The following is a 137,501-nucleotide window of genomic DNA, read 5'->3' on the forward strand; positions in this document are numbered from 1 at the left end:
TGTACATCTGGTAAGGAATCGGCACTGAAAAAAAAAAGGCAAAAATAGCAAGTTTCGCATCACCTTTCGGGACCGAGGATTGATGCTCCATCACCGCGTGGACCAAAGTACCTAGAGTGCCAAGGCCAAGTACCTCTGACGGGCGGGCCCCCGAGGTGTCACCTTTTATTTTGGGGGGGGGGGGGCTCTACTTAGTAGGGGGGCCGCTGGGCTGCCCAGGAACGCAACGCGGACAAGTGAACAATGTCGTCATGGCCAGTCCCGGTGACTTTGGCATTTGGGTGACAAGGCTGGCCGGCGCGGCGGCGGCGGCGGCGGCTCATCTCCTGTCGACAATATCGCTGAACAAGGTCCAAGTTTGGCTGTGGGGCTTTTCACAGTGTCTATTTGACATTCCCAACCCGGTGATGCTATTCAGCGCAGCAGGTTAAAACCGCCTTTGTTCGATAGAGACACACGCGACACTAACTAGGGTTGAGACCAAGGGTTGTCAAGCTCTGCATGCCACCGTTGATCTTGTTTCTTTGGCGCGCGCGCACAGAGCCAGAAACCAGCAACTACCAGTATTAGTATTACTACTGAGTACTCAGTAGTACTGTCTTGGTACTACCTCTTGCTGAGAACCTCCCAACCTGACCCGTACCTATGAGACCATGTACAGGGCTTCTGCCCAGGGCTCAAGATACTGATAGACTGATGGTGCTCGACCGGGTTTGTTAGTGCATGCCACGGCAGGGGCTTCATGCGTAGAGGGAAATTGCTCACAGTCCCCTGCAGGGCGCCACTGATCCTGCTCCATCTCCCGTCTTGTCCCAGAGCAGCGCAACGCCAGCGAGATGACTATTATTATCCTCATGTTTAGCCTTGTTAGTTTGGCCCTTGCAAGCCACTTAATAAATGCTCGGGCTGTTAATTCCATACCTACTATCCGTACTCCGCACTCAGTACTCAGTACTCAGTACTTACTGATAGGCTACTACCCGTTGTGGCTGAAGGGGGACTAATTGTGCTCCAGACAACAGAGGCACGTCTGAGGCATTGCTTCATCGCAAACGGGGCCATCGAATGCGCCTTGTTAGTGCTCCATGGTCTGGCGTCGTTGAATGGTTTAACCTTGAATCTGATGCAGGTCTTGTGTGAATACCAAGTAGGCAAGGCAATATGTCCGTCTTTGACGCGCATTCGCTCGGACTCTGCAGTCGAATGCGAGCCTGAGGGGCGGGCGGTGGCTGGTTCCTACGAATAATGCGAGACGCGGTGTGGCGCATATTTGCTAGCAGGCAGGCTACTTGGGTGTTCCGGACTTGTTGTCGGACGAGGCAACGGTTCCACGTCGGTTGTGCCATCGTGGTGGTGCGGGAGAGGTTGCTGGGTGGGAGGCCCGTAGCGCTGATGGATAACCTAGTTACTGGTAAGCCACGGCGGCTCGCCACAGTTTGTCGCAAGTAGATTCAACCTTGTTTTTTTTTTTTTGTTTCCTCGTTGTTTACTCCGTACGGAGCACTCTGTCTTTCTTTCTTCCTTTTGCTTCTTTTCCGGCCGATGTAAATGTCAGAAAAGGGCAAGTAAATGGGTGGCTGGTCGTACGCATGTCTCAGAACCCCAGGAAGCCAAGGACGGTCGAGTCTTGGCGTTTCTGTAGGAGGGCAAGGGGGCTAAAAGTAGATTTCCGTGATTTTGTACTTCCTCGGTACAGATGACATGGTCTGAAAATACACAAGGACATGGGCAATTAGTCGTGCTCAGTACGGAGCAGAAGAGCGTGGATGGGCGAGAGGTTCCAATATTGACTCCCGTTGAGGCCGTGTTTGGAAGTTTTCAGTGCCAATACCTTATGTAAGTGCGAGACCGCCAGCCGGCAGGCCTCAACTCATAAACCTCTAGCCGGGAACAAAAGACAAGAAAAAGGAAAAAAAGGAAAAAAAAAAAATAAGACACCCAAGAGGGCAGAGCAGGAGAATGCACGATGAGACGCTAAAACTCTTGGCGTTATTTCCCGACGCCCCAGCAGCAACCAACCAGAGGCTAGTATCGCGTTGAGCATCGTTAATGGCAAAAAGGTGCCGCCAGCCTTTACGCGGAAATGTCCACCACCATCGGCGCGGGCTCAAATTTCATGTTCAATCAATCGGCAAGGAAAATATCAACATGTCAAATTCAGACTTTTCCCTTCAACGGGTTCTGGTGTTACTGTAACTGCAGAGTACCTACCGACGTGGTCCGTTGGTCAGTCAGCCCGCCTCGGTATGTACCGTACGTGGCTCGTCAGTTTTTGCCTGCCAGTCAGGTCAGCTAGCTGCTTGCGCGCGTGACCACGGCTGCTCAACCTTTGCACCTTTGCGGGGTCGTTGCGCCAAGATTTTCTTGTCTCGTCTCTTTCTTGATTCTTGACATGTCCAACTGTTATACTTGAGCAAGTACTGGCAAGTATCACCTGTCGTCTGCGTTTGGTCCCGACATGTCAGTCTAGCTCACCGCTCGCTCAACATTCCTAGTACGACAGACCTGCGCAACCCCCTTCACACTACGGAGCAGTTACCTCGTACCTCTTGGGCAAGGGAAGAAAAATATCCATCCTTGGCTCACCGACTTGAGGTCAACCCCTCTCCCTCGCCTACTAGCCCGCCGCAACAGCCCTATGTACTCTACTAAGTAAATACCTGTTGCCTATCCTGTCCCTCTAGCTCGATAGCCGAACCTCTTACGATCCATCATCAGCTGCAGCGTCTCGGCATCTGCCCACAGGATCCCCTAGCTGCTGCACATGTCGGCTCACCAGCGTCGCCGCATACTCGGTGCAGCTAATCTATACTTCTGGCTACTGATGTAAGGACAATTTTGACCGCACCACGCCATGTATGCATTGCCGCTCTATCACTATGCACCGTTGTGGTGCACCCGCAAGTGCCTTGGTCACACTGGGCTGTAACTATACAGCAAGCCTCTCGACAGCCTCGCTGTCGCACTACACGCTGCATGTCTGGCCAAAGCCCTCAATTTTGAGACGTGTTCGCATGAGTGGTGTGAACTCGCAACTACCTTGGAAGCGGGGGGCTAAAGGCACAAGTTGTTTGCCAACGACGTGTACACGTCTTCTTCCCTGTGGTGCTCAGCAAGTAAGAATACCAAGTGACCTAGCTGCTACTGTTGTGGTGCGGCCTGCGAACCATCATGACGTGGCGGCCGACGCCCAGCTGCAGCTTGCCCATTTCGCCTACCAAGTACTAGTTAGCTGGCCAGCCACGGCTGTTGAGGCTCAACCCCATGACCTCACCTGGCGCCGCCCATGACATCCGCGTCTGCCGGCGACGACGCCCATTCCATGATGCCATGATGCCATGTACCAGCTTGCATGTACATTATGCCACGGATGAGGGGTTCGCACCCAAGATTTTTTTTTCTTTTTTTTTTTCTTTGGTTGAAGACGAATGAAGAAGAATTTAGCTATTACTTATAGTGGCAGGGGAATTCCAAAGCCGTAACACCACCATTCCCCAGACCAACGGCAAATGAAAGCGTGTAAGGCGGCGCCGTTGCACCACTACGTAATTGACTGCTTGCTCCACAAGAAGGCGAGCGACCAAAAGACTAAGGGTCCTCGAGTTGAGACAAGAAAAAATTTGGTGGAAAGCAACGCACTACTTGCTGCTCACCTGAGCTTGGGGGGAATAAAAGAAAGGAAACAACAAGATCAATATATCGCCGCGGGCGTCATTGAGCTCAAATCTCAATAGCTCTCACCTCTGCGCCTTGCTGTCGGGGTTGCCAAGGATGGCCAGTGTCCGCGTCCCGCCCGCCCCGGGGGTTTAACAGAGGCCGACCGCGCCGGTGGTGGGAACGTAAGACTCGGGCTGCTATGATTTGAAGGGGGGGGGGGTCTAACCGGCCTGGGTTGGGCTGGACAAAATTTACAGTTGTGAGCTAGAAGGAAAAAAAAAAGTTTTTTTTGTAAGCGTTTGTTTTGGTGCTGGCAAGTTGAAGAGGTACCGCGGCCCACTACTGGATGTACCTCTTGACCCGCCAGTTCCGGTGTCACCCAGCCCAAAGTAATCAGCCGGCAAGTACCAAGATACCGCCCCCGTAGCACCCGGTCAGAGGTACGTAGGTATCTGCGCCCACAACCCTCCAGTGTGCCTGACAACCCACTGCTAATCAGCCTGCCGGGCTGGTGATTAGGTAGGTACTTACCTGGTGTACATGTTTCTGTGCAAATAAACACCCAATGTTACAGTGGCTGCAGCTGCTGTTCCCCCCCCCCCCTCGCCCGCCGTCCCCCTGCCCCTGCAGACATCTCCGGTACTACCTCCCTCCCTGACCTCTACAGGGGATGAGGGGCCCGCGACTTCTCTCTCCGCTCCCTGCTAGCCCCAGTTGCCCAGATCGCTAGGGGGCCTGGCTGGGCCCCAACTGGCCTGCAACCTCAGACCAGACAGCCCAGGCCGTGGCACAAGAGCGCCTGCTGCCACAGGCAAGTGGTCGTGCTTCCAGCTGATGCTTGGCTGCTCGCCGGCTACCTACCCCTTGCTGAGACCGCCCGGCGCGCGCGCGCCCGGAACCTGCGGACGAGTGCGCACAACTGTTATTACATGTCCTTCAGGTACCTGCTATACTTATTGGCCAAGTCATTCTAGGCGTCCCAGTATGTAAAGCTACTCGGTAGCTCAAGTAGTGAGGCAACCAACCCCCCGGAATGCGCTACAAAGTCTCTTTTTCCCAGTGACTACTAGGACCCAAGTGTCCTCCGTCATCATTCAGTGGCCCTAAACTTAGCTCTCTTTCTCTGTCTTTTTTCTGTGTCTCTCTCGTCCTCTCCCTTGTCTAGGGTGCCTACTTGCTCATCTACAGAAACCAGAAAAAAAATACAGAGTACCTGCCTCAGCACCCAGGGTACACAGGTACCTGCCTTGCATTGCCTTATTACCGACCTACTTGCCCCCAACGCCCCCAAATCTCCTCCTCTTCCCACACCCACCTCCATTCCTCTGCCACACACACGCACACCCACCCATTCTTCCTCTCTTCCTCCTTCTTGCAACCCGCTTCTCTTCACGCATCTTCTTCGAGGCTTCGTTGCTTTCGCCTTTCTACGGCTCTCTTTCCTGGCATTTCTTACTCTCGCCTTTCGTCAATACCGATTCGAGTTCAACCTTGACCAGCTGTCCATACCGATCTGCATTGGGCACGTGCCAGCGATTGCCAGTGATTGCCAGACTACTACCTCCCGTTCGCATCGAGTCTCCCCCAGCCCCGACGTTGCCGACTCGATCCCGTCCCTCGCCCGCGGTTCCCAACAACGCAAGAAGCTCCCGGTATACATAAAAGCCTCTTGTTCGTTTTTTTGGATAGCATGCGATAGTCCCGGCTTCGTCCTCTTCTTCCTCTCGACGCTGGTCTTGTCCCGCCTCTCTCTGCCTTGCTCCCTCCATCCTCAAGGCTCCCTTCTCTCCAGTGTCAGTCTCTCAGCAACGCTTCGCCGCACGTCACCTCGGCCGTACAGCAACGTCAAGCGACCTCCGATTTGTGCCGCCGTGCTTCTTCGTTGATCCCGTCCGCGACTTTATCACCTCCTGCTGCTCGAACACCTCGCTTACGGCGCGCGCGCAGTCATGTCCGATCGCGCCGGTGCCCTCCCGGCCAAACCCAAGTTACCAAATCTACTCACCGAGAATCTCAACTTGGCCTTCCTAAACCGCCTTCCCCAGCGTTACCAGAGTCGCCGTCGCCCTCGGACAAAGTCAAACGCCAGGGACCAGGGTGCTGAGGATCTCACAAGTCTCTACACCTCCTTCAGTGTTTGGGATGGCCTTCGCGACCTGCAAAAACATGACTTCAAAAAGTCGGACCTGCAATACGTCCTCCTCCTCTTCCTCACTCTTTTCTCTCTCTACATTGCGCCCTCGGCTCCTGCGCTCAAATTCTTCGCTCTCGTCGGCTCCGCCTGGCTCCTTCTCATGCCCGCCACACGCCAGATTCTGCTGCCATCATCCATGATCTGGATTTGGCTACTCTACTTTTTCTGCAGTCGGTATGCTAGTTCCCTCAACCGACGGCACGCTTCGCTGCCTCGCGCCGCATACAAAGAATGTTGCTAACCTCGTGTACAGTTTCATCGACTACAAGTACCGCCCTCACATCTGGGTGCGCGTCCTCCCGGCCCTGGAAAATGTCTTGTACGGCGCCAACCTTTCCAACATCTTGTCAGCACACAAGCACCCCGTTCTCGACATCCTCGCTTGGTTGCCGTATGGTATCATCCACTTTGGCGCCCCGGCTATCTGCTCGCTCATCCTCTTCATCTTTGCGGCACCTGGCACCGTCAACGTTTTTGCCCGTAGCTTCGGTTGGATGAGCATTCTCGGCGTCACGATTCAACTAATGTTTCCTTGCACGCCGCCCTGGTATGAGAATGAGAATGGCCTTTCACCCGCCGCCTATGGTATGCATGGCTCGCCCGCCGGCCTCGCCCGCGTCGACGCCATCTTTGGCATCGACCTGTACACGACCAACTTCACCAATGCTCCTTTACCCTTCGGCGCATTTCCTTCGTTACACGCTGCCAACGCAGTTCTCGAAGCCCTCTTCATGAGCCACGCCTTCCCGCAGTTTCGCAACTTCTTCATTGTCTACGCTGGCTGGGTGTGGTGGGCTACCATGTATCTGAGCCACCACTACGCCGTTGATCTCGTCGGAGGCGGCCTCATTGCTGCCGCCTTCTTCTACACGGCTCGTGCTAGGTGGTTGCCCCAGAGACAGGCCGACAAGTTGACACGCTGGGAGTATGAATACGTCGAGATTGGTAACCGGCACACCATTACCGACGAAGAATATGGTCAATATTTCGGTCTCAACATTATTGACAACCGTCGATCGAGCCAGAGCGACGATTGGACTCTCGGAAGCAGCTCGAGCTGTAGTTCTAGTAGTGGAACTCTGAGTCCTGTCACCTCTGAGGAGACGATACCTGGGTTGTTGGACCTGGATACCGACCATGACGGTCAGTGGGATCGAAATGGCCAGCGAAGAGACGTCGAGCTCAGCGAGGTCGTTGTCAGATGAGACACCCATCCACGTCCGACAACAAACGATGCGCGGCTAGCGTCATTTTCTCGCACTCGTCTGTCGCTTATTTACGAAATTCCTTCACATGACCAACACCCACTCAACAAATTTTCGCCACTTTATTTCATTTTCGACAGAACTTTATTACATCTTTGGTATTCATCGGCACAGCGACTTGGGCGCAAAATATTCGTGTTTATTACAAAGCTGTCGCGCTCTGACTCGACATGCCTTGTTTGGAGTAATACGCTACTTCTTGGGACAGGCGAGGCCAATTCTAATTTTAATACGCTTTGGGAGTGATGATGATCGAATCGGCCTCGGCGTGTCTCCAACTCGGCGATTTGCCTCTTTTATCACTTTTTTTCTTCTTTTTCTTCTTCTTCTTCCACTTTTTTTCTTACGTACGGCCACATTTTTTGGGGACAACAGCCGATAGAACTACGTAATGTATACATACATTATTTTAATTCGTGCATGGGGAAGGGTTCGGAAGATGGGGGGCTGATTACATTGGGGCGCTTTTTGGAATCGAATCGGGGAAAAACCAACCATGCACTGAACATTCGCTATATATATACAACAAGGGGAGGGACTTTGTCTCTGCCCATGACGGACATGACGAGAAGGGTCCAGGACACGCCGGTGTGTCTCGGGGTTTGCGAAAACCTGGGTCCGACTAATGATGGTGGGAATTCAGGTCCTCATTTGCCTATGGAAAGGTGATTGATGGACAAGTTGATAGTTGAAACAACATAACCAAAGATACCGCTCGCTAGACATTAGAAGGTAGAAGCAACATGAGAAAAAAAAAACATTGAAAAATTCTACACCACCGCCGAAACCCCACATGATGAGAGCACCTTTCAGGACGGTCCTGTTGAATAGATAGGAAAGAGATGAATGATGATGATGTAAATCTCGGAGCTTGCTTTTACATGCGTAGTTATTTTGTATATAAGAGACATGGAGAATTTGCTTGCTGATATCAAACTCGTTGGAACTATTCGAGAAGAATAGACCGAAATAGAGAAGAAACAAGAGAAGAAACGGTGGGGGAGGAGAAGAAGAAGGAGAAGGAGAAGGGGACGGGAATGATCAATATGAGCTGATAACAACAACATTATGTGCGTGCCAAAAGTCCGTCACAATAAAGACTTGCTCAGTCGCGTACCGGTGACCCGCCCCAGAGGCCCTTGCTCGTCTGGATCACCTTGTTGGCAATGTTGCCCGGCTGCAACGCCGAGGGGATGCTGCTCCCCTGTGTCGTCCCTCCCATTGGCACATCGACGTCGCCACCGACCTTTGCCGCAGCCGGGGGCGTTGCCGCGCCGCCCTCGGGTTGCGTCGAGTAGCCGCTGTCTTTCGTCTCGCGCGGGGGTGGCGCAGGGGCAGGTGGTCCCATGGCGATGCCGCTATCCTCCTTCTTTACCACCGGCGTCTGGGTGGTGGCGGCGGCGGCGGCAAGATTTGCAGATGTGGGTGCCTCGCGGGACGGCTCCTTGGAGCGTGCTCCATCCATCATGAGGTTTTGAGCCTCGCGCAGCTTGTTGATGGCCCGGACGGTATCGATAGCGGCGTGCAGGGTGCGACGGGCATTGAAATTCTTCTTGATTGTGGGCAGCAGGTTCTCACCTGCACCGTCTGTGGGTGCGTCGCTGGCGACGAAGGGGTGTTGCAGGGCCTCGTGGGCCGTGATGCGCTTGGCTGGGTCAATGGTCAGGCAGCGGCGGACAAAGTCTTTGGCGTGCGACGAGACACCACGCCAGTACTCAACGGGCGCGAAAGCGTAGTCAGCCTTGAGGATGGCCTGCATCTCTTCAAAGTCGGTGTCGCGGTCAAAGGGAGTGTATCCGCACAGCAGGAAGTAGGTAATTACGCCGAGCGCCCAAAGGTCGACGGGTTTGCCGTGGCCCGTCTTCTTGAAGATCTCCGGTGCCATGTAGCCAGGCGTGCCGCACGTCGTCGTCAGCACGTGGAACTGGCTCTCGTCCATGATGCGCGACAAACCAAAGTCGGCGATCAACAGGTCCGCGTTGTCCTCGGGCGTCCGGAACAGCAGGTTCTCGGGTTTGAGATCGCGATGTACAATGCCGTGATCGTGCAGATAGGCAACGGCCGACAGAGTCGCGCGAATGAGGTCGGCGGCGTCGGACTCGAAATACGACCCCTTGCGACAGATGCGATCAAAGAGCTCTCCGCCGAGCGCGAGATCTGTCACCAGGTACAAGTTATTCATCGTCTCGAAGTAGTCGACCAGAGTCAAGATGTTCTGGTGGCCCATCGACACCTTTTTCAGCACGGCAATTTCGTTGCGCACCTGTCGGGCGTTCCTTCGTTAGCAAATCTGTATCCATGAAGATGAATTTATGGCCCCAGCATAGTCATCCTACCATATGTTCTCGCCCAGCCATGAGGCGCTTGTTGATGACTTTGGCGGCATAGTACCGGCCCGTGTCGATGTGCACGCATTCCTTGACTGTCGAGTACGAACCTGCGCCGAGCGTCTTCCCAACCTTGTAGCGGCAAGGTTGGATTGTGGGCTGTGGTGAGGCTGTTTCCTGTTGGCTTGCCATGTCTAATTGTGTTCCTTTTTGCAATCGTCGACGCCTAACCAAGTGGCGGCTCGGTTACTTGAGGCCCAGGGCTGGTATGGGTGGGTGCGGCAGCTCCCTCTGCACTTTGTAGTCCACGGCGGGGAAAGCAGTTACCAGGCTTTGCTGGCTGTCCGAACCGACGTGGTGAGCGAGCTGGTTTGAAGAAAGATCTCAGGCAGTCAGAATGGTAGGGGAGTTGAAATCGATGCTTTGCATGAATTCTACAGTGGGGGAAGCAGGTGGGGGAGAGGCGGCCGGGCGTGCAGGCGGGTTGGTCAGCGACAGGCTGCGGGGAGTGGGAAGGCGGCGGGCGACTCGACTCGCCGTGTCCGCGGTATTGCTACGGAGCGTCCTGCAGCCGCCAAAGTGATACGCGTAGAGGGTGACCATGGCGAAATGAAGTGAGGCGTGTATCATCACTCGACGATGCAAGAAGTAAAGTTCTGACTTTGCCGCCAACTGCAGATGGGAGGCGCCCCTCATGTGCGTAATTGCTCCGTATTTTTACAAGATTGTATTGGTACAGTTTTTAAGAAGCTAGCATAACTGTTTCGCCGCTATTCAAATCTTGGCTGTCATGCATTGCTGTTATATGGACAAGGCCTTGGTTAGGCTGGGTATCATGGCTGAGAGGTGACCTCGACGGCTTACATGTCACCTCCGCGTCGAGATCTCTTTTTGGAGCTGTTGAGTTTTTTGTCCCTGAGCCTCGAGTCATGAAACCTTTTGGTCCTGATTCCATCAGTACATGTGTGGTTCGAAGTGGTACGAACAAGCACCTACACTTCCTTGTATTTGGCATGCTTGTCGCTACCTGTTTCCGCTGGTACTTTCTCATTGTATAGCTGCGCAATGACAGAGGCCAATTTTTTGCGATTTTCTTCGGCGTTTGCCGTCCTGGATCTATGGCTCTGGGCTTGAAAGGTGAGGGAATCACTGCCAGATGTGTAGTACGGCGACATGCGAATGGACGGGTGAAGGATTGGCGGAATGGCGGCTAAAATGTCCTTCACAGGGAACACTGACGTAGCTTTTGTCTCGGTTCTTGGGTAATTAGCACTATACTGGCCAGTGGGTGCGCAAGGCTTTTACACACTTATTGACATGTTGGCCGCCTGGACCGCTGGATCGAGCATAAGTTGTGGTGCCAGCTGGTAGCTGAGATGACTCAAAGGACGCATGCCATCTCCGGGCTACGGCGAGAGCATCTCTATCGAGGTCTGCGTCAAAGGCACTGTAGCGTTTGTATCGCACAGTTCCCATCCGAGCTGACAGTGTGGGTGATGCTATCGCGTTGGACGCCGAAGAGAGCGCGGCGTTGGCGGCGCGAGGCATGATTGCAAACGACGAGCGCATTGTGTCAGGTAACGCGCAGTGGAGGGGAGACGTGCCGATCGCTGCAGGTTGCCGTTGGGGAAAGCGAGAGATTAAGGACTATGCCAGCTGACAGGGCCTCGATACTGCATGGGGATTAATAGTTGAGAGCACTGCTCCATACTTGGTTGTTTAAATAGCACGGGTCGTTAATCACGGAGACATGGTGAGGCAACGCGAGGGAAAAGGGCTGGCGGGATGGTGTGTGATGGAGATGGTGGTGGAGGTCTTTGATGGGTGGATGGCATTTGCATGGTAACAATTGCAAGGCAGGCAGTGAAGGATTCCTGGCTTGCTGGCCAGGCAGGTCAGCCGCTGCCGCCTTGCCTGGGGGCACCTAAGTACTTACTCCTAAGTACTCCGTAATTTGTAAGTACCTAGGTAAGTACCTGCCTAGTCGCGCCTCGGGTAGTGAGGTACCAGAACCTCAGTAGTTACCAGGAAGGTAAGTACCGTAGGTACAGGTATCTAAGTAGGTAGGTACCTACGCGGGAGGGGGGTGTCTCCCATTTATAATGTCTCCTTACTGTCTAGTAACACTGTCAAGTTGCTCAGATATGTCAGAATAAATTCATATTGACTGCTACACGTGCTAGATGCTCTGACAGTCTCACTAGACAGTAAAAAGACATTTTTTACGTGACAGCGTATTATTGCTATGTTAAAAAACACCCCTCGCGCGCGTAGGTAGGTACCTACCTAACTTATCTTCCATTACCAAGTGGCTTGCCTTGCCTTTCCCCAAGGCGGCCCAGATGCACAGATGCGACCAGCAAGACCAGCACTGGAAAGTCAAAAAATACGATGAGTAGTCTTCATTTGAAATTTCGATAATAAGTGCTCTTTACAGACAATCAGCCACGTAGAGTCTACTCACCTACCTGCTTACATACCCAACCAGCACTACTTGGGCAAGGACGGAGTACTTAAGTACAGGGCCACTCCAAGTGCCAAGGTACCTACGTCTCAAACAAACCATCACGCAACCCGCCATATTTAGGAACTTTGTTGATCGGAATTACGTTACCTGCAGCGGGCACTGTGGCTGCAGCTACTATACTTGCCTGCCATTTATCTACTCAGTAGGTAGGCACTCAATGAGAATTTGATCCGTACATACCTGCCTAGGTGCTTAAGTAGGCAAGCATGTCAGTAGGGAGGCAAGGAGGTTCCTTGGTATTCAACCATTTACCCATATTAATTACCCCTCCAGACCGCCCCTAGCGGCCGGCTGCAGCGCCCAGAATCGCCTAGCGCCCATGACATTCGGGACCTAAATTTTTTACACCTGCGCAGCTTCAGGCTCTCAGCCACCATCTTTCATCTTCACAACAAGTCTTCTTCATCCCGTCCTCCCCTCTCACCCAACCAAACCCTTACCTCCTCCATCTTGACTCCTAGACAAACCCCTAACACCTCGACTTCGCATTTTACCGCCAGCTCCTTCTCACTCGCCACCACCTCCCTCCGCGCCAGCACCACAGCCACCTCTCAGGATCTCAGTGCCCTGTAACAAACGAGACCGCTCAGAGTGCCCGCGCAACTACATGCCACCATTTGCACCAACACGACTTTAACCGCTCAAAGTTTTCTTTTTATCTCACCCGATCCTCACACCCCCTTCCGACATATCAACAGTTGACCGCCATCTCCCATTCGACGACCGCTCTCGGCCATCTCACTGCATGGAGTAGCTCAAACATTTCCTTAACACGCTTTCGCACCGTGCTCCACCACTCTCTTTGCAACTGGCCACGCAGCGGAGCCACACATGACAAACCAACAGGAACCTGAAATCCACGCAACAGCGGCCAGTCTTTCGCCCATCTCCCCTTCTCCCGTACATACCGCCGCCTCCCTTGCCGTTCCCGCGCTGCAAGACACCGTCGACACAATCGAGGCCATGGTTGCCGCAGTCGCAGAAGCGCCAACCACGGCTGTCGAAGCCGTCGCCAATCCCACCAACGAAGCCGCTCAGCACGACTTTGTAGACGACGACAGCTTCGACGGTGCTTACGCCGAGGACTCTGAGCCTCATCTACCTGGCCTGGCCGAGACGAGCGACCAGGACCCCAACGACGACTATGCCAAAATGTTTGACTCCCCCGTCGGCTCAGACCAAGAAGAGGAGGGCCATGATGCCTCCGTAGACGTATCAGCTGCGCCAGATTCGACTGTCAGCCAAGCCCAGCCCATCCAAGCGCAGAATGACGCCGCCAGTTCCTCTGTTCCCGCTTCTGGCAACCACCTTTCGCCAAGCACGCCCGATGCTCCAGCCTCCCAACCTGCTGCCCAGACACACGCAGGCCATGATGCCAATATCCCAGCTCTTGAAGCAACCAAAGCTACCGAAGCTCCTCCAGCAGACACCCATCCCGGTGCGCATACACCCTTGCGAGACGAGCCCAGTCCTGACGCGACCTCCCATTTCGATGAAGCGCGTGCTGCTGCCAAACTAGCCGCCACCCAAACCGACAGCCAGACAGCTGCAACCAGCCGCGCTGCCAGCCCACCAACCCTAGCCTCCACATCATCGCTCCCGCCTCGCCCGCCTATCCCACAACCAGCCGCCCATTCGTATAGCCAGACCTCTGTACACGGGTCAGCACACGCCTCTCAAATTGCGGCCGGTGCTCCCGGGACGTCCAATGAAGCTGGCGCCTCCCTCCCGCCTCCACTCCAAGCCGTTCATGGCAACCCTGCGCCGAGTGCCGCGTATGCCGCAGCCGCCCCAGCCGGTGATGAGTATCAGCGCCTTTGGGACCAATTCATGGCTGATGAGAGACAGTACATGTCTGAAGCCAAGTGGGATCGCTTTCCTGAAGGCTCACGCCTTTTCATCGGTACGCCCAACGTTATGAGAATCAACGTGTAGCCCGGCCACTAATATGTGCCAGGAAATCTATCCAGTGACAAAGTCTCCAAGCGAGATGTGTTTGAAATATTCCACAGGCACGGCAGACTAGCTCAAATCTCACTTAAATCCGCGTACGGCTTTGTCCAATATCACACCATTGAGGAGGGCAGCCGGGCGATTCAAAACCTCGAGGGCATCGAAATCAAGGGTCGGCGTATTCGTAAGTGCTATGTCATTGCCTCTGCATCACGTTTGCTAATAGTGAAACAGACCTCGAGGTGTCAAAGCTCCAAGACAAATCCAAAAAGGAGCGCAACAAGAGCCCAGACAGAGGCGGCCGTGGCCGAGACAACCCCCGCAAAGGCGACAAGTACCATGACCGGGATGACCGCCGCGGTGGTCGTCATCACTCACCTCGTCGCCAAGGACACCACGGGCGGGACGACTCATACAGTGGCCGTGACAAGTTCCACGACTCTGGGCGCGGACGTGATCGCTCCAGATCTCCTGGCTATGGCAGGCACGACAAGGCCAGGTATCGGCAGCGAAGCAACAGTCCCTACGGCGGACGCTCAAGACACCAGGACAAGGAAATTGACCTACCTAGAAGATATGGCGCCGAAGTCCCTGATATCCAGATTATTCTCCAACAAGAAGTCAACCGCGATTTCGTTGGATGGGTTGAGCACACATTTAAGGACAAGGGTCTAAGGCCGGAAGTCATGTTCTTGCATCCCCGGTTTCCCAAAGACCAGGTCATTCAGCGTCAAGCAGCTGAGGGTGTCCACGCCGTGGTGGAACTCGACATGCGTGCTCAGAATATGGGCAAGATTCCTGTGCAGGTCTTCGATCGCTCTGGTGGCTCCAACAATGTGCGCTTCGATCAGTACGTAGACCTGGATCCCGCAACGGCCGGCGAGGTCGTTCTCCGTGCCAAGGCCGCTGCTGCCGCCGCTGCCGCCGCCGCTTCCTACACCCAACAGCCGTACAATGGCTATCAGCCGCCGTACCAACCACCTCCCGCTCAGCAGCATCCCCCGCGCGGTGGTCCCTATGGCGGCGCTGCGCCTCCTGTTGCCTATGCCCAGCACGTGTCCGCCCCTGCTACTTCCATCCCTAGCATGGCCGACGTCGCCAAGCTCGTAGGCCAAGTCGACAATGCCACACTGCAACGAGTCCTCTCCGCCATGGCCACACCCATGTCTAATGCCATGCCGACTGCGGCTGCACCCCCGGCGGGCAATGGACAAGTTGATATACATGCACTCCTTGGTGCTCTCGGTGGCAGTACCGCCGCGCAGGCCCCCCCTACTGTACCGTCTGCTGCTCACTACGGTGGCGCGTATGGTGGTGGCCAGGCTGCACCTCCACACCAGCCGGGTCCTCCAGCGTCCGGCGCAGCCAACGGTGATTCTGCCGCCGTGCAGAATATCATGGCCCAGCTGTCTCGATACCGGCAGTAGACAAAACATCCGTCAATGGCATTCACTGTCACGTTGTAGCATGTCTGCCTTTTTTAATATTGTATGCGACTAACATGTGTGGCGTTATCCATCCTCCTATTCTCCTGCAAACATGGTCTTGCCTGAAGAGCAAGCTATCTATCTGTGAGGTTTCTTTCTTTCTTTCTTTCTTTCTCTCTTTTTGCTTGCGAGTGATGAGACCGGCGCTGGATATGATTTAGCATAGAATCGAAACAAGAGCGCGGCAGCCTTTTGTCAAAAAGAAACTTATATTACCACTAGGGTCAGCCGAACAGAAACTCTCTGCCCCTTTAGGTGTCAGAGATGACAGATTCCGTCACGATTTAAATCTTTTTTTTTCCACCAATAATGTGCAGATCAATCCCATCCAGAATCAACATTGTAAAGAGCCGCGAGCTTTAGTAGATCAAACGTTGAAACACTGCTTCTCTCCCCCCCCCCCCCCCCCCAAAAAAAACGAACAAAAAACATACAACAGCCGGGGTTCGCTGGTCATCACCGACCCAACTACTAATCTGCCGGTCAATAGCTTAACTACAGCGGAGCAAACGAGACGCGGTGTATCCTACTGCCTATGGTCGTATGTACCAGGAACCGAGCACATTTCCATTATATGCACGTGTTGCATTCAACATGAACGTGCCAAGCAAGGTATGCGCCTCACGCGGACGACATCCCGAGCCTACTGCGCGCGGCAGTGAAAGAATCCCATCACGAGGTTGACAGGGACATGGGACAACGTAAATGGTGTATCTACTTGAGCACGATCAGATACATGAATGTTTTCTATTATATATGTACGAAGCATGCGAGTATTTCACAATTCGCTGTATTACAAGGCTAGGTGATGCTAACGAGGCAACATTTCAAACGAGCAGCACTCTCCATCTCGATATACATGCAGCTTACTCGTTCTGTGGGGTATTACACTGTTTCCAGTCCACTTGGGTTCTACCATCCGAAGCTCTCATTGTGGTACCACACTCTGCGGCCCTTCATCACCCACGGCCGCACGCAACGTCTCACTTCGTCCGCCATCTCCTTTGGCCCGCAGACGACGACGGCGACCACACCCTGCGCACTGAGCTTGAACGCCTCATCGATAATCTTCTCAAATTTGGGGCGGCGCCGGTTTTGCTCTGCTTTGCGCAGGCGACTGCGGCCGCCAAACGCGCGGCGCGAGGGCGGCAACGACTGCATCTCCACTGCCGAACCGCCTTCGCCATTTCCGTCCTCCTCGGCGGCAGCGGCATCGCCGGTCAAGAAGAGCTGGATACGCTCGTCGTTGAGCACGGTTTTGCCGTCCACGGAGCTAGCAGGCACGGCCCAGGTCGCGTCGCCAGCGGTACGGATGGCCCAGACCATCTGCAGCCGTGCGAGCGGGAGCTCGGCCTGTGCGGCCTGGTAGATGGGCAGGACAAATGTCGCACCGACGCCGCCGGCGACAAAGAGCACACGGCTGGCGCCGCTGTGGAGGAGGGAGCGGTACTTGTGCGTCATGGCGCCGTAGGGTCCCTCGATGCAGAGACGCACTTTGGCTTCCTCGGGCGACGTCGCTGTGGGCGTGGCCGCGGCATATGCTGCGAGAGCGCGGCTCATGGCGCCATGTCGTGTGCGCGCAACGAAACAGATGGCATCATCATCTTCGGTGAGGGAGGCGACTGAGTACGGGTTGTAGGAGTAGTCAAAAAGGGCGGATTGTGAGGCGGGGACTGAGTCTTTGCGGCCCTCGGTGGGCAGACTGACGTAAATGTGCGATCCTGGCGTGCCGCGAAAGGCATCCAGATGTCCAGGTGGGAGCGGCGCTGTCACTTTTACAAGGGTCGTGCCGGGTATGGCTTCGATCGTGGCCAACACGACGGTGGAACGGTGCTTGCGCACAGCAAAGTCAAACAGGAAGATGCCGCAGCATTCCAAAGCATACCATCGCGCAGATTTGGCGTGAAAAATGAGCAGCGTGGGCGCGAAGAAGGCGCCAACCAAATGTGTGATGAAGAAGAGACGGTAGGCGACCTCACGAACTCTCCTCATGGACGTAATGGCGATGACGTGGAAAAGCAGCGAGGCCAAGACGCCACAGAAGACGACGGGAGCAAAAAAACGGGCTACCCATTTGCTGGCCATGATGTAGTACACATTGTATAGAATCAGATGTACGAGCACGAGGCCGTAGCTGATGCGGCCGAGAATGCGGTGGTAGTGGTTGATGTCTTCATGAGAGGACGCCAAGGCCCAGGCAAATGGATTCATGGCCTTGAGAGACAGAAGATATTGGATCGGCAGCTGTGACACGGCAACGATGCCAAAGCGCTTCGTGACGTGGAAGTAGTCTATCATCCGAGTTAGTCGGTTGGATGCATTTTGGAGTCAGGCTCAAGATTGGAATTCCAACCTTTTCCAGTCTCCAGAGTACAGAGTATTAGCAACCATACTGTCCAGGACAGACCGAGAAGCCATTCCTCTTTGCGGCCCCAGCTCATGCCCGCGAAGCGAAGCTCGTCGCCCATCCACCACCTGAGCCGGGCCCACGCTGTGCGCAACTTGGTGGTGGCCGCGGTTTCCCTGGCCTTGATGGCCGGCGAGTTGGGAATCTCGGCATAGGTCCCCTGGCCACCGACGCCGCGCAGCGTGCCCGTGGCGCAGCGGTACGCCAGCCGAGCGAGGTGGACGAGGCCAACGATGATGACGGGCGCGAGCGCAGAACAGTGGGCAACGAGGCCGTACCGATCCAGCACGTCGCGACGGGCATGCTTCTGCTCTGGTGTCAGGCTGACAAACTCATATGGCCACCCCATGGTCGCTCTGGATGAGGAGGCGGTCGTTGTCCCATTCGGCAGAAAGGAGAGTTCATTCGGTCCTGCGCCGGGTTTGTCGCGTAACGTGAGGTAGCTAGGTAGTGGTGGTGGTTAATACGCGGCCGCTAAATGGCTCGCATCATGGCGGAGCTTCAGTGGGCCGCAGGGTCGTATTTGAAGTCAAGCCACCTTTCGTGGACAAGGATGGTCGATTATTGATGCATTTTGAGTCCTGGGTTCAATCTATAGGTAGATGAGGCAGCTGTGTTTCGGAGCTTTCGCACTTATGAGCGAGCCTCATTCGATGGCAGAGATGGAAAGATACGCAACTATAACCGGCAACGTATAGGGTAGTCAGTAAGCAACCGCCCAGCACACAAACCCTGGTGCTTGTTCCTGTCGCACAACCGTGGTATGATTCACCGCGAAGTCGCTGAGTGAGGCTTTGGACTGGTTTGTATTCAATCACTTGGGGATATCAGGGTTGGTATTGCTTCGTCTCGGAGACGTGGTTCTTGGAGCTGGCTTTGCCGGCGGTGGATGCTGTCCATGTTCTTGGTACCACTAGATACTCATACGCCGTCGGAGCTGCAGCTCCTGGTGCCGAGATCTGCCCATGCCAGAATTGCCAATGTCACGATGATAATACCCATCAGTTTGCTCAATGCGCCCAAGAGAACAAGGGCATGTTGAAGCGTAGCCGGTCAGGTGACCGGTCTCGGAGTGGGCAACGGGAGTAGCGGCGATGGGCCGGGCGAGAGAGGGCTCGAGTCATCACAAGCAACAAAGATACTTGGTGAAGGTAGTTACTTTTAGGGTCCAAGGTACGGAGCGGGAATCCGTAAGTACAGACACTGTCGGTGACTGTCAAAATAGGTACGGGTGTCACGCTGGCCGCACCTTGAGGGTGCTTTGGCCGTTAAGTAGGTACTTACCTTCAGCACACCGAATATCGGGCGGGATGGGTGACTGTTCTGTCGAACCGTGTCTATCAGGTAGACAGTCAAGGAAGGAGATGAATCCCCCCCAACTGAGAGTGGTATTCCAATGTAGTAACTAATATCTAAGAAATTCACGGAAACAAGGCATATCGATCCCTCCGAATCTTTTTACGAAATTACGATTCTGGTGTGCAAAGAATAAAGCCCCCAATCAGGCGGTACTAACTGCATCCGACGTCGCTCACCAGCCCTGCTGAGGCCGGTACGCGGCTGGTACGGCTGGCTGGGCGTGTTACTCTGTACGGCTTCCCCCAACCGCCCTATCTTATCAGCTCTACCGTCTCCCCCCCCTCCCTTCGCCCCCCCCAGCTCCCGTAACAAGCAACTGCCCCGCCTGGCCCCCGACTCTGGCTGTCTCTGAATTTTTTTTTCTCTAGCCCAACAAGAGACGAAAGCAATCAGTTGCTAATAAAACCCTCACTGCGTGCCCCCAGAATTTTTTTCTCCTTCTCTTCTTCATTGACGATATCCTTCTTCAACCCCCCCCTCTTTCAACCCATCATCTTTCCCTTTCCAATCTCCTGGAAACAACACATCCTACCGCTACCATGGCTGCTCTCACCCCCGACTACGCTCTCCCCGCCACCCACAAGGACGTGAGTACCGCGTTGCATGCCCCCAATGATTATCGACAGCTAACTGACACTGTTTCCGCAGATGCTTGAGAAGTCTCTTCTCGAGTCTGATCCCGAGGTCGCCGCCATTATGGTATGTTTGCCACCAATTGCAGTTCTCTCTCTCATCCTTCTGTGACCCCGCTAATACCCCTCCCCCTCTTCAGAAAGACGAGGTCCAGCGCCAGCGCGAGTCCATTGTCCTTATCGCTTCCGAGAACATTACTTCTCGCGCCGTATTCGACGCTCTTGGCTCTCCCATGAGCAACAAGTACTCCGAAGGCCTCCCCGGCGCCCGCTACTACGGCGGCAACCAGCACATCGACAGAATTGAGCTTCTCTGCCAGAAGCGTGCCCTCGAGGCCTTCCACCTCGACAGCGACAAGTGGGGTGTCAACGTCCAGTGCCTCAGCGGCTCTCCCGCCAACCTCCAGGTCTACCAGGCCATCATGGCTCCTGGTGGCCGTCTCATGGGTCTTGACCTGCCTCACGGTGGCCACTTGTCCCACGGTTACCAGACTCCCCAGCGCAAGTACGTTGAGACCCCCAATGATATCCGTGCCGTCGATGGCACCTAACAAACCGCCTTGTAGGATCTCTGCCGTCTCCACCTACTTCGAGACCATGCCCTACCGTGTTGACGAGGAGACCGGCATCATTGACTACGATACGCTTCAGAAGAACGCCATTCTCTACCGCCCCAAGGTTCTCGTCGCTGGTACCTCGGCCTACTGCCGTCTAATCGACTACGAGCGCATGCGCCAGATTGCCGACTCTGTCGGTGCTTACCTCATGGTCGACATGGCTCACATTTCCGGTCTCATTGCCGCCGAGGTCATCCCCACTCCTTTCAAGTACGCCGACATTGTCACCACTACCACCCACAAGTCCCTCCGTGGTCCCCGTGGTGCCATGATCTTCTTCCGCAAGGGCGTCCGTTCCGTCAACCCCAAGACTGGCAAGGAGACCCTCTACGAGCTCGAGGATGCCATCAACTTCTCCGTCTTTCCCGGCCACCAGGGCGGTCCCCACAACCACACCATCACGGCCTTGTCCGTCGCCCTCAAGCAGGCTCAGACTCCTGACTTCAAGGCTTACCAGGAGAAGGTCGTAGCCAACGCCAAGACCCTCGAAAATACCTTCAAGGCCCTTGGCCACAAGCTCGTCGCTGACGGCACCGATAGCCACATGATCCTCGTCGACCTCCGCGAGCACAAGCTCGATGGCGCCCGTCTGGAGACGGTCCTCGAGCTCATCAACATTGCCTGCAACAAGAACGCCATTCCTGGCGACAAGAGCGCCCTCACACCGTACGGTATCCGCATCGGCACTCCCGCCATGACCTCGCGTGGTTTCGGTGAGAAGGAGTTTGAGCGCGTCGCCAAGTACATTGATGAGGCCATCAAGATCTGCAAGGAGACCCAGGCGGCCCTCCCCAAGGAGGCCAACAAACTCAAGGACTTCAAGGCCAAGGTCACAAGCGGCGAGGTCACGCGAATCAACGAGCTTCGCAAGGAGATTGCTGAGTGGTCCTGCACCTTCCCGCTCCCCGTTGAGGGCTGGCGTCTGGAGGCGGGCATCTAAATTTAGCTGCCAAACGAAAACGAAACTATCCGGCTCCAGTGTGACGATGTAGTATTCTCAATGAAGCGGTCGGTTGACAGCTGAGACTATTATTCTTATATCTGCCCTGTTTTCCAGATGCTACGCCGGATAAAGTACGAAAACAAAACAAAACGAAAGCGTTCTGATAGAGCGCACGATGATTATGGGGATATGGCATTTAACATGGAAAAATATGAAAGTTCGGAAATGGCGAATGTTCAACAACATGCATTTCGATACTGGATTTGGCGTACTTGATCTTTCTGTTATTATTAAACTATATTTACTTGTTCTTCTGGCCTTTCGGGTGGAGGCTGCGGCGTACAAAGCCGCGAATTTACACTCTGCGATGGTGCTCAACGTCACCCGCGACCTCTCAATAAAATATACCCAATTTCAACATGAGCTGAAAAATCCCATCTTCATCAAGTCAATAACCGATGTGTGCCATTTCGTTGACTCCTAATCTGTATACTGCCAGCACCAGAGAAGTCCAAACAGAGAATCCAACTACTGTCCAATTATATCGCGTAATGAGTCAGAAAGAAAAAACACAAAAAAGTCTGTGAATGTTATAAAACGAGAGAAGCTGAAAAACGAATCATCCAAACCCCTCGCCCGAAGAAAAACCCAGTGTCCGTTTCCCGCCCAAAAAAAAAAAATCGAATTTCTCTTTCTTTTTTCCCCCTTGCGTACTTCGCGTCAAACGCCAACCCTGCTGCCTCCCTGGATGCAAAAAAAAGGAAGAAAAGAAAGGCACCTTTCCCTTCATCATGGGGGGTCCGAGATTGTATCGCGGTAGAGTGAAAGATGAAGAAAAACATTCGAAGCAGTAAAAGGTGCAGAGCTCCCCCCAACCCCCAACCCCCAACCCCCCCGTACCCGGTCCTCCAAGATAAGTTGACATAAAGACGGAACCAAAACCATGTCAGAGCGTGAGAAACAGGTGAAATATCTAAAATGTAACAATGGGTATGTGTTGTGGATAAACCAGGACGCGGTTGCGTGAAAAAAATGAGACAGACAACACCTAATAAACAAAGAACAAGGACATGAAGTAAAAAAAAGGGAAACAAGGCTACGCAAGTAAAACAAGAAGCCCCCCCCCAACCATAAAATGTACATGATTTCCTGACATGTGCCCCTGCGTAGCCTACTGCGCAATGCTCTCTGGGCTCATCATCCCTATCGTGTCGTCCTTGTCCGTCGCGCTTTGCATGCTGTCGGCGCGTTCCATGGCGGGCGCCAGCGCCATGACGGCCGGGTTGGGCGGCGGCGGAACCACGCTGGTGCCGTTGGACATGCTCAGCTTCTTCTTCATCAGCCCGGCGGCGCCGGCAGCGCCGCCGGCGCCACCACCAGCCTTTTCAGCGTTGAGCCTGGCCTCGGCTGCCTGGGCCTCGAGCTTCTTCTTCTTCTTGGCAAGGGCGATTTGCTCGCGCGGCGGACGCTTCTGCGCCGACATGATCTTGCCGCTTGCGCCGAGACGCGGGCGCGGCTTGCGCTGTTTCGTGGGCAGGTCCTCGTCTTCCACGAGCGGCTGATCGCCGTTTGCGTGCAGCTTGGCTAGGAAGAAGTTCTTGACCAGGCCAATGTGGTGCTGGATGGTGTCGGTCGTGACGGGCTCTGACGGCGGCAGCGTCTCGAACATGTCCAAGCTGGTGGAGCCTGCGTTTTGTGTCTGCATCTGGTACTGACTATGCACACGGCTCTGCAGTAGGTGAAAAGGCACGGCGAATGAGTCCAAACCCATCTCCTTGTCCAGCCCGAGAGCCTTGAAGCCGAAAAAGTCCTCACCGAGCTCGTCAGCAAAGTCACCGGAGGTGAATTGGTCGCTACCATCCTTGAACGCGCCGACACCATCGTTGCCCGCATCGGCGGATAAAGCTGGCCGAAGCAAGTCTGACAAATGCATCTTCATTCTCTCATGCAGTGTGCTGAGTCTGGACGTGAGCCTGTCGACGTCATCCTTTGCGTATAATTCTAGTGACGCAATGTCGTGGCCGTTCTCGTCGAGGGTGTGTAGGATGACCTCTTCTGCCGTGAACCGGGGTTGTACTATCGTTCCCTCATTCGTCTCCACCGACTTCTTCTCCGCCTCACGGTAGATGTTGACGGTCCGGATGAGCTTTTGGAAGTAGTCAGAAGCGATGCCCGTGAGAGCATCTACCGCTGAAGGTTGAAACTCTTCGAATCCGCAGTTGTATAGAATTTTGCCGACCGACCGCTTCAGCGCGTTTTGACAGGCATCTGCAGCCATGACTGGCCCGTCGTCGGAGATGAAGTGCGGCTCAATATCCTGCTCCACGAATGGCTCATTATTCGACTTGGGGAACTGATTCGAATACACTTGCGCCTGAACCTGCATCTGCTTGATGACAGAAATCTTAGTTGCAAGCTTCCGAGTCTCTTGTATTTGCCGAATGTTGTCGTCCATCTTCTTCGTAAACCGGCTGTGAGGAGCCGTGAACAAGCCCGGCGGCACGAGACGTAAGAAGTCCTCGTGTTGATTAATGACCTGTCCTTCCCCATCTTCGATCCACTGCAGCTTAACAGGAATATCGGGAATATTTGATAGCGAGTCGTAGTAGTCAGGCATGATCTTGTCCGTTTCCTCATCAATTCCTTCAGCAAGTGTTTCCGAAGCCTTAGAGCCAACTTCCTTCGCCGCGACAGCTGATGCCTCTGAAAAATCTTGACCATATCCGAGCGCTTCTGCCTCCTTCTGGTGCTTTAGAAATCGACGCATACTGGCCTTATTTCGGAGCAGAGCTGGGGCATCAGCATTCAGCTTGTTGTCTTTGAATATTTGGAAGCGCTCCTTGGCAGCCAAGGCTCGATCCTTCTTGGTAGTCTGCTTCCAGATCTTGTATTCTTCGTCCTCATAAACTTGTTCGTTCGCCTCCCCAAAGGTTTGGTTAAGCGTCATCCCATTTAAGCTGGGTCCGTCAATCTCCATGGCATCGGCATTACTGCCTAAACCGGATTGTCCATTAGCGCCATTTGGCGTGAGATTCCCAATCGGTGGTGTTGAGAAGCCGTTGCTGCCATCAACTTCGGAGCCCTCACGACCATGTTTCCCAAGAAGGCCATTTAGCTGTATAACGGGCTTCTGGTCAACAACTGGGGTATCCTCTTTCTGCTCATCGGACGGTGCGGTCCTTGATTTGTTACCCGTGCCCTTAGTGCCGGCTTTACGGCCTCGGGATGACATGATAGGTTCGTCGTCCGAGTCGTCGCCTCCGTCATCCTCCCCACCATTTTGCTTCCTTCTCTCTTCGGCTTCAACCTCGGCGCGTGACCGGATGGCAAGATTCGGGATCAATGGTATTAGTTTTTCCGCCTCTTTGCGCATACCATTGGCCATACGGCGCAGCGGATGATTCATGTCGTGATTATATTTTAAGCAATTGTCCCATATTAGATTGAGATCGGCGACGAAGTCATTTTTGGACTTGTATGTCAACGATTTGAGCTTCTTCGTCATGGAACCTAGATCCATCGGGTTCTTGATCACTATTTGATGTTAGAGAATAGCTTGTAGCTGGCCGGCAAAACGTTGACGCTTACTCGTATAATAATCGGGCGCATCTCGCTTGTTGACGCGAGTCAGGAATGGCGTCGAGTACTCGGTATGTGCTTTCAACTCTGTCAAGACCTTCTCCAGGGCTTCGTACAAGTCTTCCTGGTTGACATTTTCTTCGCTCGCCCACTTGCTGCGGTTCTTGCGCACCTCGTTCATAAGAACTCGCAATTCCGCATCAGTGGCCTGAACCTGATCTCGTTTCATGTCGATTCGGGCAATAAGATGCTTTAACGTCAGGCTGGAGGCGCCTAGATTGGCACTGCTCAGTGTTCCTTGGTTGGCATTCTGGTTCCCACCAGCCCCTCCCTGGCTATTGTGGTCCATCTCAGCTTGGAGCTGCTTCTCCGAGTCTTCTAATTGCTGTTGTTCAAGCATGGCAGTGCGATCGTTCTCCAATGTATACATGATTGTATGGAAACTTTGGCGGGCGGCCGCCTCGGTCGCTTTTCGCGCCTCTTCAAGGTTTTTGATTTCGCTCTCCTCGGTAGCATCCTTTCCTAGGGAAGCCTCCTGAGGCTTGGATTTATCGAGAGTTTTGGCGGGTGAATTCATCGAGTGAACCGGTGAGCTCCCGGATTTCGAGGGTGATAAGAGGGGGTTAGCAATCATGGTAGCCTGCGTTTTGGGAACAGCAGCAGGCGCGCTATCATCGTCTTCGTCGTCGTCATCGTCGTAATCATCCTCATCAATTGCCCGCCTGGCCTTCTTCATGGGCGGCTCTTTTATGGGTTCGTGATCGGTGGTGGCCGGGAGGGTGACGGCAGACGCGACTGGCAGGCGACGCAACGACTCGATCGCGGCACGATTATAAGCGCCATTTTCAGAGAAAAGTAGGGCGACTCGACTCTCAGTTTTTCGATACAGATCGGCGAAATGAGCGCGACGGGCTTCTTCCTCGGCATCTAGCGTGAGCTCGGGCACCGGCGCGATGGAGTTATCAACAGGGGTCGATGTACGCGCCGACGCATCATCAAGATGCTGGAGCGACCTGTTGGAGTTGGAGTGATGCAAGGCCGGTGATGGCCAAGCTGGCTGTCCATTGGGAAATGACATTTTCGGCCCCGGGCGATGGAAGCGACGGCGAGGCCCCTGGCGCCATGCGCGATGAAGTGCGCTCGCGTAGCGTTCGACCCAAGGCGACCCAAGGGCTCAAGATGGCATCGGTCGAAAGCGGCACGTTTTCTGAGATGGGAAGATGATTTTCGGGACAAAATTCGATGCGCGGGGTGGGTGTTGATGGATTGCGACTGGCGTCTTGTATCGGCGATTCTACGCTCGAGGTTGAGGTTTGGGGACTACGTGCTGTAGCGCCCCGGAGCGGGACTTTGCTTGCGGGCAGCGTCTGGCCGCGGAGCGCATCGGCGTACCTGGTACCTTTCGGGCCCGGAAGGGGTGGCACCGCGAACATGCTCGACGGCTTGAAAAATATCTCTATGTTACATGTTCGCCTTTATTTAACTATAATGATGCTATGCTAGAAACTACAAGCAGTTCCAAGAGCGCAGCACGCAGAACGCACGCAGCCGCATCTGTCTGCTGCGTTTACACTACCTTGTCTCTTGCGGGCTCAAGGAACTGGGAGGAGGAGGCGTTCCATTGAATCACGTGACACTTGCAAAAAATACCCACTTGCGCCTATCGATCAACGAAATGCCTCCTCACAAACACAATGACGCGGGGGAGCAAAAAAAAAATAATTAAAATGAATGTACAGCACCCGGTGTTCGCTGGTCGTCACCGACCCAACTACTAATCTGGCGCTCAAGTGGTTGTCATTCGGAGATCGGACGGGATCCAGATTTTTCACTCGGCTATGGCCGTACATGATTGCTGGAGCAGTAAATTCTACTTATCAACTGCTTCTTAGATGTGTCTGCTATTTTGAGCCTTCCATTCCCTGTGGGTAATCGAAAGTAAGTAGATCGATCTGTGACGCGAAATGAGAGTACATGACTGCTTTATTTTCCTACGAGCTGCGAACCATTTATGTCTTCTTTCAATGACATTTACTATTGCTATGGCTCTCCTGGCCTCGGTCGATCTCTTAGCTGGTAACCCGTTCATTGGCACTAATATACATCACTGTGTCCGTACTCCTTCACTTACGCCCCATGGCTTGCTCAACCAATTCTAGAGCAGCAAGTACCTTTTCTTCTTGAAGTCGTCTTCCAACAATTTGGAGACCGACAGGGGCCCCTGCAAATAGTTCAGGCTCATACAAGTCATAAATGAACTGATCTTGCTCGTTTATGGGCTTGTAATTGAGATCCTTGGTATCCTTGGACGCGTCCACCGAAGTGACGGGGAAGACGACGCCCGGATAGTCAAGCATATTCCAGTGTGCAGTGTAGCCCCAGTACTTGGATTTCTCATGAGGAGTAGCCGCCCCGAAACTAGCAGGGCAAAGAATCACGTCAACTTCATCACCATCATCGTCGGCAGTCGCATTCCATGTCTTTGCGTATGATGTTCGATACGCATCGCGGGTGTAGCATAACTAAAATGCTGTCAGCTCTGAGCTGCTTCGTAGCGCCAGATATTTATTGGACGCCGGGTTGTAACATGAGTTATTCAGCTTACCTTCCAAAGCTCGGCTTGAGTCATATTCTTCACACTGGGTTGCTCCTGAATGATCCATTTCGTGAGCGGGAGCACAGTGTCCCCAGCACCTTCGAGACAGTCCAGCGTCTCGAGACCGCCGTCGGGCCAATATAGCGCAGAAATTATATCCCAGCTTTTCTTGTGGTCTAGCTTCTCGCAGTCCCAGTCTACAACGCGCATACCTGCCTTTTGGCAGGCAGCGGCAACTTCCTTCAGCGCGCGGGTGATTGGAGGGTGAGGCTTGACAACGCCATCCCACCACTGAACGGCAATCTTGAGGGGTTTGGTGAAATTGTAGGGTGTCCATGGCATCGGAACAATGGAAGGGTCTTTGCGCCATGGCTGTTTAGAGAGAATCACTCTCATGAGAAGCTCCATTGCCTTGCGGTCCACCGTCATTGGACCTGGTGTGCTGAAAATCGTCTCTCGCCCTGCCATGTGGCCGGTTTGGCCTGCCACAGTAATGCGTTTCGTTGAGGGTCTTGACGAGGCCCGTGTTAGCTCTGAGTGACGACCGAGTGACGACTCGCGCGGAGAGAGAGTCCTAGCTTACTTGAAACCATAAATGCCAACAAATGCGGAAGGGCAGCGAATACTGCCACCGATGTCACCACCAATTCCCTGCACTCGGTTAGAAACCTGCGTCGTCTTGTGAAGCCAAAAGAAATCCACATACCAGCAAACTCCCGCGCATAGCTATCAGAGCAGACTCCCCCCCACTGCTCCCGCCTGCGGTCAGGTCACGGTTGTACGGGTTGTCAGTTCTTCCCCACAGGTTGCTGACGGTCTCCAAGTGCATTATCGTTTGTGGCTGAGTTGTTCGAGCGTAGAAAACACAGCCTTCCTCCCAGAGATCGTCGTACATGGTGTTGGAACCATGCTTGCGGTCAACCCAGGCAATTACAGAGGCAGTAGTGATCACATTCTCCCCAACCATGCCATGATGCTCCTTGGTAGAGATGGGCAGGCCAAAGAAGGCGCCTTGCGGCTCAGGTAGTGAATCAAGGTGCTTGGCCCTGGCTATGGCTTGATCCCACATCAACTCCACCAGACAATTCGTCTGCCTTATTGTTAGCTGGCACTAGCCTGGGAAGGGAATCCAAGGTCACTTGCCGCTGCATGAGCAACTGCTGCACGACGGAGGAAGGCCCTTGTCACTTCCTCGACAGATACCTCTCGCGCTTTCAGGATGGCCAGAAGCTCAACAACATCGTATTTTTCAGTGAGCTCGATTTCTCGGGCAGTCAAGATACTGCCTGGCAGCTCCAGACTGTTGCGGGGTAGCTGGGCGGGCAAGCCCGCGAGTTTCGGCTCGAGTTTGGCCAGGCCAGTCTCGCGCCTTGCTCTGGCCCTCTCAATCTTTTGCTGAGCGGTCTCCATCTGATCGATATCTCGGGTAGCGGTTTACTGATAGGCAACAGGTCAGGCGCGTGTGGTGGAGGGGGGAGACAAAAAGCAGCCAGTGATGACGGCCAAGCCACATATAAATAATCACCTTTACCTTTGAACTAAAAATCCGATGTCGGCTAATTCAATACTAATTCAAAACCCCGCAAAGTTGGGGATTGCAAGCCGATAATGCCCAGCCCTGCGTTACGATAAAAGCACCTTCTCGGCGTGAGGCGGAGTAGTCTTCCCGAGAGGGTCCTTGACTACTCCAGCTACTCCATCCCATCGAGACACAGTCCAGAATATAAGGCATGTATGCTGTCTGCTACCCTGCTACCAATATTGGACTTTGCGCAAAACGCAACCAGCGACTGAAGTAATGCCTGAGAACTTGGAATTCCCCAAGTTTCCATTAATTAACCGTTTTCTGGGGAAATACGCTGTCCAAAACCAGATGCATGATTGGGCCAACCAAGCGGAGACATGCTTCTCCCCCGCAAACTCCACGCTTCATCATGTCCATTTCTCGCCCAGTCCTGAGAACTGGACGGAGCGCGCGAAATTCAGTCGATGCACGGTGAAATGGTGATATGTGCACAATCGACTGGCAGCAGCAAGGCTTGCGACCTCGGGCAGCGACACGACCGACTCTCTCCTCCGTTCACAGTCCAAAGACTGCGTTGTAACCAGCCCTCGCCGCAAATAGGACTTAATACTCAACGACTCCACGTTGAAAATATTCCCACAAAATAACAGCAAAATATGTACAAGGACGAAGATAAGAGGCTGTCATGATGGCTCCGGACTTTGTCTCCAATCACCAGACCTTCAATCTTGCTTCAATGCATCCGCCTTACCGTTCTGAACGGCAAGAATAGCATTAGCCCCAACAAGAGACTCGAGTCTGTGAGTAACAACAAGCTTTGTGCAGGATGCGGAAACCTCATTGATAAGACTTCCTATCAGAGCCTCGATGTCTTCGCCCATGCTTGACGTGCCCCCGTCTATTGAGACAACGGTCGAACTCATTATTTGCTGATGCAACATTGCGCGAGCAAGCTGGAACAGCTGTCTTTGGCCTTCTGAGAACCTCATTTCTTTCATCTGCGCCTCCAGGCCGCCACGGGAGTTGATGCGGTCCCACAGTCCAACTCTTTGAAGCACACCCTGCTCCATTTCCTTGGTAGGGATGTAATTATGTAGGTAGCCAGGATCAAAAGGATTGAGGTTGAATCTCACTGTACCTATCAACTCAAGGTCCGCTTGCGTGATTGTAGTAATACGGGTACGTTGAAGTCTACCCTTCCGTGCTGTGGCGAGCTGACGGACAGTCCCGATCTGTCGTATGCATCATGCTCGACGGGCGTATTGCGTTCGAACGCACGGATACGTGCGACCGCGCCAAATGATATTTCCACGCTCGTATAGTATCGTACAAAGAGCGAGCTTGTTTGACTAAAGGAAATGAGAGTAAGAAATGACAGACCCATGGACCGGGGCGACGCTGATTGAGGTTGGTATGATGCAATGGAGACCATGACTGGTCCAGCGCCAGCAGAGAAAAGATCGAGGACCGAAAGAAGCCATTAATGAGCAACCGCTAGACAATAGAATTGATTTAGAGTCTTTTTCGAGGATCTCATAAAATTCTTGGATGAAAAACTCTTGCCAAATGAAAGAACGAATCTGGTCGATACCAGTCGCCGTCTCCGTCAGTTGGCGCACAAGCAGTTTTGCCTCATCTAATTGCAAAACTCGAAGCTCTCGAGACGACTTTAGATAGGAGTGTTGGATTATTAGCAAGAAAACGAGCAGAACCGGCATGATGGGTGCTGCGTAGCTGGCGCCCGCCGCAATGACCGCAGCGTCAATAAGGACAGACATTGCGCCTAGAGGGACAGACAACATGTAATCAGTACCTTGATAATAACAGAAGCCTGAGAGTACAGGAGAGGAAAAATAGTGCAAGATACCCCAAGCCGAAGGCATAATGGCCAGTGGCAGACGATGGCAAATGATTGATGTGTCAGTGCTGAACTGATTGAGCAAGCTGCCGGCGTCTTCTGTAGCAAGGGACTCCAATGTTGCTCTGCTATTGGTATCGGCAAGCCGCCAATGAAGGGCTTCCATCGCAGAGAAATTGATTAAAGAGAAATAACCGCTTCGTAGGGTTTGTTGTTAGCACATCGTCCGACTTGGTATGAATTGCCATCTGCAGGGCATAAGTCACTAGCTCGCAACAAAATTCATCACGGGGTTGATCAGGCCGAAAGCTGCAGATCCAATGAAGTATAAGCGATTTTCAGGATCTCTTTCGAGCCATATTCGAACAAAAATGACTGGGTTCGATGTTGGCTCAACTGAAATCGCAAATGACACGATTTGGTAGCTCTCACAGGGCATCCTTTCCAGGATGGCTGCGGCTGACGATATAGAAACTCCATCATAGGACACGAAACATCCCTGCTGGCTTGACAAAGTATTTCCACAAAGAAGCACCACCGGATTTTACCTCGGACATATTGTGCATTGGGTCGTCTTCCGTCATCGCTTTGACGGTGTGCGGCTCATTTTTTTCCATGTCGGTTTCTTCTGATGCCTGAATAGCAACATTTGGTTCCACACTGGGTGTCACTCGGGACAGGAACTAGAGCTGCTCGTATCCCTTGACTGAGGTAGGTGCAAGCTCCGCTGTCCAACCAAAGTGTCTTGTTCATCGCCAGAGTCCAAGGGCAGAAATCACCAAAACCGACGCAACGGCACGCTAAGTAGTTAGTGGATTTGGCGCGAAGAACAATTCGGAGGGCCGATCTACATGAGATGGAAGAACCTTCCACCACGACGGCATGCATACAAATTCACTAGGAGTTCGCCTACGTCGTGCAACACTACTCTTAACGATCCGGGGTTGAGCTTTGCGCAACCTATCATCGGCCTATCGCCCAGTTCTGCTCCTTGCGGCGAAAGGCATGCCTCCAACATATGGTCGCAGGCGCTTTCCGTAGTGCTCCCTCTTTTCCTCACTAACTAGCGTATCATAAATTCAACAATACGCTCCCCATTGGCGTATACGTCCTAAAATACGCTCGATTCACTAGTTAACTACCTAATCAAGTCATCGTTCTTACTCCGTATGACACACTCGGGCAGCTCAGAGTCGTTGGCCGGCTACACTGATCTCACCACATTCATGACCTGTACTGCAGTCTCACAGCCCCCCCCCGGCGCCTGATGAAGCGTGTACTGTTAGGCTAGAGAAACAAGGCTGTCGGTATCCGTCAAATCGCGCAAGTCTGGTATAAAGCACCGCCGCACCAACTCCCGGCTCACAACCACGGACCGGCAAGCACACCTTGTACCCTCACATCGATAAGTCGCGACCATGTCCTATACCATCTACGACGCCTCTGTTGTTGCTGCCAAGCACCTTCTCACCGCTCTTCGGGGTATTCTCGCCAAGGCTGAAGCGCACCCCGATGCCGCCTCTTTTCCCGACCGCCGCCTCGCCCCGGACATGCTGCCGCTCTCTTTCCAGATTTGGTCCGTGTGCGCGCTTGCCGAGGCGCAGGCTCTCACGCTACAGCAAAAAGAAGCAGTGAGGAAGGAATACGAAGAGACTCCGCTGCCTACATATGCCGCCATGTACGCAAGGATCGAGGAGGTGCTGGCCTTGCTGGGGACGGTAGATTGCGACGCGGCAGTCGAGGCGGGCGCCAAAACGACGAGCATTGATTTTAAACGGACAGTGGGGAGGAAGGAACTGACAGGCGCGGCGTTTTGCGCTGGTGCAGGAATCCCGAATATGTACTTTCACACGGCGATTGCGTATGCGATTCTTAGGAACGCTGGCCTGGAGCTGGGCAAGGTTGACTACCTTGGGCCATTTTTCATGGGCAACATCGGCATGTAGCTTTGGCTACTTGGAGTTTAAGCCAAAATGAGGAGCATGCTCATTATCTGTTCCCGCATCATATGGCGATGCCAAAGAAAAATTGGCTCGGCCCTTACATTTGCGTTAACCCAATGAATTGCATAGCCATTCCCGTATTCTTGCTGGCCATTGAACAGATTCTGGATTTGTGTTCTAAATCCAATAGAGTTTGTTTACTGGTCCCAAAAGATCCCGCGTTCGGCAGACAATGCCTCGCTGTTGACCCTACTTCATCCGTCGGAAACAGTTGCGTTATCGTGTGAGCGATGTCCCCTAGTAAGTCTTGACTGGGTGGGAAAGAACGCTCACACAGAAGTCGTGAATCTTTTTTTTCTCTTTGGATTTCGGTACACAAAAACCTTGTTTCCATCTTATAAGGCTTGTATTAGAAAGAATTGCTTACCTCTGTTACATTTTGCTCGAGGAATGACGTTCGGAAGCTCCTCGTGCTCTTTCAGTATCCGCAGAATAGGGCTTCCTAACATTCAGAAGTATGTGACTTCCAAGATGATAACAGTTTACCAATATCGGTCATTCATGTTATTCCGCTGTATGTCGGGCGCGACAGATCTGTACTGCGAATGGTTGCCACTGTGCCTCGATGGACCAGCGCACAGATGGAGGTTTGTTCCTCTCAGCTTTTTAGTATGATGCCAATCAATGTAAAGTTATTAAGATATCCTCGGCCTGCCTTGGCGAAAGCTTGAACCCCATTCGTCAGGAGATTCCAGCTCGGCACATAGCCTGGGAATCTATGACTTGTCAAATACACTCATACCACAAGCTGCCACTGCTTCAGTCATGTTGCCGGCTACCTGGCCAGTTGCCCGACTTGTTCAACTGCATTCATGTCAGAGGCTGCCAAGAGCTTGACTGTTACCCTACAGCGGAACAAGAACAGGTTACGGATACTCATAGAACCGTATTTAGTTGTAAATTACTGTGAATAATCGCATTATCTAATCGGTCGTCTTCTTTAATCCATCGTCTTCTTGTTCAACGTATGTAATTAACGCTTAGAAAGAAATCTCTATCTGGATTCTCGATTTACAGCACGATGGATAACTAGGGTTGAAACTGACCACACCGAGTACCAACTCGATGGACAGAGCGCAACTGGAGTGTCAAATGGCCTCTGATTGAGAATATCATAGGGAGCGCTTGTGGAAAGAAACGATATGCAATTAATTTTAACGAAAGCAAATTTGCCCCAGGTCCTAGGCTGTCGATTGAAGAAGTGTTAACTAATTAGCCTAGTCACCTGTGTGCCACGTTGTCGATGTGGCGCTTGCCGAAGCCAGCTCCACTGGGTCGTCGCAAGCTGGAGCTTACCTGGTCATCACCATGAATTCGTTCCTTGACAGTCGACCGGTCATCTAACGTCGCGACCCATTTTGCAAGCAATTCAGTAACCGAGAACACGTTTTGAGATACAAAGGCAAAGGTGGGCGGTATTGCCGAGGGGCAGACACGATGCGCATCCGTTTTACCTTTGCAGGTACGCTCTTCTGGCCATTCCGCGTACGAGACGCAAAGCCATCTTCAATAATGCTAACCGCTCCTTGCAGGTGTATTCCTGCTACTGCTTCTCCTAGCAGCGTATGCAGGCCTTTCGAAACTGCAGGTCAGCCATCTGGTCAACGACAAGCTGCTGCACTTCCTCACCTTCTTCCTTCTCACCGTGGTCTTCTATTGGATCGTCGACACGAACCGCCGCCGAACGATAAACATGACATTAATAATTTGCACCCTGATACTTGGTGTAGGCTCAGAATTTCTGCAGAGCTTTCTACCCAACGACCGCGATTTTGACATGTATGATATCCTTGCCAACATCATCGGCAGCCTGCTTGGGCTAGGACTATGCTCGTGGTACCACAGAAGGATGCTCGAGCGCCGGCGCCAAAAGAAGACGTACAACGCAGTCCCGGGAGAGGACACCGAGGACCTCGAGCTCGGTGAGGGCCACGAGACGGGTGTTGTTGACAATGCCCCTCGGTCACTGGAGGAGGAGGTTGACAACTGGGACGAAAATGCGCCGGACGACTGGGAGGAAGACGACCACGTGGAAGGCGCGGACATTACGGCACCCGACGCCATCGTCGAGGGCAAATAGGTGAGCCCCCAGAGTTTGTTCTCGTCTGTGTGGTATGGCGACATGGGAACATTCGAGGGACGCAATCCGCTCCAACGCAGCCGTCTCTGCCTACCTGGCAAATGGCGCACTGTTTAGCGAGCTATTATCTTGCTCTGTTATATGTATGAGAAATGAAAAAGCGTCTGAATTATCGAGCCATTCGCGGCAAGAACCACAGTGCTCTCTGCTCAGCTTCAGAACTTGGATCCATGGAGCATGAAGCTCCATAAGACTTTGAAGAAGGTTTGGACATGCAGTTTTATACGGATAGCTTTTGAACCGACTGGAAATGGTCGAGCGGCTCTGTATCATGTTAATATATCAAGCGTTGATGAATGACGGGAGCCAAGACGCAGCCTATATACCTACCACATCCATGATTGCAATAAGCGAGCCCCCTACCGCGTCGCCGTATAAGCCATTTGAAATCTCACAAGACAAAACAGCTCATCGCTTCTTTTTAATCTTCCACGACCTTGCTCAGCGGTCATACTCTTGTAGCCTGCGTCGCAGAAGCTCGGTGAAGCCACCCCACCAGCTAGCCCCTCAGTGATGCGGGCAGCCCACTTTGCAGCAAATGCAGCGCTAATCGCTTCTCGAAGCTCCCAACTTTTGTCTTGTGCAAGCAGACAGCAGCCATGGCAAGCAAAGGAACGCAGCCTGCCTCCGGGTAAGCAACTCCGACTCTGGATTAGCGGCTGTAGACTCAATACTGACTATTCGTTGTAGCGGCAAGGACGAGACATCCACGAACCCGCGAGGAATTCCCACTGCGCCGTTCGTTGACAAGGTTGAGGACTATGTCTCGTCGCGTGACGAGGTCGAAGGCACACTACGAAGCTTTCAGGAGCTGATATCGTAAGAGAACACGGCACTTTATGTGTAAACACCGCAGAGGACCGCTATTCGTCAAGGACAAGACAAGCTCGGCCGACAGAGACGGTACACTAACTTTGCGATCAGCAAGTATCAGTTTATGGAAATGAACCTCCAAAGGCGCATGGCCGGCCTCAAGGACAAGATACCCGATATTCAGAAAACGCTAGATACTGTCCAGTTTATGAAGCTCCGCAAGGTATGCCAGGAACGCGGCTCTTCGCAAGGCCATTTGCTGATTGCTCAAAGGACGAGAGCGAGCCGATCGAGACAACATTCGAGCTCAACGACACGCTATACTCGCGCGCGAATATCCCGCCCACAGACGAAGTTTATATTTGGCTTGGAGTAAGAAAATCGAAAAAAATGTTTTTAGCCGCCGACGGCTCATGCTAACGCCTTTGAAGGCCAATGTCATGCTTTCATACCCCATCGAAGAAGCCGAGGACCTGCTCGAGTCGAAGCTGAAGACGGCAAAGACCAGTCTCTCGAACTGTGAAGAAGATTTGGACTTTATTCGTGAACAAGTTACGGTAAGCAGCGGTCAACTTGTAACATTCTTTCGAGGCTGAAGTAAATGATCTAACTTTGCTGGCGCGTGCAGACAATGGAGGTCGCTACAGCCCGTGTATACAATTGGGAGGTCGTACAAAAGCGAAAAGAAAAGCAAGAAGAGGAAGAATCAAAAGCTGCAACGAAGCCAGAAGAAAAGTCATAGAGGGAAAAAAAAATGTCAAGATTGAGTATTTCCATTACTGTGGTCGCTTGTTTCCACTCAGGGTCCTTGCAATGCACACCCTGGCGGCTGAAGCCCAATTGGCGTTTTGACGACTAAATTTTGTACTTGTGTAATGAATGATTTGTCGGGACAAATCTAGAGCAGGGCTTTTGTTCCTTGTTTTTTTTTTCCTTGGGTATTTTTCTGCCTCGACCAAGACGGACTCGCATCTTGAGAGTGACCAACCCAGCCCCACTATATTTTCGACCTCCATTTCTGCTCCGTTGACAGCTCTTACTTCAAGAACAGCACAGTTGGCGCACATCACTTTGAGACTCGCGACATCGTAGATCGCACGCAAAGAGCTCTGCATGGCGAAATGAAGAGGAATGTTCTGCAGGGCGGCATGGAAGGTCAGCGGAAGGCTGCCGCATGCGCCGAGCCTGATGCAATGCAGAAGGGTAGGGATTCTGCCAACTCTGGACCAGCTGCACCCTGCTAATGTTTGCGCAACAGAGTCGCGCTCGCGCATTACATTTCGAATATCTGATAAGCTGCCATATATCAACTTTTGTGCGCTCATATGACGAGGCGAGATACAGAACCGACCAGTCGATTGGACGAGCTTGGCGGTCACCCGCCTCATATACCCAGACTGCCACGGTCTCAAGCGACCAGAACAATACAGGAATTCGACATGTCTCTACCGTAACAGATGCGAATACACAATATCCAATGCTTTGCAGAAACAGCCCACCGAGACTGCGACATGTTGATGGGAAGGACTATAGCCACATGCATTTCCTGACCAAGATCCTGGAACGGGAGGGAAATTACGCGCCATGGGAACTCGCAGCGGCGCGGTCACGGGCTCTCTCAGTACCGATTGTTCTGGCACAGTTGGTTTTGGAGAGACGGGTAGCGGTAAGAACTGCAGAAGGTGAACAGCTATCAAAGCTGCTCCCATCTCGACGGGACATGCAATGGAGGATTGAGCAGCTCACTGAGAAGCGCCACTTGGAAACAGACACTCTGAGGGCATGCGCACATATTTTGTCAGGAGAAAATGACGATGAATGTTGTCAGCGGCTGTTGAAGTATGACAGCCAGGTTCCGATCCACGTCCTGCTCTATATTCTGCGACCAAACTCGGCAATGCGTGATATTCCTGCGCTACGAGGTCTCATTGAACTCTATAGTCTCAACGGCATATTGTCTATCAAAAGGCTCCATTCGAGTTCCTATTTGCGGTCGTCGAGTCACCTTAAAGTTTTATTGTTGCTTCAGAAGCACCTAGCTCGCACAGAGCCGAGGCTATTGGTCAACCTTGCTGAAGCGGCTGCCTCGCACATGAAGCGCTTCATGGAAGCAGGTGATTCACGAAAGCGATATGTTCATTGCTGCCAGCTTTTCAACAAGCTGCTTCAGATATTTCAGCCCGAACCGAACCTGATGGGGAAACAATTGTCTGTTGCGAATGCCTACTTCTGGGAATGTCAACGCATTCTTCTAACAATGTCGGAAACGTTTGAACGATCACTGCAAGTCAATGGGGATGGGTTTCGTGCAATTCGGAATACGCTTGCAGGCATGCCAAAGAACGAGGCCGAGAAGCACAGCGCTCTGCTGCATGCTCCCTCTTGGCCACCGTATTTGACTCCTGGAGATGGCATGGACGAGATAACGGATCCGGAGACCAACTGGAGCCGAACTGTCGAGGCAGGCATGCTCATGCAAGAAGCCGGATTCGCAAAATGCGCGGCCGATGACAGTCTGGATATTCTAAAAGGTACGACACCGCACGGAATGCCGACGATACAACAGCGCACGCTTGCGGGAAACCTTCGGAACATCAGTACATGGGAGGCGTCCATCCGGGCAACACGAGATGCCTACGAGGCATGGGGAAGATTTAACGATCCGCCGAGCAAGGGTGCTGCTCCTGGCGTGAATGAGTATGCGGCCATGTTTGAGAAACTTACACTCAGGGAGGTTGCACCGACCAGCAAGCACCTTCCGGGTGATAAGGCTCAAAATTTTCCCGCTTACCGAGCCGCCAACCTCGCCGACATTGAATGGGCAAAGTCGCGACCACCGAGTGTAGAGGAGCTATACAGCCAGATGCGCCAGGCCGACATCATACCCAGCGGGCATTGTCTCTTTATTCTAGTGTCTAACGCGCCCGATTTGAATACTGCCCATCGCTATCTGGAGACTGCCGCGGAGCTCGATGCTGATATTTCCAGCCTCATTGCTCCGAAAATTGAGAGGTCTGCGCTACGTCGAGTCGGCATGGGACTTTTCTGTGCATACATTAGCATGCTTGCGAGACGAGATGACTTGTCTGGCTGGGAGAGTCTGCAGCGAGCCATTGCTCTCACAGAGGCGCGCCTTGGCGACAAGCGGTCCCGGTGGGCTTCACTGATTTGGGGAGCAATCCTGAAGGGCGCCTCGAGACACCACTCGGCACTGCAAATGTCGCAGGCGGACCAAGTTGAGCTGATCATGGCCATTGCAAACCGCATCCAACGGGGCAGCAGGTTCAACGTGGCCAACTTTGCAGAACTAAACAAAAGTCTACGGAAACTGATACGGTACGATTTACGCGGTCTGTTGAGCGACCTCCAGCAGAGCGGGGGGTCGGAGTCGATGTCTCTGTCGAGACAACCTCTACGAGCGCTGTACGATGCCGTCATTGATAAGGAGGGAAGCGTAGCGCTAGCCAAAGGATGCGACCAGGCAGCACCGCCAACGCCGATGGCCGGAACGCTACAGTCACTCTTGGAGTACATCAAAGCTGAGTTTGCCAAATTGCAGGCTCGAGAAAGGTCGTACCAATCTGGAGCGCGCGACAACTACATATCACCATTGGATCGTATGCTCTCTCGAAACGATGTGGTGCGAAGCGAGCATGCGTTGGAGTACATGATGACGCTTGGGTACGCAGGTGAATACCGGGAGATGAAGAGGCTGCTGTTGTTCCTGATAGAAGAATGGGGCCAAGCGGACTTGGTGGAGGATCTGACTGCACTCGACGAGCTTCCCCCGTCTGCCGACTTTTATGAAGTACTGTGCGTGTTCCGGCTGCTCGGAGAAGACATGCTGGGCGGCCCTGCCGTGGCGGAGGAGGTACAGGACGCCATTGCTGAGTGTGGGCTGCCATGGACGTGGCCGGATGCAGCTGGGGTGGACGCGTATCTGCAGATGCACCAACACGATTCGATCCGACATGTACGAGGCGCTTTGGCCCAAATACGGGCGCAAAAACGGGTAGCAGAAGCACAAGCACGGGCGACTATGGATGAGTTGGGTCGTGCGCGTGCTGCTGGCGAAAAAAGCTAGGCGCCGGACTTTGGGATGAGCCAGGATGGACGGGTTTTGGCCCAAGAGGCAACGTACGGTGGCAGGTGGATTGCGCGGCCATTATAGGGCAAGTACATATTTTACGGAAGAGAAGGAAGGAGAATATTGCTGTTTCAGGCGAAGTCATGATGAAGATTAAAAGTACATGGCTGGTGGCTGCCAGACCAAGGGTGTGTGGAGTTGCGTGACGGTGACATGGCTTGAGCAAGTCTGCGAGTGCGGCGGTGGACGGGCGAGTATATTTTGTTTGGGCTGGACTGTGATACCCGATTACGGCGGAAAAGAATGTATACTAGGAGGTGTGGATGGATCTGTACAGTAGATTTTGTATATTATCATGATTGTCGGCGTATCAAGGGCGTATGCGCGGACGGTGAATCAAACTTGAGCAGTAGTTTTGGCGTTTTGTGATGAGGGTCAAGTAGACTGTTCTCGACCGTCGGGACGAATTTCACTAGAGTATTTAGTCCACGGGCAGCCAGTTATCTCACGCAGTCGCGGTTATACATGGCACGAACAAGGAACAAGCCAATGGAAGCCAAGAGTAAGTACTGGTAGAGTGGACGTGTAGTATCCATTCACACGAGGGGAACGTAGACAGAAGAAGACTAGAGAAGGAAAATAATAATAATAATAACCAACCCTAGCTAGTAAAATACGTTTCATTTTCTTGTATTGTTTGAATTGCTGTATTTTTCTTCATCTCGCAGCCAAGTGCTACGCGCCTCACTATGGTATCCTGCGACGCAAGCCACTTGGGTGGAGTGGCAGCGATTGGTCAAGACGGCGCCAAATCTGCGACGCCAAAGTAGCCGCCCGGAGTTTTTGTTCATCCTTTTTTGATATGAGAGGCTCTTTTTTATTTTCCATTTATTATCGTCATCATTATTATTATCTCATTGATGATTATGATTTATTGACTTGTTTCTTTTTTTTTTTTTTTCAACTTCTTTTTCCTTTCATCAAGTTTCGCAAGCTCGTCCATTTATCCCATGGCCCGGGGTCTCGATCCAGCCAGCGTCAATGACGGGCCGTTGGACAAGGCGCTTGCAGCAAAAAGGGTACTATTTGCTACGTATAGTTTGGCCGCTGATTTGATGTTTTTCTACAGGCAATTCCCCCCCCTACCCTTGTGTAGTATTTTTAGCTGCATCTATTTCCGAATTCATCTTGGCCTGATATATACAACCTTTTTTTTTTTCTTTTTTTTCTTCCCACACGGCCGGACAAGACCCGGCCCCTCCTCCCCTGCCCCCATATCTAGCTGGGGGGGGGAGCATCGAGAAACAGCCCGGTCTGGATCGTTGTCACCCTATCGTTCTGTATAATCATGAATCTCCCCCTGCAACAGGCCAAATGCGTGCATTTTTTCATTTTAATTTCTCGCCATGAAGCGTCAGTTATAGATACCCTTTCTTGCAGCCTCTCTCTCTCTCCTGTCCCACCATTTCTTTCTGTCTCTCTGTCTCTCCTGCTTTCTCTCTTTCTCCCACGCGCGCGCTCCCTCTCCCCTTGGCTTACACGCACTTTTCATTGCTTTCACTTGCCACATTCCTTCTTTTCTCCCTCCCTTTGTCCCGAATATTTCTCTCTTTTGTCTTTTGCTAACAATTTTCCAAAATCGATACCTGTATTCGCTTGGTGTTTTGTCTGCTTTCGCTCTTTGCGAGCCATAGTTCCCAGTCTATTGTCTCTTGTCTTTCTTCTTTTTCCTTTCTTGGCATTTGTTCTCTTCAACTGCGACAATCATTGCTCTTGTCTTTCAACTTTACCTCTTCAACTTCTATTCACTTTGACAGAACAAACATCGCCTTCTTCTCTTTTCTCTTTCTTTTTTGTTCTTGTTTCATTCTTTTAATCTTGTCTAATACCCAATCGCCCTTGGCCCCCCCCGACCACCTTTCCTCTGTCCGCCGTGCTTCCCTGACTTGCTCCTCGCTGTTCACCAACCCCCTAAAAAAACGATCGAGAATGAGATTTCCTAGAGCGATATCCGTCTTGTACGTCGCTGGCGCGTTTGAACTTGCCGTGGCTGGTCCACTTGGCCGGTTCAACAAATGGTGTGTTTGCTTGTAGCCGTACAGCGTCGCGCAGAAACACGACTGACACGACCGTGATAGGCTGCCCCGATCAGGTGCCATTTCCATGGCCGAAGAGACGTCTGGGTATGTAAAAAAAAATACAACACTGACGGTGAAACAACAATGAGAAGCAGAGAATGGACAAGGCGAAGAAGAAGAAGAAGAAGAAGAAGAAGAAGAAGAAGCCCAAAAAGAAGAAAAAGAGGCAAAAACTGACACAATATCCTACAACTAGATCCGCACATGCTCCCTCCGTCCCCGTTTCACGTTCGACGTCTGAGACCGAGACCGATCCCGCCATCGAATCTTCAGGCTCGCTGCTGCTACCTCGGACGGGTGCTGCCGGCGACGATCCCGTTGCCACAAACTCAATCGTTCCCGTTCCCGGCTCTGCAGAGTCCACGTCGTCGTCGTCGTCGTCATCGTCGTCGTCGACCTCTCTGCCGCCCGCTGCCGCCAACCCTACCCAGAGCGTCTCGTCGCCGGCCATCATAAGCAGCAGCAGCAGCAGCAGCAGCAGCCCGTCTATACCCGGAGGAGGCCCGCCGCCCTCTTCGGCCCAGCAGGCTTCGACGACAATGTCCAGCGCCGCAACTTCCAGAGAGGTTGCCGAGCCCTCGACGACTTCCACCCCGACACCCTCCGCGCCGGTGCCGGTGCCGGTGCCGAGCTCGTCTGCCATTGTCTCGGAGATTTCTAGGACGTCCATGGCCACAGAGACGCCGAGCTCCGCTGAGACTTTGCCACCGTCGTCCGTGATTCAGTCTTCCGCCGCCGCCGGCGCCCCATCTTCTGCTCCGGATTCGGCCTCGACGTCAGTCACACCGTCTCCCTCCTCGTCCAACTTTCCATCCTCCTCGGACACCACCTCTCCTTTGACTACTACGTCTCTGCCTCCAGCAGGGTCTAGTCTCGCGTCCATGGGCCCCTCCGACACCGTGCAGCCCAGCACTGATCCCACTCCTACAACAAACAGCATAATAACCCCGTCGGTCCCCCCTCCGCCCCTCTCGCAAACAACTTCCAGCCCGCAGCCTGTACCCTCTACGACCGTAAGAGATAGCAGCTCCGAGCCAGTGCCGCAGTCTAGCTCGCCGCCCGCAGAGTCATCGCCGAGTCCAAGCCTCGGACCGGGCTCTCCTTTGACGTCGTCAACCTTTGGCTTCTCCAACAGCAGCACTTCAGTTTCCTCATCTGCCGTCGTCTCATCGACGTCGAGTTCGACCTCGGCAACCACCATCACCAAGTCGGTCGGCCCAACTATCCCTCAGTCCACGGCAGCGACGAGCTTTCCAGTCGTCACTAGTCTCGATTCCACTCCCGAAACCTCTCTCCAAGGCTCAACGCCGACTGCGAGTGACTCGACCAGCGCACCCCAGTCGCAGATAGGCACTCCTGGGTCGTCGTCACCGCCCTTGACTGAGACCTCGACGCCGCCACACACCATTGGTACCAAGACGCTTGTCACAACCAGCTCTAGCTCTGAAAGCATAACCACTTCACCGCTTCCATCCAGCACTCTCGTCACAGACAGCACAACTTCCACCGGCGCGGTGACCTCTTCGCACCTTTCCAGCACGCTCATCACAACGAGTACAAGCTCCGACAGTCTGACCAGCTTGCCCCTCTCGTCCAGCACGCTCATCAGAACCAGCACCAGCTCCGACACCCTGACCACGTCGCAACCACCTTCCGGCACACCGTCCACCACCCCGGCAACCGTTCCGCCCTCCTCCTCCAGCACCCTCGTCACGACCAGCACAAGCTCGACCAGCGTGACCACGTCGCCGCCGTCGCCGCCGTCGCCGCCCCCTCTCCCCCCAACCTCCACGCCCGCCGCCGTCGCTCCCTCGTCCAGGACCCGCGCGACGACGCTGGTCCCCACCCCCGGTCTGGATACCAGGCTGCCCAGCGTGACGGTCGGGCCGCTGCCGACGCACAGCTCGGCCGTCCCGCCCGGCGTGTACCGGAACAACCTCGAGTACGCGCGGGAGCTCAACAGCATCTTTGTCGCGCTGACGCCCGACTCGCCCTGCGTGCCCGGCAAGGTGGCCTGCCTCGGGCCGTACACGCACGGCGCGTGCGGCGCCGACGGCCGTTACGTGGCGGTCCCGTGCCCGGGCCGGCAGATTTGCGTGGCGCTGCCCATGGCCAACGTTGACGGCATCGTGATTGGCTGCAGCGAGCCGGAGGCGGCGCTGCCGATCCTGAGCGGCAGCAGCAGCAGCAGCAGCGGCGGCGGCGGCGGCGCGGCTCAGCCGTCGAAGCCCTCACCTCCACCGGCGGCGCCCACAACTACAACGTCCCGACCGCCCGCGGCGCCCACGTCGCAGCCCTCGGCTTCGCCCGAGCCGGAGTCGACCACGGTCATCACCAAGACCGCGTTCAAAACGTCCTGGATCACCGTTACGTCTTCTGTCCCCAAAACACCCGCACCACCCCCGGCATCATCATCATCTTCTCCTCACCCCTCTACTCTCCCGCCAACATCGCCCGCGCCGCCACCAGCATCATCATCATCATCACCCCCGCCCACCACCTGGCCGTCGGGAGACCAAATCATTGTCAAACCGACGACGCTGGACCCGAGCGCGCCGCCGAGCTCCACCGCCCTCCCGCCGGTCGCCAGCAACGTCATCGTCCCCCTCGACAAGAACGGCAATCCGCTGGACCCCGACCACATCTCTGAGGCTGTTGCGGCCGCGGAGCCCACCACGAAGCTCATCAGCGGCCTACCGACGGTGGTCTACACGGTGACGCAGACGGAAACAGTCACCGAAAAGGCGACGGTGACGAGTCGTGAGACTGTGACGCTCATCATCACCCAATCGTAATGCGTGTGAAAGAGGAGGAGGATGTGGTATTTTCTGTTCCAGGCAAGATGGAAAGAAGAAACTGAATGAGGAAAATATATTTCTTTAATTGGGGGCGTTTTTCATTTTGTAGATGGATTTCGAGATATATGTACCGTGTCATGAATGATTTGAAGCACTATACTCTGCTTGTTTTTTTTTAATGGTGGGATTGCGGCAACGTGTCTAAATGACTGTATTCTGCTCTGGAGGGGATTTGTTCTGTTCTATAGATGCCATGCTGAAAGAATATGTTGATAATATGGCCCTTTTTTCATTTTCATTTTATTTTTTTGTGCTCATGACGACCATGGAGTCGGTTGCAGCTCTCTCTGGCTAGCCATGCACTGCAAATGCCCGCTTTTTGAATACGGTACAAACAGAGCAAAGGCAACTTTTTATTTTCCCCTTTGGCGCGCGACGCGAGGAACGCTAGTCTTGTGTCTCGCCCAGGCTCACTCCTCCGTCAGAGATGGGGCTGCCGACGCTCGCCGACTCATCGGGCGGCGTCGGATCCGTCGCCATCTCGAGGCGCTTGAGTGCGGGCTGCTGGCCCGTACCACCGCCGACGCCGCCGCCGCCGTTGCCGTCGCCGCCACCACCACCGTCGCTGCCGCCGCGCACCTCGTCGTCGCAAAGGCCGTAGCGCTCGCCCCAGAGCTGGCGCATGACCTGGTAGATGAATGTGAACTGGGGCGCGCTCTGGACCATGTAGCGGCGCTGCTGGCGCAGCGCGTCCACCGTCTCGTACACGGGGTCGGCGTCGGCGTCGTTGGGGTCGACGGCGTCAAAGGCGCCCGCGTCGAGCTCCCGCATCAGGTGCTCCAGGCAGATAAAGGTGCCCGTGCGGCCGACGCCCGCGCTGCAGTGGACGAAGCGCGGCTCCTCCTCGGCCTCGCCCATCTGCTCGCGCGACATGCGCATGAGCTCGAAAAAGTTGGGCACGTCCGTCAGCGCCGGGGTGCCAAAGTCGGGCCAGCGCAGGTACAAAAAGTGCCACACCGTGCGCGGCGTCTCCTCCTCGCCGACGCGGAGGAGCAGCTTGCGCCGCTCAATGGCCCCGTCGCAGAGCTCCTCCGTCGACTCGTACGTCAGCGTCGCCGCCCAGCCGTCGCCCCATGCGTCGGCCGCATTGAGCGCCCACGTCTTGTCCTCGTCGCTAAAGGGGAAATACTGCGAGCATTTGACTTGGGCCCCTTCCATCATGGTCGTCAGCTGGACAATCACGGCCGAGGACGTTGTGTTCTCTGCGACCATGCGCCATACAGAATCGATCGACGGCACTGTCGGCCCTTGCGTGGCAATGTATCTGAGAGTCGGCGCTTCTGCTTCCGACGGTGGCACGGCAATCGGCGATGCGTTGACGTAGTCCGGTGCACCGTCTGGGACTCTGAGCTTGACGCGATTATGGCTCCACGGTCTAATATTACAGTAACGATCCATGACACTTTTCACCGGGCCATTTTCACTTTGATAAAGGGACCATACCGTCCCTTCGTCGTCGAGATCTGTGGCGGGATTCGTCCGTCTGTTATCCTTGTTTTGTATGTCCTCGAATCGGTTCTGGAGATCTAGTGTGCTCGCTTGTTAGGTTGGCTGCGACAAACACATTTCCTCTCGGAAGCCAGCCTGATTCCATGTCAAACGTACCCAAATCACTCTGTGTGAGAAAGGCTGGGATCTTTAAGCTCGGTTCCTCGTCCTGCTCGTTTGTAGATTTGGCGCTGTTGCTGACAACGGCCGCGACCGGCTCGCCCAGCAAGCTCGCCGCGGGCGAGCAGCTTCTGGCGCGCTTCCCCCCGCGCAGCCGTCGAAATGGCGACATTCGTGAAGGGAAGCCGGGTGACTTGCTGATCTTGGGCGCGGCAGCGTCATCGCCATCGATGTGTGCAGTATTGCTCGTCGCGTCGCGATCGACCGAGGTCTCGAGGGCGGGAGGCTTCGGTTTGCGCCGCAGCCTGTGCATGGGTATCTTGTCCATGTCTTGCGGAAAATATATGGAGCGTCTGACTCGAGACCTGGGTCGATGGGGAATCGGGGGGCCTCCTGGCGAGTAGACAACTGCTGCCCGACAGGCGCATACACGAGATGCAGAGCGCCGGAGGTACGGCTGGGCGGCCTGCTTCGATGGCGCTCCGGGCAAACAGTCAAATGCGCTTGTAGGTTTTTTTTTTCTTCCGCAAGGACGGTTGATGTAAACGGAAAGAGGAAAAGGAAGGTGCTTTTAAGACGAAAGCTAAGCCTTTACAATAGGAGTGGATATTCAAAGGAAGAGATGATGCTGGCTGTACCGCCCACTCGGGTCACCAGAAAATCTGGGTGGATGCTTTTGAGCCTAATAACGAAAAGGTGACGTGACGCTGCTCCGTACGCAGTAGCGCTGGGCAGCTTTTGGAGCGTCCCTGGACCACATCTTTAGCCTTTGGGCACTGCATGATACGGTCAGCTACTAATCTGCAACCGCGCTGATCATGTCAGATATGTGGGCACTGCGAGATTGAATGAAGAGCCCTTCGTAGCTTGGAGCGAAAAGATGACAGTCTTCGTGCCTGGGCCTCGTTCGGTTCCTCGGCTTCATCTCCCTGCTTGGACTGAGACAGCTGCCCGAGACGAGACAATGGTGGCATGCGCATAACGACTTCTCCTCGTTACTGACAGACAGTGCACTCATATGTGGGAGGGCGAACCATGTTTCAAATCAAGGTGGGTATATCCGTACATTTCATTAAATAAAATACAGTATGGGTAAAGTAGAGACCATTCGGGGTGACTCGTATCTGCCGCAGGCATCACGGTCTTGTACAGGATTTTTTTTGGAGAGAAAAAAAAGAAAGAAAAAAAAAACAACGAGGCAAGCAGCAGCTTGCTCATACAGCGCAATACACGCCAGTGACATGGCGTCCGCACTCGACCTTTTGCTCGAGTGTCACCTTCCTGCCCTTGCCGTCCTCCCCTAGTCGAGCCGTCTGTTTCGGTGTGAGGCACATGCGGTGCATCTCGCCGTTTCTGCCTCTGTCAGCGTCCGCATCGCCACCGCCCAAAGGCCCGATATAGACCGGTGCATTCATATTTGTGCGTTTGCCGGTGCCCAGCTGGTAGTGTTCGTTGCCGCCCCAGAACAGCACATCGGAGCCCCAGTTCGTTTCGTTCGCCGACGCCTTGCTGGAGGCACTGGTTCTTGTCGCATTGTCCATTACGGCTGAACAGTGCGTGGTGCCAATCTGTAGGCCCTTGACTTTGATAGGGCGCATCGCATTCTTACTCTCATCAAACTCATACAAACCCGAGAGGGCTTTCACCTTTGTGGGAGCCGTAGACACATGCGTCCATTTCCCAGTGCCCAGAGTACCATAAGTACCTTGACCGGTTGCCCAAAGATCCGACGTGGTGCGAGGCATACGCTTAGACGGAGCAGAGTTGCCAGCATGATGTGTCTTTGAGGCTTCCGCGTCGACAGTAAAGTAGGTATTGACGCCCCCGGCGGCGATGGAGGTCACGTTTGGAACCAGACCGCCCTTGGCATAGAGTTGGTTGACAGCGACCATGCCGGGGGCGTAGTTGACAGGTACTCCCTCTGATTCAAAGCCCAACTGTCCGAATGTGTTGTCGCCAAAGGTAAATATGCAACCGGTCTTGTCAAGAACCGCCGAGTGGTGATCACCGGCCGCGATTTGCGTAATATGGAATCCAGTGAGATGCTTGATCTCCTGTGGTTGGTCGTACGGCCCAGCAGGGCGCGTCTCCCAGGATAGACCAGGTATTCCCATCTGGCCCTTGGAAGGATACGAGCCTACTGAAGAGGCTGCAGCGAAAACACGACCCTTGGATGTTAGGATGAGGGCATGCTCGAGGCCACTCTTGACGTCTGTGACGTGCTCGCCCCAGCCCAAACTGCTGGGAGTGAGATCGCGGAAGTTGACTGCGGCTTTTCCAGAGGAGCTCCAAAGTGACCAGCAATTTTTGCGCTCATCTGGCTTGAAGCCACCTTCGACGTCATTTCGAGACGCCGGTACAGAGTAAACATGGCCACTTCGCGACAAGGCAATGATGCGGTCCGCCGACACCTCAATCTTGGCCAGGTCCTTGCCGCGGAGAGTGAGACTGGGCTTGGGGTTGGTTTGCGAGAAGCCTGCACCCCACTGAACCAAGTCACCATTCTCGGTCACGGCGGCGCCGAATTCGGATGTGAGCTTCAGGTCGCGAAGGAGCTGGTTGTCAAAGTATGCGATGCGTCGGGGGCGTTTGATGTATTTTTCGCTGGATTCGGGGTCAATGACCTTGCCAGCGTTGGATCCCCAAGCGTAGACACCGGGGTGTTCGAGGCTCTTCTTGATCTGGACGTGCTGGGAGCTGAGGAGCTCGCGATACTCTTCTGCCGAGGCACTCTTTTGTCGGGGTTGTTCGAACTCCAGCTCGGCTTTGGGTCGTACGTTCTTGTCGGCATCATCGGCTGCCATGAAGCGCGGATAGTAGTACGCGCCAGCTGCTGCGATGCCAAAGATGGTGGCGAAGCCGATCAGCTTGCCGCCGCGACGACGAGAAGGCTGTGTAAATCGCACGTTGGAGTATGGCATGCTCTGGCGTTGCGCCGTGGCGCGGAGAGCCTGGTGTGCGCATCGCTTCAAGGCGAACCTCGAAGAACTCATCATCTTGTCGAGCCGTTTCGGCGGTATGGGGACGCAATTCGATGACAGCAAGGCCAGATCGCGATGCGTGATGCGATGGCGAGAAACAATATTGAGCATGCCAGAAGGAAGAAAAAATGTTGCCACCAAGAGCTACAGTGGGTCGTTAGCGGTGCATCTGACGCCAGCGGGGGATCGAATACAGTGACCGGTTTGCTCAGCAGAAATCCGCGACGAATCATTGGCTCACGTACCCTGCTACACATTTTATGCATATTTGTAACTACAGCCTTCATAAATATCGGTGGTTCTAGCGTTTTATATGTGTTAATGCTCCCCCTCCCCCCCAGCAGGATCGAACAACTTCCTAGACCTCGTTCGAGAAACTACGCAAAGACACAGAGTAAGAAATTGGATTCTGCGCTGGCTTGGCCTGGGACAGATGCTCTGACATGCTAGACATTTTGCCATCCAGTTTTGCACCACTCGTTGGCTCGCCATGAATGTGCTCACTGGTGCGGCCTCTGCAAACATCACCGACTAGGAAAACTCTCCCAGTATCGCCCGGCAAGGATTTGGAAAGGGAAAGCTACTTTGTATGAGGTATTATTCATAGCAAGAGTGAAATCCCCTTGCCGTACACACAAAATTTGAGGCGTCGGTCATGCCGTTTTTCCAACACCCATCCATGTTTTTGAGAATGGAAAATTCCGTATTCACTGGCCTGTGGCGCCACACGAGATAAACAAGAAAGATGGCGGGACAGAAAGTGACCGGGAGACCCAAAAATGACCGCTTTGAACCGAATCAAACCTGCAGTGCCCCTGAACCCCAACAGACAGAGGTTCTCTCGAGAGTCTTGTGGAAGTGCGACAACATAGTCAGGAATAAATCAGGCGTGAAAGCTTCTCCCAAGACATACATCACTAGCAGTACATCAGGGCCATCCACAAGAAGCGAGGTCGAGACAAGCCTTGTTTGTTCAGCTGCAAGGTCAATCTGTCTCAGCCTCTTTCAAAAGAGATTCAGCTGCAACGCCACCAAGGGTCGAGCTCCTTACCATTTATTCATCTACTCCTCTCTGAATTTCTCCCAGAGGTGACGCGCTCAGAAGGGTGATCCCTTTATAGTGTCATGGTCCACCAAGTACATATTCCGGCCTGGTAACCTCTGTTGCTTTCTCTTTCATCACCACGCGAGATCCTCATGCATCTCTCCTGCATATCCTGATGCCTGAGTTAAATCCCGATAATTACACAGTTGCGTGGATAGCACCTCGCACAATTGAGGCGAAAGCTGCCATACAGATGCTAGACAACATACACGATGGCCACTTTCCAGTCAGCCGAGGCAATGACTATATATTCAAAGCCGGTGATGTCTGCAGTCATAATGTTATCATTGCAACGATGCCAGCTGGCGAGGAGTATGGCTCGGGCTCCGCCGCCGCCCTAGCTAGCCAAGTCAAAGTGTTTTTTCCAAATCTCTGGTTTGGACTGCTCGTGGGGGTTGCTGCTGGCCTGCCACTACTTTCAGGGCCCCGGAAGCGCGACATACGCCTCGGAGATGTCCTGGTAGCTCTGTCAGAAGGAGATAGTGCTGGACTGATAGCGTATGATTTGGGCAGGGAGATGGTAGACGGCTTCCGGCCGTTGAGATATGGTCATGCCCTGGCAAACACCGCGACAATTGTTCGGGCAGCAATCGCTGCCATCCAACTCGATGCACCAAACGACACACAAGTATTTCTCCATCATTATGAAGACATGAAGCATATCGAGCACGCTGATGGGACATTTGTCGACCCGGGCCAGGACGAGGACCGGTTATATGAGGTTGATGAACTCGGGACAGAGAGAATAGTCAAACGCAGCCGACGACCGGATACACATCGCACCAGAGTCTGGTACGGCCCGATTGGATCTGGCGAAAAGCTTGTATACAGCGCGACCAAAAGGAATGAACTACGAGACACGTACAATGTAATCGGTCTGGAGATGGAGGCTGCAGGAATGATGAACCGCATCCCTGTAGGCGTGATCAGGGGAGCCTGTAACTATGGCGATGAACATGACAATGCAAAATGGCAACCATACGCCGCGGCGATGGCAGCTGCATACGCCAAGGGTGTCCTGAGCAAAATTCGTCCGAAGCACAGCACAATGTATCAGCCGTCCGCGATGGCCTACTGCCACGACCCAGCATTTATCCAAAACATCAACTTTGTTGGCCGCGAAGAAGAGATTGACCAAATCCACCGCCACCTGAACGAAGCAAGATCTGGAAACCGCCAGGGCAGAGTATGCCTGTGGGGTCCGGGCGGCGTGGGAAAGACACAGTTAGCTGCGGCCTATGCCGCGCGGTACGGAGATCAGTATTCCGAGATTTTCAAAGTTTGCGCGACCGATTCACAGGCTCTCCAGGAAACCTTTGGTGATCTTGCCTTTCAAATCCGCTCTCGTCGTGTGGGCAACGATGACGGCTTTGCCCCGGAGGTGCCTGCGACGGACGCGGACACACACGCGCGACATCACATTACGCAGAAGAACATCTCCATGGTGCACCACTGGTTTAAAACTCATAAGACGGGCAGGTGGTTGCTCATTTTTGACGACGCTCGACTCCCTGACGTGGACATCAACCTATACATTCCGCGCGACTGCAATGGCGCCATCATCTTAACAAGCCAGAGTCGAGAAGCCGGTGGCTATGATTTCTTGCTCGAGGTCGGCGCTCTGACTCATGACAATGTGCGGTATCTCTTCTTCTCAAGAAAGCCAAATTATGGGGCCAGGAACTACATGACTTCCTCCCCCGTGCTGCAGAAGTAGTAAGACTGCTAGGATATCTTCCTCTGGCCGTCGAGCATGCAGGAGCTTTGATCTCATGCAAAGGCGTTCAGTATTATTGGGAGACTTTAAATTCAAATCGCATCAGCACTCTGAAGCAGTCTGATGGAACATCCATTCATCAAACATCGGTTTTCAAGACATTTCAGATATCGTTTGATTTGATCAAAGTCCGAAACCCATGCGCCGCCAAACTTCTAGTCTTCCTCAGCTTTCTAGACAACTCCGTCGTCTCCTCCGACATGTTATTCGAGGACTATGACACACCAAAGAGATCTCTCGACCACATGGAAATATTTGGAGGAAGAGCCGAGTTCCATGATGCGGTGGCCGACCTTTACCAACTGGCGTTGCTTTACCGCAAATACGAAGACGAGACGATATTCTTGTCAATGCATCCGTTGGTTCACTATATGACACGCAACAATCTCACACTTTCCGACCAGAGGTATTGGGCTGCGAACACTGCTAAATGTCTCTGCACACCATTTCTTCAGTCTTTTCCGGCCCCAATACAGCTCTCGCTGGCAGACTTCAGGAATGTTCTGCAGGTTTTACAAGAAGCTACGGAGCTCAAAGAAGATAACGAAGCTGACGCTAGGGTCCTCCAGCTCTGGGATTATTTGTCGAATTTGATGAAGCACTATTTTACGCACTTCCATATTCATGCCAAGTTGGAACAGTTCGAAAGGTATTGCAAACGTGCTGTTGCTGTTCTTGAGAAGGGAACTGAAGAGCAGCAGTTCGTCACATTGGTTGTAATCGTCCATCTAATGGCGTTGGCATCCAAATTCACGACTACGCGGGCCACCACGAGGAGTATCTACAAGGCTTTTCTCTCGAAGCTTTTGAAACCTGCCGCTGCCATGGCCTTGGAGCGATCTGTGGGTCACGGATCATCGTATGAGGACAAGTTTGTGAGCTTTCAACACTCATGGATGCACAAGCCAATGACAATGAGGAGCATACTTTAGAGAACCTCGCCGCGAGCGCCTATAAATGCGCTCTTTGAACGATTGTCATGCCTATCTGTGGCCGAAAAGAGGTGGCAAGAGGCTATGTTATTGGCGCAGTTCTCTGAACTACCTGCCAATTTGTGGGCAAGTCAGCCTCGAGTCGTACCGACACCTACTCAGCTGGTCATGGCCGCTTTCCATGCGTCACGAAGGCAACAAGACATGGATCCGTACTTGGACAAGCTAGCACAGCTAGCGCACAACCCCGAGTATCCAAACTGCTTTCCTGCCACGTATGATTATGGCACGATTTTGTTAAAGCAGGGCCGCTATAGGGAGGTTGAATCCGTCATGATTCCTACCATAGACAGAATAATCCAGCGGCCCAAATTCTGGCTTGCCACGATAGAAGGCTTAAGCTACATTTGGATGGTCAAGGCACTGTGTCTTGCCTTGGTCAATCAGAACCGGGCGGCGGACGCTGAGTGCGCACTTCTCGCAGCGTATTCCAGTGTGAAGAGCGTTTCGGAAGATGACACGCTCAGTCTGCTTCATATGGAGCATTTGCTGATATCCTTTCACAGAAAATGGGGCCTTCCGCTTCCATCGCCGGTCGCTGACTATGAGAGAAGTCTCTCGGACAGATTTCGGCGCATGTACGCGCCCAACGAAACAGTGCTCAAAAAGGCCGAGGGTCTCGGGATGGCAGCCGTCTTGCTCGGTCAGGGGGCTTTGGAGGAAGCCGAGTCGGTCAGTCTACAGTTCGTTGGGACCTCGGTTGCGATGCTGGGCGAGTCCCATGCATTGACACGGCGTGCGAGACAACTTCACCATGCGGCTGTCTCCGATATGCGTCGTGAAGAGGAAAACATCCGGAACGGGGACTTTTGGCCGCACTTTGGCTCCATTCTGTTCCCACGGGACTGTAACTCAGCCGACGGCGCCGGCAGTGTCCTAAATGATTGCACAATCGCATGGGTGACTGACAAGAGCCGCAGGCCGTGTACCATCCTGGATCAATTGGATGCTATGGTTGCCGATTTTGTGCCTTTGCAATTCCCCTCTCGCGCGTGTTGGGCAATATTTGGTTTAGGGTTGCTGTTCTTCATCTCTCACCAGAGAAGCTTTGTCATGGCCGCTGTCATGGCCGCTGTCATAGCCACTGTCATAGCCACTGTTATAACCACATGGGAGCGTTCCTTGTTCAAGATGAGTTAGCATGCGAGGTTTGCGCAAGAGACTGGTTTGTTTCGGATTGACTCTGTGCAGGAGATGCCGCATTCGCATACCATCACAAGTGCAAACGAGCAGCTGTCGAAACACATTCACGGTGTCCATAGTAGGAGCGATCACAAGCACAACATTGCGGATCTCTGACGTCCGAAGGTATGCGTGTTGATACCCTCTTCGCGTAAGTGCGGGCGTGACCCCTCTTGCTCCAAGAAACCAGCGCACAGTAGAATGGCCACGCCGGCCTCACAGCGCCGAGCGCGGGTCCCGTTGGTACGTAAGAGGTAAGACTTGCTCTGCACATTGCGGCCACTGTCAACATGTCAATCCAAACTGCCACTCAAATTGTCAAAGGAGAAAATCCAAGGTATACCGCCGATTGATGTGGTGCGAACCCGTTGGCTAACCGACCGGATAGAAGATGTACGGGTATTGCCGCAAGATTGTTCGTACGCCGTCCATTCCGTGACGAACATGTAATGCCAAGAGACCACACGCCATTTCGGCAGTTGTGTTGCCATCATAGAGCCGTTTGCAGAAATCCTTGTCTCGCCTAGCATTAAGGGTTCCGGTCAACGGCGACGTCTGGAGAAGGCTGTGTATTTTTGCTGCACCACTTGCTTATTACAAAAAACCTCCACTGCACTCCATAAAGCTCCGTACTGACTGGGTAGTCTTCTGAGCAGGGGTTGAACTCAAAATCACACATTGTACTCGTGCCACGCTGCCACGCACCCACTGCGTGAGGTGTATAATGATCGTCATATGCTTTGCTGGACCCGCCACCGACTCTCCACACTGGCAGTATTTTGCATTTCAATTGCCGCAGCGGATCTTCCCCATTTTAACTGTCATTTACCGATAATCTGCCTGGCTGTACATGCCGTAGATGCGCCCGCCCGGTCGTCCGACCACCCGGCCATCATCCAGGAACATGGGTATACACAGCCCAGTTACGCCCTTCTAAACGGCGTATGATGGAGTGGACATATGTTGCTGACACGGTGGAGGCTGCGTGGCAAGAAGGGAAACCATCACCCTGATAGTTTCCTTCCCCGGCCCTGAGATGACACCACTGAATGGTCAGGTGGAATGATAGACGGCCTGTGGCGTTTCCTTTGCCGACCTAGATGACAAGATGGAGTTTACGTGCACTCTGACCCAAAGATTTGATGGGGTTGGCAGATGGTCGCAGTCAAGCTCAGGCTGCCTGTTCTTTACTCCGAAGTGACTTGCCCGCACTGCCACGACCATGTCCTACCGGTTGCCGCATTTGGTCCGGACGTCGCGGCAGTCGGGAACGCCACTTCAGAGGAAATCGCCAGATCGAGGATTCTAGTACACACTTCTGGGTAGTGATCCTCAATGTGGAGTCGGAAATTTTCTTTCCGTTCCCTCATTCTCTGATCGGACCCGCGGAGAGCCGTACGGGCTTTTATTCTGGCGCGTCTGCGCACTTTAAATATCCCTGACCCTGTCCAGTATACCAGTTGTGACCTCAGCACAGAAGAAGAATTGCTCGCGTAAATGTGACAGAAGGAAGATTATTCATATTTCAAGGAGTATGAATGCGCGTTCGAAAGAGACACACTTCAAGATACGTTGGAAAATAAAAAGAGGCATTTTCTCAAAGCTATATACTAGATATTGTGCCAGAGAAATGAATTCACGCCTATAATATCGGTGATAATGCGACTGCCTAATCCTGGTTATATTATGGTTGAGATACATCCTTTGCCAGATGGATAAGCTTTTATTCGTCTACCAGAGTAGAACAGTTTTTTCACAGTGCTACGAGCAAGTTGTTTTAGAATTGTATGTTCTACCGTTCTTTAATCAACTGTTGAATCGTCCACTCCGCCCACTTCCCCCCACTGCCCATAAGATACTGCATTCGAGCTTTTGCGAGATGTGCTTGCTTGCTACTATGGAAGAGTCATCTTATGCGACCTGCGGCGCGATACGGGACGAAAAAGTCCTATTCCCCGTCTTCGGGATTTCATGTACAGGAAGCAAATACTTGACCACGGATCTAGAGGTGGCTGGGTTAACGGACAGGGGTGAGGATAGTGTTTGAGATAGGTTAATTCCGATTATAGTTGCGTAACAGGTCTTTATTAGCCTGCTGGTACATCATTTTGCTGATGCCGGGCGTTATGTCCTTGACATTCACTTTGCTAGAATACGACATCGCCGCTCTCATACGATGGGCTATTCTTGGCACAGCCCACTCATGTCTCTAATTCTGAATGTTTCAAACGGAATAGATTTCCGCTTGTACTTCTTCGCGACTGTATTAGTATGCTCTTTTCGGTTTAGATCCGAGATGATGCAGGGATAGGTTAATCCTCTTCTCCAAGGCCGACAGCCGCTCACAACAGCTTTGCTCATGATACGACAGTTACGATGGCCGAGATATCGCTTGATTATCCGGAAAATAGGCTCTGCAGCCCGTGCTACATGTGTATCTCCACTGTATAGGCGTTGGATATAGCAGTGCCCGTGTCTGGCCAAGGTAAAGCCGACGGATGATATAACTTCACGTTATTGAACTGCCGAGGCCGAATACCCTTCTCCATTGCCACTTCCCTGTCTAGAGAGTGGAAGATGCATTGATTTCAACTAATAGTGTTATCATTTGTGCTGGCATCTAAGGCTCAGGGAAAAGTATATAAGGGGGCATGTCCACCGAGGGACTACATGAGAACTTTCAATATCACTCAATCACACACCATACTCACATCACAACTACACTACACTCTTTCTTTATCCTTAAAAAATGAAGGCCGCGGTCGTTTTCTTCATGGCTCTTGCTGGTCTCGCTGTTGCCAGCGAGTCTACCGGCAGCAACCCGGACTTGGAGGCCCGATTCTGCCCTGTTGGCAAAGCTTGCAAGACTGATAGGGTAAGAAATCTGTTTCATCATCACTGAGTACAGTTTGACTAAGACGTGAAAAAAGGAGTGCGGCTCGTGCTCGTGCAACAACTGGAAGGGTACTTGCCAGCAGTAGCTGGCTGGTGGCCTTGATGCGTCTTTTGCTGCGCTCTAAAAAGGATCTGATGGATACCATAGGTACTGAAGACTGTCAAAATCAAAGTTGTCGATGAAGTTTTTGTCAACAGCTTCCATACTAGTGCTGAAGGTGGTTATCAGATAGAAAAATTGGGTACATTCATCGCTTCTAGGTTTCGGAAAGAATAGCGACAAGACAAGAGAATTTACCCTGCACAACAGTATTTTTTATCAGTGACTTATACCTAGTGACAAACTGCCCTCGAGCTGCCTACAAGGCTGAGTTCGCGGTGCCTTGGTAGGGCGCGGAAGATTAATATCTCAAGCGTCAAATGCTGCAATCGCAAACTTGCACCATTCTCAAAGTCCTGTTCGTCCAGTTCCAGAACAGGTTTTGAGAGAAATGGCAACGTCTGCCTCCAGCTCTCTATACGTGCTCGTAGTCTTTGCGCTCTGCTGAGGAGAGCCGTTAATGCGAGCGACTCCGAGTTTGCCCTCACAGAACTAGATTTCGTTAGTTATATAGAAGTGAAAATGCTTGTCTTCTCGGCTTACTAGAACTCCCTCAAGACGTCTGCGGCAATGACAGCGAGCTCGCATTGAGCTACACAAATGGGTATGTGTTGCGCCACCGCCTCGCGAATGGTCAGATCTTGAGGCCCCTGCTCGAAATCGTCCTCTGTGAGGCTAGAGACACACCAGTCCGACTCATGTAGATGAGAAGGTCGCCCACAGACGAGGGCATGCCACGTGTGACCAAGGTGAGTCAGCCACCAGAGCCGCCGACGTAGCATGACCTCCTCTCTCGGCAATCTCCAATCTTTCGGCTCGATATTTACCCCCAGGTTCTCTGCAATCGCCACAGCTGAGCATGAAAGAGCCCAGAACTTAACAGGCTCCGCAACGACGAAATTCTGTGGTGGCATATGCAGAATTAGAAGACATAACTGCAGCAATGACAAGTGTGAGAAACAGCTATCGCGTTGGAAGCTGCGCTGGGCAATGTCCCAGAGGTCATCGGCGGTACACCGAGGTAGCCGTTTGAGACACTAAGTTCGTCATCTAGGAAGGTGAAGGGCGCCGCGAGGACGTAGACGGCACTTCGAATGCCGATGGGAACATGAAAGACGGTGTTTGAGTCCAGCATGCGCCTAAGATCCATAAATGAGAGGACGGGGTATCGAGGGTGGACGAATCTTGTGTACCTGTACCCCTGTGTAGTAACGAAGAGAGTCAACGAAGTGTTCAGCTGGCGCACAGTTTTACTAGATTTTTTCCAAGCTCTGGCTCCACGATCTTGTTAAGCAGCACTTGGTCTGAAGCTTCCGTGCCTCCACCAGACATGTACCTCTCTGTCGCCTTCAAGTCTTCCTTCCAGATCGCCTCGTCGCTCATCATGAACTGCATTGGGACGTTGGCAGTAGATGTCTGGCTGCCACTGCCGGGCATTTCACGCCGGCTGGAAGTTTGAGTGTCGCTGCCAACTCTGCGGAAGTCGAGACGGAACATGTGGTAGTTGTCGTGGGTGTCGTACCGGTAATGCTTTAAAAGGAACGGATCTGACTCGCATGAGAGACTAATCAAGTGGTTTGAGTATCCTTTTTTGGCTTCTAGTGAGAATTCGGCTGGCCACGACGACGACTGTGAGTTATAGGTGTGGGCCACGACCTGCTGAGCCGTGCTTCCTCGTCGAGTAAACTCATCTTCATGCTGGAGAGGCCGAATATCGGGTTGGTTGGAGGAGCTGTTCGCGTCCGAAGGTGACCCACTAGATGTGCTCGTTGATGTTGTGCCTTGAGAAGTTGGACGGGCTATGTTGGGGGTCGGTGACAGCGCAACCGGAAGGAATACAGGGTCGGGTCTAAAGTCTGCCGAGGGCTCAGTGAACATCATGTTGATCCCGTCACTACCATCTCCCGATGCGCCATTACTTCCGGCGAAAACTCCACCGTTGCTACTGAGCCCATAGTAGCCCAGAATACTGGACATGTCCTGAACGGCGAATGGCTGTCGTATATCGGTTGGCAGCGCCCACAAATCGCTGTCACCCAGGTCCATGCTCATACTTTCATTTCGTTTGGCCTCGCCGACATTGACTGCAAGTGGCATATCGCTCAAGTCAGGCCGCTCAAGCTGATCCTGACTTGCTCGCCGTTGTTGGGACATTTCGGCTGCTGCGTCATCTTCCTTCCTATCGCGGGCACGATACTTGCGCCTCAAAGGCCCCAGAACAAAAGTGCAATGCCGTTTAAGCCTTCGACAGAGCTCGCATTCGGCACCATCAGCTTGCAATTTGCAGTGGATTTTGCGTGTTCGGCAGAGGTCGCATGGCCGCTGTTTTTTCGAGCGATACTTGCGCCCATTGCCCTCCAGCGACGTCGCCTGGTTCATTGCTGCAGGTCGAAATGGTGTCGCCTGGATAAAATAAACGTAGTTAGTAACAAGATAATTAGCCTCATCAACCTTAAGCTAAAGCTCTAGGCGTGATGTGGTGTAGTAATCAGTAGTAGTAAAATTGTAAAGATTAAGTTGAGGGGTAACTACCTATCTGATAGGACGTAGCTGGTCGGGTATTGTAGTTGGTTAGTATAGGCTTTTGTAGATACTAGGACTCTAAACAATAAAGCTGTGAGAAGCCTACCACGAGCGACTGCCCTCTCTATTTATTATAAGACGAGTTACTGTTTCCAATATTTATTTTGTCTATAAGTGGTTTTTCATTAACAGCAAAGGAAGTAGAGGTAATATAGAAAAGCTCTATTAGCTTAGTAGCTTCATTAGTGATAAGACACTATTTGCAGCAGCTTCACATAGTGGTCAGCGTGATTAGGTCCTTAACAGTAGCATTTCTGCTAAGACTCTATCCCGCCCAGCGGGTCAGCAAGCATACCTCTTATAATGCCGATTTAGTCCACACCCTTCTTAACGAACTACAAATCGTATCTGTATTCGAAATAGCTATGTTAAATAAGTACTTATCGCCGCGCGGCTTGTGGTGGTAGTCTAGATTTGTTAGGCTCACATGGAATATCAGCGCCGCGTTAGATACAATTATACGAAATTTTTAAGAATCGATCAGCAAATAACATTGATCTCAGCGATATTAAATAATATTTTTTTTATCTTCGCGTGACGACTAGCTCCGACCAAGGTCGATACCTGTCGGACCAAATTGATCCAGGGAACTCACTTATCCTGCAAATTGTAGTCATGTACAACGTACTTACTAGCTCTCGCGCAAGCCGTAGAGCCCCAAGATACCAGCGGCAAGTGGGAGCAGACTTCGGGCCAGGTTCAGATTGCCCCATTTGGAAATCAGCTCGCGCGTTGCCGTCGAGGTCACTGTTTCCGACGCGCCCTTCAGAAGCATCTCGTTGGTGTTCCTCATAAAGACCAAGGTAAACGGAATAATGGACATGACAAGGCCGGCTGCAGCCGCAAGGTGCGTCCTGGTCGCCCTTTCTCCTCGCGCCTCATAGGCGCCGTAGAGGTAGCACAGCGCTGTAGTGATGGCGACCTTGGGCATGACGGCCATGCCACGCGTGAAGAGTCCGTTCCAGACAATGCCGGGGGATTGAGGGGTAGCAAGCGCTGCTGGGATCCCAATGAGGGTCAACGAAGCGATGGCGCCTATGCAAAGGAGCAGCATGGGATGGTCAGCAAGTGCATGGCCGTTGGTTCGCGTGCGGAGTAGCATCATACCTGAAGTCCATACCGAGCCAACTATACCAGTGGCCACAGCCACGAGAGAAGGGGTAAGTTGTGATGGCGCCATCTTGAGTTTAGCGGTGTTAGGTGGGTGATGAGGCGTGTCGCAGGCAACGCTGAGAATCGGTTGCTCTTTAGAGGATAGATGGCCAAGTTTGAAACGAGCATTTTTAAAAGAAAGGAACGAGGCTTATCAGTATTAAGCCCGAATACTGAGTTCTTTTAGTCCACTCAAAAATTTAATTCCAAAGGTACATTAACACTAAACCTCTACTGTGGGCTCCGCTACCAAGTAGGTAGGGAATTACTATACTGGCAGGGCTAAACTGACATAAAGTTTTAATAGCAACGCCGGAACCGTCCTGGACAATTTTTCACAGTGGTCTGATAAAGAAATTGCTGCACCGACGGCAAATGAAACTATTATCGCTTTGATAACTTCAATAACGGCCACTAGCCGGCCGGTATACCGAAGAATGCCGATGGCCGAGATTCGGGTGGGGCGCCGTAAAACAAGACGAGAGGGCTACTTTACACCCGGGACCGACTCGGGACCGACCGACTGTTGGGCCCGGGCAATGAGATGCCGCCATTGTCCAGCACAGCATAAGGAATAATGGTATTCCAATGACCTCCTATCAATGCTGTCTTATTAGTATACCTGCGTTATATTTTTGTGTCTTATTCGTGTCTTCGTGCTATCTCCACATCGCTGCTTCTAAATGTAATCCGTGTCTCGCCAGGCTTGAAAGCACTGACTTTTCCGTACCATTATTTCATCATCTCGTCTGTTTATACAGTGGGGTACTATGCATGATAACGCTAGACTCAGGACTTATAAAAGATGTCAATGCATTCTTCGGCTAGCCACGAAAAAGCTGTCCCTTCCTACTACTGTTTTCCCTGGCGAAACACTATGACAGCTACGTCTACACTCACTTGGTCAAGGGCAGCCGCTATTCTAGGCACTATTGCTGTTGGCGGAGCCGCAGTTGGAATCTCAAGAAGGATGCTCAGTACCAAAGCGGTCGATTCGACAGCATCAACCAAGAAAATATTCGGTGGTGGCCCGGCACTCTTGTCTCTGCCTCTGGAGAGTTCCGTCCAAGTCAATCACAACACAAAGAGGCTTCGTTTCCGTTTGCCAGACGCCGAAGCCATCAGTGGACTCCCGTTGACATGTGAGCCCTTTTTGCATTAAACCTGCCTCTCCAAGCACTGAAACGAATGCTAATGGGACAAATCTAGCCGCCCTTCTTACTTTTTCATGGCCCAGGGGATATTATTTCCCAGTGCTGAGACCTTATACACCGATTAATTCTCCTTGTATGCGCCCTTTACCTCTCTCTCTTCGCGCGCATGCAGCTGATATGGAGCTTTGACTAGGCGAACCCGGCTTTATCGAATTAATGGTTAAACAGTACCCGGGTGGCAAAGCCAGCACACACCTCCATTCATTGCAGCCCGGGCAGCATCTGATCTTCGTCGGCGCCATCAAAGGGCCGCAGTGGACGCCAAATAGGGTCCGCCACGTCGTTCTCATTGCGGGCGGCGCAGGAATCACGCCGTGCTATCAGCTGGCGCAAGGGATCCTCGGCAACGCCCAGGATCAGACCGCCGTGACACTCATCTATGGCGCCAACGGCGACCGAGACATCCTCTGGAAGGGCCAAATGGAACAATGGCAGCAAACGTTTCCAGATCGGTTCAAGGTGCGCTTTACCGTCAGCGAGCCGGGCGAGAATTCGACGCTGGCGAGAGGGCGTGTGACGGCCTCGCTGCTTCAAGATGCCCTGCCGGATCTTGGTAGCAAAGAATGCGAGGTCTATGTATGCGGGCCACCGGCCATGGAGGCGGCCCTACTCGGCACCCGGTCTACAAAGGGGCTGCTGGAAGAACTCGGATACGGAAAGGAACAGATTCACAAGTTTTAATATTGTTATAGAGTGCGTAAAGAGCCCCTATTAAGTATACTTTTATAAAGTATCTCCTTTAATTAGCTAAAACATGAATATTAAAAATACTTCTTTTATAGGCGTTTTCCCTTTCTTTATTTATACACTATTACCCTGCTTAATATAGACTACCTCTTACTCCACTTTAAAGCCGATTCTACTAACCAACGCCATTCGTCGTCACCAATAGCAATACAGATCTGATCTGCTATATATACGCTATCAAATAGTCGGTTCCGTAGTAGGGCCCAGATAAACTGGTGGTACACACTCGATTTGGCCGACGCTCGACACGGCTTCAGCGCCAGTGCGTTCACCTCGGGATCTACTAGGATCCTGCGAAATAGGCGCGCAGGGATAACCTGCCCCCAACACTGGATAATCTCCTCCTCAGAGATAATAGCCAACGCGAACCGCTCCATCAGGCAGGAGTGGCAAAGCCAATGCTGGCACGGTGCCGGCTCGATCGGACCCGAGGGGATCTGTATCTTGCTACCGTAGGCATCATCGCAGAAGAAGCACGTCTTCCAGAACAGAGGCTTCGCCGACGGATCTATACCTTGTTCCTGGGCATGATACATAAGGCGAGCGTGGGGAAATCACCTTTCTGTCTCCATCTTGTGTTTCGTCGACACAGTCTCGCTGGCGTCTGTACCGGCGTTTGCTGCGCGGGCTGTGCAGGGGTAACGGCGGGCGAGTTGCTGAGAAGCCTAGATGTCCTGAATGTACCCCTCTTTCGAGCTCTGGATGTTGGGAAATGACGCAATGCAAGGTCGGCAGGCGGATAGAAACACTGTGCGTATGCAACACTGTGCGCATGCAGCATGCTAGCGCACCTTTAACAGTGCGAGTACCAATCTTCACGGCTTCAGCCTCGCTCGGCTGAAGGAAGTTGAGCAGGCACGCAGGCAAGCTCCTCAATTTTCGGCGGTCCCAGCCAATATCGCCGTCACCAGCTTCCAGGTCCGCTCAAAGGGTCGCAAAGTGCAGACCACCTAGCTCATGTCGAATTTTGCGCCTCTCGCTATGCGCGGCGGTGCCAGTCCCCCTCGCCTCGAGATGGCTGTGGACCTGCAAACATATCTGACTACTGCCAGGGAGGTATTACCAGTCTTCACCTCTGGTTTGGAAAGAACGTCGCTCGTCCGCAGCGGACTGAGCCTACTGCATTTCAAACTCCTTGGACTATCCGAACCCCAAGACTTCTTGACACTCGACACAGGCACCCTAAGCAAGATATCTAGTTGTCTGCAGGATCTGTTGCGTCAACTAGATCTTTTAATAGACGGGGACGTCCAGGACAAGGCCAAGTACTTTCGCAGCGTCTTACAAGATCTCATTGCTTCCCAGTCAGATGATGGCCACTATCTCATCAAAGAATTAACCGTCGAGGCCGGCTGCGTTGCTAAGAAAATCCACAAAACTCAATACGACAAGCAGAAACATCAAAAGCCTTACTACAGACATGGAAATCTCGAAGCCATTCAGTACCTGCTGTCCTTTCGTTCGTTGCTGGAGTCAGGCGATGTTGCAATCCATTCAGAATACGGCAAAACACTATCCCAGGTGACGAGCGGCTCCCTGGTAAATCTCACCAGGGCCCTAGAGATGGAGGCCAAGATCCTAGAGACTTGCGACATTCTTCAGCTGGCCATTGACACAGCATTGCCTGAATCAGCAGTTGGCATTGAAAGTCTGATCATGGCGGAAGATCCAACAGACGATCAGACTGAAGATGTTATGGAGATAGTTGACGCGGCGAACACTGCTTGCGACCACTTACAGCAGGTCTATGAACTTCTGTCCAATCAGCTGCACGATTGCAAGCCCCCGAAGCATATTGCCAAGCTTCATCTGTCTGGTCTCGGGGGTGGTAGGATCGGCTTCTTGCTCTCCAAGTGCAATGGAGCCCAGGGTGGCATCCAGTGCCGTGCAGAGTCCAGCAGTCCGTAAACCTCCCTCGACCGCAGTTTCAATGCTGACTTGACTTCAATGTGTTTAGTGAGGAACCTTCGATGCCCCCGTTCCGGGGCTGCATAGATTTCCGCCTCGCGGAGGCTAGGAAGAAGTGCCTGACACTAAACTTTGGCAAAGCCCGAGCGATCTTCACCGAGTCTGTTCCTGAGAGCTCTGAGCTTGCACAACAGCATGGATTTGTCCCTGAGAAACTCCTGACGCTCAAAGAAGTCCTTGGCGGGAATGGCCTGGCCAATACTGCAAGATCTAGCAGAGAAACCTGGAGTACAAGGTGGTTTCTCGACTCGTGGCTCACGAAATTTTCAGCACCCGAGCAGGAACCAAACGATAGGCAGCTCAACTACAAGGAAGCCTTGATGGAGAATGTGGTCACCGTGCAGTATCTTCTCTCTGAGTCTGTCTTCCATCTCTACTGTAGTCCCTGGCTCCTGGATGTTTGGCAACCTGATCTCATCGAGTTTCCCAAGAGCGGTACGCTGTTGGACTTCAAACGGCCTTACTACCCTTCTCCGTTATCTGTTGAGCTCCTAGAGGAATCACAAAGGGCTTTGCCGGATCCTTCCGACTATTCAGAAACGTATTCAGAAACGTTCATGGCCAAGTTTGGACTGCTCTTGCTCCAGCTCCAACTCCAGAAAATCTTCCCCTTAGAAGAAGAGGATCGAAACAACGATCTCTGGCCATCAATTGCTCTGTGCCGATATTACGACCAATTTAAAGACCTCGTGGAGCCCATCAAAGAAGTTGTCGTCGCTTGCCTGGATTTCCGGGATCTCCTTTTCCAAGACCTTGACTCGCGCGGGAGAAGCGCCGCCTTTAAATTCCGCACGGTTTTCTACAAAAAGATCCTGGTACCTCTGCGAGACATGCTCCTGCTGAATTATCCTAAAGTTGCCATCGAGCTCCAGAACAGTTCTGCGCTGAGCACGCCCCAGTCACGAGAGAAAAAGAGCCTAATGGGATGCAATAGTGCCGCTCCAAGTCGAAGTCCGGAAGCATGCTCAGGAACTGTAGGAAAAACTATGCTTACGAGGTACGTGCATTGCAGCTCCGTCACCTCGAGTTAACGATTGTTTTGCGCAGGCCCAGCCCATTGTCGTCCACAGGACACGCCAGCGCGCGTAGGGCGCCAAGTGTACAGCATGCAACACACAATGCCGCACCCACGAAAATGGGAAACGCGAACGAGTCGCCTCATTCGTTGTTCAAGCATAATGTACGGTTACAGCAAGCCACTCTAGCCACAGCAAGTCCGCTTTCAGCCATGGTCACCAGCGACGACTACTGCCGGAGCTCTGCGGTCAGTAGCGGACAGAGACTCACAGAGCCGACTACGTTTATCAGACCTAACCGATCTGGATTGAATCATACTCGAGCAAAGCCGTGTGCCTGGCCAAAACAGTGCATTCTATTTGACGCAAACGATGGAGCATATGAAGAGAGGTTTGTTCGTCTTATTGAATGCCTTTGTTTCCAAGTCTAAAGCAGCATGTAGGGCCGGTCCTGATGGTGACACGGAGGATTTCATCGCGCGAATGACCACATTTGTTACGGAAAGCATTGTGCCGCTGCCCGACGAACTGGCACAGGACATCAAACACGACCGCCAGAAAAGAAACATTCGCATTGCGGTTTTGGACACTGGCATTCACATCGATGGAGAGGACGACTTTCTCATAGCCGCACAAACGAGAATCCTTCTGAAGAAGAACTTCCTTGGTAACGACGAGATGGCCTACGACGACACATATGGCCACGGAACGCACATTGTCAGACTGCTGCTCCAACATACCCCTTTTGCAGAAATTATCGTCGCTAAAATAGCCGAGTCGAAAATGTTGACAAGGGTAGAACATATCATTGATGTAAGACGACACTTCGGGCTGGACGCACGGTGCTAAGCTGATAAATGAGTCTACCATAGGCACTGAATTGGGTTCGTACTCCCGAGTGCGACGCGGACATCATTGTCATGTCTTTTGGGCTCGGCCAGGTTACTAATCCGGGGATGGCGGAAATCATCAAAATACTCGTCGCGGAACACAAGCTCGTTTTCGCTGCCGCTTCTAATGGCGGCGGCAACGAACCGCGGGCCTTTCCGGCCAAAGCAGACGGCGTCTTCTGCATCCACGTTTCAGACGGAAAAGGCAACAAGACGGGCATCAACCCGCCGCCTTGGCCAAACGACTATAACTTCTCCACGCTGGGGAACGTTGTTCAGTCAGAATGGAATGGAAAAGAAGTCTACCTCAGCGGATCCTCTTTTGCCGCACCCTTTGCGGCTAGTATTGCGGCAAACGCGCTCGAGTTCATCCGCCACACCCTGACCGAGGAGTACGATGACCCGAATTACTTTTATCGCTACCAAGGCATGTGCTCCCTGTTCCGCTGCCTCTCTGATCGCGTGGACGGTTACGACTACGTCAAGCCATGGAAGATGCATTTGTGGGATGAAGGAACACGGCTGCCAAAGACGCGGGAAGCTCTGAGGGAGATTGCACGCCTCGGGCCTGATATGTGGATTAAGCGAACGTCTGAGCAGTCTTTCGAGGGCTACCCATCAGATATCGATGAGTAAAATGAGCCATAGGGGGGAAAGCAAACATAATATATAAACAGATATCTGTATAACAAGCTCTGTACCGATTGCTCGTATCGTAATAAGAATAAGAATCTCACCATCTGTCGTATAAATTTAGGAGCTGTGTTGTTGAATCTTTCCGGCCATATGTATAACTCTCGGCCATATATATAACTAAATAGGTTGCTAGACATACGAGCCGGCTGAATGCTCAAGTGACCGCCGGACATATGCCCAAGGTGGGCGCCGTTGGGCATCGACTAAAGGGGTGCCTGAAAGTCGTGTTGTTGCATGAGCTGAAATTCAGCAGCACGAGGAGAAAGCGGGGTTGCCTACGCGAAGAGATATAGTAGAAGCTTATACTTCCCGAGCGGAAAAAAAAGCGATGCATCTCAAGAAACTCATCTTCGTCTTGCTCTGCAGCGCAAGCCGAACGAGCATCTGCACAATGGCTTCATCCAAGCGGCGCATTCCGACCTACCACGTCGTTCCGCACTTCAACATTGCCGCCACCGGCGGAGCGCTGCGGCTCGGCACTGTGGTCACGGACCTCGACGAGCTCGTTCCGCTGAACAAGAACGTGGCCGACTTCGTGCCGGTACCCGCCGAGGACGTGTACTCGTCGACGACGCAGACCGGCTTCCACGCCAGCCGCAGCCAGGTCCTGTCCGGCCAGTTTGGCGTCTGGGCCGAGGCGCTCGGTCTGAGCGGCGTCGGCGGCCACGCCAACGCCGGTGCCGAGCGCAACCGCGAGGAGACCGTCTCCTGCGCCAGCGTCGTGACGACCTTTTTTGACCCGGACCCCGACTGGGTAGACGCGTGCCTGGCTGCCAGGCCCATTAACAACTACATGGTCGCGTCGTCGTACGCGGCCGCGGTGTACCTCGTAACCGGCCTCAAAGTCGCGACGAACCTGACGTTTGGCAGCGAGGCCACCAAGAGCGCCGGCGCTGATGCCAAGGCGGGAGCCAGTGTACCAGACGCCCCGGTGCAAGTAGGACTGGAAGGCGACTTCAAGTCGGAGAGGATGCAGGCGCTGGGCTTTCAATCTTCTGACATTATTGTTGGGTTCCGTGTCAGAAAGTATCGGTATAAGAAGAAGAGCCTCTTTGGCAAAGAGAGGAAACTCGAGGGACAGACTGTCCTTCACGGCGCGGAGATGCTGGATGACAAACCTGGACCAAAGAAGCTACTTGCGTTCGAAGAGATCCCGATTCAAGAGGAAATTTTAGCACAGGAGAAGGCAGAAAACGCGGAAGCTACTGTTGAAGAATGTTGGGTCAAATCATATAGTTCATAATCTTCTTCTATATACCCATATAAAAAACGAATCTTTGTATAATAGGATGATTTAAGTAGGTCTTAGAAAGTTGGTTATTAGTAGAGGGGGAATAAAGGAGGGAGAGAGGAGATTAGGCTCTAACCCTCGCTTCTATGCTCTTAGTATACTAAAGTACAATCTCCGCGAGCTTAAAAACAACCTTCTCAATAAATCGAACGCCAATGAAAACACCATCCTCGTCCCACACATCCTTCTCGTCCCCAAAGTCCTCATTGCCCGCGTCCAGGCACGTGAGGCACGTAACAACCACGGCCGTGTACAGGTCCCCCATGCGCTGTGGCAGCTTCTCCCTCGCGAGCTCGACTAGATGCTCTTTGATATCACGTTTGAGTATCACCGCGTTCTCGGCCGTAAAGGCTTCGTCGCACAGCTTGAGCCGCAGCGCAGAGGACGGCGTCCTAGTCCCGTCCGCCTCTCCCGAATACACCACGAACGAGGACCAGAGGCCAATTTCCAGCAGGCACGCCCCCAGCGCGTACACGTCGTGCTGCATGACGTAGTCTTCGTTCATCCGCATGCCTTGCCGCTGTGGATGCCGGTACAGGTTGCGCTCCCACGCCGCGTCGCCCTGGCGCAGCGTCTGAAAGTGCGCACTCCGGAACTGGTCGAAGCCGAGCAGAAAGGCCGACCCGGGCGACGACGCGTCGTCGTCGTCCTCGGTGAGCGAGAGCACAATCGTCTCGGGGCGAATGTTTTTATGCACAAATCCGCACGTATGCACGAAGCTCACGGCGAGCGCCAGCCGCCGCGCCAGCCCGAGGACCGCGGTGAGGCTGAAGGCCCGCTGCTGCTGCGAGCGGAACTCCTCGCGCAGGCTGATGAGGCGCGCGCCCTCGGTCGCCTGCGGGCGGAAGATTAGGGTGATAGAGGCCAGGTGCCCTGTGGCAGGGTCCCTGCGCTTCACCAGTCCCTGGCAGGCGAGTAGCCCAAAGGCCTTGGGATCGACCTGCTTGAGCTTCATGGCCATCCATGGTCTCCGCGTTGGCGCGCGTCCGCGGGACATCGAGGTCACCGCCGCCGCAAGCAATGGTATCCACGAGGTAACGCCTCTCTGAGCTGGCTCGCTGGATGATCTGGGTCGTCGTGTAGCGTATCGTCGGCGCCGAAGCCCAGTCTAGTCCCGCCTCGTCAAGGTTGACATGCGTCCCGGTGCCGGCCATGGACTGGCGCAGATTTCGCGCTGTTGCGAGTGCGGAAGGGGGAGATGCGCGAGGTGCCGCGCGAGGTGCCGCGCGAGCGCTGGGCATGTCCTCTAGCAGCTCCGAGTCAATATCTTCGCTCTTGTTCAATACAATCAGATACCAGGTCGGGTCGAACACGTCGCGCCACCGCTCCAGCTCGGCGAGCGCCTTGTCAAGCGACTCGCGTACAAGGACGTATTTTAGCCGCATAATGCCGTCCACAAGGGCATGCGGGCCACGGCGCTTCGCGGCCAGCGGCTTGATCCTGGCAATGGCGGCGAGAAGCTTGACGTTTAGCGTCTCTAGTACTTCGATCTGGATCCGGCAGTGGTCGTTGCTCATGGTGTGAGCAACTCGCTTAACGAACTCGACCTGCGACACCATGTCGCCTCGATGAAGATGATCTTTTCGCGGACGGCGATATCAGCCTCCTTGGAGTCGTGGTATAGTTCGACGAGGATCTTGCCATACCTGTTGTCGGTCAGCAATACGCTCTGATGCAGCCAAAGGTGTCGAATGCATACTTGAGACATAGATCGGCCGTTGCCAACGCGGCCATGACCAACTCGGCCATGCTTTTGATTGACTGGGCGGGAGATTGCTGCTTGCTTGGTACGATGAACGCCCTTTTGTCTAAGTACCGCAACCATCTGACTGGGGCCTGAGAGTGCGAGATATAGCTAACCCCCTAAAGGTGCAGCAAAGGCAATACATGTACCACCAAGTAGCTTTTGTAGATGAGGCTATGCTTGATGCCACTGTGATGCAGGTTGCCTTTGCAGTGCGGGGTCGGTCGCCCATGATAATCAGCCTGCAGTCAGCCTGCAGGCGCTGAGTTTAGCTGAACCTCTTCCTCTTTCATGCCCAACTCTCAACATACGACGCGACTTTCTATGCGTCTTCTTGCTCCATCGCCGTCACAAATCACTAAATGCACCCTTTCCGGTTGGATTCTGATTGTCTCTGCCATCCTGGAGTCTCGGACAGCGTCGTATAGGCGGCCAACATGGCCAACGACTGTCATCATTTCCCCGCCCTGCCTGACATTGTTCGCGACGCCAGGCTCGAGGCCGAGTTCTTTCCGACTCACACGAAAATTGTCTCGTACGCGTCCGGGACTTCTGTCCACGAGCGGCGCCTACGCATCGAAGAGCTATGGTTCCGCGACCGGCAGCTGGGCCATGGCGCCTACGGCATCGTTCACCTAGAGCGGTGCGAGCGTGGTGGCCGCGCACGGCGACGAGCCGTAAAGCAGATTAAAAAGAACATTGCGTCAGGGGAGCCTCTGGATTATGCAAGAGAGCTCGAGGCCATCATGAAGTTTTCGCATCGAGATGTCAGCGTGCGTCACGTAATGGAGAGGCTTGCTTGCTAATGGACGCCAGTATACACACTGCTTCGTGCGCTCGGACGGATGGTACGAATCGTCGTATTACGTGTTTATAACGATGGAATATCTGGAGCATGGTGATTTGCAGAGGCACCTCACCCGACCGCTTCCAGAGCACGAGGCGAAGCTCATTACAAGCCAAATCCTTGAGGGATTGAAGCTTATGCATGAGAACGGATTCACCCACCGGGATCTAAAACCTGGGGTATGCTTTTCCTTTCCATGTGCTATAGTGCGCGCTGACCGAGCAGAATATTATGGTTGTTACTAAAGGGCCTGGATGGTTCGTCAAGATTGCTGACTTTGGCATCACCAAACGAAGGCACCAGGATGCGACAAGCCTGCATACACTACAACGAGGTTCTTTAGGGTTCGCCGCGCCCGAGGCCTTGGGGCTCAACAGTGGCCAGGGTTCCTATACCTCTGCTGTTGATATGTGGTCGCTCGGCGCTGTTGTCTACATGATGCTGACGACTCTAACACCATTTGCCCCCTTTGAGGTGTTCCAATATGCCGCTGGGCAGCTAGACTTTCCTCTCGAGTCTCTCAAAAAGCTAGCCGTTAGCACGCATGGTCAAGATTTTATCGCTTCGCTGATGCGAGTTAATGGGCCGAGTCGATTATCTTCGGCTGATGCTAATACGCATCCTTGGATGACGAAACCGTCGACTGTCACCTTAGATGCAACGGGAGCCAGGTATACATACTCCTTTCTCTCACTCAAGCAATATGATCTAATACTGCAAATTAGTCACACAACCATCTCTACACCCTCTGCATTATGGAGCACCATCACCGATTGTTCTAGCGAGCCATCAGCTACCATAAAAGTACTTGCTACACCTACTACAGAGATTCCTGCGAAACATACTACACCCTATGACCGCTCGCCGTCTGCAACCCATCGAGGTTGGTCCGGCATGGAGTCTCCAATCCGATCGCGCGATCCTCAACCCGAGGCGAGCGACTTGAGCATCCACGATGCCAAAGAGCGATGCTTCCGGTGCCTTGACGACTACACCGCCCACCAAAACCCCAAATCTGCAGCACACGCGCAAGGTCTAGAGCATTTGTTGCAGTTGTGGGCGAAGCACGCCGGGGTCGATGCTCGCAAAGGCATGTCCCTCGACGATCGCCTCAAGGACCACCCTGATCTCAAGACAACATTCATAGGCTTGCTTGAGCTGATTGAACGGAGAATCACAGAAGGTGAGGACAGCATCCACTTCATAAAGGGGGATCGACTTACAGCTTACTAGCACTATCCTCTCCTCATGATGATGCCGACCCTGGAGATATTCCAACAACAGAGATAACAGTTGATGATGATTATGGCGATGCGGAGGAGCTTTTGATAAAACAAAAGTGGGAATGCTACAGGGGAAACATATGGGACACCATCAGCGCAGCTGTCGATATGCTCATCAAGCTCACAGCGATGGTTCGCAAGGCAAGCGTTTCGGTGCGGAATTCGAGTTTAGCGGCACATTTCCACATCCAAGACGACTATTTTGCAGGATATGCCAAGATTCTGGCCAGAACTTGGCTGAAGGATGCCAGAAGGTCTTTGACGGACCAACTCGGGCACTCCGTCTCTGTCCGACGCAGATACATACTATACAAGATGAGGCACGAGGAGAAAATCAGCGCCCGTAGCACCGAATTCGTCCCTACCCCAGCTAAGACGACACCTATCCCTCTATCAATGAGAGAGGTTGCCCCAAAACTCGAACTCTCCAAGGAAACCCCTTCACCAGCCCGGCCCATGCGTCCAGTGAACCCGATCTTCGCGGGAACGACGCCGTCAAGCACAAATCTCTCCGAGCTCGACATAGTCAGAATGAGACGCCTAATTCGGAACACGACAGCTCCATCTGGCATCACCGAGGGCTCTGTTTCCATCGAGGAGACAGGCTTTGCGTACATGTTTCCAGAGCCTCCGAGTCTGGGAGGCATGCAGAGATATGCCCCATGTCCGTATTGCTCGGCACCTTTGTCTGCTAAAGACTTGACCAAGCGTGCATGGAGGTCAGCTTTTCCCGGCATTGTAGCCTTAGTGTTTTAATGCTAACACCACCCTAGGAAACACCTGTATGAAGACCTCCAGCCGTACGTATGCATATCAGAGAAGTGTCAAGATACGATGCAGCTCTTCCCCACTTCAGAGAACTGGCTGCAACATATGGAAGAGTTTCATGGCAATGATTGGCCAAGGAGAGTACACATGAAAACGTGGCACTGTGAGAAGGAGCACGAACGAGAAGAGTTCAAAAGCGAAGGCGAGTTGCGGAACCACCTCGTGAACAATCACACAAGCTTGAGTGACGCTCATGTCAGTGCTTTGGTCCGGCGAAATTGGGGAATCGGCTGTAGAGAGGCTCATGTCTGTCCTCTGTGTGAATCAACACCAACAAATATCACGCTTTTGACAAATGAGGAGGACAAAGCGACTCTTCTTTTCCGGCACATTGGCAATCACCTTGAGGCTCTCGCATTATTCTCCTTGCCATCCTTGACGACTGATCCGGCCGGCGATGGACGACAGCCCAGCTCCGCAGCTCAGCTTACAAGCGACGGCTTCAAGGCTGATCCTCGGGAGAACAAGCAAGCAGCTGCTGAGTTTCACGATGACGGCCTTGAGGGTAGCCTAGATTTTGATGACGTTCCCCAGGGCCATTCTAACGATAGTGATTCTGAGGCGATTATGGACGAAGATGATTCCTCTTTTCTTCCTCCTGATCTCGGTGCTGGGTTTGCCTGGGAACTGACAAGTTCAAATGAAGAAACCCACGGACCCGATTCAATCCTAGACAGTTTTAGAGCTTGGCACGAAAAGAGTCAGCACAGCACTGAGACTAACTCTTCTACCGGTGCTGTGCTGGGAGCGGAAGTTTATCCTCTTCCAAATGACAGATACCCTGTTGGATTGGCTCACCACGCTATTCCACATGAAGAAATTGCCACTAAAGCAGCCTTAGACGACTTCTATGGACTAAGACTAGCTACTAAGTACTCATCAGATTAGAACTTATATATCCTTAGATAGATCAGCGACTATAATATTATTATTATATCTCTTTTAGGCAAAATTATTAGTACTACTTCTACTACTATAACTATAATATATATACTTACTAGCTTTTTATTAATTAGAATTAGCCTAATAGTAGGTATTAGTACTAGAATTCCTAAAATAGAGAAAAACTATAATACTAATAAAAACTATAACCTCTATAATATATAGCTAAGTAATATTATTATTAGCTAGCTAGCTAGTACTTATAGAGGTTTTAAGTAATATAACTTTAGGAAAGTAATTACTAGTAAAAACTTCTAGCCTTTAGGCTTTCTAAATAGTCTACTAAGGGCTCTTCTTAAGATAGTTAGTATTCTTTGCTGATTATATAAGGCTAGAGAGAGTAATATACCTATAATCCTAAACTAAATACTTAAGAATCTAAATAATATAATATATTTATATAAATACCTAGGACTAGAACTTAATTATCTATTTAAAGCTATATATAATTATCTATAAAATAAAAAGACTTATAAATATTATAATAGGGTAAAAGAAATAACCTAGCCTAATTACTATATAAATAATCCTAGGGTCTACTATAGTATTATTATATTTATAAATTAAGTTATTAAGGATCTAGCTATAAGATACTATCTTAGAAGAAATTATATTTACTTTAAGATAGGAGCTATAGGCCTTATAAAAGATTTTCTATATCTTATTGTTTATAGTATATATGACTATATAGATATGTATAAGAATAACTACTAGTAGAGGTATGTAGCTATAGCAGCGGCAGCATATACTAAAGAGATCTTATATAATACTTTAAGCTAAGGAAGAGCGGCTGGCAAGGGATATAGGTTTATTAACACCTCCCTAATATAGTATATAACTAAAGTTATAGCTTACTTTTTATCTTAGATATAGTAATTAAAGTAATAAAGGAGCGAACTAGTAATACTCTTTATTATATAGAGAGAGTATTAAGAGATATTTAAGTCCTTAGCTAGGGATAGGTAGATAAAAATAACTAAACTATCCTAAACTAGCTTACTCTAGTTAATTATACTATCTAGTATAATTACTTTATTAATATCTAGAAGCTAGGGACTAGCTAATAGTCTTTAGACTTAACTATATTCTAAGAATAGCTAAATAAAGATAATTATATACTATTTTACCCTAGTATTCCTAGAGTAGGGAAAATAATTATTATAGTAGTTATAATTAAATACCTTCAATTTATATTTTAAGGTAACTAAAGTATTAGTATTATATATATCTACTATAACTTTTAGTAGTAAGATAAATAAAAGACTAAAGATATTACGAACGCTACTGCACGGGACGCGAGGGGCTAAGCCAGGTCGCCCGGATGGCCTAGCCGTAGACCCGATTAAGGACTATAGGGGTATAAACTGAATATTATATTATATAATAATTATAATAAAAATAAGCTAATTTTTCTCGTTATAACACATATACTCTTACCTATTTTAACCTAGGTTCAGAATTAAAGTTATACAGAATTACACTAGCTATACCAGGTACCTTACCAGCCACCCCAGCCACTTTAAACCTTATATAAGGTCATGACGAACCACTTGAATTCGTTCGAGTCATAGACTGGAATAGACCCACATTTTTCGTCTATATAGATCTAGTAATTCCCTATACCTTTTGCTATAGAAAAAAGCAAGCTTCTTTACGACGCACGCATGAATAGAAGAACGATTTTATCGATTTTACTTCGACCATCCTTCTTACCAAACGATAACCCGTGTTTCCGATCCTTCCACTTCCATTTACCAAGCCTATCGCTCGTTAACCTCTTACAAAGATAGGCTAAGATACGTTTAAACTCGTATATAAGGTACTAGGTAGAACTAGTCTATCGTAGTACCTTAAGCTTACATATTATAGTTTAAATCTTATTAAGGTCTTTAAAAGTAGTCTAGAATAACTCCTCGAAATTATTATAGTCTTAGAAAATATAAGTAGTTTCGTTATTTAGTATTTCGTTATTAAGAAAATCTCTAAGAGTAGGTTCCTACTATTCTATTATCTTACTAGTAAGAAGGTTACTAATATAGAGAATCTATATAGTAGAGTTAGCGATAATAGTATTAATATAAAGGTAGGCTTTAGCTTACGTAAGGAAGGTTTATATATCCCCTTTTATCCTATTAAATAGTTTAGGTTTAGGGAATTTAGGAAGGGTAAGGGCTCCTCCTCTATTATTATTTACCTAGAATACCTAGATCTAGGTAGTTATAGCTTTAATCTACTAGCGTATAGCTTACATAGCCTAACTAGGATTAGTAGTAGCTCTACTTATAATTAATATCGTAAAGGTAAATAGTACTTAAAATTTTAAGGTAACTTACTAAATAGGATTAATTAAAATATAATAGTAGCTTAAATCTAAGTTATAGATAGGTCTATTTCTTAGGAAGTAAGTTAGGTTAAATAGCTATAGGGTAGCTAATAAGTAGTTTATAGTAGTATCGTAGGCTTATAAGTCCATTAAGAGATTAACTCTTAATAGTAGAACTATTACTTAGATTAATTAATAGAGATCTAGACTACCTAGCTATAGAAATACTTCTCCTTTAAGTACCTATCTATCTCTCTATTATAGGCTTAGATTGTATGGCTTATCTAACTATTCTAATGATCCTATGTCGCTAGATTATCTTTATGATCTAGTAAGCTATCACGTGACCTTTGTCCTTATAAGAGGTTAACGAGCGATAGGCTTGGTAAATGGAAGTAGAAGGATCGGAAATACGGGTTATCGTTTGGTAAGAAGGATAGTCGAAGTAAAATCGATAAAATCGTTCTTCTATTCATGCGTGCGTCGTAAAGAAGCTTGCTTTTTTCTATAGCAAAAGGTATAGGGAATTACTGGATCTATATAGACGAAAAATGTAGGTCTATTCTAGTCTATGACTCGAACGAATTCAAGTGGTTTGTTATGACCTTATATAAGGTTTAAAGTGGCTAGGGTGGCTGGTAAGGTACCTGGTATAGCTAGTGTAATTCTATATAACTTTAATTCTGAACCTAGGTTAAAATAGGTAAGAGTATATATGTTATAATGAGAAAAATTAGCTTATTTTTATTATAATTATTATATAATATAATATTCAGTTTATACCCCTATAATCTTAACTAGGATAACGAAAGTATAATAGAATATCTCTATAATATACTACATAAAGAAGTAAAGGATAAGATCATAAAGTATAATTAACCTAATACCTTTAACGAATTTACTAGTAAGATTATTAAAGTTAATAACTAACTCTATACTAGGCAACTTAAATAAAATAGACGTAGCTATTAATAGAGTAATTAGCTACGCTAAAACTAAGCTAATATTAGTAAACGACGAGGAGGATCTATAGCCTATAGATTTTACCTAGGCCTAATAGAACTTAATATAGCAAATAAAAAAACTTTTAAATATTATAATTATGGGAAACTAGGATATATAGCTAATAAATATAAAGCTCCTAAGAAACTATAGAAGCTAGTAGTAGAGGGAAGAAATATTAGTATAGCTAGTAAGGAACTACCTATATAAAATATTAGTATAGCTAATAGCGAAGTCTACTATTCGCTAGATAATTATAAATATAATCTCGTATTTATAGATAATACTACTAATAAAGATAAAGACTAGGAGTTTAGAACCTAGCCTATATATAAGAATTAAGGAGAAGAAGCTACTCCTAACTTTAAGATAGGAGAGGAGTATTATACTATTATAAAAAAAAATTAAGAAGAAAATAGAGGACCTAACTAAGTAATAATAACTAGATTCGATATAATAGACCTAGCTATACTTATAGTACTATTAGATAAGAGTATATATATTATGCTATATACTAGTTTAAAGTATCTAGAAGTTAGTCCTACTTACCGCGATTACTTAACTATTTCCTAGGCTTTATGCTTATATTATACTTATATATAATATCTCTAGAAGAAACTTAACTACTAATAGTTTCCTAAGTAGACCCTTTATAAAGCCCCTTATAAAGAAAATAAACTTAGATACTAGATAATCTAGTAGAGAATATAGGAATTCCTTATCCTAGAAAGGAATAATAGATTATACTTCGCTAAGGATAAAAACGCTTATACTATTTATACTATAACCTTAAGATATGAGGATAGAGGAAATAGTATAATTATAAGGCGTTTACCTAGCCTAAACCCGATTAGCAAAAATAATAGACTAACTAACTATCGCTAAAGCTCTAGAAAAGAAAGAATAGAGAGAGCTATAACTCTCCTCACTATTTAGAGGAAACCTAAAAAGAAGAAGTTAGGAAACGATAGCTATTATTACTAGTAAGACTAACTCTTTAATAGGGATCTAGCTAGTCCCTATACGCTATAAACGTTAGTAATACTACTTACCTTACGATTAATATCCTAATTAAAGGAACTAAGCTTAAGGTAATAATAGATAGTAGAGTATAAGGAAATTTTATCTTATTAAATCTTATTAATAAATTATAATTACTTTAGAATAAAAAGAATAAGCTCTACTAACTTATGACTATAGAAGGAGGAATAGTTAAGTATGGCTATAGAGTTATAGATTAGGAAACTACATAACTTCCTATCTCTATATAAAGCTATAACTACTCTCTTACCTTAGATATTATAAAGATCTTAAAATATAATATTATATTAGGGATACCTTAGTTATAAGTAAGTAATCCCTAAGTTAACTAGAAAATAGGCTAACTTTAGTAGGATATACTAAGATATAATTATAGTAGGAAGAGTAGCTATAAAAGGGTACCTTTACTAAATTATAATAGACCTCTAGGAATATATATAATTACTAGAGAGTTAAAAGCTAAGATAATAGAGATTCCTAAGGAATACTTAAAGTATAGTAAGCTATTTAGCGACGAGCTAGAAATAGGATTACTAGAGTATTTATGCTAGGACTATAAGATTAAACTCTAGCCTAGTACTAAACTAATATTTAATAAGATATATCCCTAGAACCCTAAGTAGGACATAGTACTTAAGGAGTATCTAGAGGAAATATTATAAAAGGGATATATAAGACTATTAGAGTCCCTAGTAGGATACCTAGTCCTATAAATACTAAAGAAGAATAGAAAGTTATGACTATATATTAACTATTAACTACTTAATAAGATTATAATTAAGAATTAATATCTATTATTACTTATAATAAAAATATAAGATAAAGTTAGGAAAGTAAAATACTTTATTATACTTGACCTAAAAGGAGCCTATAATCTTATATAAATAAAAGAGGGCTACGAGTAGATAACTATATTTAGAACTACTAAAGGATACTATAAGTACCTAGTAATACCTTTTAGACTTACTAATATACTAGCGATATTCTAGACTATAATTAATATAATCTTATATAAGTAAATTAGAGTATTTATTATAGTTTACCTTAATAATATCCTTATCTACTTAAACATACTTAAGGAGTATAAGTAATATATACATAAGGTACTTTAAACCCTATAAGATAATAAACTCCTAGTAGAAGTAGCTAAATATAAGTTCTACTAGAGTAGTATATAATTCCTAAGATTTATTATTACCTATAGAGAGGTATAGATATATTAAGATAAGATTAAAGTAATTAAGGAATAGCTAATATTAATAAATATTAGAGACATAAGAGTATTTACTATATTTATGAACTTTTATTAGAAATTCCTAAAAGGATATAGAGATATATTACGACCTCTTACTAACCTAACTAAGAAGGATATTAAATTTAAGTAGATAGAAAAAGAAGAGAAATCTTTTACTATAATTAAAGAACTTATTATATAAGAACCTATAATAAAAATACCTAATCTAGAGAGACCTTATAAAATTAAAACTAATACCTTAGACTATGCCCTTAGTAGATAGCTTAGATAATAAGATAATAAAGGAAGATTATACCTAGTTACTTTCTTCTTATAGAAACTCTATAGACCTAAACTAAACTATAGTATTTATAATAAAGAACTTATAGCTATTATTTAGTACTTTAAGGAATAGAGATACTATCTTATAGGAGTAAAATATAAGATTAAAGTCTATACTAATTATAAAAATCTTATATTATTTTTAACTATAAAAGACCTAAATAAAAGGTAAATTAGATAGTATAAAACCCTTATAGATTATGATTTTAAGATTATATACTATAAAGGATCTAAAAATAGAAGAGTAAATATACTTAGCTAAAGAGAGGACTTAAAATTAAAAGAATAAATAAATAATATACCCTTATTATGTACTACTAAGGATAGGAATCTTATACTAGGTACCTAAGAAATTAATATTACCTAGTAGGTAAAGCTAGATAAGATATAGATATAATAGATTATATTATATAGTAAAAATAATAACTACTTAGATAATTAGAAGATAAAAATATACTTACGTAAGGAAGTAGGAAGCTTCTTATATAATAAATAGTAGTATATCTCTAGTATACTTTAAGAGTAACTTATTAGAGAAATATATAAATACCTATTATATAGATATTAGGGTATAGGGAAAATAATTAGTTAACTAAGGAGATTATATAACTTTCCTAAAAGTAGAAAAATAGTATAATAAGTTATAGATAAATATGATATTTGCTAAAAAGCGAAAATAGCATAATACGCTTCTTATAATAAATTATAGCTAATACTATTACCTAAAAGAGTATAGTAAATAGTTATAATAGATTTTATTATTAAGCTACTAAAATCTAAAGAACTAATAATAGGAGTTAGCTACGATAGTATCCTAGTTATAATAGATAAACTTACGAAATATACTTACTATATTCCTTATATAGAATCTAGTAATACGAAAGATCTAGCGTATATATTCTTTAAGACAGTTATCGTATAGCATAGTTTACTAATATGACTTATATTAGACTAAGATAAATTATTTATGTTAAACTTCTAGAAATATCTAATAGAAATAATAAAGATTAAGTAAGGCTTATCTATGGTATTCTACCTATAATTAGATAGATAAATAGAAATCTTAAATTAAGTTCTTAAATAGTACCTATGAAGCTATGTTAATTATTAATAAGATAATTAGGTAGAATAACTACTACTTATATAATAGGCTTATAATAGCTTAGAAAACGAAAATATAAAGATATTACTATTTAAGGTAAACTATAGATTTAACCCTATTATCGAAATATATATAGTATGTAGTATATACGCGCTAGTAGCTATAGCATATATAGTAATGATTACTAAAATATAAAAATACTTATAGTAAGAATAGATATTTCTATAGAATTAAATAAAATATTATATAGATAAAAAGAGATTACTAGCACTAATCCTAGAGAAGGGAAATAAAGTTTACCTTATCTATAAAAATATTAAAATAAAATAACCTAGCGATAAACTTAACTAGAAGAAAATTAGACTATTCCTTATTAAACGAAAAATATTAGATACTAACTACGAACTATCTATAACGGTGGCTTAAATCTAAGTCATAGATAGGTCTATTTCTTAGGAAGTAAGTTAGGTTAAATAGCTATAGGGTAGCTAATAAGTAGTTCACAGTAGTATCATAGGCTTATAAGTCCGTTAAGAGATTAACTCTTAATAGTAGAACTATTACTTAGATTAATTAATAGAGATCTAAACTATCTAGACTAGCTATAGTTTTCTTTCCTTATATAATAGTTTACCTCTCTATTATATTCCTTAGATTATAGGCTCACTCGCTCTTATAATCCCTTCGTAGTTTACTAGCTTACTTACTCTAGTAATCTATTAAGGTTATGTGACCACAAGGCCTAATCGGGGAGCCTATAGGCGCCATAAGGTCGTCCTTCTAGGCCACTTCCCTAGTCGCCTTACGTTACTTCCTATCGTTCGTAACATAATACTCCTCCTTTATTAGGTTTATCCTTAAAGCTACTAATCCTATTCTAGCTATCCGTTTAGTAGGTATGTAGAACTTCCTTCTTTTATCATTATATACTAATAATATGTTAGGTCGTATAGAGAAACCTCGTTCCTAAAAGTCTAACGAGCAAGATGCCCTAAGGTCCTTTATTACTCTCCATAGTTAAGACGCTAAGATATTATATACTTATTATTTTAACTATTAGTTAAAGTACTACCTTACTAATAGTAAGACTCGTTATGAGGAGTACGTCTACTATAGTTGTTCCTATGATAGTATGCTAGTAGTATCCTCTTGTGGGTTTTATCCTTCCTTCTATTATGTGTTTCTTACTAATTTGTTTTTCTAGTTTCGCACCTACTTGCATAGCAGAAGAAACTAGATAATACTAAGGAGAAGGCTAAGGAGCGCTTGGTCGAGCTATAAGTCTAGCTTTCTTAAGCGGTAAATCGTTTAACGTAGATCTACAAAACTCGTCGTTTAGTAAAGAATAAGAGCTAGAAGTTATTTAAGCGGGGTATATAAGAGTTAGATAAGGAGGATAATATCCTTCCTACCTTAAATTCCTATGAATAATAGGTTATTCACGACCTATAGGCACTAGGCATTCCTAACGAGCCTAACTAGTCGTAGTTTAGCTTAGGTAAGATTCCTAAGTTAGGCCCCTTACTAACTGTTAGCGAAAGTCCTTTAGTAGGTCTAAGCAATTCGTAAGGTTCTCCGCAAGTTCCTAGGTATTTTCAGAGTATAGGTATCCTTTCCATTTAATAAGATATTCGCGTTTCTTAATATTCCCTTATGCCTTAAGTATTTTCTTAATTTCGTATTTATCTATATTTTCTACCATAATTCTTATAGCGAGTGTAGAATTATCTAATACTTTCTCGAGTAGTAATATATAAAAAATAGGATAGATTCTTATTCTATTAGGTAATAATAGTTTATAGTTAGTGTCTAATATTTTTCGTTTAATAAGGAATAGTCCGATTTTCTTCTAGTTAAGTTTATCGCTAGGTCGTTTTATTTTAATATTTTTGTAGATAAGGTAAACTTTATCTTCCTCCTCTAGGATTAGCGCTAGTAATCTCTTTTTATCTACATAATATTTTATTTAGTTTTATAGAAATATCTATTCTTACTATAAGTATTTTTATGTTTTAGTGATTATTACTATATATGCTATAGCTACTAGCGCGTGCATACTACGTGCCATATATGTTTCGATAATAGGGTTAAATCTATAGTTTACCTTAAATAATAATATCTTTATATTTTCGTTTTCTAAGCTATTATAAGCCTATTATATAAGTAATAGCTATTCTACCTAATTATCTTATTAATAGTTAATATAGCTTCGTAGGTACTATTTAAGAACTTAGTTTAAGATTTCCGTTTATCTATCTAACTATAGGTAGAATACCGTAGATAAGCCTTACTTAATCTTTATTATTTCTATTAGGCATTTCTAGAAGTTTAACGTAAATAGTTTATCTTAGTCTAATATAAGTCATATTAGTAGGCTATACTATACGATAACTATCTTAAAGAATATATATACTAGATCTTTCGTATTACTAGATTCTATATAAGGAATATAGTAAGTATATTTCGTGAGTTTATCTACTATAACTAGGATACTATCGTAAGTAACTCCTATTATTAGTTCTTTAGATTTTAGTAGTTTGATGATAAAATCTATTATAATTATTTACTATGCTCTCTTAGGTAGTAATATTAGCTATAGTTTACTGTAAGGAGCGTATTGTACTGTTTTTACTTTTTGGCAAATATTGTATTTATCTATAACTTATTATACTATTTTTCTACTTTCGGGAAAGTCATATAATCTCCTTAGTTAACTAATTGTTTTCCCTATACCCTAATATCTATATAATAGGTATTTATGTATTTCTCTAATAAGTTACTCTTGAAGTATACTAGGGACATACTACTATTCATTATATAAGAAGCTTCCTACTTCCTTACGTAAGTGCGTTTTTATCTCCTAATTATCTAAGTAGTTATCATTTTTGCTATATAATATAATTCGTTATATCTATGTCTTATCTAGTCTTACTTACCAGGTAATGTCAATTTCTCGGGTGCCTAGCATAAGGTTCCTATCCTTAGTAGTACATAATAAGGGTATATTGTCCACTTATTCTTCCGATTTTAAGTCCTCTCTTTAGCTAAGCGTATCTACTCTTCCGTTTTCGGATCCTTTATGGTATATGATTTTAAAGTTATAATCCGTAAGGGTTTTATATTATCTAATTTGCCTCTTATTTAGGTCTTTTATAGTCAAAAACGATATGAGGTTTCTATAATTGGTATAGACTTTAATCTTATGTTTTACTCCTACGAGATAGTGTCTCTATTCCTTAAAGCACTAAATAATAGCTATAAGTTCTTTATCGTAAATGCTATAGTTTAGTTTAGGTCTATAGAGTTTCTATAAGAAGAAGGTAACTAGGTATAATCTTCCTTCGTTATCTCGTTATCCGAGCTATCTACTAAGGGCATAGTCTAAGGCATCTATTTCGACTTTATAAGGTCTCTCTAGATTAGGTATTTTTATTATAGGTTCCTATATAATAAGTTCTTTGATCGTAGTAAAAGATTTCTCTTCTTTTTCTATTTACTTAAATTTAACGTCCTTTTTGGTTAGGTTAGTAAGAGGTCGTAATATGTCTCTATATCCTTTTAAGAATTTTTAATAAAAGTTTACGAATATAATAAATACTCTTACGTCTCTAACGTTTATTAGTATTAGCTATTCCTTAATTACTTTAATCTTATCTTAATATATCTATACCTCTCTATAGGTAATAATAAATCCTAGGAATTATATACTACTCTAGTAGAACTTATATTTAGCTACTTCTACTAGGAGTTTATTATCTTATAGGGTTTAAAGTACCTCGTATATATATTACTTATGCTCCTCAAGTATATTTAAGTAGATAAGGATATCGTTAAGGTAAACTATAATAAATACTCTAATTTACTTACGTAAGATTATATTGATTATAGTCTAGAATATCGCTAGTGCGTTAGTAAGTCTAAAGGGTATTACTAAGTATTTATAGTGTCCCCTAGTAGTTCTAAATGCTATCATCTACTCGTAACCTTCCTTTATTCGTATAAGGTTATAGGCTCCTCTTAGGTTAAGTATAGTAAAGTATTTTACTTTTCTAACTTTATCTTATATTTTTACTATAAGTAGTAACAGATATCGATTCTTAATTATGATCTTATTAAGTAGTTAATAGTCGATATATAATCGTAACTTTCTGTTCTTCTTTAGTACCTATAGGACTAGGTGTCCTACTAGGGACTCTAATAGTCTTATATATCCCTTTTATAATATTTCCTCTAGATACTCCTCGAGTACTATATCCTACTTAGGGTTCTAGGGATATATCTTATTAAACGTTAGTTTAGTACTAGGCTAGAGTTTAATCTTATAGTCCTAGCATAAATACTCTAGTAGTCCTATTTCTAGCTCGTCGCTAAATAGCTTACTATACTTTAAGTATTCCTTAGGAATCTCTATTATCTTAGCTTTTAACTCTCTAGTAATTATATATATTCCTAGAGGTCTATTATAATTTAATAAAGGTACCTTTCTATAGCTACTCTTCCTACTATAATCGTATCTTAGTATATCCTACTAAAGTTAGCCTATTCTCTAGTTAACTCGGGGATTACTTACTTATAACTAAGGTATCCCTAATATAACGTTATATTTTAAGATCTCTATAATATCTAAGGTAAGAGAGTAGTTATAGCCTTATATAGAGATAGGAAGTTATGTAGTTTCCTAATCTATAACTCTATAGCTATACTTAACTACTCCTCCTTCTATGGTTATAAGTTAGTAGGGCTCGTTCTTTTTATTCTAAGGTAATTGTAATTTATTAATAAGATTTAATAAGATAAAATTTTCTTATACTCTACTATCTATTATTACCTTAAGCTTAGTTCCTTTAATTAGGATATTAATCGTAAGGTAAGTAGTATTACTAACGTTTATAGTATATAGGGACTAACTAGATCCCCGTCGAAGAGTTGGTCTTACTAGTAACGATAGCTATCGTTTCCTGACTTCTTCTCTTCGGGTTTCCTCCGAATAGTAAGGAGAGTTATAGCTCCCTCTATTCTTTCTTCTTTAGAGCTTTAGCGATAGTTAGTTTATCTACTATTTCTGCTAATCGAGTTTAGGCTAGGCGAACGTCTTACGATTATACTATTTCCTCTATCCTTATATCTTAAGGTTATAGTATAGATAGTATAAGTGTTTTTATCCTTAGCGAAGTATAATCTATTATTCCTTTCTAGGATAAGGAATTCCTATATTCTCTACTAGATTATCTAGTATCTAAGTTCGTCTTCTTAGTAAAGGGGTTAGCGAAGGGTCTACTTAGGAAACTATTGGTAGTCGAGTTTCTTCTAGAGATATTACACATAAGTGTGGTATAGGTATAAAGCCTAGGAAATAGTTAAGTAATCGTAGTAAGTAGGACTAACTTCTAGATACTTTAAACTAGCGTATAGCGTAATATATATACTCTTATCTAATAGTGCTATAAGCATAGCTAGGTCTATTATATCGAATCTAGTTATTATTACTTAGTTAGGTCCTCTACTTCCTTCTTAATTCCTTTTCGTAATAGTATAATACTCCTCTCCTATCTTAAAGTTAGGAGTAATTTCTTCCCCTTAATTCTCGTATATGGGCTAAGTTCTAAATTCCTAGTCTCTATCTTTATTAGTAGTATCGTCTATAGATATAAGATTGTATTCATAGTCGTCTAGCAAATAGTAGACTTCGCTATTAGCTATACTAATATTTCGCATAGGTAGTTCCTTACTAGCTACGCTAATGTTTCTACCTTCTACTACTAGCTTCTATAGTTTCTTTAGAGCCTTATATTTATTAGCTATATATCCTAGTTTCCTATAATTATAGTATTTAAAGGTTTTCTTATTTACTACGTTAAGTTCTATTAGGCCTAGGTAAAATCTATAGGCTATAGATCTTCCTCGTTGTCTACTAACATTAGCTTAGTTTCGTCGTAGCTAATTACTCTATCGATTACCCCGTCTATTTCGTTTAAGTTGCCTAGTATAGAGTCGGTTATCGACTTTAATAATCTTACTAGCAAATTTGTCAAAGGTATTAAGTTAATTATACTTTACGATCTTATCCTTTACTTCTTTACGTAGTATATCGTAGAGATATTCTATCATACTTTCGTTATCCTAGTTGAGATAGGCTAAGATACGTTTGAACTCGCGTATAAGGTACTAAGCAGAACTAGTCTATCGTAGCGCCTTAAGCTTATGTATTATAGTTCGAATCTCATCAGGGTCTCTAAAGGTAGTCTAGAGTAACTCCTCAAAATTATTATAGTCTTGGAAAATACGAGCAGTTTTGTCGTCTAGTATTTCGTTATTAAGGAAGTCTCTAAGAGTAGGTTCCCACTATTCTATCGCCTTGTTAGTAAGAAGGTTACTAATATAGAGAATCTACGTGGTAGAGTTAGCGATAGTAGTATTAATACGAAGGTAGGCTTTAGCTTACGTAAGGAAAGTTTATATATCTCCTTTTATCCTATTAAATAGTTTAGGTTTAGGGAATTTAGGAAGGGTAAAGGCTCCTCCTCTGTTATTATTTACCTAGAGTATCTAGATCTAGGTAGCTATAGCTTTAATCTACTAGCGTATAGCTTACATAGCCTAACTAGGATTGGTAGTAGCTCTGCTTATAGTTAATATCGTAAAGGTAAATACTACTTAAGGTTTTAAAGTAACTTACTAAATAGGATTAATTAAAATATAATAGTAGCTTAAATCTAAGTTATAGATAGGTCTATTTCTTAGGAAGTAAGTTAGGTTAAATAGCTATAGGGTAGCTAATAAGTAGTTTATAGTAGTATTATAGGCTTATAAGTCTATTAAGAGATTAACTCTTAATAGTAGAATTATTACTTAGATTAATTAATAGAGATCTAAACTATCTAGACTAGCTATAGTTTTCTTTCCTTATATAATAGTTTACCTCTCTATTATATTCCTTAGATTATAGGCTCACTCGCTCCTATGATCCCTTCGTAGTTTACTAGCTCACTCGCTCTAGTAATCCATTAAGGTCACGTAACTACAAGGCCTAATCGGGGAGCCTATAGGCGCCATGAGGTCGTCCTTCTGGGCCGCTTCCCCGGTCGCCTTACGTCACTTCCTATCGTTCGTAACACTATCCTTACTAGAAGGGATAAGAATCTATCCTATATTTTATATATTACTATTAGAAAAAGTACTAGATAATTCTATACTCGCTATAAGAATTATAGTAAAAAATATAGATAAATACGAAGTTAAGAAAATACTTAGAATACGAGGAAGTATTAAGAAATATGAATATCTTATTAAATAGAAAGGATACCCTAACTCTAAAAATACCTAGAAACTAATTAAGAACCTATCTAGTTACTTGGAACTACTTACGTAGTTCTACTAAAGAGTAAGGACTTATCCTATATCTAGTTAGGATCCTCTAGAGTAATAATAGATCTAGGAGGCTCGTCAAGGCTATCTAAAGCTAAAGCCTCTTACCAGAGTATCTAGGACTACGTCTCTAAGAAATAATCTAGCTTTAACATAATATCGATTTCCTCCTATTACGCCTAAGCCAAAGTAGAGTAAGCTACCATAGTAATAGCTACGAGGCAACCGACCTCCTAACGCTTATATTACGCCTCCTTCTAAAGACGCTCTTTCTAGGACTTAATATAGTCGAACTCCTCCACGGAGAAGTTACTATCGTAGTAGGTAATATTCTTCTTCATATAAGAAGAGTACTTCGAGTAACCCTTAAGAACAAAACAAAGGGAGCCCTTCTCCCTATAAGGTATATAGTAACCTATATCAAAAAGCTAAAGACTAACTTTTTCGATTTAAGAAATAAGGTCGTGATAGCATTAGGTAGAGGAACGATAGAACTTACTAATATAGGAATTAAATATAATTAAGCTATAAAAGAAAAGAGGATAAAGGAGGGAAGTTACTTACTAGAAAGCTAAGACCTAAGCTAAAGCCTATTATAGTAACCTTAGGATAAGGCTAATAGGGGAGGAGTATAATATTACAAACGCAAAGTAGCCTAGCCTATAGAACAGTAACTAGCGGGGAGTAACGTAACTTACGAGCAAACTAGATTAGGAAGGCAGAGTAACGTCACATAACTACTTACTTAGATTAGTATACTTAGGTAGCTCGCTAGTAAGCACATAAAGCAAGGTAAGTAGGAGTAAGTAATAGAGATTATATTAAGTATATTAGGATAAGAGAAGACTATAGCTAGTCTAGATAGTTTAGATCTCTATTAATTAATCTAAGTAATAATTCTACTATTAAGAGTTAATCTCTTAATAGACTTATAAGCCTACGATATTACTATAAACTACTTATTAGCTACCTAGTAGCTATTCAACCTAACTCACTTCCTAAGAAATAGACCTATCTATAACTTAGATTTAAGCCACCATTATAACCTAGTATATATATTCTATAAGATAGTTATCGCATAATATAGCTTATTAACATAACTTATATTAGACTAAGATAAATTATTTACGTTAAACTTCTAGAAATACCTAATAGAAATAATAAAAATTAAGTAAGGCTTATCTATAGTATTCTACCTATAGTTAGATAGATAAATAGAAATCTTAAACTAAGTTCTTAAATAATACCTACGAAGCTATATTAACTATTAATAAGATAATTAGGTAGAATAACTATTACTTATATAATAGGCTTATAATAGCTTAGAAAACAAGAATATAAAGATATTACTATTTAGGGTAAACTATAGATTTAACCCTATTATTAAAATACATATAGCACATAGTATATACGTACTAGTAGCTATAGTATATATAGTAATAATTACTAAAACATAAAAATACTTATAGTAAGAATAGATATTTCTATAAAATTAAATAAAATATTATATAGATAAAAAGAGATTACTAGTACTAATCCTAGAGGAGGGAGATAAAGTTTACCTTATCTATAAAAATATCAAAACGAAATAACCTAGTAATAAACTTAACTAGAAGAAAATTAGACTATTCCTTATTAAACGAAAAATATTAGACACTAACTATAAACTATCCTTACTAGAAGGGATAAGAATCTATCCTATATTTTATATATTATTATTAGAAAAAGTACTAGATAATTCTATACTTACTACGAGAATTATAGTAGAAAATATAGATAAATACGAAGTTAAGAAAATACTTAAGGTATAAGGAAATATAAAAAATTATTATTATCTTATTAAATAGAAGGGATACCTAAACTCTAAAAATACCTAGGAACTAATTAAGAACCTCACGAACTACTTAACTCTACTTAAATAGTTCTATTCCTAAGGAACATATCCTAATTAATTATATAAGTACTATCTAGCGACTTAATACTAAACTTAGTATCTAAAGAATAAACTAGAGTAAGATCTAAATCCTTAGAAGAAGTAAGAAGGACCCCTATAGCCTTCTAAAGCTATTCTACTTCCTCCTATTCTATACGCTCTAATTCTTCGATATTATTAATATTACGCGTAACTACACATATTATTTTCTTAAACTATAATTTCTTTTATTTTCATAAATAATATACCTTAGTACTTACCTTTTCGAGCTCTTCTTTAGTAGCCTCTAATTTAGACTTAGCCTTCTAGTACTAAGTACTAATATAATAAAGTTATTAAGGAGTAAGAGGATTTATATTATAGTAAGATTAGTCAAGCTAAATATACTTAAAGTATCTCGAAGAGTCTACGTTAGACGCCTTATAATTCTATAGGCCTTAGTCTTTATAGAATAAATACGTAGGTATATTAACTAGATTTCTAATTATTAATTTAAGAAGGGTATTTCGTTTATTAGTCTTATAAGAGGGTTTTCAGGAGTACACGAAAGATCTTAAGACACGATTAGATAATATAATAGGACATAATAATATAAGAAGGAAAAACAAAACTACCTACCACCTAGCTAGCCTACTTTAATAGCCTTAAGGATAAGACTAAAGGAGGAGGGGTATTATATTATAAATACTACTACATAAGACATAAGGGGCTAAGCTAGGTCACCTAGATAGCCTAGCCATAGACCTAATTAAGGATAAAGGTTATATAATAGCTTACTAGATTATAGAGATAATCTAGTAATATAAGATTATTAGAATAGTTAGATAAGCTATATAATCTAAGCCTATAATAAAGAGATAGACGGGTACTTAAAGGAGAAGTATTTCTATAGCTAGGTAGTCTAGATCTCTATTAATTAATCTAAGTAATAGTTCTACTATTAAGAGTTAATCTCTTAACGGACTTATAAGCCTACGATACTACTATAAACTACTTATTAGCTACCCTATAGCTATTTAACCTAACTCATTTCCTAAGAAATAGACCTATCTATGACTTAGATTTAAGCTACCGTTATAAAAGACTTACTTATAAGCCTATTAAAATAACTATCTTAGGGATAGCCTTTACTACCTAAGAGCATAAGGGGCCTTTATAACTAATATAAGAAGACTAGACGAGGCCTTCTATTAACGAGCTCTTAAGTACTATTAATTCTATAGTTATAGTATATTCGAAGATCTTTATTATTGTCAATATACTAGATAAATGTTATACTAACTAACGTATAATAGAATTCCTATTATGAGTTTTTGATCTTTAGCATAATTAGGAGTAAAGTTCTTTGCGATATCTAGAAATATTCTAAATATCACGAGGGAGTTTGAAAAAAGGCAGTCCTTGGCGATGGAGATCCTTGCTACTGACCAAGATGTGCGGGAGTCTGACTCGGATGACGCCGGCCTCGACGTGAACGAAGTCGGCTCCAGCGCGCGCCGTATGCGGAAGTGGTTGCACCGGGGCAGTTTGCTTTTCCAGGACCCTCCTGAGCCGCGCATCGACGAGCTCGAGGAGCCTAACTCGACCGAGGACGAGTACCTTACCACCCAGCAGTTCGGCATGGAGTTGCCCTACTGGACGATTGAGATTAACGAAATGGAAGACTCGCAATGAGGATTGAACTGATGCCTCTGACGGCATCTTGCAGCTGGCGGTATTTGAAATCGGTTTCTGGCAATATTTTCTGGGTTAGGACACAACACAATCGTATGCACCACATACCGATCGTCAAACGCCGCCCTGATCTACAAGAAATAGTTAAGACTAAAATTTCCGAGGTAGTAGAAGGGATATATATGCTTCTAATCTAATTTAACTAAAAAAACTCTACTAATAAGTTATCATATAGGTTTCTCCTCGCTAAGATATATATAGATTCTCTTATTAGAATGCTAATATTAAGAGCCTTTAAACTAGGACTAAAAGACTTAAGAGAAGCTTCTAAATTATAGTATAGTATATTAAGGGTATTAGATACTATATATAATAAAGCTATATATTATATAAAAATCTAGAACTTTAGCTACCGTTAAGTTACTATATAGATCCTCTTATAGACTATAAAGGCTAAGAGGCCTATAATAGTATTAGAAGTTTAATATATACCTATAGTAGAAGTTTAAGAGACTAAACTAGATAAAGGAGGCTTTCTAGAGATAGAAGATATAGTCTTAGTATATTCTAGATTAGTTATAGTTAATAAAGAAAGCTTTATTATTTAGTTTGCCTATTATACTATATAGGACTATTTTAAATAATAGTAGAAGGATTAGTTTCTATAAGTAGAGACTAATATTATAAAACTCTATACTACCTACCTCTTATTCTATTCTCTTTAGAGTAGGTTCTACTAATTAGATAGCGAGTTTAAGGGGCGTTTATAGTTAAACCTACTCTACTATTATGCTATACGAAACTAGGGATACTATGTATAGGTAGCTTTAAACCTATACTAGGAAGTCTAGAAATTCTTAATAGATAAGATAAGTATAGAGTTATCGAGCTAAGCATTAATAGTCTATAAGCAATTATAGGATTTATATTATAGCTAAAACTTTCTAAGGCAAATATTAGGCCTTTACTTAGTAGTAGACTTTAGGGTTAACGATATAGTTAAAGCTCTCCTTAAGAAATACTTTAAAGCGGAAGCGAAGGATAGGAATAGTTAGACGCCACTATTATGGGCTACCGCGACTAGGTATAGCATAGTTATCTAGCTACTGCTTAATCTAGGCAAGGCTAATATTAAGTCTAAGGATATGTCTAGTTAGATGCTACTATTATAGGCCGCTGAGAGTGGGTATATTGCAATCGTTAAGCTACTGCTTAATCTAGGTAAGGCTAATATTAAGGCTAAGGATAGGTCTAGTTAGACACTACTACTATAAGGGGGTATAGCATAGTTATTAAGCTACTACTTAATCTAGGTAAGGCTAATATTAAGTCTAAGGATATATTTAATTAGATAGCGCTATTATAATATAATAATAGCTTAAATCTAAGTTATAGTTAGTCTATTTCTTAGGAAGTAAGTAAGGCTTAAAGCTATAAGGTATAATATTAAGTAATATTATTAAATAGTTATTAAGAGTAGAACTTTTAATAATAGAACTATTATTTAGATTAATTAATAAAGATCTAGACTATTTTATTATTAAAATACTTTCTCTTTAAGTACTTATTTATCTCTTTATTATAAACTTAAATTATATAACTTATTTAATTATTTTATATTATTAAATTATCTTTATAATCTAATAAGCTATTATATAATCTTATATTTTAATTAAGTATTATAGCTTAGCTTATTTAAGAGGCCTAGCTTAGCTTTATATCTTATATAATAATATTTATATATAATATCTTTTCTCTTTTAGTCTTATTCTTAAGGCTATTAAAGTAGGCTAGCTAGGTAATAAGTAGTTTTATTTCTTTTCTTATATTATTATATCTTATTATATTATTTAATTATATCTTAAGATCTTTTATATAATCTTAAGAACCTTCTTATAAAATTAATAAATAAAATACTCTCTTTAAGTTAATAATTAAAAATTTAATTAATATATTTATATATTTATTTTATAAAGACTAAAGCTTATAAAATTATAAGATATTTAGTATAAACTTATTAAGATATTTTAAATATATCTAGCTTAATATTATAAATAAAAAGAGATAATATAACTTAAATAAAGAGAGATAATATAACTTAAATAAAAAAGTAACTAAATAAGTAGCCTTATAATAATTATAGCCTATCTAATTAAAATAAGTAAATTATATAATTATATAAAAATTATAAATATATTATAATCTAGTAAGTTATAATAAAATTATATACTTATATAAGCTAATAATCTAAAGCTTATAATAAAAAAATAAAAAAATACTTAAGAAAAAAGTACTTTTATAATTAAATAATTTAGATTTTTATTAATTAATTTAAATAATAGTTTTACTATAAAGAGTTCTATTCTTAATAATAGTTTAATAATATTACTTAAATATATTATCTTATAGCTTTAAGCCTAACTTACTTCTTAAGAAATAAATAACTATAACTTAGATTTAAGTTATTATTATACTTAATTAATCTTATTATAATATAAATCTTCTTACTTCTTAATAACTCTATTATATTAGTACTTAGTACTAAAAAACTAAATTTAAGTTAGAGGGTACTAAAGAAAAGCTTAAAAAGATAAGTACTAAAGTATATTATTTATAAAAAATAAAAGAAATTATAATTTAAAAAAATAATATATATAATTATATATAATTATATATAATATTAAAAAACTAGAGTATCTAGAATAAGAAGAAGTAGAATAGTTTTAGAAGACTATAAGAGTCCTTCTTACTTCTTCTAAGAATTTAGATTCTATTTTAGTTTATTCTCTAAATACTAAGTTTAATATTAAATTACTAAATAGTACTTATATATATTTGTCGAGCAGAAGGATAACCGCTAGCATATAATGGTAAGTAATGCTATAGGCAAAGAGAAACGGATAGAAGTAGTCGACGAGAAGCTCTTAGTCTAGTAGCGTGCTATCGTTTCTCAAGGAACCACTTACTACAGAATAGCGGAAGGCATAGCCAAGTTCTCGTGGCGATCCGCGGGCGGGCAACCTTCCGAGATAAAACACCTCATACTAGTAGCAGCGAGAGGTATTAAGAGGATAGCTCGAATCGTAGCACACCGTAAAATCACAAGAATTACCAATTTACAAAGCAGACTAAGGTTCTCCTATCAGACACAGCATAAATTTCATACATAATCACGTTCGAGTACTAACTCTAAAGGCTTAAATAGTAACGTCAGCCACCCACTTCTCAGCACCACCTACATCTCAGTAGGTTAAGCAGAATAATAATACGAATTTTAATATAGCATAATAAAGCTAAAAAAAATCTAAATAATATAATATATATACTAATTAATAGAGAATTAGATAGAGAATAAGAATTAAGATAGATTAATAGGAAATTTATAGTTAGTCTTATTTAATTATACTTTAAGCTATTAGTAGGTATTTTTAATATCTATTACTTTAATAAATAACTAGTTAGGATTAGTAATAACTATTTAGTATTTTTTAGGTTATATAAGAGTTATTTTTACTTTAAATTCTAAGATTTTCTACTTTAAGAGAATAATTTAGGCTTATTATATATTAAATTATTTCTTTATTTTTTCTTATATTTATCTAATAGTATATATATTATCTAACTATTATATATTATTAAGAAAAAGATAATAAAGTTATAATTTACTAGTTAGTATATTAACCTCTAGTAGATTTTCTATAGAAATCCTTTTAGTACTTAAAAATAATATTTTTAATATTATTTTAATAAAGTTAAGTAATAGATTATTTATTAATAGCTTTATTATATTAACTAGCTAAAGGCTAGCCTTTTACTAGCTAGAAAATATATTTTTTTATAATAATCTTATTTTTTTTATAATAGTATAATATTTAAGAAAAATTCTCTTATTAATAAGTAAAAAATCTATATCTTATAGCTATTTTCTAAGCTCTTTATAATAACTAGCCTTAACTAAGCTAAAGATAATTATATTAAGAGGCTAAAGAATATAAGAGTTATAAGATAAAAAAAAAAGTAAGTATATATTATTTAAATAGTATTTATATAAGAATTTAGTTATATAATAACTTCTATAATTATCTAGAATTAGAAAGAATTATTAACTAAGTTAGACTTTAATTTAAGGAATAAAGATAACTTATAGTTAGTATATAATAATTTAATTATTAGTCTAGCCTTAAAAGATTACTTAGAAAAACTAGTTTTTAAAGGAGGCTAGTTTATTAGGAAATTATTTTTATTATATACTTTTTTTATTAAAAATAACTAATAATAGAAAGCTTTTCTTATCTATTAAGATATACTTAAAAATTATAATCTAAAAGTATTAATTAAACTATTTCTTTAAGGTAATTTACTTCTAGGATAATCCTAATACTAAGTTATTCTTATAAAGTCTTATTATTAGGCCTATTTTATTTATATTATATTAATTCTTAAGGAATATCTCTTTAATAGCTTAGATTATTAGAAGTTTAAAGAAAGCCTAGATAATATAAGTTAAAGTACTATTTATCCTTTAAAAATTAAGTCTCTTACCTCTTAAGGTCCTAATCTCTAGATTTTTATATAAAAAACTATATAACTAGTTCCTACTAATAGACTATTAATTATTATTTTAGATAGCTATTAAAAATATAATTTTCCTAACCTATATATAGGTTAGAGGGTTACTAAGGGAATCTTAAATTAAGATCTAAGAAATAAGCTATAATTCCTAAGCTAGAGCTAGCCTTTAAAGTTATTTAAAAGCTATTCTATATAATACTTTACCTCTAATTCTTTCCTATAAGGTTAATCTTAGTATACCCTATTACTATAATATATATACCTAGCTTATACTACTAATAATATCCTAGAGGGTATTTTAAAGGTTTTATTTAGTATATTTAGGTATAATATATATACTATAAAAAAATTAATACTAAAATAATAATATTTATATAAGAAAATGTAGATTTTATAAGATATCTATAGTGCTAGTTAAGGGTAGATTTACCTGCCAAGATGTGGGTGGTGCCGAGAAGTGGGTGGCCGACGTTAGTGGATCAGGCCAGAAGCACAAGCGCAAGTCTTCAGAAGACGCTTATATGCCGAACTGGGAAGCCCTCTACGAGAATCGTATACTATCCTGCCTTATTATCTCGCTAGCTAGGCACGTAGTTAGCGACTTTGATTCTGTGAAGGAGCTACTAGAGGTACTTCGGGATACTATTCGAGTATACTAGTCTCTTCTTATTAAGGGCTAGATCCTCTATCGCGATATCTCACCAAATAATATCATTATCATAGATATAGGTAAATAGGGAGCCTTTAAAGAAATATTAATTAACCTAGACCTAGCTAAGGGTTAGGATCATAAGTATAGTAGCGTATAGGATTAGACTAGAACTATATAGTTTATAGCAATCTAGGTACTACGTAGGGAAGGCTATACATACTAGCACGATCTAGAGTCATTTTTCTACGTACTTCTATAGATATACACGCGTAAATCCTAGGGTAAAAAGAAGTTATATGATAGAGAGACGCTATAAAGAATAAGTCATTTACGTTAATAGGAAATTAGGAGCTATAAAGAAATAGCTAATATAAAGTAAGGACATATAAGAGTAAATACTTTTAAATATATTATAGGTAAATTTCTAAGTGCTATTAAGATAGTTAAGCTATTATACCTAAAAATTAGGTCACTACTTTTTAAGGACATAGTAAGGTTAATAATTATAATACCTATAGGTAACCCACAAAGGCTTTATAGTACCATTCTCAGTACCTACGATAAAGCTATTAGCCAGGCGTAGTATAAATAAGTAGCAAACTTCTCTTTTAGTAGCACTAGATATTTCTAATAATTAATGAAAGAGTAATTACTTCATTCCTCTTTCCTATTTCAGCATATCAGGCCTTCCCTTTGCCAAGATTGCTAGCTAGGTCAAGAGCCGTCGAGAGATTGGGGCGAAAGAGCTGAGACAAAGTGGTGATTTTCTAACCAGTAACATCATGTCGTCGGCTAAGCACTTAGACGTTAGCGCGTGGCGAACGAGCTTTGGCGGCTCTATTAGTTTCTCTTGGACGATATTGTTCGATTCGGATACTTATTAATGTACAATGTTTGCTTCTGGCAACCAAAAAAAAAAAAAAAAAATTCAAAGCACATTATGTGACGTCGGCTCACGCGTCGCCGTTTCGATCGGCAGGTGTTCATCAATGGCGTGTCTACTGAGTACTTACTAGGAAAAGAGACCCGTACTTTACCCGAAGCGGATGCCGTGCTGATGCGGCCAGTCATCCCGGGAATCCTGAGCCTATTGATTAGTGTATTAATTACCTTGGGATCCGTAGGAAAACGGCGTAAATAGGTCTGCGACTCGGCGATGGAGTCCAAGTTGGCTCTCTCTATTTTCAGTCACTGGCACGGCGGCATCTTAACCGGAAAGGTTCCCTGATAAGCCCTCTAGGAACTAACTGTATTGTAATGGGTATTAGTGCCTATAAGCGATTCACGGACACGGTTTATTAAACTTACAAAAAAATGATCAAGGAAAGCAGCCTTAGCATGGACTACTGAGAGTATTTATTGCAGGGGTCAACAGGTTCCCTGAATATGGAGCAATCCAGTGTGTTTTTTTCTTTCTACCCGAAAAAAACGAAATAATAAGAGAACTCGCTTTGGTCTGCCACGTACAGGCAAAATTTATTCATTGAAAAATATAGTATTTGACGATTTTGGACCATCGCCATTACTGAACATGCAACTGCAAGCAAGCCCTGGCGACCGGAGCCTCTAGCTCCGGCCACCTCTCCACAATACTTGCGTGGCCCCAACATTGCGTAGCTTCCAGCTTCAAAATCACAGAGCTCCCGCTGCCATCACCATGTATGAGGATGCTTGGTACAGCTTTGTACCAGAGGCCACTGGAAAGCACGCCGCGAGTGGCAATGCCCGCGGCGGCCATAAGAGAAATGAATCTCTTCTTCAGCAGCCCAACGTCAGTCACCATCCCCCGCTGCGGGGTGTACGCACATGCACTTACTCTCCATTAGGGTGTAGGGAAAGAGCAGCTATCGCAGCCGACAGGAACAGCAAATCGAGACTCTGAAGAAACGAATGGGCCTCCAGAAGCATCTTGTCTCAGGCGGACAGCATCTTGTGCGGATTGCCGCCACGCGCAACGAGCTGACTGGCATAGCACCACGCGAAAGAAACAGACTAGTCGCCGAAATAGGAATTGGGAGGCATTAACCCTCAGCACAGAAACAAATCATATCCCGACACTACATACGGCCGATTTAGAGAAGAATAACGCATACAACGAGCAGCTCCTCGAGGCTAGTCAGCAGGAATACCTGTGAGTGCGTCTCAAGTCCATCAGCGCACCCAGTACTCATACTCTTCAGATTATACCGAGACCAATTGTCCCTCACTGAAAGACACCTCAACGCATTAATCATCGATACCAATGCAGCCCTCGGGCTATTGACTCAGCTATCCGATTCATTCCAGTCGGTCGAGGCGCAGACGTCCACCTTTCAAGCACAATGCGAAGAGCTTCTTACCGAACAAACGCGACTGGAGAAGCTCGCGAATGACGTCGGAACTGATTACTACTACTATTCTTATCTTGATAATGCCACGAGACGGCTCAATGCGCCAGGCGCGGGCCGGCTGGTCGACGACGAATCGTTTGGAGAAATGGTCGAGAATATTGATGCATGTGTTGCATTCATGGAAGATCACGTACGGATTCTACTGTCACGAAATGGATGAAAAAGCTAAAACTTGCATTCTAGGAAACGTACCGTGAGCGTGATTCATACCTGGCGCGATACAATGCGCTGCTCACCAAATGTTTGCACTTGTTGGATCATGGCTTCAGCACCCGACTGGAAAAGGTCTCATCAGACATATCACGGCAGCTATTGGCAACTAAATCCGAATCAACACGGCATGTGCTTGCATATGGCCGTTTCGAGGAGATGCTAAGCGACTCCTACGCGTTACTTCCCAATATTCACAAAGTAACCAGACGCGTGTATGACCAATACGGCCGATTCGACGGCGGAATACGAAACTCTTCCATTTTTTCCAGCTCTACCCTCAGCATGTTGCGTACATATCTCACCACTCGCGACCGTGATATCAAGATGATCACACAACACGACGTGGAGGAATACCAAAAGGAAATCAAAGCTCTGTCTTTGGAGACTGCATCACGAAATTATATAAAGCAATCGCTGGAGCGGGTGCACAATGAGAACAATCTGTTCTGCAAGGTATTCGACATCGAGCCGGCGTGGAACACAGCTCCTGATTCAGTGTTTCAATCCATCAAGACGGTGCACACGGCAATGGTCCACCCGGGAAATCTTCAGCCAATGGCTGCACAACTTCAGGCTGCATTCGAAACTGCCGAAATTCAATCAGTTTGCAATGTTGTCGGATGGATCGCCGGCGAATATGGCATATCGGAGAACGACGAGGAAGAAGAAGATCCGATTGCACCAAAACAATACAGAGAATATGCCGCGCGCCTACTTGTAGACCATTTGTGGCCGTTCGTGGACAATGCTTTTGATAGGGAAATCACAAACTGCATCACCAAGGGCATTGTGACTGATGATGCACTCAAAATCGGCCCTGTGGTGGACGGAGTATCTTCGTCTAATGCGCACCCGCTGGTGCAGAGAGCGGTCGAGCTTCTGCGAATGTTTGACCGCGCCATGCCGAAAGAGCGATCTGTAAGCTATATGGTACGCGGATTAGATCTCTATATGCTAACCGTCTGCAGTCGCAAAATAGCCAGGTGGTGTTCCGCGTCGTGCGGGAAACGATTCAGGTGTTGCAGCAGGCCTCATCGCGCATCCAGTCGCAGAAGCTAGAGACGGACGCAGATCTGTTCATGGTCAAGAATCTGCTAATGGTCAAGAACGAGCTGCTGTCGCTCGAGATTGGTGACATTCGCAGTCAGCCCCAGGCCATGCAGCACTTTGGCCAGATCTGGGAGACGCTGAGCCCGCAGAACCTTGTCGGTTTCGTCGGCAACATCCTGGGCGGCCAGCTGTGGTCGCGCGGCGGCGCGCCGCCGCCATCCTCGGTGACGGCAAAAACGCTGACCGTAGAGGACATGAACGAGCAGCTGGACGAGCTGTTGCGACAGTCCATTTACGCATTCACCAGGCGCTGGTCGGGTCGTATCCGGGATGCGCAGGGTGGCAAGCCGGGCGCGAGGTCCCTTGCGCAGGTTGAGGGCGAGCTGGAGACGACCTTGCAGACGGCGTTCAGTAACCAACCGGAGGTGATTGGCAAGCTCAAGGAGGCGATTGTGTTTTATGAGGAGGATACAGCAGCGCGATCCGGGAAGCGATAGATCCAAAAAATAAAACAACTAGAGGGGTTACGAAAAATTTATCTACACAGTTTGTCTGCGCTTCAGAGCTAATCCTTTAGAGTGTACGGCATAGCGCACCTTTTATAGTCGGTTGCACCATCTTAACTTTGGCGATAGACTGTCGCTGCCTCTGGAATCGAATACGATGATGCGTGAAATCTCGGGTTCTGGATCTTCTAGATTCAACGGCCAAACCGTTGTCGGAGACTTCTCCGGTGACAGGAGACAGCAGCAGCCCATGATTGCAACTCAATTAGTGACTTGTTCTCCAATTCCAAGTCGTTGGAAGCAAATCACGACGGCCTCGTTTCCCAACACACTCTTGCACTACAAACGAGTCTGTAACTTGTTAACGAAGGGAATACCTTTTTTTTTGTCCTGGGTCGCCATTGTGCCGGCCGGGGCCGAACACATATTCTCTCCCAGTCTAATACGGCAGCCTCGTCTGTCTTGCGCGCCCTTGTACTGCCTGATTTCCTATTTTTAGCTTATTAGTATGCTCCTACCTAGGTATAACCTACCTATGATTCAACAAGGCCAGCCACACCCCGCAAGCCGAGCCAGGGCTGATGACGAAAGCTGTCATCAACAGGGGCGTTTCTGTTTTTTTTTTCTTCTTTTCTAATTCCCAAGAATCTTTGAAAAGGGTCAAGATTTGCTGTCTTTAGTTGTCTGTCTACCAAAGTTAAGAAGTCATGGAGTCGGATAAGGACAGTGTCCTCCGCACTTACAGAGGCAACTGCCATTGCGGAGCGTTTGTCTACGAGGCAGAGCTGCCCGAGATTACGACAGTGACGGAGTGCCCGTGCAGCATCTGCAGGAAAAAGGGCTACTTGTTTGTGAGCACCAATTCCAAGGCTCATTTCAAGGTGGTCAAGGGCTCGCTGGAGGGACTGTCCGAATATCGATTTGGTACCAAGGCGCTGCACCACAAGGTGAATTTGTTTGGGGGGGGGGGGACCACGGGGAAATGGCTTCTTGGGTGCTAATGTGTGCAGTTCTGTGCCAATTGCGGGACCGCGGTCCTCGCCACTGTCCCGAGTGTCGAAGCGCCAGGAAAGGACATTTATCTCAATGTAAGCTTTGATTTGAGTGTGGACGATGTTTTATCAACTGACGGCTGTAGGCGCATGCCATTCAGGATATCGACACTTGGACGCTCAAGCGCACGCCGTAAGTACCACTTCTACACCAAAGCGACTTGCCTGAATTCTGAATCGTGGGTAGGGTCGACGGAACCAAGATCGGATCACCCTACGAGGAGCCCAAGCACACTGGGCCGTTGCCGACTGTTGAGGCGGAGGGTGGGCAGCTGTACACGGACAGCTGCCACTGCGGCAAACTCACCATTGCGCTCAAGATTAAACCGCTGGAAGACGACAAGGACTCTGGCATGATTGAATGCAACTGCAGCATCTGCGAGCGGGTAAGCCCAACACAGGCGGCCCTCACCTGCCTACAGCCCCCTTTGGGGGATTTCACTTTGCGCAGCTTCTAACGAGCTTCTTTTTGGTCAACAGAATGCCTGTCTCTGGGTGTACCCCAAGGTCGAGCAGGTCGTGCTCTCGGGCCGGGAAGAGGACATTGCGCGGTACCGCTTCAACCACGAGGTGCTGGCCAAGCCGTTTTGCAGGACGTGCGGCGTCACCATGAGCAACCCGGCCAACGAGGCCATCACGGCCGACGAGGCGGCCACCAAGCTGCCCGGCGCGGACGCGGCGCAGCAGGCCAAGGTGCGTCAGTACGTGGCGCGTCACAAGACGATTCACCCGGTCAACGTGCGGACGCTGCACGGCGTGGACCTGGACCGGCTGCACGTGAAGAGGCTCGACGGTGCGAGGCTGATTCCGCCGCCGTACGTGAATCCATAAGTTGGCGGCACGGTTGATGAGATTGCAAGTGGCCCGGTTCTTGGCCGGGCGTGTTGACGGGAACTACGTATGGTTTGTGAGCGTTTGCATGATGGCGGCGAATGGTGTGCCTCGGCGGTGCGGTGCGGTGCGGTATTGGGTAGCTGGCGTTTGTGTAATGATGAAATGGTGAATGCGTGTAAAGGCTGAGAGCGCAGGATGTGTGCTGCAAACAGTGCAAGCTAATATTTGATACATTCCACTGTCAGCCTTGTTCCATGGTAGACTTTTGAGGAGAAACGGGCTCGGTATCATGCTGCCTTGTGTTTGGCAGTGCAAGAATTATAAGACAGCAAACGGTCATGATGAGTGGCCGCTGCAGAAAACGGCCGCAGCTGTCGGCCGTCGGCGCTCAGCGCTGGTCGGTCAAATTTCGCGGGCTGGTATGGACGACCCAAGCACTTTGTCTTCCGGCGAGTGGCTTTTCTTGCTACGAATTTGACTGTCTGTTGATATTGAGCAGCCTAGCAAGTATTAGGTGCATGATGACTTCTTTCGTTTACCAGTATTTAAACAGCCTTGTTCCATGACTCGCGCGCTTCACGTATTTTATGCCCATCTTTACGATACCAGGTCCAAGTTCCATTCTAGAAGCATATACGTAATTGCAGCCGATGTGGATGGTAGTTGTATGATTCCTAGCTCAACCCGCGTGACCTGCAATATTTTGTCGCCTTCCGATCTGCCTGGGCTGTCCAAGTACTTCTTACTGTCCCTTTTCACCAAGATTTTCCAAGCTTGTACCTGACGTTGTCATGTATTTCGGAAATGCATTTCGAAAAGGGCTCGGCCGAGCTTGGCTGTCGCAAGTTGTGATGGGTGAGGTGGTGGAGTGACAAAAGTGTGTTTATTACTCCAGGTAACTACGGGTTAGTTAGTGGACAGGGCGGGATAGAAATTGCAGCATTGGCAACTGGCACTCTGGGGGAGAAAATTAAAATGATCTATCTGCCTTGGCGTACATTGTGGTCCTTTTTTTTAAGATCAGCGAGCACAAAATCACTTCCGTTTGGAGAAAGCCTAGCAGCGCCTCGCGTGTTATCCGTCCTGGTGCTGTGGTCCTTGGCGTAGGATACACAGCGTGCCAGGTTGAAGCACTGGTATGTCGCGATGTGTGTGAGTTTATCAATTGCCCAGATTCTCTCCCTCGAGCAATGTTGGAAACGAACTTAATGCTAATGTGTGTGCATTCGGTGAGCATGGTCGTGTGACTACCGTATCAAATTTGGGCCGGATCAAACTAATGGAATAGGGCAGGAAACGAATGCGAGATATGTCATGGCGTCCCTGTCATTCGCTGGAGATTCTTCGCGGCGGCTTAAGAAATTGATCCGATCTGTCTAATTACAATGGCGGAGTTGCAGCGTGGTTTTTTTTTCTTTCTTTTTTCTTTTTTTTTTTCCTGTGTGTCACGCCCTGCTGCTGATTGGTTGATCTGCTAGCGGCCAGAAAACCCGAGGGCGATGGTGCCTCCTCAAGTATAAGTTGGAAACGAGCCAGCCAGCAGGCCATCTAAAGCCGACCCATCTTCTCCAAGAGTTGGACAACCACCGTTCAACAAGTCTCTCGCATCAAGACTAGAAATTTCCCAGCCCTTCTAGACCAGTAATGTCAGCGAGCCATCAGGTCGACTCAGCTGCTCCGACAGCGCAGGCTAAAGTGGCTACTGCCTCGCCGGCCAGAGATCTGGAGAGCCAATCCAAGACACAGGACACTGCTTCAAAGGAAAATGTTTCCGCATTTCAATCGCTAGGATGGCTCGATCGTTTCCTTGCCCTATGGATATTTCTAGCCATGCTGGTTGGCATTCTTCTCGGCAACTTTGTTCCCTCAACCGGTCCCGCGCTGAAAAAGGGCACATTTGTTGGCGTGTCGGTCCCAATTGGTAAGTCAATTGGCATTCCGATGACAATCGATACATGAGTTTCGGCCATCAGCCAATTACTTGCATCATTATTACTGACCATGCACTCGCGCACAGCCGTTGGCTTGTTGGTCATGATGTACCCAATTCTGTGCAAGGTCCGATACGAGTCTCTTCACAAGCTCCTCTCACAGAGAGCCATGTGGACACAGATAGGCTTCAGTCTTTTTATCAACTGGGTTGTTGCGCCGTTTCTCATGGTAGGTTCAGACTGTCAGCACAATTCGAACGGCCCGTCAAAAGTATAGCTTGGCACAACGCTGACATTGCCCGTCACCATAGCTTGCCCTCGCCTGGGCTTTTTTGCCCGACAAAAGCGACCTGCGCATCGGCTTGATCCTGGTGGGTCTTGGGAGATGCATCGCAATGGTATGGATAAGCTCACAAACTGTCGCCCTCAGCATCGCCACGTCGCAACAGAAACTAACATTGAGCTATTTTTAGGTGCTCATCTGGAATGGGATGGCCGGCGGAGACAGTGAATACTGCGCGATTCTTGTTGCCATCAACTCTATACTGCAAATGGTCATTTTTGCTCCGATGGCCGTGTTTTTCATCCGTGTCATCAGCGGAGAGACTGGCGGCGACGACATCTCGTACAGAGTGGTTGCTACGAGTGTAGCGGTCTTCCTCGGCATCCCCCTTGCAGCTGCCATCTTTACGCGGTTCGCCCTGCGCGTGACGGCTGGGCCAGAGTGGTATGAGCGTGTCTTTCTCAAAATCGTGGCACCGTGGTCATTGATCGGCTTGCTGTATACCATCTTGGTCCTCTTTGCCTCGCAGGGCCGACAAGTGGTCCACCAGATCGTGTCGGTGGTCCGCGTCGCTGCGCCGTTGGTGGTTTACTTTGTCATCATCTTCTTTCTCACGCTCATCGTCACGCGTCGGCTTGGCTTCCGATACTCCTTCGCCGTTACCCAGAGCTTTACCGCTTCTAGTAATAACTTTGAGCTGGCAATCGCTGTTGCTGTTGCCACTTTTGGACCGAATAGCGATCAGGCTCTTGCGTCGACTGTTGGGCCGCTCATTGAAGTTCCCGTCCTTGTTGGCCTAGTTTATGCTATGCGTTTAATCCGCAGACGGTGGAAGTGGGAGGACTGACCGGCAGACGGCCGGTTTGGAAGATGGGGTTGCTACAATGTGCCTAGGTATCTCTATGTAATAGTAGTCAGTCAGTCAGTCAGTCAGTCAGTCAGTCAGTCAGTCAATCAGTCAACCAGCCAGCCAGTCAACCAGCCAGCCAGTCAGTCAGTCAGCCAGCCAGTCAGTCAGTTAGTCAGGCAGTCAGGCATTCAGGCAGTCAGGCATTCAGGCAGTCAGGCAGTCAGGCAGTCAGGCAGTCAGCCAAGGTTAGGGTTAGTCAACCAGCTAGCCAGTCAACCAGCCAGCGAGTACCTAGAAAAGGAAGCTATCGAGATCTTTCTTCGATAAAAGTAGTTAAGTAGGAAATAGGCTAACAAGGGTTAGGCTTTGAGGAAATCCAAAGTGGGTTAGTATGCTTGTATTTTCTCTACTATGTAGGCTATAAGATATACTACGTAGGTAAGTACTACGGTAATACTAAAAATATATCTAGGCGGTCGATGTAGGCGTAAAAAAAAAAACTAGTTGCCTGGGATGACTAATCGTATTGGCACGATGTGATGTACGGCCCGTCGTACATGGCTACTTTTATTGTGTATGTGTATCTCTTTTTGACCTTGTGCGCCGATGATGAAATTGCTCGCAAGTCGATATTGTGGAAATCAAACCCAAAGAGGATAGAAGAAAATTAAACACCCCCCAAGTAAAGCCCATGAACAAGGAATAATCAAAAAAAGACGAAAAATAAAGAAAAAAGAAAACCGGCAGAAAGTATGATTGTGGAATCTGCCCAAGGCTGGACAGAGTTTTAACTGAGGGCGCGCATGGTCATTTCGACGACGGCAAAGGTGCCGGCGCTGACGGGCATGGCACGCAGCAGCGTGGGGCCGATGCCCTTCCAGAAGCCGGCGAGGCCGTCGGCCTTCCATGTGGCGGCGAAGCAGTGGCGCATGGAGCGGAATTTCTGGTCGGCGCCGAAGCCGTCGGTCTGCATCTTGCTCTTGACGACGTCAAAGGGGTAGGAGGCGAGCCAGAGGAACTCGCCGGCGAGGCCGCCGTACATGGCCACCTTCCAGCCGGGGACGTCCTTGCGGTCGACGCCGGCGCGCCGGGCGTCGGCGTTCATCATCCACTCAAAGGCGGTGAACCAGGCGCCGTACGCGGTGGCCTCGCGGAGGAGGGTCACGGCGGTGCCGCGGTAGAGTCCGCCGAGGACGCCGCGGTGGGCGATGAGCTTGCGGACGCAGTCGACGGGCCCGGCGTAGAGGCGGCCCGCGCCGTGGGGCTGGCTCTGGAGGCGGATGCGGATGTGCTCGATGGGGCTGGAGAGGACCGTGTTGGCGATGCCGGCAAAGGCGCCGGCGGCGTAGTACTGCGAGTAGGCGAGGCGCTCGCCCGGGCGGGTGCCGTTGCGCTGCTCGAACCAGCGGCGGGCGGCGTGGAAGGCGGCGAACTGGACCGAGACGCAGGCGCCGATGCCGACGAGCGGCGTCAGGGTGCCCTTGTAGAAGGCGAGGGCGCCCTCGCGCGCGTAGATGGAGCGGGCGGCGTCGAGGGCGCCCGAGTACTGCGTCGTCGTCTGCAGGCGCACCTTGACAATGTCAAAGGGCTGGCCGATGAGGACCTGCGCGACGCCGCCGGCGGCACCGGAGAAGAGGTCCTTGGCGGCCTGGGAACGGCCCTTGGGGGGATCGATTTCGACGACGGGCGCGCCCATGGTTGTGTGGCTGTAGTTGGTGGTGTTTCTATTTTCTCTGTTTTGTTTTTAGGGGGAGGGCCAGGAGGGGTATTGGCTTGACCTCGGAGTAGAGGCGTAGAGTAAATTGGTGGTTGCGTTTTGTGTGGTGTCTCTGTTTCGGCTGGCGGCTGGCGGCTGGTGTCGGCGTTTGCTTTTTCGCGGGGTGGGCAGCGGGAAGAGTATTATGGTATGGGGAAATGATGCAATTGGCGGCCAAGGGAGCTGAATTGATAGCACTGGTTAAAAATGAGAGAATAACTTCAGGGCCGGCAGTGATTCGAAGAATATGGGCGATAAGTCAACTCGAGCAATGGGGGAAAAGATGGAAGAAGAAGAATCGAATTAAAAAAAAAAAAACAGCTGGATGGAGAGGGGTGGCGGCGAACGGCGGCGGGCGACGGGCCGACGGGCACGCAGAGTGTAATGTCGTGCTCGGCCGCGTCCATGACAAACGGTTTCTGGCTGGTCAATTTCGTTTGTCATGGGTTGGTTCAAGGTCCCCGCTGTCGGAGCGCGCTGTGCCCGCTATTTCCCACACTGAAAGGTTGTTCCCCCTCGCTCCCACTCCGGGGCCGCGCTTATCAGTACTGAATGCCTACTATTACGCTATCGGCGTGTGCCTAGTGCGCACTCCCCGATACAAGAATGCAAAATCGAGTTTGGGCCTCAACTCACCTATAGGCTGCCGTACATGAAGCGGCCATTTCGCCTCCCCTTTTGTCTAATTCATGGGAAATATTCAGTGGGCTCATATAGAGAGGATCTCGGGTTTTTTTGTACATTTCAGCCACAACAAGCTCTTCTTTCTTGTTCGTTTCCCTTGCGTTCATTAAAAAAAAAACACTCAATCATCTCCTCGTATCCATCACTCCTGTGGTATTTCTTCCTCGGTTGCGCCCTCCCACTACCATCCTGTATTCTCGTTATTCTCCACTCGTCGTTGCAATACATGGCGCGCAGTGGCCGGCGTCAGGCTCTGGAGCTGCATCTCTTCCAAAAGTGCTCGCGCGGCATCATTGTCCGTAAAGGCACGCTCGCTGGCCTGTTTGAGCGTCATGCCACCGCCCCCGGCCGCCGCCGCCGCCGCCGCCGCGTCCTCTGGCGGCGCGACGGGCAGACGTAGCAGCTCCATCGCCTCGCGAAGCTCCTCGAGCGCCGACGACCCCCCGGAGAGGTGCCTCTCAATGACCGCTGCAAGAGCCTGGCCGTCGTGCGCAAATTGGACCGCGCCCAGGGTTGTGAACTGGTGCTTCATCAGAACGCTGTTCCATAACAGATCCTGCAGCTTGCTGAGAGCGCCGTGCCACACGCGGCGGTACGAGGCGCTGGAGAGGGCCCGATACAGAAAGTCAAAGTTTTCTCTTAGTTTGGACAGAGGAAGATCCAGCTCGGCAGTGATTGATAATTGCGACGGGTCTTGGGGTTTCATGTTAGCAAGCATAGTACGACGTGTCCTTGGCTACGTACCTAGCGTGTCAGCATCGCCAATGGTTGTCCATTGCGGCCGTTGTGTGTAGGCGCGGAAAGCCTTCAGCTGGGCATCCGCCAGCGTCGACACTAGAATATCCTCGGCAGCCCGACGGCGGCTGCTATACGCCGCAATAGTCTCGTCAAAGATGGCGCCATTGTTGCTTCTAGAGCTCGTAATGTCCTGCTCCCCGTCTAGTTCGCTGCTGCTTCCCGATCCAGACGCTGTCTGCAGCTCATCCCAGAGCTCCGTGAAAAACTAAATTCGTTAGCGTTGGGAGAACAACATTGGGTAACTATCACACACCTCTTCGTCACCCCAGTCCGTCAGAGCATTGACAATGTGGTCCGCGCTGCCAATCACCTTGCACAGCGTCTCCAGAGCGCCCAAGCCCTCCAACGCAGCGAGCTGCTCCTTGGTCGCGCCATGGAGTGTACGGCCAAGCGCCGACGTCATCGACTGGTACGCCTCGAGCGAGCCCTTCAGCCGCTCGTGGTAGCCGTCCAGGATGTCGAGCTGGATGCGCGTCAGAAAGCGCACCTTGTATTTCAGCGAGCGCAGTCCTTCGTATTTGGCCGTGATCGTGCGCAGCAGGTCCGCCACGCGCACCGCCGCAAAAGTCGGCTTCATCTTGCCCGCCACGGCATAGTCGTAGTCAATCTTGCGCGCGTCTGGCGCTTCCAGGATAGTCTCGAATCTTTCGAGCGCAAACTTGCGCTCCGCTTCAAACCACACCTCAAAGTGGTTGGCGAGAACCTCAGCCGTGAGTCCCGGCCACCCGTTCTCTGCGTCCCCGCCATCGTAGTTGAATCGCGACCGAATCGTCTCGTCGAAACTGACGAGCTGGGCGATGAATGTGCTCAGAAATGGCGTGTTGCCTGCTGCTTCCTTGGCCACAGCGTGGACTTTTTCTCGCATCACCACCAGCATGGATGTAACCAGCGCACAGACGGGGTCGGCGTAGACTGTCTTTGCCGCCGCGGGTGTGTCGTGCAGCTTGGCGGCCAGAACAGGCGTAAGGTTGTCGCGGAAGAAGTCCTCCCATTTTTCAATGGTCGACAGAAACCAGGGGAGGCAGTGACTGCCAACGGACTGTGCTTTGCTGGTCGGCTTGTCGCTCAGGAAATGGAACCGAAACTCGGCGACAAAAATGTGCGCCATTACGTCCACGGGGAGTAGCGGCACCGTTTCTGGGCTGTACAGGATCTCGGGCATCTGGATGTCGACCAGCTTCTCGACGCACGCGATCCACTCGTCGTCCATCTCCGACTGCGGGTCGACCCGCGGCCACCCTCGCTGCTTGAGCACCACCTCCAGCTCGTCCGACATGATTTTCTTCATCTCGGCCCACAGGTTCTCCGTCACGGCCTCGACGTGGTCCACCAGGTGCAGCTCCTCGCTGCCGGGCAGGCCGCGCAGCTTCAGAGCCAGCTCCTTGAGCTGGGCGTACGGCTCCAGCGCCGCCTTGGGGCTGGCGGGGAGGTGCACCTTGGCCTCCTTGCGAAGCCGCTCGACGTCCTGCAGCAGCACGAGGTACTTCTTGGCCAGCTCGACGGCTTTGAGCTTCTGCATCGGCCGCTGCAGGCGGGCAATGGCCTCGGACGGTGCGTCCGACGCCACGGTCGCGCGCACTCGCTCGTCGATGCTGTCCTGCAGGGCGCGAAACTCGGCGATGCGCTCCTGCATCAAGCCATGGCGGTCGTCTGTCGTGCGGCGCGCGGCGTCGAGCTCGCGAACCGCCGTGTCGAGCTGCGTCTGGAGCTGCGTCCGCTGCAGGTCGACCGTCTCCAGCAGCGCGTCTAGGGTGTCGAGGTCGGCGGCCGACTGCAGTTTGTCTTCGAGATAATCTTCTACCCGCGCATCGAGGGCGCTCTCGGGCGACTGCGGTTCGATGGTGGTCATGTTGTCATCACTGGCCGGGATTGGTTTGACGGGTGGGATGGTGGTGGCAGATGTCACCGATGACTTGGCCAAAGCTAATCGATAATGGTGGGCAAGTGGTGGCGAGATCCCCACCATGCCATGTAAGTGCGAGCGAAAGGTGCTCAGAGGTGAGAACGAGGGCATCTTTCTCACTGGACTGAAAAAGAAATGCAATACAATTTACGAAGATTTAACACTTCATCCGCTTGGATAATTTTCTACTGCAAGCACAAGCGTAGTAATAGTAGCCATCTTTTCTAGTATTCTGGGCTTGTTTCCTCCGGAACGCTTCACCAAATACCCAATGGCGCGACGCCCTCATCGGGAAGAGTACTGCAGTTTAGAGTACTTGAGATCTCGTAAGCAGGAGGCGTCCCAAAGTTCAATCATAGCTAATCAGCTCAATTGTAAAGCCTCATTACATTTCTTGATTCCTCTAGTTAGGGCTGATTGCCGAAAGCTTATGAGACTTTCCTAGGCTTAAGGCGCAGAACTTTCGTGCTGATAAGACAGGTCTCGCCAATTGACCTCGTCTGCCCTCTGAAGCTTACTTTCGCTGAGTATAATCTGCAGTGGCGGAATGCCCGATGGGCTTGCTTCGACTCCATTGTCGATAATTTCCGGCACGGCAACAGAACGGTCATAAATCAAGCCAATACATTCATTATTATTCTCTTTCTATACACCGCGGATAGCAATAGCAGAATAAGAAGCCAAGTGCCGCGCCTATGCTCCTTCAAGTACTTGCATTATTATTGGGGACACCTCTCAGCGAAGTCACAAGTTGCTGTTCCAGACGATGTTCTCCAGGGTAGCACGCCGTGAGGCTGGCTCATCTCCTAGCCAACGCATGCATAGCCACAAGTAACCTCAAGCGAGGAAGAGATAGTGGCATAACGCAGGCTATATGACGGCTCGCTCGGGAGTTCTCGTCTTGCAGAGTGCTGGGGAGGATATGAATCGGTACTCAGCACCACGATGCCAGAATCCATGGGCACATAATTCTCAACGTTTTCCTTTTAGCGGCGGCACCGCCCGCGTCGTAGCGATAGAGTAAGACGCGCGCAGAAGAGAACGGCGTCATCTGCCTCTGCGTCCGTCCGTCAACCTGCCGAGGAGACCGAGTACCCAGTAAGCTAGCTACCCGAACAAAGCAAACGCATTCTCCTCCCGCACCATTCCCGTCCAAAAAAAGAAGCTTTTTTTAGCCCGCCGCGCGCCCCCAGGACAAGGCGGCCCCACTCCCGGCGACGTCACCCCTGGTTGCTGCGCCAACTCGGCCGGTAACTAAAGTAAATAAAAAAAACGGAGACTGCCTGGGCCCTGGCAAAAAGCGGTGGCTGGGCCAACCAACCACTTTAGTTAGGCACCCGGTCAGGCCTTGCTTCCTGGCGCCGCCGCATATTCGCAAGGTTGGGGTGTGCGCAGCGAAGAGAACAAACTCGCGTGTCCGTGTTTCCCGCCTCTTTCTTTTCTACAAACCCAGCCTTCGACATTTCTTGTTGCCTAAGCCTGTGCCCAAGGAAAAAAAAAAGCTTGTTCAACCTTTACCAAAGGAAAGTTGTCATTCCAAACACACACTCTTACACACACACACACACATACACACATACATACCATCACGGCGTACAAGCCCACCCCATCCACCTGCGCCGAGAAAGACCAACCCTTTCCGCATTCCTCCCAAGAGTTAAGCACTTTTACAGCGTCTAAAAGAACAAGTCTTAGATTCTTCTCTTCGTCCGAGATTCTCCTTTTCCGCGCATTCCAGAACATCGACCCGCCCTCCACGAGATCGCTTCTTCTTGTTCTTCCGTCTCAGTCGCTACCGTCAACCGAATCTGGGGCCGCATTCCAAATTCCCTCGCCGGCCGTTTTTTTTTTACCTGATACGGCAAAGAGAAAGACGACTGCAAAGACGACGACTCTTGTCCGTTCAACGGGTTGAAGCGAGATACGGCTTAGTGAAACAATCGACAAAGTGACAGCGAGTTCTCTCAGGGAGGCCGCCGAACGAGCAGTGCTTCGCGGACCTCGATCTATCTAGCCTCTCTCGACAAGCAAAAGAGGCGCTTTCACCTCCGTCGGCTCTCTCTCGGCTTGGAGCAAAAAGGGCCCTTGGCCTCCTCATTTTGCGCTGCGCCGCCCCCCACGCGCGCCTTGGATCCCATCCGGGGATTCCCAGACACGCAGGCACCCACCACCTACCTCACCACAGGCATTCTTCCCGTGTTGACCGCCCCCGATGCCTCGCTTCCAGGTGGGATGGACTCGGTACATCCCCTTCCTGGGGTACCACCATGTGCTGATGATCCTCATCGCCATCGCCATCATACTGCTCTCGCTGCTGCTCGCCGGCTGCTCGTCATCGTCGCCCCTCATCCCCAACATCTTCCTCCTCTCACTCTACTACAAGAGTTACGAGGCGACGCCCGACACGGCCCAAGTCTACTACAACGTCCATTCGGCCCTCAGCAACATTGCCGGCGGCGCGCAGCTCCAGGCCCGCGTCGGCTACTTTGGCATCTGCGTCAACCCCGACGGCGGGTCCTGGCTCTGCAGTAACAACGCGACTGCCCTCGCTCGTCAGGTGAGCCAGGACCAGGATCCTCTCAACCTCATCTGGCTGGCAGCTCAGTTCAAGGACATGATTGTGTTCCCCTACCTGATGTAAGTCAAGACTCTCCCCTAAAAAACTAAAGCGATGCATGCATTGACGCAGTTTTTTTCAGAATCATCGCCATCATCTTCGCCTTTCTGTGCGTTCTCCTACTCGCCACCTTTCCCTCGTGGTACGAAGAAGAAGACTCAGAGGGCTCGGATCGTGTCGTCCGCGCTATCCCGTCGCGGGCCGTTTCTCAGGTCTCGCTGGCCATCATCTTCATCTCGTCGATTTTCGTGCTCGTGTCGGTGCTGTGGCAGCATACGGCATCGGTTGCTGCCTCCGTCATTGCGCAGGACTTTGGCAACGGCGTCGTCAAGTCGGGCGTCGGCACTGCTGCCATGGTCCTCGGCTGGTTTTCATTTGCGCTGCTCATCATTGTCACGATTGGTCTCATCGTCACGATATTAACAATTAGTGTGGTGGAGCAACTAGTGTAGTTGCTACTACCCCCTCCAATGATTGTTTTTTTTTTCGTTACTGTCATGGGCTTTATATACGAAATGGGGGTTCTGCTTTTTTTATCAAAATATCCCTCGAGAGACTATGACGATAAAATAATACCATGTACAAAATTGGCAAAGGAGAAAGCAGCGCAAAAACCACAAAATGATGCGTTTGCCTGCAAGGTTGAACGTAACACACATACATGCACACGAAATCGACGGCGACTTTGGGAAATTGGTACGCATCAGCACTGGCGTTTTATATTGGCTATCATCTACTATACCTTGTTTATCATTACTGTATGACGCTGAGTGATTCTGGGGACTTTCTTCTTCGATATTCGTCGACTTGATGCCAAGGCCCTCTCGGACCAAAAAAGATTTGGCAGTCTGTTTTTCGGTTGATTTGATTTGATTTGATTTGATGAATTTGTTTATTTTTTTCAGAGACGTCAAGGTGAAGGATTGTGGGATAATGGGACAAATGCGTATAGACTATACCAAGTTTTAGGTGGCCGCGGGAGCTTTAGCTCTTCTGACAATTCAAGATTGTTTAGCTGCCTATCTTATTGTCTCAATATTTTTTTGGGTAGTAATTGTGAATATTCCCGATGCCACGTTTTAAGTATAGAATCGCGATGCCAAACAGGATTGTATGCAAGTAGAATCAGTTCAAAGTTGCCAATAGAGAGGCGGCTCCCAGACATCAATATCAATAACGCCCAAACACCATTATGACCACCGGTAAAATGCACGCATGCAATGTACAATTTGAGAAAGCCCATGAGAGTGATTTGTCATCGCCCCTCTGTCCTCCTAGCCATCAGAGAGAGAGAAAGAGAGAGTGAGCGAGACAGTGTGTTTGATATGGCACGGCGCCATGTTTACGTTGGGCGACGGAATGGGTGCGCCTCCGTGTTGAGGACCCATTCGTCGAGACTGATAACGTCAGGGCCGGCATAGAGCATGTAATAGTACTTGAGCGTCTCGGCGATCCAGAAACTCTCCATGGCATCGTCCATGGGCGGCTTCTCAAACATGACGTCAGAGACTGCCGTGTTGGCGAGATCCGTGTCTGTAGCTGCCATGGTGGCCTCAAACATGTCCCAGCCTTTGTCCATCCATGTAGGGTCTCCGGTGATGCGGTACATGTACCACACAGACTCGATCGCTTCCGGCCTGCGGGAGGAGGGTGTTAGCGTCGGCCTGTAGGGAGTCTGGAGAAAACAAGACATACCGAAGAATGTAACTTTTGTAGGTGACGCGGGCAAAGCCGGCTGGCATCCTGGTGGAAGCAATGTAGGTCTCGACGTATTCTTCGTGACTCTCTGGTCGCGTAGGAACGCTGCTGTCGCCGGATTTGGCGGCGGTGCCGTACTGCAGCTCCCACTCGCTGATCTTTTGGTCGCGATACGCCTTGCTGGAGTCGAGAGATTCGTACCACTTGGCCTGGTCGAACTTGCACTTGTCCATTGAAGGGCAGGGCAGCAGGATGGAAGCTTCAGGCATGAGACCACTGGGGGTCTTGTGATAGGCCCAGACGCATCCATCCGTCAGCCGCTTGGCCGTCTCGAGGTCTTGTGGACGATTGAAGATTTTTGCGCCAAGACCGTACATACCGCCAATGAAGCAGGTAAGGTGCGTCGCTTCGTATTCTACAGAAATGTCATGGCTGGGGTCGCCCTGAGTCCTGACTTTCGCTGAAAAATAGATATCCCACTCCGTCTCATTGACCATGGGTCGATACATAAGCCAGTCGTCAACGGCACTGACCGTGCCTTCATGCAGTTTCTGGTACTTGGGCTCCAACCCGCCGAGAAGTAGGTACTCCTGCGAATGTAGATTAGGAAAATGTGTCCGACTATTGATCGAGGTCAGTGGTGGCATACCTTGGGAAAGTATTCGTAGGCAGAATCCTGCGACCCACCCATAGAAAAGAACTGGGAGTAGGACGATGACGGGGTGAGAGCATCACCACTGGCGTCGAGGTTTTCGGGAAACAGGCCAGGAATGGCAGCTTTGCCATCTGCCTGAAACTTGACGAGAGCATTTGTAATGCGATCAATGGCATCATAGTACTTGTTCTCTTTGGTCAATTGAGCGAGGCGTGTAAACTCCATAGAGAGCGTAGCGAGCTCGGCTACGCCCACATTGCGAGCCTCGTGCTTCTGAGACACAGACTCGGGCTGCCAGCGGTAGTAGAGCACCGGCATTCGGTTGGGAGTGTCAAAAACACCATAGAGCACCTCGGCGAGCTCGACAGCCTTGTCAAGAAGGATGGGATAATCCCCCTTGTGGCCACCACTAACATCAAAGGCGGAAAGCAGGCCACCGAGGTAGCGAATGGTGGTTTCAAAGACGGGAATATCTTGCTTTTCGCTAAAGGTAAAGTCAATTTTGGCGACGCCATTCTTCACAGCATCATCGAATTCGTCCTTGAGACCGGCGATCCAGAGGGTATCCAAGGAGTCGACAAGGGTAGCTGCCCAGCCGCAGAACGGGTCTTTGAAAGAGCCAGATATAGGCCGCAGCTCATCGTGCATCCAAGCGTTTTTGCGATACGAACTCCATGATTTTGAAATGGCACTCTTGACTTTAGCGAGACGAGTTTCGCGCTTGGTCTTGTCCTCGGCGGGCTCTGACTTGAAGTCGTGTTGGATTTTAGGAATGGGTTTGGGTTTGCCCGTAGGCAGCGGGGCCATGGACTGCGTCGGAACGGGATAGTCCTGGGTAAAGGACCTCCAGTGTATTCGAGTATCCGAGGTCAAAGACTCAGAAGCCAGCTCGGCAGCGGCTGCAGCGGTAGTGGGAGTCTCGGTGGCGACGGCAGCGGCGTCGCTCGATTTGGCCGAGGGTCCCTCGACTGGGTAAACGGCCTTTGGCTTTTGCGATGGCGATATGGGCCCCTTGTCGGAAGCGGGCCGAGGGGAGTCAGCGGGGTGATTCAGCAGGTCGTCCTGAGCGGGCAATGCCGAACTGCCCTGATGCTGAAGCTGCTGCTCCTTGGCCGCGGTGGCGTCGAGATGAGGGTGAACGGTCGTCTTGGGTGGTGCGCGTACATTGCTAAAAGGGTGTGCTGTCGCGTCCCGTGAATTCTGCACGACATGGTAGAGCATAAATAGGAGGACGAGGGCCGCCAGGTAAAAGAACCGATATCTGCGTCGAGGCATAGGCATGGTGGGCAATTGTGGTCGTGGCCAGTGATGATGGGCCGGCTCGGCGAACCAAGATGTGTCACCAAGGCGAGGCGTCTCTTCGCGGCTTCTGCCAAGAAAGTGCGTGTTTTCAGATCAATGCAAGTCGTCGAGGGTGTTCATTCAGTGGTTCAACATTGTGAGTTTGAAAGTGCTGTCGTGGGGGTGAAGAAGCAAGCTGGCCTGTCTGCAGGGCCAGGAGGAAGAGGAAGCTGGCGATGGGGGCGGAAGCTTCTTGCGACGACGGTGGGAAAAGAAAAGCAAAAGGCAGCGAGCAAGATAGAAAAAAAAAGCGACCAAGTTGGGAAAGAAGAAGAAAATTTGAAAGTCAAGACGAGAAAATGGCTGTCAAGCGACTTGGCGAGGTGTTGGAGTAGATGAAGAGATGAAGGTAGCAAGTACTGAGTAAGTAGCAAGGAGGCTGACGGAGTGTGGGCGGCGGGCTGAGCTAGGTAGGTACCTAGGTACCCAGGTAGGTACCTGACTGGGAGGTAAGTACCCATCGGCCATGGCCAACAACGGCCCTTTTATTCTGTCCTGCCCATGCGTCTTTGTCACAGGGCTGGACGAGCAGCAAAAACGGTCCCGTTGCCGTTTGCCGTGGCCGTTGCCGTTGCTGTAATCGTTGTGGCTTTTTTGTTACCCCCTCCAAGGTTCCATCAGTAACGACCTCACGCCAGAGTACCAAGCTCCAGTACCTTGGTAGTCCATCACTCGCCTGCCCGAGTTTTAAAAAGAGAACAGAAAACCATCCCATGCAGCGAACGGTGCCAGACAAGCCACCCCGTAACTAGCACAGCACTTAAGTAGCGGGCCTGGCGGGCTAGCTTGGCCGATGGTGGATTCTGTCGGGGGGAGGCGCAATTAAGTCTAACTCGTGGTGCTAGTTAGTGGCCCTGGCGACGAACTCCGAGAGAGGCAGACTTTTTTCTCTCTCTCTCCCTCTCTCTCTTTCTTTCGCAAATGATGATGTGTGCCTCTTAGACAGTAGATTATTGTATGGAGAGACTCTCCGAGCCGACCCCCTGGACAAGATATCCCCTGGCCCTGAAAAGGGTTACTGCGTACTTACAGAGACGACAAGTCCTGATACGACAAGGTAAGCAAGGCTGCCCTGTCTTATGGGGCAAAATGAGGGGGGACGATTTGGGATGGAGGGGCCTTATCAGGTACTCAGGTACTTACCCGGTACTTCGGTACTTACTTACTTGTCGCGACAGCCCCTGGAATTTGAGGGGCTCGTTTCTAGCACCACTCACAAACTTCAAGTACAATTCACAGGTACATAATAGTAAGGAGGTACTGATGGCTTATCAGGTAATAGTAGGTATCCCATGTACTCTCATGGGTTCGTCTCACTTTATTTCCTGGCTTTTTCCTTCTTATTTTATTCTTTTTCGTTTCCTTTCGAGCTATTTACCGCTACCTTACACTCATACACACACACACCTCCACATCGCGCCTCCACATCACATCTCCGCCGCTCTCTGGCCACCTCGGCTCCTTCGATGCATCATCATCAGCATCAGCATCATCATCATCATTATCAAAGCTCTGTATTACTTTTATCAAAACTGACTCGTCTCCACCCCATTCTTCTCAAAGACATAGGTTACATATACAACGCTAATTTTGTACCAGAACCGAAAAGGAAGAAAAAATGGTAAATAGAACCAAGAAACAGAATCTCCCATCAACATGCTCCCACATAGACCCTCCCTCCACTTCATCACGACTTGTAAGAATCTTTAATCTTAAAATATACTTCCGTGTCGTAAAAATTGTAGCTCGGATCCCACTCGCAGAATGGGTGCTGCGACAACAACACCTCAGCCGTTGGTCGCTCGCCAGGGTTCCTGCGTCCCGTCAGTTAGCCACCATTGTCTTCCTCCACTCTCCCACCACCATTCATCACTTACACTTGGAAGCAATCCGCCATAAATGCCACCGCCAGCGGCGGGATCAGCTCTTCCACGTCCTCGGGAATCGGCGGAATCTCTCCGTTTGCAATCTTGTAAATCGCCCCCACGGCCTCCTCCTTGCTCCACGGCCGGCGGCCCGCAAACATCTCCAGCACCACGCATCCCAGACTCCAAATGTCCACCTTGGCGCTGTACCCTTCGCCTTGAGACCGAATCACCTCCGGTGCCATCCAAAACACTGACCCTTGCATGTTGTTTGTCTTGTCGTTGCCGTAAATGTTGTCCGTCTTCTTCGAGATGCCAAAGTCGCTAATCTTGCACGTGCCGTCCAAGTCGAGCAGGATGTTGTCCGCCTTGAGATCGCGGTGCAGGATGCCCTCACGATGTAGGTACGCCAGCCCCGACAGCGTCTGTCGCGTTAGCGACGACACCACCGACTCCTCGAACCGCCCGTGCTTCCGCAGACACGACCCGATGCTGCCACCCGAAATATACTCGAGGAAGATGCTAATGCTCGTTTCCTTGCGCTCGCACCCCAGGTACTGCACAATGTTGATGTGATCCAGGTGCTGCATCGTGTCAATCTCTTGGTCCAGCGCCGCAACCATCTCCCGCATCTTGTTCTTGTCCCCGCCTGCCGCCTTTGCGTTCACCTCCACCTCCTTGACCGCCAAAAACTCTCCAGTCGTCGCATTCATACCTAGGTACACCCGCCCATAGGTACCCTTGCCAATCAGCTGACCCTTGAACCACCGGAACGTCGTCTGTCGCTTCAGTCCCGTTTCCCGCCCGTGGTCTGGCATTGCCATGCTGCCACGTTGATCCGGCCGAATCTGCACAATGTTGGCGTTGAACATCTTGGTGCTCTTTCGTCGCATCAAGTTCAGGTTATTGTTGCCGCCGCTCTGGGACATCGAGGTGAACCTCTTGTGAGCTTCGTGTGCGCCCCGCGCCACTTCTCTGATCGACTTCATCCTGCTTAAGCCTCCCGATCGCTTGAGGCTTCTCGAACCACCGCCGTGTGACGACATTGGCCGGTCAGAGGCTTTCAGGGTCGATTCATCCGACCCGAGTGTGTCTGCCTCCCCATACAGCGATGGCTGCCTCGAGGGAGGGATCGCCGGCGGTAGGTTCGGAGTCCTCTCGCCTGCCGAGGTACTGGACGAGCTGCGCTGGTGAGCTGTCGCTTCGGCCTCGTTGACCGTAGGTGAGGCCGTCACGTTGTTGCCCGCGCTATCTTCCAGCACGGGCTCGTCTAGATCCAGATTCGGGAAGAAATCATCGAGGTTGTTCAGAAGCGCATCCGTTGGGGGACGATTGGCCCACACGTCCTTTTCGATGAACGATTTGCGCCGAGACACTTTATCCTCGGCATCAAAGTTGCTTGATCCAGGTGTCGTCGGCGTGCGTCGTGAGCTCGTGCCGCTCCTGCCATCATCCAAGCTCTCTGTGGCTGTACTCGTTTGGGGGGACTGAAACGACACCGACATAACCTTGCTCTTGGGCCGTTGTGTATTGACAATGATGCTCGGTCGCTTGCCGCTAGCCCCGCTCTTACCTTTGCCCTTACCTTTGTCGCGCCCAGCAAGAGGAATTTGAAACAAGCCGTCATCTGAGTCGTCGCTGTCATTATTGACTGGGGTATGGCGCTTCGTGACCGCAGGAGTCGCAAAGTTGACTTCTGAGCTTCTTCGCGACTCGTTCCTGCTGCGCTGTTGAGCGGTATTCGGTGCAGTATCAAAGTCAAATCGCTTAGGCAAGAGAGTGCTTGGGCTGAGTTCCGAAGACGAAGGTGGTTGCATCCCTAGAGCGTGTGTTCTTTCATCAGCCGGGGCGGACTTTGGCACTGCGACGAGGGTTCCGCCTGGAGAGTAGTCAGGCACGGCAAATGACATGTTGCCAGGACTCCACGTCACTTTACGTGAGCTGCCAGTGTCCTGAGCTACCTCTGACCCTGGTTTCTTTGCTTGACCGTTTGGCGAACCCTTCTTACCTGAGCGTTGAAGACCACCGGCAAAGCTACCTGACTGCAAATTTGCCATGCTAGAAACGGAGCGTGGAGCATGCCCGACAGCGCCCATGCGGCGGCCAATTCCTGCCAAAGCGCTACCAATGCCTTCGGATCCGTCCGATGGTTGGCCACCAGCCTGGCGGCTCTTGAATCCATCCGGGCCGTCGCTACTAGAGGTGACTAGGCGCCTGGGGCTGGGGAATCCGTCCGAACCTGTGGTAGAACTACGCTTCCCGTGTCCAGGCTTGTTTAGAGAATTGGCCTTGAGCAGTGTCGCTGAGGGGTCGCTCGGTGGTGCCGGTGGCTTCCTCTGTGGCAAGAGGTGCTCAGATGGTCTCCTGTCCTCAAACGGGGAGTCCCTAGGTTGATCAAAGTCTACGTTCCGCCCAATGATACCGAATCCATTGCCTAGTTCCGGGGTATTAGGGGTACTGCCTTTCTTATTGGCCTGCTTCCGTCTCTCCAGATATTCGCGCTGTTTTCGCTCCATTTCGGCCCGGTACTCGCTGGCCTCCTGCGCAAGCGTCTTTTCGTCCCTGTCTTCTGATATGGTATTGGATCTTGATGTCGGTGGCGATGAGATGGATCGTTGGCGGGAACCGTCAAGTTTCGCGTACGCTTCCTCGTCCATGCCGGGCGGCAAGTGGCTCGGTGATAGTAGGCCAGTTCCGGTTCCTGTATTATTATTATTACCTCCCTGGAGATCCACGAAAAACTTCAAGGTCGTAGGTTGAATTGGCTGCGCTTCTTTGGAAGAAACAATCTCCTCATCTCCCAACTCTTCTTTGTGTTCAAACTGCCCAAGCTCCGTTGCAAATAATCGCGCGTTGCCAGAGTCGTTAATTCCCAAGCCCACGCAGATCGCTCGCTTGATATCCGACGCTGATTCGGCACGAGTTATATCGCACATTCGGAAGTTCCACGAGTCAAACGTTGCGAGCACGAATACTCTATCGGTTTTTGTTGGGCTGCCATGATCGAGATTCAACTCACTGGCATGCGCTTCTCGAATGCCTAACGCCGTAGCCTTGGCAGCATTGTTCGGCGAGTGCGGATAATCACCTTCCTCCGGGGATGGCATGGCACTTTCGTCGCGTTGCTTCTTTTTGCGATGCATGAAGCTGAGAAAACTCTTGGAATCCTTAGCTGACCCGGGCTCCGTGCCTGCAGAACGGTCTCCGGATTCATGCGGGGACTGGCCGGAGCGACCGTCCACTGCGCGGCTGCCGACAATCTCTCCGATATTCATTCCTCGACTAAACATGTTTGCCGCATCAGCAGGAATGCCTGAGCCGTAGATGGCAGCATTCGAGGAGACGGAATCTGTGCTATGCCTTGAACGGTGACCAAACCTGGTAGAGTTGGGAGACGCGCTCATGGGGGCAGATGTGAACAATTTCTGTGGTGGAACGGGACTTCCGCTTGCTGTTGGGCTGTCGGAGCGTTGCGCTGTGCCACGGTACAGTGCCCCTTCGCTTATCGTGTTTTTCATAACCGAAGTTGCAGGCCGTCCTGTATCGCTTTCCGACATTTTGAGTGCAAGGCGATGGCCACTCTCAGAGCTAGACATTGTTCCTGTGTTCAGGGTTGGCATTGTGGTTGCTCTTGTCTGAGAAAATCTTCTGGCAGCAAAGCCCGGCCCAGGTGGATTGAGAGGCGTCTATAGATAATTGTTAGTACAAAGAAAATTGAGTTTAGCGGCCTATAGATGATGCATACGTTTGGGGAATCAGACGGGTCAGTACCAGCGCTTGGGATGGTGGCGCTTTGCCCACTGTTGGTAGAATCTTGCCGGGCATGCGACTTGGACGACTCCACAGGTTTGCCTGTCACAATGCTTCGAATCAAGCGTCTCATACGTTTTCCCTCCTCGCGCTCCGCTGGCTGATTCCATTGCACGCCATTCTGGGTGCATTCTTGGGCAAGCCGGGGGTACACCTGCTGGTGCATCATGCTATGGTTTCCGCGCAACCCATGTGGATTACCTAGCTCGAGAAACTGCAGTCCGGATAGATGCAGCGCGCGGAATGTCTCTTGCCATTCCCTGGAGAACATGTTTTGCGCAAGCCAGATGAGCACAGTGTCTAATGGCCACTGTTCAGCCATCTCTGGAGAAATGATTCCGGTACCTGCCATGCCAGATCCGCCGGTGAGACCCCTAGCTTGCGCAGTGGAAAGCATGTACTGCTGTCCTCTAGAATCATCGATTGTCGAGACTGTGCCATTCTCCGGCATTGTCAGGCCCTGCGACGAGTCCGATGGCAAGTGATCCTCGCCGCCGAAGCCTGGGATGCCGACGCCTTCGCCGTACGAATTGGCACTGGGTATATATGTCGCGCTCATAGCATCGCTCGGGGGTGGCGGCGGAGGCATCGTCATGGCATGCTGTCGGGCTGCCATCTGCGCGTGTATCTTGGGGTTGTAAGGTTGATGCTGGCCGGGCGTCGGCGGTGGCGGGGGCAGATTGAAGCCACCACGACCATCGTACATCCGACCATAATTCCCATGCCATGTCGGCTGCTGCTGCTGCTGCTGTTGCTGTTGCTGCTGCTGAGCGAGGGCACCACCGGGCGGCGGGCCCGGTGGCGGGGGTATCATGACGCCAGGCGCGGTTCCAGGCGGTGCGGGAGGGTAGCGAGGTGGCGGCGGAGGGACGTTCATCATGCTACCGATTTGAGGGCCGCTCATCGGAGGTGACGATATTGGCGGCGGCGGAGGCACCTGAAATGGCCGGTTCGGATCGTTGTTCGAGACAAGTCGCTGGCCGCCCTGATACATGATGGGCGACGTTTGAGGCCTAGCCTCTTGGTGGTTGTTTGATGGAGAGTCAGGCAGTTAGAGAGACAGAGCCAGCGCCAAGGCCAGTTGAAACGACTGGCGAGGGCGGAAATAAAGTCGGAATGGACTCGGCATGGATGGTTTAGCAAATGCAGAGCAACAAGCCGCAGTCGTCGGCGAGGGCGCGGCTTGGGCGAGACCCTGGGCTGGAATTGTTTGGGCGGCTACTGCCCGCTAGACTGGGTTGCAGATTGATGGCAGTGGTCACTGCTGCGAGCGAGGATACGCGCCTTCGGAGTATCGACAACCTGGCAGAAAGTCGGCGCAATCATTCGGGTGCCAGGCAAGGGCCTTTTAGGAATAGGAGATTAGACACAACGAAATCACAAGACGAAAGGCCAAGAGGGACGACGAAACGGTCCGTGGTTGCTTTGGCTGCTAGGGTAAGTGGAGAGCTGCCCACAGTCTAGCTTCCATTACAAGGCTGGGGGTGATGCTGGCGCTGGCCACTGCACTCCACCTAAGCTGAGCTTTGGAGCGTCGAACCGCCGGGCGCTCGTGGGAATAATGCTGTCGCGGGTCGCTTAGTAAGGATTGTCTGAGGACAGTCTTGCACATGCTTTCGGTATGCGACGGGCGAGCAATTACGTTGACCAAGACTCCATCATGTTTCTGGGCTGGAAGTACTTGGTCAGCTCATCCAGCAACTCATCCGTGCGCTTGAAGAAACTGTAACCAGTCATGGCAGCTCTCACAGCGCTATAGTAGTCAAAGGTCTAATCACAAGCTAGGCTCAGGAAGCTGAATAGTAAATCGCTAGTATGATATTGCAACCTAGAATGCCCATGTCATCGTAATCAACAAAAACAAATCGCAGCACGGTGAATTCTTTCGTGAAAGTCCACCCTTCACTGATCTGCGCTGTAAATACATAATCAAGCTATCTCCCCCCCACCAACTGTGTTACATCAAGCTGCAGCTGTTGAGATAGCCCTGCTGGCACTGTTGCAAGTATGAATCTTCATCTGCTGTACCCGAGAGTGCATCATATTTGCGGACCAGTCCCGTCACTGTGATGCTCTGCTCACCTTCGGGATGCCACCACTTCAGTCTCTGTAGGGGAACGCCATCGTCTTCGTCAATGCTAATTTCCCACTTGCCCGACGTCACAGCAACCTCGCATTCGTCTCTAGGGAAGTGGAACTCGGGCAGATACACCACAGTGGGAAACTTCTCGTCCGTCACTTTGGGTGCCTTGAGCTTCAAATCGTACGCACACCGCCGCAAGTCGAAGCCCGCTGAGATAACTTGTCCTGCCACAGTGGTGGCAGTGGGTCGGATAAAAGCGTCCGCGGCACGGTAGCCCGGCGCATTCGTGAGCTCCGGAGGGTTGTTGAGGGACGGCGTAGAGCTGATAGACGGGCTTGTCATTGACCGACGAAGGTTCGCGGGGTTGACACTATTCTCCTCTGGCAAGCTGACGTTCGAATCTGAATACTTGGGCATGGCTGACGTCGGAGGAACAAGATCATCTAATGAAAAAATGGAAAGATCTTCTCCATTCCAGTTCTCACCCCATTGATGCACATTCTTGGCGCTGTACACCCAAAGGCAGTGGCCCTCCATCCCTGATCCTTCGGCGCCGAAGTAGTTTGCATCCAGTGCCGCGGTTTGGCTGGTATAGTCGCCTGTCTTATAAGCCTTCTTATCATCCATGTCATAGGGAATACCGAACTCGGTCAGCAAGCAAGGGTGGTTTCCCGTGCGGTCGATTCCTTCTTGTCGAAGAGTGGCAAGCTGATCCTTTAAACAATTGCGAATAGCAGTCTCCCCGATCTTGATTGCAAATGCTGGGTGCAAGTACTTGCCACGCAAAACACCGACCACATCCACATTCCAAGTACTATTCCAGTGTTTTGTCATCAACGTTATACCATCGTAGTAATGAGGCGTGAATACAAGCAGCCTGTCGTCATCTGGGGTACCTTTGATCTCGGGGGGGAGCTCCAGGGTCGGGTACTGCATTAGCATGATGCAGTCTTTGTGGATGGCCCTGCATGCGGTTTTGTATTTGCGCCAAAAATCCATAAAATATGTGTTGGTGAATTCGGGATAGTCAATATTCTTGCCGGTCTCTGGATTGTTGGCAAAGTAGTCTTTTCTCAGTAATGTGTCAGTGTTCGGGTCCCAGACACCATGCTGGGCCCAGATGCATTCGCCGAGTTTCCAACCAGGGTCTCGCTTCCATCCATATCTCGAGTCGTCGTAACCAACAGGTAGCCAAGCAATTTCGCCCTCGGGGTCAACCAATTCTGTACCTGTCTTATATGGGCCCAACCCACCCATGTCCCAGGTGTCGACCTCGCAGGCACGGCCCATGCCGGTCAGGAATGTCTGCCATATAGTTGGAGAAGTGCCTTTCTTCAGATGCTGGGCTTTTGGGATGACGGTGAGATCCTGATAGCCGATCATGCATTTATTCGGCTCATTGAGACTCTCCCACCCCATGACAACCTCGTCTTCAAGGTCACCCGCCTCATGTATACGTTTGGCCAGGTGCGCGCATGCGTTGATGAAGTGATTTTGCAAGTAGTCCTGGATATTTACCCCATCAATGATACATTTGGGAGCGAACGCTTTGCCAGCAAAGAACATGGTAAAAATGGTTCCAGTAGCGAGTCGGTAATAGTTTGTCGACCAAATCATTTTGGGGAATTGGCTTGGGTCTGGCCATGTGTTGTGCACAATCGCGGCCTGGGTTCTGGCAAAGTTCTCCGGGTTCAACCCGCAGGCATAGATTGTCCACATGGGCGCACCTGACCCTCCAGTAAATCTCGACCAGACATCCTGATGCGGATCCATGAAGATGTAAAAGCCGAATGATTTGGCAATGCGCAACACGCTAATGGTTTGCTGAATGAATTCTTCGTCGTATTTACCAGGACCAGCAGCCTCGATGGCCTCCCAGGTAAACACGTATCGGATGGTATTGAACCCATATCTCCGGAGCCGGGAAAAGTGCATTGCCGCTTCGTCCTTGGGGAACGGTCGGTTGTGGAAGGTTACATTGTCGCCGTCGAAGAAGCGCTCGCCGACGTGGGATGGTTGTTCGGGTTCGCTGGGCAGCTTGGCGTCACAGGCCACGTTGATTCCGCGCAGAACTATCTGGCGACCTTGCTTGTCTCGAAACTGGCCGTCCTCGATCGTCAAGCGGAACGCAGCCATTGTCGGGTTCGATGTGCGTTGCACTCAGTCGGCCGGAGCACTGGCTCTGACTCGGCGATTTGGTGGAGCGAAAGCGGACAGAGCAGCAACGGTTGTGTTTCGTCGAATGTGCGGCCTGCTTCGAAAAAGGCGATTATTTATTGATTCTACGCGGAATCAAATGACGACGGGAAGGATGCGAATTTATTAATGATAAGGTCAAGATGAAGGAGAAGAAAGATGGACTGGGTACTACTCCGTAGGTATCTACCTTACCTGACCAAAGCGTCCACTCGGCGGTTGAGCGTGACATGACCGCCTGGAGCAGTGCTGCAACACTCCCCACTCGGAGGGCGGGGTGGCCGAAAGAGAGTGCTGAAGTGACAAGCCCCAGTGGGTGAGGCGAGCGAGCCATGGCGCACATCAGGCTCCACACGACACAGCTAATAGGGTGCAAGAAAAAGAAACCCAACGCGACCAGAATCCGATATACGCGCAAGCCATCTTTGCGACGAGTCCGATTGCACATCATTTACTATACTGGGCTAGTACTGAATGTCAGGAAGCGCAGTTTTTTTTCCCGTTTGTCAACGACTTGGTGTTTCGGTGAGCCTGCCGCGGAAGTGAGGGGTACCGTTCAGGACCTCAAGCATTCATCGACCACAGGCAGCTGAATCCAGGCATTCCGCTCAAGATAGGAAGCTATGTAGAAGAAGAAGATTTCCTATCTCACGGATTTCCGCGTTACTTGCTCACGAGGTACCCAATTGCCAAACTGGACACAGCAGCACACACATTAGAGGCTTAACGGGGAATCTCCGGCTAACCCCACTACAGCTCCCGACCCTCTGTGAACCACCAACGGCCAAACTTCGCATTACCTCATCGTTTCTTGCACACTGTGAGTGCTCTGAAACTTGACCGAGCCGAGGAATCCTTGCGCATCGATATCATCTCAAAGGACGCTACTTGGGCGAACAGACAGCGACATGCGCGTCGCTCCCGCCTAATCTCACCCCACGTCAAACCCCGCCATCCTGCCAGCCTAGCTTGGGAAACCAGTTGTTGGACTCTCCTACAAGATACACCGCACCGTACGGCATCATGTCCAGCTCTAAAGCTGCCTTGAAAGGGATCAATGATGCTGTCAGATCCCAGAACTTTGATGATGCCATCACAAAGTCCCAAGACTTGCTGAAGAAGGACACTCAAAACTACCAAGCGTGAGTGTGGCCACCCGCCCAACCCGTCGCGAGCCAGGATTCCTAACAATCGTCCAAGAAACATTTTTCTGGCATTTGCTTTGGATAAAAAGGGCAGGACAGAAGACGCAGAGAAAGCCTACAAAACAGCAGCAAGCCTGCGTCCCGAGGACGGTCAAGCCTGGCAAGGTCTGATCAAGCTTTACGAGAAGCAAGGTTCGCAGAAGCTGGGAGACTATCAGCATGCTGTCATCAACCTCTCTCACATTTTCCACAGAGCCGATGATGCTTATAAAGCACAGGACGTCGCAGACAAATTTATTGACTTTGCACGCGTCAGGGGAGATCGTGTACAATACGCTGATGCTCTGTGGATCAGGCTTCCTGAGAGCCCTCTATACTCTATTCTTGAAGGCCGATTTCCCGCTCCGGCCAAGACGTACGAAACAATTGCTGTCATTCTCGAGGATTTTGAAAAGAAGCGCATAAACACACTTATCGGAGAGCGAAGAACTCGGCTCGGCGCCAGGCTGAACGAAGTCACACTTGAGGTGAAGCGTGAAGTCTACTCACAAAGCAAGTTAGAAAGTGTCTACCAGCAGCTCATTAATTGGACTTCCGACGACGAACTTAGACGCACGTACGAAGAAAAGCTCATTCAGTACTGCCATGACCGCCTATTGGCGCTGCCGCCGGGCGAACAGAAAACTGCGGAGCTTGCGAAAGTGATTGGCCTTGCCAACGACATGGTCGTAATTAAGCACCCTTTTCGGCTTGCTTGGGATATCGCCATCAACTGGCAAGATCACAAGGAAATTTCTAGCTGGAGCTCTGACTTGCTACACGGTTACTGCACCCACTTCCCTGAAAGTGATTTATACAAAGTTATCACTGCTTTCCTAACTTCGCCCATATCACCATTTCCAGCCGCCACTGCCGTACAGCAAAAGCCATCTGCCGATGAGCTCACGGACAGCGACGACGACGACGACGGTGGGGTTCCCACCTCAGTTGTTCCTCTAAGTGACGAAGATCGCATCATAATGATCACAGAAGGCATTGCAGGTACCGAGTCATCATTTGGATATCGGCTTGTCGGTGAATTCTTCCTTCATTACGAAGAATATGAAAGCACGGTCGAGTACATGCGAAAAGCGCTCCAGTACATTGCTCAACAGCAAGTTTTAAGCACATTTGACTTCACAAAGTCTGCCGATGCGTACTCTCTGTGCTTGGGCACTTCGTTGGTATACTACCAATCACCACGCCACCATGCTGAAGCAAAAGGCCTATTCGAGAAGGTTCTGAGTCATGACGCTACCACTACTCGTGCTATGATCGGCGTAGGCCTTATATACGAGGAGGAGGAGGAATATGATCAAGCTATCGACTTCCTTGAGCGAGCGCTAGAAAAAGACACCAAAAACATCAGAGTCAAATCCGAGGCTGCCTGGGTAAAAGCGCTGAAAGGCGATTTTCAACCCGCCGCTGGTGGGCTGCGCGAGTGTCTACATGCTCTGAATGTCAAAGAGCCAAATAAGGAGCTTCTTGCCGACGCTCAGTATCGATTGGGATACTGCCTTTGGAACATTGACACATCTCTTCCAGCTAGAAAACAACGAAAGGGAGAGTGTGCCTATGCCTACTGGCTCGCAGCTCTTAACAACAACCTGGACCACGCGCCTTGCTACACCATGCTAGGTATTTATTACAGTGATTACGCCAAGGACAGGAAACGTGCACGTCGTTGCTTCCAGAAAGCGCTGGAACTTTCTTCTGCGGAGGTCATCTCCGCCGAGCGGCTTTCTCGCTCCTTTGCAGACGATGGTGACTGGGACAGGGTAGAACTCGTTGCCCAACGCGTGGTGAACTCTGGCAAAGTGAAGCCACCCCCTGGATCGAAGCGAAAAGGGATCAGCTGGCCTTTTGCGGCTCTTGGAGTTGCTGAACTAAACAAGCATGAGTATCACAAAGCCATTGTCTCTTTCCAGTCCGCACTTCGGCTCACACCTCAGAATTATCACTGCTGGGTGGGCCTCGGCGAGAGTTACCATAATTCTGGTAGATACGTTGCTGCTACAAAGGCAATCATGAATGCCCAAAAATTGGAGGAGGAGTCAGACCAGGACATGTCGGCCGATTCTTGGTTCACGAAATTCATGCTTGGTAATATTAAGCGTGAACTAGGAGAATATGACGAAGCCGTTGATTTATATCGGTCTGTCATCAAGACACACCCGGGTGAGGAAGGTGTCATCATCGCATTGATGCAGACTATGGTCGACAATGCGTTGATTAGTGTCGAAAAGGGACAATTCGGTAAAGCGATTGAGTTCGCTACGGACACTGTCAAATTCGCTACGATGGCAGAAGATAAAGTTTTGGAAACTTTCAACTACTGGAAGACTGTCGGTGACGCTTGTTCGGTATTCTCTTCTGTGCAAAGCCGCACTTCCGACTTCCCTCTGAACGAGATTCGGGCTATACTAGCCAAGGCTCCTATAGAGTCGTTCGATGTCATCGCCAATGTCGATAAAGTCAGCACAGATGTTGTATGTGCTGAAGGAATCTATCCTGCAGATGAGCAAACCGGGATCGAGCTTACGAGGTGCATCCAATCAACCATCTTATGCCACAAGGTTGCTGTACATGTTGTATCCAAAGATGTACACGCCCAAGCAGTGGCCATGTTCAATCTCGGCTGGGCTGAGTATAGGGCACACTCTTGTTTGCCGCCTCATATGCGTAGGAAGTCCAGCAACTATCTCAAGTCCGCCATCAGATGCTTCAAACGTGCTATTGAGCTCGAGTCTGGTAACGCTGATTTTTGGAACGCGCTAGGAGTAGTGACTAGCGAAGTTAATGGCGCTGTTTCACAACACTCATTTGTGCGAAGCATTCACATCGACGAACGAAGCCCCGTTGGATGGACCAATCTCGGCGCACTGGGCCTGCTGTCGGGCGATTACAAAATAGCCAATGAAGCTTTCACGAGGGCACAATCTACAGATCCTGACTACGCGCATGCATGGCTTGGCCAAGCTTTTGTCGCTCTTCTGTACGGCGATGGCAAGGAGGCCCGTGGTCTCTTTACGCACGCAATGGACATTTCCGAAGCATCTTCTCTATCTGTTCGCCAGCAATACTCGTCATCTATGTTTGACCACATTCTCGTCGGTCCGACGAATCTTGCCATTGCCTCATTATTGCAACCTGTATTTGCGCTCAATCAAGTGCAGAGCATGCGACCGCAAGACTTTACTTTTGGCCATCTTGCGAGCTTGTTTTTGGAACGTACTCACGACCATAACCGTGCTGTGGAGATCCTGGAGAAAATATGCTCCAGCATAGAAACCGACTATGAACAGACGGAATCTCCCCTAAGCCTTGCACGATTCACACTTGCAAGAATCGACCTCGCTCGAGCGTACCTTGCGTCCAAGGCGTATGAAAAGGCCATCGAATGCGGCGAGATGGCACTCGGTTTGAGCAGTGACGAGCAAGACAGCGAATTGACCAGTGATCAGCGAAAAAAAGCGCGACTTTCAGCTCACTTGACAGTCGGACTCGCTCAATTCTACGAGAAAGACTTTGACGAGGCCGAAAAATGTTTCGAAGCAGCTCTACAAGAATCTGACAACAACCCTGACGCGACTTGCCTGTTGTCTCAGGTGTTATGGGCCCAAGGGACGGAGGAGGCCAAAGAAAAGGCACGCTCGTCGCTGTTCGAAGTCATCGAATCGCACCCTGACCACGTGCAGAGCGTTCTGCTACTCGGAGTGATTGGCCTGTTAGATGAGGATGAGGGTAGTCTGGAAGCCGTTACCGAAGAGCTGCAGGGTCTGCGTACCAATGACAAAGTCACGAGCAAAGAGCAGGCGCAAATTGGCGAGGTGCTGCGCGCTATCGCGGTCCTCGCCGAGGGTAAGACGGCTGACGAGGCTACGGCGCAGATGCAGACAGACATAATGCTGCACCCGCACCTTCCACACGGCTGGTCGGCATTAGCTGTGTCGGCTGGCGACGGGTACGCCGCTCAGACCTCGCTCAAGGTGGCCCAGAGAGGCATCCCGCCTCGTGGGCAGCTGGATGCTGTGGATCTCGCGGAGTCGTATGCCGGCACCGGTGCGGTTGCGGACTCGCAGAAGGCGGCGTTCCTCGCGCCATGGGAGATGACGGGATGGTTGTCGTTGAAAATGGCGACAGCAAGTATCTAGACAACGGGGACCGCCCCTGGTGTAGAAAAAATGGGATTTATATCACGGTGAAGAAGGTTCATGTCACAGTACCATGGAGACGACCAATGCGTGATAAATGAACTTGGTCAAACAGTCTAATACCCCTATCGTACAAGTCTTTCTGGTAACAAGAACTCCTGTCAACGCCGCGCCGAGATTAAACCATTTCCGCGTTCCAGCTTCATTGCGGCCGGTCTGCTCCCACTGCCGCCTTTAGCCTGGCCAACCGTCCACTCATCCATGCTTCGTGCCACGCATCGACCTTGCCGCCCAGAAACACCGTCTTGTCCGGTGTCAGCAGCACCGAGCCCCTCGCGACGACGGTGCCCGCCCTCAGCAGCATCTTCTCGCCCATGCTTGTCCTGCCGATGCCGATCCTTTCCATGCGCTTCGTCTCCACCGCGTACACCGTCTTGCCCTTGCAGTCCTGCAGCACCAACCTGTGCACTGCGTGCTTCCCTGCCATTACTGCCGGCGCTGCTGCTGCTGCTGTTGCCACCCCAGTCTGCGCGCCGCCCCTGTGCTGCGTCGCGGAATCGGCGTCGCGCTCGTCGTCTTCGTCCGCCGTGACACGGACGATTTCGCGCCCACGCGTCCGCTCCCCGCGCTCCACGGCCTCCAGCTCCTCGACCTGCTCCCAGCGGCTGATGCTCAAATTCTCGGCGTCGACAACCTGCACGTGGACGTCGCGCGGCAGCGTCCGGGCCTCGGTGCGAGCGCTGCACACGTCGGCCGGGAGGCTGGCCATGGCCGCGCTGTCTAGGATGCCGCCGCCGCCGCCTCCGCCGCCACCGCCGCCGCTGCTACTGCTGCTACTAATGTCGCCGGCGGCAGCGAGGTCACACGCGAGAAGGCGGGCCTTGGCTGTGGCGAGCAGCGAGGCAGCGGGCGGCGGCGGCGTGCGCGCGTCGATGAGGGCGGCGAGGAAGCTGGCGGACGCGGGCGGTAGCGACTGCGCAGCGAGGGACGTTCGCAGCTGGCTGGCGAGGTCCATATTCGGCAGCGCTATCCGAGCATGAAAATAAACCAGTTTCTTTTTTTTTTTCGAAGCCGTCTGTTGCTGCTTGGTGTTTATAGATAGTGTCCACTGTGGGTTGGGGGTTCTGCGCGCTCTAAGTTGAACTGTCTGATACTTTTTTTTTTGCGGTGGGGAAGCTCGTGCATCATTCTCCAGTTGGCTCCATGCAAACACAACGGTTGTCCATGGCTCTGACTAGATGTCATCCCAAGGGAGACGGAAACTTCGGCTAAAGTCTTAAGTATTTCTTCGCAGAGCTTAGAACCTCCATCGACTCTTAAACCTCTGTAACAACATCCTTATTTCGGCCCCTCCTTCCATGTGTAAGTTTCTCCAGTCTCTACGCAGTGTTTGTTACATGTTTGACGGATCAGGCATCACAACCGGGACAACAATCTCTTGAATACTAGCAACTCATGTTGTACAAAGCATGATCTTGATCTACAGCGGCAGATACTAGTCGTTTGTCTCAGCCTGGTCCCCGCCTTCACAGTTGCCGCTCTGGCACTTGTCAACACCGCAAAACTCTGAGCCAGTCCCGCACCTGCCACCAACACTGCAACAGTCTCCCCATTTGCCCGCACACTTGCGATCACCGTGTTGGCTGCCACACGTGCCGTCCGTGGTGTAACGTTTATGGCCCCAGCAGGCGCCCTCGTAGCAGACGCCACGCGCGCAGTCATGACTGATCGAGGAGGGGATACGTCAGCGCCAAGGACGGGGGGAACGCAATCATGGCATTCGAGGTGCAATGAAAAGACTTACTCCGATTGGCCACATCTCCAGGTCTCGGAATTGCAGCATTGTCCGTGTGAAACACCCCTGCAAGTCGCATTCTTATGGGGAGGTCCGCAAAAGCCATCGTGCGCCCGCAACGGTTCCAAAACTGCCATACCGATTACTTAGTACACTCGACCGGTCCATGGATAAGTATTCATACAGAAGACTCACAGCCGATCGTACAATAGGGAGTGTTGTACTTGATGTTTGAACAGTCACCCGCAAGGCCGGGATTGAGCATAAAAAGCTTCTCGACAGTGCTCGGGCCGTTTCTCATGAGCATAGCGCAGCGATCTTTCGTCTCGACAGTGACCATGGCAGAATAACGGCAGTTAACGTCGCCAGCCTCCAGATTGTCCGGGAACAGGTCACCGCGATACTGCCAAGGCTTGGTAATTGGTCGCGCGTCCGCATACCTGTAAATGATCCATCGGCGCTGCTCGTCCCACCGATATGGTTCGCATTCGCGACAGGTCAGAGGGCCTACGATGATACCCGTCACGGGCGCAATTGCTGCGATGCAGGTTCCCAAGTCCGTTCCCATGTCGAACTCGATTGCGTCAGAGGATGTGTTCTATTTAGAAATTTCACTCAGAACATTTGCGAAATTTGTTCTCTTCTAACGCTGAGTCCCCATAAACAAGGCTGCGGCTAACTGCATTCGAGGAAAGCCGCCGATAAACGGGTGAAGAGGGTCTCGTTTCCGCCTCTTTGAAATTACTGCGCTAAGAACACACGGCAACTTTGATTATCACTTTTACGTGCTTTGCAGTACCTGATTTCGGGGGATTCGTTCTCAGTTGAGGATAGTTTAAGGGAAGAGGCAAGGCGAAAACCCTCCACATCCGGATAGCGAAGCCGCTCGTGCCGCCAGGCCTGCTTATGGCTTGACCGCTGCATACCCGCGAAAGCTATTGCCAAGCTTTACTTGCAGCTCGATCCTCCAGTGAGATTTCTGATGAGCTGAAACACAAGCTCATGCGTAGTAGTGAAGGCTAGGGCTGAAGGTTGTTCGGCTGTTCCCGTATAAGTGCAGCAGAAAACTAACCACGCGCCTCCACATAGATTCATGGGGGCGTAAATGAGGCCAAGTCCCCATGCTTAGGACCATCGTATCACTCTGACCATCAAATGCACAAGAATTGACTTGCTGTCTCGTCATCAGCAGCGCGGCCGTCTGTGCCGTCCGTGGCATGGTGTGGCTTGCTCTAGACTGCAGCTTTTCGCAGCTCAGGCGCAAGGGCTGAAACGGTGCTCCCAATCACAACGTTGCGTCGACTCTAGGGTGCTGCAAGATAATTAACTGCGACTGTGCGCGCCCGCAGCAAGGCAGTAATATCGGATGCGGGGTAGCAATAAGATGCTCTCAGTCGGTATAGAGGCCTTGTGTATTAAAAGGGCACGAAGTTGCTGGTCTGCAGTCAGCGACTCTCGGCAACTTTCTATATTCGAGTGAAAACAAAGAGCGATAGAGACAACAGAAAGACATGGCGAAACAGGCAATTGATGACGGCCCAGCACCCGTGGCTACTGACAGGGCTCGCAATGAGAAGACAGATCGTATTGAGCCCTCCACGGTTGAACATGTCGATGAGGCTGATGAACCCAAGCTGTCAAAGCCTGCCACCGCTTTTGACGTGTTGACGCACACAATTCATCTCCAAGACGACCCTACTTTGTCAGCCATTACATTTCGCTCCATGACTATCGGTACGTCCTACTTGTAGCCCCGACGCTGCTGACCACTTTCTCATTCCGACGCCGCACTAACATGAAGACTGCC

The 137,501-nt window shown here is 48.8% G+C and overlaps 36 protein-coding genes across 36 annotated transcripts in view; 21 read left to right on the forward strand and 15 right to left on the reverse strand.

Annotated features, from left to right (window-relative positions):
* Positions 1-5,606: 5,606 nt before the first annotated feature.
* V2A60_007305 (phosphatase PAP2 family protein) lies at positions 5,607-7,056 on the forward strand (the record flags this gene model as incomplete). The annotated part of the gene is made up of 2 exons (XM_083258590.1): positions 5,607-6,025; positions 6,105-7,056. The coding sequence occupies 2 exons, from the start codon at positions 5,607-5,609 to the stop codon at positions 7,054-7,056; spliced, it is 1,371 nt and encodes a 456-aa protein (XP_083114716.1).
* Positions 7,057-8,221: 1,165 nt separating this feature from the next.
* Positions 8,222-9,635, reverse strand: V2A60_007306 (kinase-like domain-containing protein; the record flags this gene model as incomplete). The annotated part of the gene is made up of 2 exons (XM_083258591.1): positions 8,222-9,379; positions 9,453-9,635. 2 exons carry the CDS (start codon positions 9,633-9,635, stop codon positions 8,222-8,224), a joined length of 1,341 nt encoding a protein of 446 aa, XP_083114717.1.
* A 3,166-nt stretch (positions 9,636-12,801) lies between these two features.
* Positions 12,802-15,350, forward strand: V2A60_007307 (uncharacterized protein; the record flags this gene model as incomplete). The annotated part of the gene is made up of 3 exons (XM_083258592.1): positions 12,802-13,873; positions 13,928-14,107; positions 14,158-15,350. The coding sequence occupies 3 exons, from the start codon at positions 12,802-12,804 to the stop codon at positions 15,348-15,350; spliced, it is 2,445 nt and encodes an 814-aa protein (XP_083114718.1).
* A 972-nt stretch (positions 15,351-16,322) lies between these two features.
* V2A60_007308 (ferric reductase family protein) lies at positions 16,323-18,166 on the reverse strand (the record flags this gene model as incomplete). The annotated part of the gene is made up of 2 exons (XM_083258593.1): positions 16,323-17,701; positions 17,818-18,166. The coding sequence occupies 2 exons, from the start codon at positions 18,164-18,166 to the stop codon at positions 16,323-16,325; spliced, it is 1,728 nt and encodes a 575-aa protein (XP_083114719.1).
* Positions 18,167-19,715: 1,549 nt separating this feature from the next.
* On the forward strand, positions 19,716-21,365 carry V2A60_007309 (glycine hydroxymethyltransferase SHM2; the record flags this gene model as incomplete). Its single annotated transcript, XM_083258594.1, has 4 exons — positions 19,716-19,763; positions 19,825-19,875; positions 19,949-20,313; positions 20,375-21,365. The coding sequence occupies 4 exons, from the start codon at positions 19,716-19,718 to the stop codon at positions 21,363-21,365; spliced, it is 1,455 nt and encodes a 484-aa protein (XP_083114720.1).
* A 1,174-nt stretch (positions 21,366-22,539) lies between these two features.
* V2A60_007310 (SAGA histone acetyltransferase complex subunit SPT7) lies at positions 22,540-26,025 on the reverse strand (the record flags this gene model as incomplete). The annotated part of the gene is made up of 2 exons (XM_083258595.1): positions 22,540-24,902; positions 24,957-26,025. 2 exons carry the CDS (start codon positions 26,023-26,025, stop codon positions 22,540-22,542), a joined length of 3,432 nt encoding a protein of 1,143 aa, XP_083114721.1.
* Positions 26,026-27,070: 1,045 nt separating this feature from the next.
* V2A60_007311 (amidase signature domain-containing protein) lies at positions 27,071-28,953 on the reverse strand (the record flags this gene model as incomplete). The annotated part of the gene is made up of 5 exons (XM_083258596.1): positions 27,071-27,469; positions 27,553-28,054; positions 28,127-28,194; positions 28,250-28,633; positions 28,747-28,953. 5 exons carry the CDS (start codon positions 28,951-28,953, stop codon positions 27,071-27,073), a joined length of 1,560 nt encoding a protein of 519 aa, XP_083114722.1.
* Positions 28,954-32,344: 3,391 nt separating this feature from the next.
* Positions 32,345-32,872, forward strand: V2A60_007312 (DUF1993 domain-containing protein; the record flags this gene model as incomplete). Its single annotated transcript, XM_083258597.1, has 1 exon — positions 32,345-32,872. The coding sequence occupies one exon, from the start codon at positions 32,345-32,347 to the stop codon at positions 32,870-32,872; it is 528 nt and encodes a 175-aa protein (XP_083114723.1).
* Positions 32,873-34,366: 1,494 nt separating this feature from the next.
* On the forward strand, positions 34,367-35,009 carry V2A60_007313 (dolichol-linked oligosaccharide pyrophosphatase LLP1; the record flags this gene model as incomplete). The annotated part of the gene is made up of 2 exons (XM_083258598.1): positions 34,367-34,391; positions 34,462-35,009. The coding sequence occupies 2 exons, from the start codon at positions 34,367-34,369 to the stop codon at positions 35,007-35,009; spliced, it is 573 nt and encodes a 190-aa protein (XP_083114724.1).
* A 659-nt stretch (positions 35,010-35,668) lies between these two features.
* V2A60_007314 (tubulin-binding prefolding complex subunit PAC10) lies at positions 35,669-36,624 on the forward strand (the record flags this gene model as incomplete). The annotated part of the gene is made up of 6 exons (XM_083258599.1): positions 35,669-35,700; positions 35,760-35,888; positions 35,994-36,105; positions 36,156-36,254; positions 36,314-36,439; positions 36,511-36,624. 6 exons carry the CDS (start codon positions 35,669-35,671, stop codon positions 36,622-36,624), a joined length of 612 nt encoding a protein of 203 aa, XP_083114725.1.
* A 1,515-nt stretch (positions 36,625-38,139) lies between these two features.
* V2A60_007315 (uncharacterized protein) lies at positions 38,140-39,966 on the forward strand (the record flags this gene model as incomplete). Its single annotated transcript, XM_083258600.1, has 1 exon — positions 38,140-39,966. One exon carries the CDS (start codon positions 38,140-38,142, stop codon positions 39,964-39,966), a length of 1,827 nt encoding a protein of 608 aa, XP_083114726.1.
* A 1,992-nt stretch (positions 39,967-41,958) lies between these two features.
* V2A60_007316 (uncharacterized protein) lies at positions 41,959-44,902 on the forward strand (the record flags this gene model as incomplete). The annotated part of the gene is made up of 3 exons (XM_083258601.1): positions 41,959-42,047; positions 42,108-42,152; positions 42,304-44,902. 3 exons carry the CDS (start codon positions 41,959-41,961, stop codon positions 44,900-44,902), a joined length of 2,733 nt encoding a protein of 910 aa, XP_083114727.1.
* A 450-nt stretch (positions 44,903-45,352) lies between these two features.
* V2A60_007317 (tyrosine protein phosphatase PTP1) lies at positions 45,353-46,901 on the reverse strand (the record flags this gene model as incomplete). The annotated part of the gene is made up of 2 exons (XM_083258602.1): positions 45,353-46,491; positions 46,571-46,901. The coding sequence occupies 2 exons, from the start codon at positions 46,899-46,901 to the stop codon at positions 45,353-45,355; spliced, it is 1,470 nt and encodes a 489-aa protein (XP_083114728.1).
* Positions 46,902-47,787: 886 nt separating this feature from the next.
* On the reverse strand, positions 47,788-49,569 carry V2A60_007318 (regulator of chromosome condensation 1/beta-lactamase-inhibitor protein II; the record flags this gene model as incomplete). Its single annotated transcript, XM_083258603.1, has 1 exon — positions 47,788-49,569. The coding sequence occupies one exon, from the start codon at positions 49,567-49,569 to the stop codon at positions 47,788-47,790; it is 1,782 nt and encodes a 593-aa protein (XP_083114729.1).
* A 1,385-nt stretch (positions 49,570-50,954) lies between these two features.
* V2A60_007319 (uncharacterized protein) lies at positions 50,955-52,376 on the forward strand (the record flags this gene model as incomplete). Its single annotated transcript, XM_083258604.1, has 1 exon — positions 50,955-52,376. The coding sequence occupies one exon, from the start codon at positions 50,955-50,957 to the stop codon at positions 52,374-52,376; it is 1,422 nt and encodes a 473-aa protein (XP_083114730.1).
* Positions 52,377-53,536: 1,160 nt separating this feature from the next.
* Positions 53,537-54,568, forward strand: V2A60_007320 (uncharacterized protein; the record flags this gene model as incomplete). The annotated part of the gene is made up of 1 exon (XM_083258605.1): positions 53,537-54,568. The coding sequence occupies one exon, from the start codon at positions 53,537-53,539 to the stop codon at positions 54,566-54,568; it is 1,032 nt and encodes a 343-aa protein (XP_083114731.1).
* A 3,579-nt stretch (positions 54,569-58,147) lies between these two features.
* V2A60_007321 (fungal specific transcription factor domain-containing protein) lies at positions 58,148-59,759 on the reverse strand (the record flags this gene model as incomplete). The annotated part of the gene is made up of 3 exons (XM_083258606.1): positions 58,148-58,507; positions 58,621-58,798; positions 58,852-59,759. The coding sequence occupies 3 exons, from the start codon at positions 59,757-59,759 to the stop codon at positions 58,148-58,150; spliced, it is 1,446 nt and encodes a 481-aa protein (XP_083114732.1).
* A 1,060-nt stretch (positions 59,760-60,819) lies between these two features.
* On the reverse strand, positions 60,820-61,368 carry V2A60_007322 (anthrone oxygenase family protein; the record flags this gene model as incomplete). Its single annotated transcript, XM_083258607.1, has 2 exons — positions 60,820-61,223; positions 61,296-61,368. The coding sequence occupies 2 exons, from the start codon at positions 61,366-61,368 to the stop codon at positions 60,820-60,822; spliced, it is 477 nt and encodes a 158-aa protein (XP_083114733.1).
* Positions 61,369-62,710: 1,342 nt separating this feature from the next.
* Positions 62,711-63,235, forward strand: V2A60_007323 (cytochrome b5 reductase family protein; the record flags this gene model as incomplete). The annotated part of the gene is made up of 1 exon (XM_083258608.1): positions 62,711-63,235. One exon carries the CDS (start codon positions 62,711-62,713, stop codon positions 63,233-63,235), a length of 525 nt encoding a protein of 174 aa, XP_083114734.1.
* Positions 63,236-64,282: 1,047 nt separating this feature from the next.
* Positions 64,283-67,811, forward strand: V2A60_007324 (S8/S53 family peptidase; the record flags this gene model as incomplete). Its single annotated transcript, XM_083258609.1, has 4 exons — positions 64,283-65,205; positions 65,259-66,266; positions 66,729-67,098; positions 67,158-67,811. The coding sequence occupies 4 exons, from the start codon at positions 64,283-64,285 to the stop codon at positions 67,809-67,811; spliced, it is 2,955 nt and encodes a 984-aa protein (XP_083114735.1).
* Positions 67,812-68,262: 451 nt separating this feature from the next.
* On the forward strand, positions 68,263-69,114 carry V2A60_007325 (uncharacterized protein; the record flags this gene model as incomplete). The annotated part of the gene is made up of 1 exon (XM_083258610.1): positions 68,263-69,114. The coding sequence occupies one exon, from the start codon at positions 68,263-68,265 to the stop codon at positions 69,112-69,114; it is 852 nt and encodes a 283-aa protein (XP_083114736.1).
* Positions 69,115-69,262: 148 nt separating this feature from the next.
* V2A60_007326 (uncharacterized protein) lies at positions 69,263-70,911 on the reverse strand (the record flags this gene model as incomplete). Its single annotated transcript, XM_083258611.1, has 4 exons — positions 69,263-70,035; positions 70,103-70,674; positions 70,719-70,808; positions 70,862-70,911. The coding sequence occupies 4 exons, from the start codon at positions 70,909-70,911 to the stop codon at positions 69,263-69,265; spliced, it is 1,485 nt and encodes a 494-aa protein (XP_083114737.1).
* Positions 70,912-71,343: 432 nt separating this feature from the next.
* Positions 71,344-73,824, forward strand: V2A60_007327 (serine/threonine-protein kinase; the record flags this gene model as incomplete). Its single annotated transcript, XM_083258612.1, has 7 exons — positions 71,344-71,673; positions 71,723-71,932; positions 71,979-72,424; positions 72,479-72,936; positions 72,987-73,700; positions 73,745-73,755; positions 73,810-73,824. 7 exons carry the CDS (start codon positions 71,344-71,346, stop codon positions 73,822-73,824), a joined length of 2,184 nt encoding a protein of 727 aa, XP_083114738.1.
* An 18,731-nt stretch (positions 73,825-92,555) lies between these two features.
* On the forward strand, positions 92,556-92,822 carry V2A60_007328 (uncharacterized protein; the record flags this gene model as incomplete). The annotated part of the gene is made up of 1 exon (XM_083258613.1): positions 92,556-92,822. The coding sequence occupies one exon, from the start codon at positions 92,556-92,558 to the stop codon at positions 92,820-92,822; it is 267 nt and encodes an 88-aa protein (XP_083114739.1).
* Positions 92,823-99,703: 6,881 nt separating this feature from the next.
* On the forward strand, positions 99,704-102,196 carry V2A60_007329 (Sec34-like family-domain-containing protein; the record flags this gene model as incomplete). The annotated part of the gene is made up of 6 exons (XM_083258614.1): positions 99,704-99,817; positions 99,880-100,012; positions 100,084-100,177; positions 100,227-100,566; positions 100,620-101,567; positions 101,618-102,196. The coding sequence occupies 6 exons, from the start codon at positions 99,704-99,706 to the stop codon at positions 102,194-102,196; spliced, it is 2,208 nt and encodes a 735-aa protein (XP_083114740.1).
* Positions 102,197-102,912: 716 nt separating this feature from the next.
* Positions 102,913-104,088, forward strand: V2A60_007330 (uncharacterized protein; the record flags this gene model as incomplete). Its single annotated transcript, XM_083258615.1, has 5 exons — positions 102,913-103,152; positions 103,216-103,293; positions 103,344-103,390; positions 103,445-103,643; positions 103,738-104,088. 5 exons carry the CDS (start codon positions 102,913-102,915, stop codon positions 104,086-104,088), a joined length of 915 nt encoding a protein of 304 aa, XP_083114741.1.
* A 1,647-nt stretch (positions 104,089-105,735) lies between these two features.
* On the forward strand, positions 105,736-107,152 carry V2A60_007331 (arsenic resistance protein; the record flags this gene model as incomplete). Its single annotated transcript, XM_083258616.1, has 4 exons — positions 105,736-106,012; positions 106,109-106,251; positions 106,334-106,420; positions 106,496-107,152. The coding sequence occupies 4 exons, from the start codon at positions 105,736-105,738 to the stop codon at positions 107,150-107,152; spliced, it is 1,164 nt and encodes a 387-aa protein (XP_083114742.1).
* A 790-nt stretch (positions 107,153-107,942) lies between these two features.
* Positions 107,943-108,851, reverse strand: V2A60_007332 (organic acid transporter; the record flags this gene model as incomplete). The annotated part of the gene is made up of 1 exon (XM_083258617.1): positions 107,943-108,851. One exon carries the CDS (start codon positions 108,849-108,851, stop codon positions 107,943-107,945), a length of 909 nt encoding a protein of 302 aa, XP_083114743.1.
* A 925-nt stretch (positions 108,852-109,776) lies between these two features.
* On the reverse strand, positions 109,777-112,242 carry V2A60_007333 (TIP-1 family-domain-containing protein; the record flags this gene model as incomplete). The annotated part of the gene is made up of 3 exons (XM_083258618.1): positions 109,777-110,288; positions 110,340-110,598; positions 110,647-112,242. 3 exons carry the CDS (start codon positions 112,240-112,242, stop codon positions 109,777-109,779), a joined length of 2,367 nt encoding a protein of 788 aa, XP_083114744.1.
* Positions 112,243-114,508: 2,266 nt separating this feature from the next.
* On the forward strand, positions 114,509-115,365 carry V2A60_007334 (uncharacterized protein; the record flags this gene model as incomplete). Its single annotated transcript, XM_083258619.1, has 2 exons — positions 114,509-114,933; positions 114,996-115,365. 2 exons carry the CDS (start codon positions 114,509-114,511, stop codon positions 115,363-115,365), a joined length of 795 nt encoding a protein of 264 aa, XP_083114745.1.
* An 890-nt stretch (positions 115,366-116,255) lies between these two features.
* On the reverse strand, positions 116,256-118,547 carry V2A60_007335 (glycosyl hydrolase family 47-domain-containing protein; the record flags this gene model as incomplete). Its single annotated transcript, XM_083258620.1, has 3 exons — positions 116,256-116,550; positions 116,609-117,201; positions 117,261-118,547. The coding sequence occupies 3 exons, from the start codon at positions 118,545-118,547 to the stop codon at positions 116,256-116,258; spliced, it is 2,175 nt and encodes a 724-aa protein (XP_083114746.1).
* Positions 118,548-120,294: 1,747 nt separating this feature from the next.
* V2A60_007336 (uncharacterized protein) lies at positions 120,295-125,276 on the reverse strand (the record flags this gene model as incomplete). The annotated part of the gene is made up of 3 exons (XM_083258621.1): positions 120,295-120,421; positions 120,485-124,158; positions 124,218-125,276. The coding sequence occupies 3 exons, from the start codon at positions 125,274-125,276 to the stop codon at positions 120,295-120,297; spliced, it is 4,860 nt and encodes a 1,619-aa protein (XP_083114747.1).
* Positions 125,277-126,239: 963 nt separating this feature from the next.
* On the reverse strand, positions 126,240-128,501 carry V2A60_007337 (hydrolase; the record flags this gene model as incomplete). The annotated part of the gene is made up of 1 exon (XM_083258622.1): positions 126,240-128,501. The coding sequence occupies one exon, from the start codon at positions 128,499-128,501 to the stop codon at positions 126,240-126,242; it is 2,262 nt and encodes a 753-aa protein (XP_083114748.1).
* A 1,083-nt stretch (positions 128,502-129,584) lies between these two features.
* On the forward strand, positions 129,585-133,899 carry V2A60_007338 (SKI complex subunit tetratricopeptide repeat protein SKI3; the record flags this gene model as incomplete). The annotated part of the gene is made up of 2 exons (XM_083258623.1): positions 129,585-129,703; positions 129,762-133,899. The coding sequence occupies 2 exons, from the start codon at positions 129,585-129,587 to the stop codon at positions 133,897-133,899; spliced, it is 4,257 nt and encodes a 1,418-aa protein (XP_083114749.1).
* Positions 133,900-134,101: 202 nt separating this feature from the next.
* Positions 134,102-136,262, reverse strand: V2A60_007339 (OB fold domain-containing protein; the record flags this gene model as incomplete). Its single annotated transcript, XM_083258624.1, has 2 exons — positions 134,102-134,925; positions 135,902-136,262. The coding sequence occupies 2 exons, from the start codon at positions 136,260-136,262 to the stop codon at positions 134,102-134,104; spliced, it is 1,185 nt and encodes a 394-aa protein (XP_083114750.1).
* A 943-nt stretch (positions 136,263-137,205) lies between these two features.
* Positions 137,206-137,501, forward strand: part of V2A60_007340 (OPT oligopeptide transporter protein-domain-containing protein) — a gene marked incomplete at both ends in the record, with an annotated part of 2,487 nt that continues 2,191 nt past the window's right edge. The window contains one exon of the mRNA XM_083258625.1: positions 137,206-137,428. Within this exon, the coding sequence (XP_083114751.1) occupies positions 137,206-137,428 (223 nt within the window). The remainder of the gene's footprint in view (positions 137,429-137,501) is intronic.

The sequence above is a fragment of the Cordyceps javanica genome, chromosome 5, assembly GCF_051103115.1.
Source record: "Cordyceps javanica chromosome 5, complete sequence".
NCBI lineage: Eukaryota > Fungi > Ascomycota > Sordariomycetes > Hypocreales > Cordycipitaceae > Cordyceps > Cordyceps javanica.